The following is a 110,934-nucleotide window of genomic DNA, read 5'->3' as shown; positions in this document are numbered from 1 at the left end:
CCAATGATAATAAATGTAAAATTATAATAATTGTCGGATTATACGACAAATAGTTAACCCTCTAACACAGTTCAAAAACTTATAAGTTCAAAGTACCGGTGATTTATCTACTGCTTTCTGTTAGTTTTAAGGCTAGAGGATGGATTATATACTGGGATCATGCATTTGTACCCATAGGGGATGCGCTGGTGCACACAGGGAAGTACCTGTCAGAAGCTCACCTCAAACACCTGTTGCTCCTTGTAACACTTTGTGTAACACCTGCAAGGCAACTTTAGTTTGCCAAAGTGCCATTGCTAATCCCAGTCTTTTAGCCCTACGTGTTTTGCTTCTTTCTGTATGTATTTTTAATTTATTATTTTAGGAATCTATGTTTTGTCCTAATATTCTTTTGTTCCAGTTTGGATGTGAGGCGGTTGCCTTTGCGAGAAGTGGGCCAAAATATTTGCACGAGTCAACGCGTTCCTGCCGTAACTCGTAATCGAACACGCGTCCACGTCCAGACCACAGCCTATCGCCCTGCAGTTGATAGACAGAAAAGGGGAATATTAATAAAACCTTGTCTTTGGGCAAGCTGTCAAGCGAATCATAAATGAAATAAAACGCAGATAGTAAATTCGATTGTGGTTAGTGAGTGGGCGGATGTCTCTCTTCTGGTTAGCCATTGTGTTGGTAGCGCTTTTAACTTCACATATGGTTTCATTCAAACTCTATTTTGTTATGCATGATGAAGTTAGCATTGTCTGACCCGAAAGTGTTCCGATAAACTGCGTAATACCGGAATTTACACCATAATCTTTGAAAAGATATAAAAAAGTCGGCAGTAAATCTCAATAGCTGAATTACGCTTTAAAATGATTTCAACATTACAAGTTCATATTAATAAGTGCATTAATAAGTGAACGCAGTGCGTACTTTGTATTTCGCAACAGAATCAACTTCATATCCGTAATGGACTTTATACGAGGCATATCTTCCTTCTTCCATATGAGAGAGAGAGAGAGAGAGAGAGAGAGGAGAGAGAGAGAGAGAGAGAGAGAGAGAGAGAGAGAGAGAGAGAGAGAGATGGTTTTACAGACATTTGACAGTTTGATGGCTTCCGAATAGAGGTGACGGTTTCGTTACTGTATATATTGTTTTTCAACGTGCTACGGGCTTACCGTCACAATCACGTGTGATGCGCACGTTGCATACCTGTAGCATCCATGCATCCATTATCAACGAGTTAACATGTTATGTCTCGAGGCTTGCCCTCAAAGTTTTTCACTTTCCACGGTGTGATATGAGATGCCGAAATCTGGGTAATTCAATCGTTATCTTGCACAAAATCATCGTGTGAAAGTACATGGCTGCGACTTATTTGTTTGTATTTATTTGCTGATTTTGTGGCAGTGGAAGTGAATAATTAAGTAGTGACGATGATCGTCTGGGACCGATATAGATCAGGTATAATATTTAAACCAAGCTACGTTATTTGATTACTTTTCCTTAGTTACAATGATATTTGAATTCCAGCCTGGTTGGAGAGATACTCGACACGTGCGCTATTCTATAATCGAAATATAAATGCGGCCCATTAAGACACTCCATAACCATTATTATTTTAACACAGTGATCTCGCAGTAGTTGTCTTTCTCTTCATAGCCTATAAATGATACCTCCGTACGTGTGCCGGCGATTTATTACTTCTCATGGACTTCACAATATAATATACGGGTGCGTTTGTCGACATTTGTGCGGGTATGATCCGGGCTACGTTTATGCTCCTAAAAATATCACACCGTCCGACGTGTCGTGAGTCGTGGATCTTTCGCTTTGAGCTTTTTGTTTTTCGAGACATGTAAACACTATGGCTACATAGGAACGACGATATCCCACAAGTGTTTACTGTCCCTCCGCTCTGTTTACTGTTTGTTACTGTTCCTTGATGTAAACAAGACGGCCGTCAAACGATACTTCAGTTTAGGATGAATACATCAAAATACGGCAGTTAAGTCCTGCCTCTAAATATCATAACATTGCCTTCTATCTTGAATTTCTGGCGAATCATAGCGTACTTGACAAGCGTCAACTGAAACCGCGATGAGTATACACTATGCGGTTTCTTAGGTGATTGTATTCCACGTGGAAATTATAATAACAAAGCAGTCACGCGCCTTTTATGGTGGTGACTATTTCCGAGAACTGCCGAACAGTAACTTGTTTACATTTTCGTGAATCTTCGGAAACCAATCACAGCGGCTGACGTCGATTCCGAACAATACGAGTGGGAGACTTCCTAATTAGGAAAGTATCGTAATAACTCGTGCTTGTTTATTCACGCAGTATAACCAATCACACCAGCCAGTGTGATTTAAGAGGCGGGGCCTTGGAATTACATGAACTCGCGTTTGGCATGAATGGACACACTGACGGCACTGCGATGTCACTCTAGTAGTTCCCACACAGCGCTCACCTAGTAGTTTTTTTATACGTATTGTGGAGTACACCAGCCATGCCAAGGGTAGTTCCGAACCAGAAGGAGAAATTCGAAAGCGACGAGCTGTTCAGGAAACTCAGTCGCGAATGTGAGGTAAGTGTGCACTGGAATACCCAGTCGACGATCGACTTCGGTTCTGCTGGTAAACCCGGAAGTGGGGTGCTATGAGGTCCGTGGAGTTGCACTTGAGCATACGTTACTCACAGAGCCAGAGGACGACCCGCATTGCCTCGAATGTGCTGACTACTCAAATCTCTGCTCTCGCTCGCAGGTCAAATATACAGCTTTCAGGGACAGGTCACTTGAAGAAAGGCAAGTTCGATTTCAGACGGCGTGCAGAGAAGGACATTCGGAAATAGTAAGTACTCCTTCGAATTTCCTTCCCATAGCCTCACCCTATAGAAGTGACACACAACTCGTGTGAATCACCATTAACACCATCCAAATTGATTATTCGCGCCATCTCATCGAAATACCGTTATGTCAACAAACTCCCCTCTAGGATTTTTTAATTCACGATTCTGTTTTGTTTTTTTATTTTTCCTTTCCTCGTAGGCCTTCACTGCAACGGGTACAAATTTACATTTACAGTTTGCGTCCAACGCATGGAGTGAAAACAAAGCTGACAGAATCCCGACCAAAGAATTTGTAGATTTTGATAAAGAAGTGGGGAAGGTAAGGGAGATAATCGCAAATTAGGACAAGGACTGGCCTTGAGTGACTTTATTTCCACTAAATTCCAAGTATCCTGTTTCACCGGGGTGGAAACTTTGTCGTGTCGTGAAAGAGCGTCAGTAGCAGGACCTACGTTCTGTTTTACTTTGAAGAATCACTGGCGAGTGAGCGTGTGAGATGTGTTTGTGAATTTCAGTTTTAATGAGTACTTCCAGAGGTACGATTGCTGGTGAATTGAGGGTTGATACGAGGGATATGTGGGCTGTTGCAATCCTACATGTATGTTTCAAAAACATACCACAGTGATTGTTTGCCTACAGGTGTTGCTTGGTGTAAGGCGGACTGAGAAAAGATTGTAAACACGCTAAAAACGTGCCCGGTTGTGACTGATCTTCCTGTCCGATAATGGGTCAGCGACCTCCACCAGGCCATAGGAATTGTTGTGTCATTATTCACCGGGGAGTTTGGCACGGACCGCTGTACCATTTAACCGACCCAACCCAACCCTTATGCGTGTGCACATCACTTACGCGCCTTTCCCACTGCTACGCCGCTGAGTTTCAAGTCGTCACAAGTGATAGTGATAGCCCTACTTCCCTCCCTAACCTGGATCGATATTAACGATTTCAAGATTTCCCCGTATCGATAAAATTGACCATACTAGTCAATATCTTTCTGCATTGGTCGCATACTGTACATCATTTAGCTCTCCGGTTAACTGCATGGCATTTCACGTTCTTTGGCAAATCGATGTGTTCAATAATGTACACGGGGCTTACAGGTGAATGGAGACTATCGGAGACGGACGTCCGGTCCCGTATGGTTAACAGACCACTCTCTGACCCAACCTTAGGTCGTCATGTAGTTTTATTGTACCGATCGAAGTAACTATTGTTTCCTAAGTACTTGTGTCTTCAAAGATTCACGTTATTGATTCATATTTCAACGCTTGGTTCATCACTTTTTACCAACTACGCGTATCGCGAAGTTCGGTATCGGGTGAGTGCGAGAACAATCATGGCGTACTGAAATGGATTCCATGGTGGCATGGAGCCAACATTTACACCACTCTGTTTTCTCTACAATTTTACTGTCTGTTGCTGCCAAGCCCCGAATTTGTCGACAATTCTGGATGTCCAAGATATCTTAGACATTTCTGGTTAGCGATAACACCACTGGAAGCACTCGAACCAGGGCTTCTTCCAGCAGAAAACTCAATCAGCACGTTTCGTGGCGACAAATTTCCCCGCGAAACGAGTACGCGACACTGACGCAAAAATGCGGCATCGCTTTTCCGAGAAATTTAGATTGTCATCTCAATTTTTGTCAGAAATGCCATGTTATAGTCGACTTTATAAACTGCCTTCTTTCTGTAATTATTGCACGTGTTCGGTGTAGGGGAGCTTCCAAGCCTTGGATAGCAAAGGACTTCTGAAGGTTAGATACCCAAGTGTCCCAGATATCCGAACATCGATACATTCTCCATTTTGTTAAAGTCAAACATCGTCACTGTTCTGGAAAACGTCCAACAGTAGCATGTTGCCTCTTATAGAGCTCTATAGATTGGCTACTGAAGTTACCAGGTTTGCGATAACGGGGATTTAAATCGCGAAAATCCCACAGAGATGGCAACAGATGGGGTAAAGGGGACAAATACTAACGCGCCATTGGATCGTGGAGAAATATAGAGTCGGCTACGATCTATTACGAGGACTAAACAAATACGAGAAAGTCAATTTTTGGCTCTGAAACCAAGATCTGGCGAACACTGTTGCCCTTATTTCAGCATAGCTATAAACAAAAACTTGCAAAATGAGCGATGTAGATAGGGCAACCAGGCAACTTGAAATACACATTACTCAGTGTAAGTTGAGCCTTGTGAATAATGCAGAAACGTTTGGCGAAGTTTTAATCAAATCGCTACTGGACATTCGCTAAACACTCGTTTTCCTTTGAGCGACATTAAATTTTAAGGTTTAGATAAGAAACAAGCAAGCCATGCCTTAGATTAATTTCATCTCTCATAATTAAAACGATAGGCTAATAGGCGATAAAATAGTAACAGGTAAAGAACCTAAGTGACTGAACATAAGACATGTCGGGTAATCACAGTTTTCTGTAAGTTTCTTGCAATCCACGCGCATTTTCCCATCAGATTCAGTACGGAAGGTGGGAATGGCTACTTAGAAACCTGTAGGTTTTATAATTATAAAATTACTTTTATTGGGTAAATTGAAAGGAATAGAATATGATTCTTTTGACAGCACGTTACTGTACCAGAGGTTAAAATGCGCAGAATGGTTATGGCAAATTTAACAATAATGTTGCAAGTCTAGTTATCCATCATCGCTTTAAACTATGGGTAATACTTTAGAAAGGTGATAGTTTTTACTTAGAATGAAGTTTACAGGTTCTGCAACTTGCTATTATCTATTATCGACTTAAATGGATCGCTCTTTTAACATGTTAACTTATGTATACCATCGTAAGCAGGTAATAAAGTATGTGAAAATCTGTTGGATTGATGTCGGCTATGCAGGAAGAAGTGCGCCGATCGAAATCATTTCCTTATTTTACAGAAAAAAAGGCAAAGTAAATGATGAGAATCAGTCGGAATTCTGTTCTCATGTGAGAGTCTTACTTCTCAAATCTTTTCTCTTGTGATCGGTTGGCAGCTATAGCTCCGTTGGTAACTTTCTGGAAGTACGACTGACGCGCAGAGCGCTCTTTCGGGATGCGCGTTGTTGCTATGCGCTGTCGGAAGGCGCATTTGGGCTATGGTGCCTGTGAAAGTCAGTGCACATCATGGTCGATAGAGCGAAAGATGTTTCCACGGGTGTAACGTGCTGGTGTCGAATTGTGAATAAGTGACATTGTAGAATTTCTGCCTTTCTGTAGTAAATCGTAAATCTAAGTTTACGACTTACTAACACGCGTGTATTTGATTGCCTATAGTCGCTTAGCCTTTTATACATTGTACAATTACGCGGATAGTTGATAACAGTGAATGATGCGTTCAAAGGCAGCAAGACTGAAAACTGTGCACAGATTTTTATCGCGATCACACAAGATACAGAGTTCTCTCGAAATTATCTGTAATTATAGACGTGAAAAAGTGAATACGGCTAATTATGCGTCAACGTTGAAAATATCTGATCGTCGATCGACTCTGGCTTAATACAAACCAAGGCTATATATACTGTGATTGTGTTGCGTCAATTCAACTATGAACAACTTCGTAAAATGTTCGAAGTTTATCATCAAATGTAAATGAAATTTTAGCGAATGTTTTTATGAAAACGACAGTAACAGTGAAAATGATGATATAGATCGTGTGTGTTCGATGTGTAAGTATTCGTAAACATGCCCACGTTTTATATTGTTGAGAAGAAGCAGCGGTTTTCGGGCTGTCGTCCGACGAAAGCGATCGCATGTGCCAGTTTGTTACACTGAAGGTGTCGCGTGGGACAGAAAATCCAAACGACAGTTAGTAAAAGGAAACTTAAGGTATATGGAAGTTTGTAAATATCATAAAATAATTCAGTTAATAAAAGAAGGCAACGGTATCAGCTGCATTTTATTTTGATGAAATCTTTCTGGCCCTCGAACCCTCTTGGCCCCGCGGGTACTACCTGCATGTGTAGGCGACGGAGTACACGAGTCGTGCTTGTAAAAGCGCTGCATACGTGTTGTGCACGACAGATCAAATGCTTAGATATTAAACTTGCTCTGTTCAAATGGCAGACGACAAGTAAAACACAATATATCAGAAATAATATGCCACACTAACAGATAATAGTACAAATAAAAATAATAGCCGTCTACTTTGATCTGATGATAGTTCATGAGAGATGGTCACGAAATGCCCAATATTTTCGTTCCCAGAGAGCCGTGGGAGTACATCGTTTCCACGTGAAAAACAAGTTTTACGACTGTTGCTAGACAAACCGAAATACATACTATATCTACGCAGTGTAATAAAGAATCGCCCGTTCTTGGTCAGTCATCAAATGCCACCGTTTTGTAGCTCACGCTTTTTTCCGGGAGCGGTACTGGAAAACCGACCTCAACATCGTGGGGGAATTCTTAACGTTTGATGCATGTTTAATGCAGTCACCGCGTGGTAAAATTGCTGTAGCACTGCATCGATCGAACAGCATGCCAACATAAAGCTTACAAATCAACTTGAAATTAGACATCTACTGTTTCAATTATTGAGTATTTTCCGATGTAATTTCTAGCTTCATTGGAATTATTCACCAAAGCTGAAAGGGGATAGTCGCGGCAAGGGAACCCCGACATGTCGTGTTTGTCCACTTAAATTTTACATCGTCATCTTCAGAAGTAAAAATTGTTACGGAACCAAAGACGGCCGTAAATAAGCATAGTGGAAATCCAGCAACGTTTCTCAAACTTTCAAAATCGTCAGTAACTGTTTGTCTCGGCCTAAAATTTAGATACTGTGGTTGAATCAGCGTAAAATGGAGCTAGTTTATTAGCAGCACAGGTTTGTGATGACCAATACGACAGGATAGCAGCAGAAAAACTTCAGTTATTCAGCGATAGAGTAGCAGGGAAACGTTCAACGAAAATTGCGAGTCGGCTTATAGTTTGAACTGATGGTCGGCTGAAACGATACCATATACTTTCTTAACTTTGGAACTTTAAAGAAGAATTAAATATATTGCAACTCATTTTATCCCAAGCAAAAAGTCAAACGATTTGCGTCCTGTATTAGGATTAAAACAAAAGCCTACACAGCGACCGAGAGATACCCACTCCTTAAACCTCGTCAGCAATATCATCCAGGCCTGTCATGAAGCCTGTCAAAACACTAACATTGCTGTTTGTCACATTTTCAGGAGTTGAATATTAAATCCTTAAAGAAAATTTCAATAGTTTGGAGATTGAAATAAATTATTGGCCATGATACTGTTTGAATTGAGATATGTATAAAAATATTCCTATTCTCTCAATTTTAAAGGTCCCATTTTTTGTCCTAAGTGTGCTAAGATGCCATTTCAAGAAAAAGGACATATCGTTTGTCATAAGTTATGTGATTATTCACAGTGCGAGAAAATACATAACGGAAATCTTCAATCTCTTTTCCTTTTGTGTTTATGACACAATCAGGTCAAGAGGAATATTTTGCAATTTTTTCATGCATGTTGTGTTTTTTATTATACTGTATATCATCTTCATTCCTTACAAGTGAAAATCCCACTTTTAGTCGTCATTGCTATCACTCTTGTGAAATAATGGATTCAATTTTATGATTTCCTGAAAAAAGAATAAATTGTTTGGGAAAAACAGCTATCAAGGAATTAGTGTGTGGAGATATGTAGATAAGTGTGTGGGTATTGTTTTTGTGTGGTAGGCTTGAAGGCCATAACATGTAGTGAGTGTAAAATGGCAGGATTGTAGAAATGCATCTTTGAAGGCTTGGCAGACTGTGGATAAAGCTGAAAAATCATCAGAACATTGGCATGATGTAAATCTGATGAGAATGCAGAATTTTATGTTTGAGATTATATTGCATTTCTAAGTATTTCTTACCGTAAAGTTGTGTCATACTTTTACTCATTTTGTCACACTTTTAGTCATTTTTTTATAAAATGAATCATTCTTTAATGAGGGGAGTAAAAATTCTGACATTCTTTCAAAATGAGTGACTTAGCTCAATGGGTCACAAATACAGATGAATGCCATATGGCAGCAATATTTTATTTTTGAAATCTGGAATAATTTGTTAATTTCTATTTTAGGCACTGCTGATTACACACCTTAACAACAGATAAATTGTGTTATTTTGACAGTAGAAAATGAACACTAGCAATTTATTATCTATAGAACAGCAAGGTGAATGGTATTTTTGTCCTGCATGTAAATTCAGAGATGCACCTGACTTACAGTAACCTGGTTTACAGTATTTACAATGTACAATGTGAAGATGGCCCCAGTAATTTGTCAAATATCCAAGTTGCTCATAAGTATGCTTAGGGATTGAATGTTTTCTTTGTATCAATGAATTAAAGATATCCTTTGTTTGAATATTTTTATCAGGGAAAATGGGGTGGGTTGGATTTTAAAAATTTTCACAAAAATTCTAAAAATAAACGTTACATATAATTGGAAAAAAAGATAGGAAGGGTGAATGTATCCCAAGTTTGTATAGGTGAGAGCTTTTGTGTTACAGCTTTTATTTCTATCAGGAGTGTAATTAATATGATTTGATTTCTTTGTTACAATAGGTTCATTTAAGGTCACAGTTTATTCTAAATGGAGTTTGTGTTGTATACAGAGGATGGATAGACCTTGACAGACTTGATGGGGTAGCTTGTCTTGAGTTTGACTCAGAAAGAGCACAGGTAAGCAATTTGTCTATCTTATTCATAATTGATTGAAAGTGAGTGTCTTGAACTTTTGTTGTCCAAGAAATTTCACTTTTGTATTATTTCAACCATGCAGTCAAAGGCACCGTAGTCATTTCATTGCAAACTGTCAATTAAAAGTCTCTGATCATTCAATGCTGGTTTGCCAATGTGATCAATTGCAAAGCCCTAGACATACGAGAAATTCATCCCGCTGTACTGAAGTGAGATCCTGTGTTTTGTTATCAGTGGCTGAACATGGTGACAGGCACAGACACAGACAAATAGCAATGTGTGAAGGAATTCTGAAAGTCCAAGGCCATTCCGTTCTTTGTCCTGGTTACCATGCTTGAAAATAGAAACACGTACTCTCTGTCCATGCCAGATTTTTTACACTTTCAGTTAGTAACTTAGTGTGTTTAGGAATTGAGCTAAGTCAGTTATTTAGCATTAGTGAGTTAGATATAACAGGTTAGGTCTGTGACGAATCCTTTGATGCTTCAAAAGATACAATAAATGTAATGAATTAGCAAAATATACTTATGTAATTTTGTTTGAATTTTATGTCAGACTCTGAGTCAAATTCCATTCTTCATTGATCTACAAACTGTGTTTAATACCTTTCAGAGTCCATATTTGTAATATAAGTGGCCATTATGTCAGGTTTAAAGAGATCACTATTTGTAAAGAGAAACAAATTGTCAGGTTCTAATTGTTCTAAATTGTTCACTGAAGAATGGACATGGATATAGATTTTCAGAAATTGCATTAAAATTTGAATCAAGGAAAATACCATGCAATACATAATAGCTTTTGAATCGGTGATGGCTTGTGCTCTCTGGAAACATGACAAAAACAATGAAACAAATATAAATACATGCTACATGCCAAGATGCTTTGTTCATGATTTGATAACTAGTTAAACCTGTGTGAAAGTTATTGCAATTCACAAAATGGATTAAGTTGGCTGATTTTCACTGATATGAAATAGTGATTTGAAATAATATGAATTCATGACGGTTGATATGCATAGTTCTATACTGCCTACCATGTTGAATTTCTTTGTCAAAGGTTGACCTCAGTTCTCAGCCATTCCTGCCTTGCTTTTGACTAACTTGTGTGTCAAATTTGGAAATTTCTGTCACCAATTAGATTATCACATGATAGCTGTGTAAATTTTTTGTTATGCTGTTCTGTAATGTTGGTCTCTTTGGATTAAACATGAGCACTGTTGATTTTCACATGTCCTGTGATATGACACTTCACAAGTCCATAAATAACTACTGCCAAAGAAACCACAAGCCTCAAGGCCTCCATGAAAAAATCTATCTCATTGCATTAACAAATAGAAAAAAAGGAATGTTTATGTTTACCTATGAATTTTAATGTATATATAGTACTAGTATTTTCAATTTAAATCAGACAGATTTGGTTTATAAGAGAAATCTGTGATCTGCATTTTATGATATTTAGTCTCCTTCGACAGATCAACAAATAAAAATATATTTTAGTTTACATATTTCTACACATCTTACAACAGTATTGTGTTTGCTAAAGAGATAAGTGAATCATTGTGACGAAGATAAAGCGGAGAAAGTGTTAGTTTATGTGAGGAAACAAAACTGTTTATCAGCTTGCAAACATTGGATTGAATTTGACATAAGAAATGTAGATGATAGCTGCTCCAAACAAGTCACTATGTCAGCCATATTGGAAGGCTGCCCTGTTGCTGTAATTTCACATAAACACTCCATGGTTGTTTCAAGAAGTGTTACACTGTGCACAAATGACAAGTCGGTTTGCTGTTAATTAAATGATTCATTGTCTTTTTTTTGTGTGTATTCAGGTAGAAGATGCAGTCATGAGAGAGTCCTTAGAGCAGACACAGAGAAGACTTCGAGAATTTGAAGAAAGGCAAAGATTACATCGAGAAGAATTGGAAAGGAGAGCTGAAGCAGAGGCAGAAGTAAGTTACTCATTTCCGGAGAGAAAAGGATAAACTGTTCTCTTTGAAAAAAACAAAAAATGTTGTGAGTCAAATTTTACTAGGTTTTGTAACTCTTGATGCCAGTAGATGGGGATCATTATACCTATACAGAGGAGTAGTCAAAATTTGAGTTGATGGAGGCTATACTCGCAAACAAATCCGGCTATGCAGACTTAGACATACTGTTCAGTAGCATAAGGAATATGTTTATTCTGAATTATTAATCAAGTCTTTGTTGGGGCCTTGGCATTAGTAATAATCTCATCTGTTTTCATTTTATTTTGATGTTTTCCCAAGTACCTTTTTTGTTCATGTAATGCAGGCTTTTTACAGTGACTTTTACTTTCTACACCAGCTGTACATTTTTTGTTTGTTTTTAATTTGAAAGCAAAACAAAGGAAATAAAAGCATGGTGTGTTTGGCATTTAGGTTGAATGAAATTTCTGTGATTTGAGATTCAGTATTCTGATAGTAAATGGCTTTAAAATAAAACCTGAAGCAGGCCAAGTGGTGGAATGTAATCAACTGAGAGACCTAGTTAATCATTAGTAGGGATGTCAGTGGCCTTCACAACTTCCTGTGTAACTTTAAAGTCCTGAACAGTGTTAGAGAAAGACCGGACAAGACAATACATGTCATTGCTTTGTTTGTGCCACCTTACTCACTGATAATCTCACCACGTTGAAGTCAATACAGCACCAAGAAATTGATAATTTCATATTTTCATGAGAATAGAGGTAAACCATAGGAACTTGCCAATTTGACAGATACCTAGCAATGTTGACTGTTTAATATTTAAGTGTAGATTTCATCTTTTTTGAAAAACTTTGTTTAGAAATGTTTTCACCTCATTGTACTCCAGTTTTGTAAGCAATCTTTTGTAAATACAAGCAGATGAACAGATAACGTGACCAGTTGTCATTTCTTTCTAGTCTCCTCAGTATGTTTGGCCTAGATTCATCTAGAGTTCAATTAAATACGTATGAATGAAGAATAGGTGTCTGTTGCTTCTGATTTGTGCTTGAACCTTGCCACTTGATGATTAGTCTGATATATGACAGTCAAGCATTCCATGACCTAATTCAGTCTCACATTCAGAGATGCATATACACGTAATATTTCATCTAAAGTATACGATTTTTTCAAATTTATGGTTTTAGATGTATTTTAGGAATATCTTTGCATGCTTTATTTAATCTGAGATAAACATCTACTTTCACTTTTGCTAGAGTAGCATTGTTTCTGATGATTTTTAATAACTGCCTCCATGACACTTCATAGATGTCTTTTAGTGCATGCAACTTATCCAGCCACCACACTGTCAAAATTTCTGTCAGAGTGAATATATTATTGCAATCCTGAATTTAGAAATAATCTAGCAAGGAAAAAAGATACATTTTTCCAATATGGGAGCTGTTCTCCCAACACATTAAGCACTCAGATTGTCATGGTAACATCAAATTTTGGGCAAGATTAGCATTAAGTTATTCAAAAAGAGTTACAAAAAAATCCAAAACATCTTTCAAACCTGTCGATAATGTTCTCTACCATAAACTGAAAAATTTGCAGCACCAGATAATATACCTTCTCAACATTTTCACTCGAATATGTCAAAGAATTTCACAAAACAAGGGCAATACGATGATACCACAAACTAAACAAAATGAAAAAAGCTGTGATCTGAAGTACGCATTACCTTTCTTAACACCATTTTAACAAATACTATCATCTATTGTTGTTTTCAGGGACAGTTTAATCTATGCATTTTTAGTTGAATATCTGTAAAGCTTTTGCTACCTGTACCAGTTTCCATAGGTGTAATTGTCCGACGACACATTGTCCTGAGGTCAATGAACTTAATCAAAGTCATATAAAAGATAGAAGTATTTTCTTTTTAAAATAGTACTATTTCATGTTTATAATATTTATATTATTTGAATCCACATGCATAATCAAATTTGATTTTACTGTTGACTGGTTGCTTTGGTGTTTAAAGTACTGTGTCAGTCAGGATTAGAGAAACCAAAAACAAAAACATTGGTAAGCCAGCTGCAAGAAAATAACCACGATATGCATGATCTCAAAGTCATTTGACCATTCTTTGAACCTTGTAAGTGTATTCAGTGATAAAAACCTGGCCAATTGTAAAGCTTTCAGTTGACCAACATAACAGCAAAGTCCATTTCATTGAGGAAAGGGGTAACAAACAAACCAGCGATTAACATATACGTATTGTTTATTCATTTGACTGTTGCTCAGGGTGTCATGTGACCTCTGGTAACATGTGACCAGCAGTTTTTTCAAGGAACAATCACCCATAGATGCACCTCTTGGGACTTGACTATGTTTACCTCCAGGGAACAAAATGGTAGGCACCTGCTTACAGTGTTTATGCAATTTTACCTGTTGTCAGGTCCACCTGCCCACCCACACAACCCCCACATACTTTCACTCCATAAAGAGGACTCACTGAAAACAGCCGGGCATAAGAAAGAAAGGCTGTTGGACATGAAGGCTACTCTTTAATTGCCTGGTTATAGCCGACTGTTTTTTTTTTAATTTGTTTTGTAGCAGTAGCGTTCTATCTGGCCATTTACAACAGTGACAAAGCTAACAAAAGATGCTGACAAAAGAAACTCCGTAACTCTCTCGTAAATACACTATGAATTTGCCACTACTGACTCATGGAAAAGATAAATGTGTGATCAGTCAGGAAATTTTCTTCAGAATAATCTGTAGCCAGGCTGAAATGATATCTTAAATCAGAATACTTGTAATGTGTGCTACAAACATATCTATTTGTTTGTCCAATTTAAGTATCCTCTGACGAGTTAAAGAGCAGCCAGTGACAGCGATAGTTTGAATCACATGTCATTTTCTGAATGAAACTATAAACAACAAACACTAGTGCAATTCCTTGTAAAAAATGAAACAAGACAAGGAATTAGATCAGCAAATTTTGATAAAACTATGAAAGATATTGTTTACATTTTATGAAAATACTGCGTGCACAAGTTATTTATTTTATGAAAACTTTTCTATGATTGAGCTTATTATTTTGTACAATAGCAAATACAAGCTTTTTCTCACTTGTGTTGTCACTTCTGTTTACTTTCACATGAAATTTATCTTTCTTTGTCTGAACCGACATCAGTCCAGCCATACTTACAGCATAAATAATTTATCAAACTCTACAAAGTGTGTAAACTGGATTCAATAGTCTGACTAGGACGGTGTCAATTCTCCAACTTTTATGTCAAGACAGTTTTCATAATCTCTGGGCAATTAATGCAGTTGTAACTTCTCTCTAGCATCTCCTGTTTTAGTCTTGTAAAAAAGTTGTTCTGATAACAGACTATCCCGGGACAGTCCAATACATTAATGAAAAATGTGATTAGTCAGACATTTAGTATGATTGTCCTTGCATTTCTTTTGAAAAAGGACACCCTTAACTTCTCATTAGTTAACTTGTCTTTCAATTATCTCTTTGGATTTAGAGAACAATCAAAAACACTCCACACTTCAACCTCTTATAGGGTTCTTCCATTTAAGGTCCCACTTCTACTTTTACAAAATTTCTTGAAGTTTGGCGGGAATTCCTCTTTGATCGAATTACTTCTCAGTGGATTGTATTACAAGAAACATGCGTGGGTGTTCTTTGATTCACATGTCTTTGTTTCTCTATTACATGATGAATATCTGAGTTCATTGAACTTAGTGTCTTTGTCCTCCAGCAAAACTTAGCAAGCAGTACACTAGATTTGCCAAACAACCATTGTTGATGAAGATACCAATTGTTTGCAAAGTTTTGAGAATCCTATACTTTCTGTATTAGATAGTTGGTTTGGGGAAGTGATCTAGGCTTGCATGCATAGTTTTGATTCTCTTCAAATAGTCATTATTGATAATCCAAATTAGCCAAATATTTTTCATCAAGGTCAAATTTATAAATCCTAACAAGTAAACAAAGTTGTTTCAGGGAACAGTTAATGCCACTGTGTATTTTAAGTGTCAGTTACAGAATCACAAAAATGCTCTCCCCCACCTAGGAATAGATCTCCCTTGCCACCCACAGATTGCAGTATATTTTTAGATGCTCAATAATAGTTTTTGATGGAATCTGCATAAATGCCGGCCATAAGGGATAGGGATGTAGAATAATTTTATGGAAAATGCTTCAAGGTCACAAATGATGAATTTTATGGAAAATGCTTCAAGGTCACAAATGACAAGTCAGTGATGAATTGATAAAGTGCATGACAAGTGTGTATCAGATGTATCTAATAATGTTGCTGCAGCCAATCATTGAGGTCCTATACTGGTTTGATATATTGACATTTGTTGCAGACACAGAATCTACTGTGATCAGGTCTTCAACTCAGACTGTTACCCAGTCTGAATGAAGTGGGTTGCTTTAAATGATCTAAGCACAGACAGCCGGCCTTACTCAATTACCACCCAAGTGTTTTTCATCTAGTTATTACTGACAAATAAAAAGCAACAACAAAAACAATTCTAATAATGCCTGACTCCAAGAATTAGCAAACAATGCATATTTTGTGTGGGGTGAGCCAATACCAAAATAGACATTGTCTCCCTATGGAACTGTAGGATGTTAGGAATGCTTGGAACTCTGAGGCGAATGATAAGACTTACCATCTGTCTTTTCAATACAAGTTTTTGTAATCTCTATGATAGGTTTGTTGGGAATTCACACACATGTCCTTATTGTACATGTAGGCTGTGCTGGGAATGAACAATTACTCCACCCAATCCCAGTTAATTTAAAATTAACTATTTCAGTCTTTTTATTAAATGTCTATGGTGTAGCAAATATTAGTTTGCCTGTATCAGAGTATTACCAGGAAAGTTTTCAGGTATAATTTTATTCCATGCACAACATAACAAATATCATTGCAAATATTAACAAAACTATTTTTTTCGTTTCTTTAGTTTTGTTTATATGTGTAAATGGAATTAGAATTTTTGCATGGTCTTGATGTTTCTTTACAAAAGGTCAAATCCACCTTTTTGATACCAATAACATACTTAGGACATGCATATTTCATCTTATGTCGCAAGTTTTATTAAACTATCATTTCATGAAGTTTTAAATTTGCCAAATAAAACCGTAAACATTGTTATTCTTAAATGCATTTGCCAACCCTGAATCAACAGTAGGCAAGAATTTTCAGAGTGGTAATTAGTTACAGACACTTACAGAATTGGTAAGGTTTAGCTGTGTTAGAATTAGGGTGTGTTTAAATATGAATGCTTTTTCAATGACTATCAGGGTGTAGGAAGTCATAAATGTTTTAATATTGAGTGCTACACATAGTTTTTGACAACAACAATTCTGTCGAAGTTAAAATATAACACAGTATATAGGTATTTCCAGGAATGCATGACTACCAGTTGAGCTTGCAACAGTTTCAGTTTCACTGGTATTACACATACCAAAGCCTGCCTGTCACATTCAAATATGTAAATGCATAGTAAAGCACATACAGTAAATGTAACATTGTCCTACGATATGCTATGGCATGTAGTTTGTTCATTACTGATGCATTCCCAATATCTATCATGAAGGTACTGTCAAATCATAGACAGCAATGAATCAGGAACCAAGTTCTGGTGGTGATGGGGGGTTGGGGGGGGGGGTTGATCATCAATATTTCACGTCACTGAAGAAAACATGTTTGTGTACAGTCTTTTAGTAAAGGGTGACTATGCTGTAACAATTAATTTTACCTACAGCAGTTTCACCTCTATATGTTGTGTACGTCCCCCAAATTACTGAGACTGAAATGGTGGATAGGGTCAAGGTAATGCGGGTTTCCCCTTGCAACATAAATGCAGCCAAGCAAAGACAACTCTCCAATTTTAACCAGGGTTCTAGAATCATTCACCTTAATTTTTTTTCAACCATGGCAAAAGTGCTGGTATTAAGGTAGAACACACCCTGGGGACAGATATTCAGACTCTCAAACTTTCAAAATTCTTTCCTGATATACCGCTTGTGGGGGTCATTTTAAAGCTCTTGGTGTAAGAAAACTTTTCCCTGGCTTGGTTTTTCAAAATTCGAAAAATTTTATTTTTCTCCACAGAGTTAAGATAGGGATGGCGGCCATTTTGAATTTTAATTATCGGTAAATCTTGAGTTATTTGTTTCTCTAGTACAAAAATTAGCACAGTGACCCCCGATTTTTATTGATTGTGAAAGTGAATGGTCGAAAGATTCCTTAAGGAAAGTTTGAGCAAAAGTGTAAGTCTTTCACTGTCGAAGCCATACTACTTTAACCAGCACAACAACATTAACAATCATGTGACCTTTCTAGAATCTGAGATCTCTGTCAGGAATCTTTCCTTTAAAATAACAGAGTTCATATAAATGCCACACATTTTACATGAATTTAAATCAGTTTTACCATAATCACATTACCATTATATAAATGTACAGATTTTAGTAACTTTAGAACATCACTACAGCTAAACTTACAATTTATTACTGGGCCATTTGATGTTATTGCCATGGTTCTGCATTGTCAGGGATTATCATCATGCAATATCATCTTGAGGATTATTTAGATAATTTTTCTGGTCAAGCTAGGTCTATTTACTCCCATTGCTGCTGTCAGCAGTGTTGTGTTGTATGTTGACTTATTCGCGCATTCAAACAAGCCTGTATTTGATACATTATTTTACATTTTTTGACTGTTCTGAAAAGAGACCCAAACATTGTCCTGGTATTGTACTATTTCCAAGTAGTAGAACAGACAGCTGGCTTATCATCTAAAATAGTTTTATGGTATACCAACAACAAAAACAAGTAAAATATATAAAAATACCTGCAGTTCCATATGTGGTGTTCATGCCAATCAAGTGAGTTTGTACTATTTTTGTTACGTAGGTAGGCCAGTCTTTGCATTTTCTGGATTCAAAGGAGTACATTTGTAAAGGCCAGCAGTTTCTGATGATGTACCACCTAAAACGGTGCATCACAAACCTGCTAGGACAATGAAAATCTGAAATAGTAAGACTCTAGGTTCTTGTCAGACTTAATTCTGATACCTGGTTGTGTTTAACATAACCAGACTACTTTACTTCTCATGAATTTCTTTCAGTGTTTTCCATGTACAACATATGTTAGCTTGTCCACAGATTAAATAATTGAAAAAAAATAAAACAATCATTCTTTTACTTATGTTATTTTATAAATTTATTCTCTGGTAGACATAAATGGAAATGAAATGTTTTTTGGTAGTTTTGGAGTTTTTTCTAAGTACATGGATTTCCATGTCAAAAGGGTAGAATAGGAAAAGTTGTATTGAAAGAAGTAAAACAAACTTTCAAGTTTAACAAAAATGATGAAAACAAATTTGTACTCTCATGAACCTGAAAGTTCTATACAATTCTGTAGCACAGAAATCCTGATGTGTCATTGTGAAACAATCAGAAAATAAACTATTTCCTCAGCAATTACCAATGACAAAAAAAGCACACCTGAATTCTATAAAGTCTAAGGTTGGAGACAAATAGTTGGGAAACCATGTTAGTACTCCTATATGGTGAATTCTTTGATATCACAACTGTCTTCAGTTGCGATTATCAAAACTTTTTTTTTTCTGAAGCACTATTTTTGTCCAAAATAAATTACTGAAGTGGCCTTGACATTGACTTTGATTTACACCTTGAGACAAAATTAAATCCTTCTAGTGTGAAAGAAGAATAAAAAGAATGTACTTCCTGTCCCATGACTATACAAGCCCACTCAGTCAACTTAACAGTTAGATAATGGCATAGGTCCTGCATGTGGGCATACTCAATTGTAATGCATTTCCGGTTGCACTGGACGACTTTACATATTTAACAATTGAATGCCTGCGATTTCTATCTGTAAGGGGTCATCTCAAAACATTCCTATCTGTAAGGGGCCATCTCAAAACATTCCCTTGTTAAAACTAGTTGCAAAGTAATGCTCTATTATATTAGCAGTCTAAATTTTGATGAGAAGATATATTTATATACTAAAAACTTCAGTTGACCAAGTATCTTTGAAACTTGATCCAAACTCTTGTACATAATTATAGGTGGTAAAATTACAGCTACTCTGTAAATGGAAATGATTTCATATGCCCAGGAATAGATATCCTTGTCAAATTTATATAGCTTTTTTTTTAGACAAAGCAAGGTGAATGTCTTCAGAGAGACAGAATTTACTGCTTCTGGGGTTTTGATTGTGAAAATGACCAGTATCTATATTCCAGATATAAATGAAATTCAGTGCAGCCTAAAGAACAGTAAAATGAGAGGAAATGTTTGACTGTGATTATCAGCATCAAAGTATAATATAAATAATGTGGAGCTGAATATATACTTATCAAGTTATAAAAAACTTCAATAATGAAATCAGAATTTTAAGCAGTCTAATATACAGTACATTAAAAAATACTGTAAAGTATATAATCAGGAAATAAATACCATGATATTTATGTAGTATTTATTACATCTTATTAGGAGCTAGACTAGAAACATCCAAATTATGTAAAACTTTCCAACAGTGAAATGTCAAGCACACAGAGTTAACAATTGATGCCTATCTTCATATTTTAAGAAGACACCTAGAATGTCTGCACTGTCATTCCAATAGTTGTTACCTCAGTGTGGCTAGCAGGTGTGTGAATAGGACATTACTAGATAGCTGTGGAAAATGGTATCTTTCTAATGTTGATATTGATTACAATTTTCAAATCTTGTGATATTGAAATTCTGACCATTAGGAGTATTTATGATACTGAGATGGAACCTTTTAATGTACAAAAGTTCATACCCACAATAGCCATATTGTTACATATCTGCTGTACATGCCCACCTCCACTGTGTAGCAAATTTGATAATTGCAGTAAGTTACGTGTGTCAGAATGTAATGCTCAGTTAGAAGTGTGAGGTAGTTCCTGAATATTTCACCAGTGTCTCTTGTTTAATGAATTCTTTTACATTATATGTTGAAGGACTGTTACAGCAGTACTGTTCTCATTGTGAGTGGCATAGCTGGAATTACAATCTTTGTCTGCCTTTTGTTCTCTGATGTAAGGCTATAGATTTACAAGATTCAGCAGAGTGACTTTGCGGTTTAGAAACATCTATCTTTATCTCAGTCCCACTTTCCATTCATTTAAACTCAGCTGTTGAAGTCAATTTTTTGAATAACAAAACAGAAATCTGTTCTTTTAACGACATTCGTAAATTCATCAACTTGAAGGTATTTTATGTCTGATGGATTTGTAAATGTTAAAAACTTGACAAAACATCGAGAAGATGATATCCTATCTAACTTCTGCTGTTGCATTCAGCCTACCTTTACAATGGGTCTCAACCTTTACCCTTCATGAAATATAAACACTACAGCAGGATGAAAAAACTTTGATAAAGGACATTTCTATCTCATAGAATAAAAACAAACTATCAGGGAAAGAGATCACATTTTTTCAGTTACAAAAATGTTGGGGTTGTCAATTTATCAAATAGCAATGGACAGTTTGCGCATTGAAGCTATCAAGTAAAGCGGATTCAGGGGCAATTGTATTGCTTGGTATGTGACATACTTGTGAAGTCACCGAGTAAATTGTATTGTAGAAGTAGCAGAGTAATGTAGAACACCATACGGTTTGGCAGCATTCGTCCAAGTGTGGGGGCTACACAGAGTCAAGTTTAATGTTCATTTTAAGTTCACTGACCTACCTAAGTAGTTTAAACAATGGAATTCCAAAATGACTGATATCTATTGGAATGTTTTAAGAGACTCAAGTTCAATGGCCAATGAAGCTTTGGTTTCCTGCTATGTACCGGGTTGTATGGGGTCAATGAACTGAGGACAAAGCTTGACCAAACCCTTTTAGTCGATGAAATATTGACTTGTTCAGTAGCTACTTAATGGCAAAGACCAACTCTATCTCTTTCATTCATATCTTTTAGCCGATTGAAAGTCTGCAGACTTATACTGATATAACATTGCATGGCAAAGCAGCTTTGCTTAGTTACAACAACTTAGCAGTCTTTCATTGGCTATAAATTTATCTACATTGCAAAACCATTGGGTGTCTACAGGCTGTGACAATTACTTGTTAATTGTTTTATCAGAAAGTTGACTTAGGGGGTCTATCTAAGAATAAGAGAACCTTGCTGTGACACAGTGAAACTGTTTTATGAATGACATGGTTGTCTTTGAGCCCACACTGGTTTGTACCTGTATGGTGTTGTAAGAGACTGGTATAGGCTTCATGGCATGTCTATTTATTCAGTTTCATAGCAAGTCAAATATTTCTAGAGTTTACCGAAGAGATAACACCAACATTCCTGAATTTGTGAAATTTATTTTAAAGGACATTTAGGCTTCTGCTTCATGATTTTAAAGATATCAGGTTATGTGTCAGGTTTCTCTGTTTAAATTTAAAAAAACGTGTTATTTCAGTTCAAATTTAGTTGTATAATTGTACCGGTATCATCTAAATGATGTAGGAGTAGTTTTGTCAAGGAGGACCCAAAAGTGTTAATTTATATCATTATACAATGGCCAATGATTCATTTCTCTGTTTGTAGAAAATACAGACAATTTTCCATTGAAGTGGCATCTATAGAAAGAAAACAAAGTGAAATGAAAGTCTATAAAAACCCATTTGCATGTCAGTGAATATTGAATGGAGAATTCACATACATGTACATTGTAAATCAAATAAATCATGACCTACTATTACCGGTACCTATCATGGCACTTTTTCCCAGTTTATATGCCTAGATCTGTGTACACTGGTCAGATTTATAAATCGGTATCCAGATGTTGTAACACCTGTGTATGTTTACTGAGAGTTAATATTGATTTTGTGAGAAACATAAAATTTGAAGTGGTCTAATTTGTATGTTGTTGTCATAGGATGATAACCATAGACAGTAGACGGGGTCTATCTTCCCCTCTCTACTGTCATTAGTTTGTCCCATAGATGGTCATTGGTTTGTCCCATAGATGGTCATTGGTTTGTCCCATAGATGGTCATTGGTTTGTCCCATAGATGGTCATTGGTTTGTCCCATAGATGGTCATTGGTTTGTCCCATAGATGGTCATTGGTTTGTCCCATAGATGGTCGTTGGTTTGTCCCATAGATGGTCGTTGGTTTGTCCCATAGATGGTCGTTGGTTTGTCCCATAGATGGTCATTGGTTTGTCCCATAGATGGTCGTTGGTTTGTCCCATAGATGGTCGTTGGTTTGTCCCATAGATGGTCGTTGGTTTGTCCCATAGATGGTCGTTGGTTTGTCCCATAGATGGTCGTTGGTTTGTCCCATAGATGGTCATTGGTTTGTCCCATAGATGGTCATGGTTTGTCCCATAGATGGTCATTGGTTTGTCCCATAGATGGTCATTGGTTTGTCCCATAGATGGTCATTGGTTTGTCCCATAGATGGTCATTGGTTTGTCCCATAGATGGTCGTTGGTTTGTCCCATAGATGGTCATTGGTTTGTCCCATAGATGGTCATTGGTTTGTCCCATAGATGGTCATTGGTTTGTCCCATAGATGGTCATTGGTTTGTCCCATAGATGGTCATTGGTTTGTCCCATAGATGGTCATTGGTTTGTCCCATAGATGGTCATTGGTTTGTCCCATAGATGGTCATTGGTTTGTCCCATAGATGGTCATTTACAACTGACCAGATTATAAAAATAAGTGCCTTTTTACCCTTTCACAGCCATGGTTTGGTCAGAACGCACTGTAATCCATGGCCATTGTGAAACTGTTTGCATTGGGATGAACAGGTTACAGAATAATGAATCATCATGTCACCTAATAGAAAACTTTTTTGGTTTTATAGTATATTTATACAGTTCTTGTATAAATCCATTGCATTGATGATCTTAATGTAGTTTAGCATTAGACTCTAGTCCCTCAGTTTATGGCTCTAGGAGTCCAATATTGGCAGGATTCTCAATCATCTTGGTGGCAATAAGATCAAACTACAACACATGTGACAATGCGGAAAACAATGTTAGTGCATGACACCATCAGCAAGAATAGCTTGTCATTGTGCTGGAAAATCAAAAGGTGTTACAATTCCTATTATTACAGCAACGTGTTGTCCAAGATGTTTTCAATTGAGTGTATTGAATTACTACTGGTGTAATTCTGTCAGTAATAAGTTAAACTATTGAAGCCTGCACTGTTATAGATGTGTTCTTGTTGCTAGTAAATCTCATAATTAGAAAGATTCAAATGAAGGAAAAGATATCAGAGTCATCGTAGCAAAATGTCTCATATTTGTCAACATTTAAAATCCAATAGAAATGTTTTTCAGGATATATCTCTGGAAAATAGATTAAATTTTTGAATTCCTTATATTTTTCTGTGGTGTTTATGGAAACAAATTATTTAAAATTTGTATTTCTCTGGAGGAAAAAATACATTTGGGAATTCTTTAGTTACTTTGAAAATGTTGATTTCTGCAAATACAAAAAGATGTAGGAATTCTTAGGGCATTTTTTAGTGCTCTTAAAGTAGGATATGGACAGATGATGGGACAGCAATTTGGACTCAAAAATTGTAACGAAAGCTTCCTGCTTGGATGGAATTATTTTGAAGCCTTCGAAGCAAATGAATTTTCATCATCTTTGTGAAAATCAAAAATTGAATTTTCCACATACAGTTAACATAGGTATGGCGGCCATTTTTAATTTCAAATATTGGTAAATGTTAGGTATTTATTTTTCCAGAACCAATATCTGCACAGTGACCCTCCATTCGTATTCTTGATTTTGAAATTAAACAGTGAAAATTTCCTGACTAAAGTTTGAAAGAAAGTTAAAAATTTTCAGTCGCGAAGCAAATACTACCTTAATTAAATCATTTAATGTATTTAGACTAATAAGCAAACTAAAAGAAAACTGTAAGTTATCACATCGGTTGAAATTTGCCCATTTCTCTTCTGTGGCAAAATTTTGTACAGTTGATGCTGACTTGTATACCAAGTGAGTTTCAAAGTTTTACTCATTGATAATCCTTTGTTAGAAACTTTTACAAGCTGTGTATTCTAACTAATTAGTTTATCACCTTGGAAACAGAATCAATTAAAGAATCCAGACAGAATCTGGTCATATGATCACAAAGTTATCTTTTGATCTGTGCTCCCTATACAGTGGTCAAGGTCTCAGATGATGTGTTTCAGTGTTCCCTGGAAGTTTGGTTTAGTTGATAGGTCACTGACTTCAGGAAGTTCTTTTCTGACTCAAGAAATGTTACATTGATGCATGCATCAGCTGAGCGTGAAAAGACTGACTTACAGAATTCCAACATTGACCCAAAGAGTTCATAAATATTGTGAGTTATGGGACATAATGAATTGTGTATGTAGGATTTTGTCACATCATTATTCAGTTTTCTCCAGTGTTGGCTGGGAGACTGTTTTGTATTGCAAGAACTCTAACAACTTCAAGTATTCATAAAGAAATGATACCAAACTAGTGAGTAGTATTGTCATCCTTAATAATGTAGATACACTGCCAGTAGATGTGAAAAATCATACCCAATGACAAGTACATTTCAGTTGTAAAGTGTCTCAAATCTGAAAGCCTTTGAATTCTTATTTTGATTGCTACATATTTAGTATATTGTTATTACAAATGAACAGCTGAGTTATAATCTATAATAAATAGATATCTGAAAATTGTTGTATTGACCAAAATTTTCATAATATCCTTTTTGCACAGATTCTGTGTTATTTAAATACTATTGTGAAAAGCTGTTTCCAAGTCTACATATACCAATCATGTGTTCAGCTTTGTTCAAAGTTTGCAATGATTTTTGTTTTTCACATTTGTTCAATGAAGGCTCCAACCATCTTAACTTTTTGATAGATCTTCCAGTATATTACATGCCTCGTATATCGAACGTCGCGCGCTCCATAGGATTCAATGGTAACTCGCCGATGACGTCGCGGGCCGCATAGTCATCACTGGACTGAAAGTGAACCAGAACTATTTTCAACTTGAAAACTTTTCGACGTAAAAGTCTTGAAATTGCATGTTTTGCACAGAAAATCCGTTTTTTGGAAAATTTCGCATAAAAATATTGATAAACCGCATAACAGTAATTTAAATATATCAATGCGCCATTCGATGAAGAAAATCGCTCTTTTTTAACCGTTTTTCGTCTAAAATGAAAATAAAGCATTTGACTATAATTTGCCAATAAACGTAAATATTTTTGGTGCAAACTGAGTAAGAGAGGCATGTAATAAAAATATTATAGCCCAAACAAGGGACTATGTACCCTCGGGGCAGGAGACCATTTGCCCTCCTTACGTCGGGCAAATGGTCACCTACCCTCGGGCACATAGTCCCATGTTTGGGCTATAATATATAATATTTGTTCAGTTAGTAAAATTTATTTTCTTCTCCTACTCCCACAGTTTTAAAATGCCTAGAGTTCAATGATGTCCAGGGTTTATTGTTGATTGCTGAGTTTTTAATCAAGACTTGTTTATTTGCCGGTGAAAATATTGCTTTATTGTACACACAGCATTGTGTTTGCAAGGCTCATACAGTATTTGGAATTCATCAACAAGGGAAGAATAAAGAAGAAAGCGTAATAAATGAAAATAGGATCAAAAGTTACACAGAATGGTATCTTTAAGTCATTTCAATGTTCTTAATCTTTCAAAAGTTTAAGGTTGTCTTGATAAAATATAATATTGATAATTTTATCTTTAATTGATGAATATTAAGCAAAACAAGACTACTTTAAGATTCAGAATCTAAACTAAGAGACCATGAGATTAAGATGGTGTGAAAACTTTACTATATTATCAGAGGAGCTTATGAAAGCGTGACCAGCCCATTTGTCACACTGTTTCCAACAAGTGGGTTAGATTCATTTCAATAGAAAAATATGCACAAGTCAATGACATGTAGTTTCCAAAGTAAATCAAAACACGTGCCTGCAACAGATGGATTTGAAAAACCTATGCACCAAATGAAAGTGAAAAACACATACAACTGACACCTACCATTAGCCTTGGTAGTTCTGCTCATCCATGAATACAATGACTGTTGCTAAGCTACTAATTTTCATGGCAACATCAGTTTTGAAAGAGCGTCAGTACTTTCTGGATCGGTAAGAGCAATTCTCTGTGCATCAGCTGGTTTGCAAGTCCCTTTCCTAGAATAACAGGATTCTTCTAGCTATTATTAGAATAATTTTGATTTTTCAGTGATTTCATGTACCACTTGTATGAAAACTGGCACTGCCATCAGATGGACAAGTACATGCTTAATTACTTCGTCCTAAACAGTGATTGTTGACATGGTTACCAGACTGAGTCAGCAAATAAATCAGATTGTTCTCGTTTGCAAAGACATCTGCTACCTGTCAATATGATTTTCTCCGATGTCAAAATTCACAACAAACACTAACTCACATGAACAGATATGCCTTTGTTAAGATTTCTGTAAAATCACACTAAGGGGGCTGTTTGAAATGTATCCATACAGTCATTTAGTATCTCTTTTGCACTGATTTGTAATTTCATAAATGCGTCAACCAGTTTGCATTTGTGTTACAGATCTAGAATAATGGTAGACAGAACAACAATATGATGTACCTAACACAACTTGATATGTGTTAATACAACATTAACAACACCATCATGGTAGCAGCACAACAATAACAAATTGAAAGCAAGTCACTGAATTCGCTAAACTTTTTTATCTGTTTATTTGGATTAAATTCAGTGATATTTATAAGAAAAAAGGTCCACAAAGAATAATGACAAAGTTTTCTTGCTCCAATTTACACAGAATTTCATCATGCCTGAAGACATTTTACTCAGAGAGAGGCATGTATCCATATCATGTGTAGTAAAATTATCACAATTATCATCACAATAGCTTTCAATTGTGTAAGAAACAGATTGGCACCTAAGATGGTTTTTCATTTTAATATCAAGGCATGGACAAAATTATAGTGAATATCAGGGATCAAAGCTAAAAATCACTTCCTGTGAAGTGTATTATGGAGAAGTGCCACTCTGAATAACATAAGTTTTAGCAATTGAACTTTCTATGAGTTTTGTTTTTTAATATCAACTACAGTTTCTTGTTCTACTCTCAGAGTATGTTAAGATACAGTATGTAGCTTGTCAATTCACCCTGTACATGTGTTGATTGCATTGTTATTGTTGACAAGAGAATTTTGGTCTGGACTAGAATTCAAATGTAAACAATCACTGTACATTTAAAACATAAAGACACTGTGTTCACAAGCTAAATAGCTGATATTTCCACATGGCTTTGGGAGAAGAACAAGAACTTGCAATTAATTGACAGTCAAACAAAAATTGTGAAAAACCATTTACAACTACTGACCCTTACAAATGACTGCCAAAATATAAAGCTGTAAAATGTAAATTCACAAAGTGGTACTTGCGCTCTCATTTCTACCCCTCTTGTCAAATCTAGAGGTCTAAAATGTTGTAGAAAACAATGGGGTTATACCAGACATTGGCAGTGAAAGTGTGCTACTGTGTCATCTGTAAACAAAATGACTTGTACTTGTCAGATTTCTTTTCACATTCCCAATAAAACACGGAAATAATATGACAATTTAGTTTGAGAACAAAATATTACCTGTGTCATATTCCTATCTTTAATTTCACAAATTATGTCAGTGAAAATGTTTTTACATTAACTTTGTTATTATTTATATTCACCGATAGGACTCTTATTCTATCATCTGTAATATTTACATTTTAATATGTTGTTTGATCTTTCTGTCTTTTGTTTGTATCTATATTTGATTTACATGTTTTGTTTCTTTCTCTGTTTTTCTGCCTTTCTTTAATTTCCAGGAAAATGATATGCAGATTGTCCTTGAGGCTTGTGTGAACCAACTTGGTGAACTAAAGTCACATACAGGTCATTTGGTTAGTTTATTTTCTTTCATTTTAATTATTTTATTTATATCTTTGCTTTTTAAGTTTGATTATTTCATTCAGAAAAAAGAAACTATCCCTGTATCAAGAAATCTTTGTGATTGAACATCACACATTGGCTTATTTTCTGTCAGTTTATTTTGTTGTTATTATTATTATTTATTTCTTACTTTGTTTATTTGATTTATTTACTTTTCTATAGCAACAGCATAAGTGACTGCCTTTAGATAAGCAAACTATTACTGTATTTATAATATGCTGGAGCATATCAGTTTTTATTTCAAATGTATCTTTGATACAGTTGTATTATATCCTGCAAGTTCAATGATAATTCATCAGCAAACAAAGCTGCTTTCAGGTATTTTTACCATAATAATCATTGCAATCATTAACTTATTAAACAATATTCATCCATTATAATATTTTGCTAAACTGTATCTTTCTTACTAACACTCTGACAGCATATCACTGAGCTTGCCTCTCTTACCGGCAAATGTAGGATCAAATGTCAACAAACTTTCCACATGAAGTGAGAAAATTTGGCAGCGTAGTGTCAAAGTACTTCTCAAGGGTTATCATGCTGTATTTTAGTGTAGATATCATCAAATGATCATTAGGTGAGGCTTGTACACAGTTGTGTAAAATTGTGTCAGATCAAACAGTGTCACCTGTTATCAAGAAATGGACTAAAATTAAACAGTGCATCAAGAGTTCAAGGATTTGTAAAGAGAGGAGATCCTTGAAAGAAACCGACCAATGAGAACTTTTTTTATGGCTCACTTGGAAATTTATGAGCCCAGTGGACAAGAGGTCTTCATTGACTAGTTGTAAAGTATTTCCAGTACCAAAGCAATTCTGATTTGTCCTCTGAGAATTACTTGTAAACAAACACTCTGAGATTTTACCATTAATACTGTGACCTGACTGTATGACTTGACCTTGAATGCGTAGCTGAAGTCAGTGTCAATGTAGCTTGTTCTGACATTTATTTTGGAATGCCCCATTGACTTCAGGATATAGTGAATAATACAGATGGGAGGAGACGCAGTTTACAAAGTGTTGTGAAGGAATGTAGGGCAAGCTATCAAGTTATCTTCATTGATACATTATAATAATAGAATAGCAATTTTAACTTATTCAAGTGTTTTTTTCAAACAGTATCTCACTTGATGAAGAATCATTATTTTGTGAAATTGATTTTTTTTGAGTGTTGTGCATATGATCTATATTTGCATGACGCTTAGTCTTCAGATAATGCCGCCATCACACCTATGAGTTAAACTAATAGATTAGTGCTTCTGGTAATTGCTTTGTGGGTTCAGAAAGTTTGTTAAACTTTGAAAGATATGGAATTTGATGTTTACGACATGGGATTACTTGTCAGATGCAGACAGCGATGTTAATCTGATAGAGCACAAAGTCAGCAGCAAGATTCACGTTTTTCACCCTGTAAGACCAACACTTGCTGTACATTTAACATTTTACAAGGCCATGTGAAATAACTACTTTATAATCAGGGCGGCTATTGGTGCAATCAGAGTCATTTTTGCGGTCTGTCCTTCAGTGTCCATACGTACATAAATCAACCCAGTGGTGTGTGAGCTTCTGAAGGACAAACCAGGCCTGCGGATCTGCAACCAGCTGTATTTTGGTCATGTTGCTACATGCAACAGAACAGAGAACAGAAAGGTCATCTAAGGACAAGGCAACATTCTTCATTATGAAATCATATTCATATACAGGATGTGTGAATTCGCACTACACTGACACCACTCATATAGGTCAAAGCCCGCCTGTTCCTTCACATCTTTCATGTGGGCTTTTAATGAAGGTCTTTATGATTTGTATCCCTCATATGCAGGTGACTTTTTCAGAATATAATTGTCTTCTATCTGTCTGGCCATTTCTCTGTAGCATGTCAGGGTTTGGGGCTATCAGTATTGTAATCTAGACGGCAATGAACTAAATGAACAAAGATATAGATACTGCCAGTGTTGTTGTACAGAAGTGAATGACCATTGAGGACATTGACTGCATTGCAGTGTATTGCCAGGGATAGAGTCAATGTGATACTGAATACAGGCTGGTCACTTGCTCCCCTGCACAGTTTTGACTCTATTTATTTAGAAATTGGATAAGGTCACTGAAGGGTTGCTATCATCGCAAACTGTAAACATGATGCATAGAAACACAAGAATGTTAAACATCCTTTAGATAATTACATATTGCAAGCATTTGTGAGTTTGGCTTTGCTATCATGCTATGCTATCCAATTTTTGCAGTTCATGACCCAGTGTTTATACATGTACACGGTTCGTGTGTCAGTGTGTGTATTTACATGTGTATATCTTTCTGTCTATCCTTCTGTATGACTGTGTATGTTCATAGATTGATATACATGTAGATGTGTGTCTAGTTGTGTTTCTGTTTGTATGTGTTAAAATGTGTAGTAACTCTGCCTTGATTGGATCATTGTGTTTTAGTAAAGTGTTAGTGATGGAACATCAGCTTGTGCAGTGCTAAACCAGGCAAGTCGTGTTACAGCCTGACTTTTGATTCAGCCTATCAAAGAAAACTGTACCGAAAGCAGTAAAACAGGCTGAGTGGACCATCTACTACCTAGTTTCAGTCCAGGTTTAATCACTTATTTGAAGTATTTGCTACTATGTAATTGATGCTGTGTGTGGATGAAATAACAGATTACTTGGTGAAAATAGGAGCTAGCTCAGAGGTCAGGTAGCAGATATTGATTAGACCCCTATGATTTGATACTGTGTAAATGGCTCAGTGAATTACCCTACACTGCATAACACTACAATGGCATAGTGACAAAGCAAACAAATTTGTCAATACCTTGAAGTATTTTATTTGGTCTTTGTTCAGATATTTGACAGTGCTTACTCATTTGATCCTTTGAGCAGCTCCAGCAGTTTTATTGGACAGAATGGATGATATAGCCTTACAGATTTGAAAACACATCGTGTAGACAATAAAAATATGAATAATGGGACAAATAGACCTTCCTTTCAGGTTGTATGAATGGTTCCAATTATTGCTTGTAATGGAAAGTAGCTAAATTAAATGTACTACACCAAACATCATTTAGTATGTTCAGTTTAAACATATATTGACTTAGTTGTAGGTCAAGCTTTTATTTAACTCAGCTAATCTGAACTTTAACATATATAATAAAATATTTATACGAAATAGTATCACACTTAAGGCTGTACATTCAGACAAAAACCTGAGCTATTATATTTTGTGAAAATCTGTGTATGGGCCTTGACACAAATCAGAAGAAATTTTTGTAAGAATAAATGCAGTGTCAGTGCTATTGCTAATTAAGGTTTGGGAAGATAGGTAAATGATTTGGGAATCCCTGTATCATTTCTAACATCCCCTGATATGATTGCATTGATGTAACGGGGAAACCAAGGTAACAAGACTGTGGAACCCTGGTAAAATTCACCCTGGTACTGGCCTATAAACACTAAGTGTATAGACAATTTCATAATTTACAAATTAGATGAGATTGTAACAAGATGTATGATCACTTGTGAGATGAATCGATCAAATTTAGTGGAATATCAGTTAAATATTGAAACAAAGTTCATTTAATTCTTCAGCACAGTTTGAATCAGTATATGCCATTATCAGTCTCACCCAGTGATGAAGCAGATCCAAGCAATCTTAGTCATGTTTACTTTGTTCAAGCTACATTATCTGTATCTGTTGATGTTTACAATCATTTTTATTCTGTCAGCCAAATATCATGTCTTGTCCCATCAAACACTATTTCAAACCGTCAAGTTTTCAATTGTCAATATAACCTATATGTATATAATATCTGATATTTGTTGACAATGAAATTTGAGTCTTGACTAGAATTCATTTGCCATCTATGACAATGCATATTGTAGACAATGCATTATGTTAGTGATACTGTGTGTTGCACAGATATCTCATTAGAAGACTATGAAAATGTACTCTTTTTAAAATACAAAAATATAGAATATAATATATAATACTCATGAAATTTCCAATCCAAGAGGTTCCAGGAGACATTGTACAGTAATCCAGTAGCTGTCCCTGATTTGATAAAGATGGCACATAATATTATGTCATTTCATTCGACATACACTATTATCAACTGATTTATAGTCACGACTATTACAAGGACAGGTGCACCTGGCCTTTATATCATACTGGTTTACTTGGCACAATTAAGCTATAGTTTGTTTGTGTATACACTTGATAATATTCATAGAGAAAACATAAATACTATCATGGTCTCATAAACCTATTGACTTTCATTTCACTTTATACTCTGACATTGTTGCAATTACAATCAACTTACACTCAAACATTACGTATCAAGACATGGGTAAAGCTAACACCAGTTTACTTTCAATAAAATAGACTGCATGGTTATTAGGATATTCATAAAGTAATATCATAGAATATTGTCTACTGACTGAGTAAATATGCTGCTTTCTCAATATGTATGTATTTATCATTGCAAAACTTTAGACTCCTTTGTATCAGTTCATGCTATCTTTGTGTTGAGTTGTATTGAGGCATCTGTATGGAGGATATCCATTTGAATAATGCAAAACATGAAGTAATACATCATGAACAGTGGTACAACAATATCCGTACTTTTGACAAATGGCAAGGAATGTAGGATAATGTACAGTAAGAGAAGTGGATGAATTGGAAGTGACAAATCTGTCAAGTGTAGCTCAACAAAGACTACCTTACAGCAAGTAATGCAAATTTGTGTCTTGTATCCGACCAGGATGTCATCCATATTTTAAAATGAATTTTGATTTAATATGCAAGTTGAAAATCCATGATTGTGTTGCCAAATGGAAGAAACGATACATGCAAGGAATTGACAAAAAGCTCAATGATTTAAGGTTGAAGTTCCTGTCTTGTTTGTTTTGACTGACCTTCCAAGTCAATGTTTCAGTATGGTAAACAGGTGTTGACTCAGCGTCTGAAACTCTCAAATTTATCATCTCTCCCTTTCCGCTTTTCAGATTACATGAAAAGAAACCACAGACATGTAACCACCATATATTAGCTCTATTTGCAAGCTACAGTATTCACAAAGACCACAAACAGGAACTGACATTTGCTCTTCATACATGCCAAAATACACTTCCCTTCTCAGAGGAGAACACTATTTAGAGGTTACTGAGAGTCAAGTATTGGCTATGTCCATGTTAGGTGTCTTATCAATGTCATAGCTTCAGATTGCCTGAAATCTACTGATTTGCAGAACAAAGCTGTACTGTTTTACTGCACTTTACAGTTTGGTGGTTATGTAGCTGCATGCACTTTTACTTAGAAGTTTTATAAAAGAAGTAATGAAGAATGTCTTTCCTGTGTAAAACTTTGTCCACAGTTTATTGTTATACATAAAGAAACACATTGAGGACAATATCAGGTAGAATTATGAAACATCATAGTATAACTTAACTCATTCTGTAGTTGGTTGTCGGTTGTTTCTGAAACTGAAATTAATTAATAGACCATATACCATTGAATGTAACATGAAACTGCCACATCTTAATGATAGTATGAGGAGGACATTTTTCTTGAATCTTTTTACATATAGAAAAACTTTTAGGCAAACTTCATTTTCTGAAATAAAAGACAAAGCTGGGATTGTAGGTTTTGAAAGCTGCCACTAGAGGGCGTCTGACAATATGTCAATTTGCATAATGAATGCATGATATATCAAGTGTTAAAGATTGACATAGTCCCAAGGTAACGCAGTCTGAATAAACTAGTACTGGAGATCATCTTAAACAATTCAGACATATCAGAAAGATCAAGATCAACACTCAGTCTTACAATGAATTGACTGCAACCATTTTAGTCAAATGTCTGTTTCAAAAGTGTCTGTAAATTTGCTCAGCTGGGAATTCAGTGACTTGATAAGACAAATACGACAAGTCATTATTACTTTTTATTGACTCCTTGACATCTTTATTGACCCACTATTGACATTAGATCATTTTTCAAAATGAACACTCAAAGTTTTGCTCATAATTTTACTCGTTTTCACCATGATGTACACACTGTGCGTAAATCAATTCTAATTTACAAAAGCATGTGAGACAATTAAATCGTAAATGGACATGGACAATTTAATGCAGTGTAGTTTTCATATGTAGGCTTGATTTTTCCCCCCAAAGTGTCACATAAAATATCAAGAGTTGATGAAATGCCATTCATCTCTGGCAGAGTATTCTCACCCCATTCACAGTTTAATGTTATACACCATCACCGAGGGGATGAGAGTACAATAAATCTGAATATAAAGTCACATGTTTCTTGTTTAGAGAGTTACACTAGCCAGGCAACTGATAGTCTAGCTGTCATCACCATCCTTCAGTCAGGTGTTTTACTGTTGGATCATAATCAAATACATGTCTATATACAAAACGAGAAAGACCATTCCCTTCAATGGCAAATTTCAAGTTTTTTGTGGAAATTGACGTTAGATATAAAATATTGGCATGTTAACTTGGTTATCAAGACTCCATTTCCTGTTAATCAAGAAAAGATTTGTTACAGAGATCTAAGCATCTTGAACAAAAGGACAACATTAATGAAAACCAATCACAGGCTTTTTAATCAAGCTTACTTCATTTTCTACAATGTCTGTTTGGCATGATTTAGTTATATACGAAACAGATAGAAACAAAAAATGAAAAAGTTATAAAGCTTATCTATTCAAGATGTGAAAGGAAATGAAATATCCCCCATGTTACTGATTATCAGTGAGAGACTGGTATTAGCAGGTCAACTGGGTCATCTTGATCTCGGACACATGGACATAATACATTTATTCTACAACGCTATTGAACCATGAAGCCAGATTTGTCATAGTTGATTTACTAAACATGTTTATATCTGCAAATGTCAATCATTCATTATCTTCTTTTAACATACTTACTGCATGACATTAACAAGATGCTACTGGTTGTTATGTCTTCAAGTGAACTCTGATTGTGTATGGAAATTGTGCATTGACAGATTGTATTATAATTTCTTTATTTTTGTTTATCATCACAGGCACGGAGACAAAGCCATGAGCCAAGTCCAAGCGGTACAAGCAGCAGTAATGACTGAAGACAAAAGACAAATGTTCTCTCAAGGGGTCTAAATGTAACTGCCATATCTTTGTCACAGCCAAGAAACCCACCATTGACATTGAGTGTACATAAAGGGAACTGAACTTTGCACAGATTTTGCACCATCACCTTGCTGAGCTTGACAAGGGGCATTGATAGAAGCAGATGAAAGCACAGTACATGTCTTACCTCAGAGATCTGACTACTGAGTTGTTGCATGTGACATTTTGACATTAATCAGACCAGTGTGTCTATGATTCATCTTGATATGAGTAAACTTAGTGGCTACAGAGCTCTGTTGTGTCATCTCATGGAAATTCACTGCTGATAAATCTCCAACAAGTATGAAAACATATTGTTGTTAGTATCACACATTTTATCAATAACATCATGTCTTTTGGCAAATGCAACTTAAGTTTGTCAACATGCCCAATTGCCCAATTTATGTAGCTGACATTAAAAACAAATATGAGTTTCTCATTGAAGACATTTCAAGTGAAACAAACAGCTTACAAAGCAGAGTTGGTCTCTGGATGATGGACTGAAACATGGAAAGTTTAGCTGCCAGCACCCCTACTCATGTTATCAAGCACAGTGCCTTCTCAAGCATTAGGTTGCTTGCTCTGTACATAGCATTATGCCTGCTCCTACCTCTCCATATTGTACCTCTAGAGGGCGATTTATGCTGGAGATTTTGAACGATGGCCAATCGTGTCCAGCCAGACACACAAATATCAAAGTGGTGTTCAGAACTTCAATCACATTTGTAAAATGAGGCTTTATAACCATGCCATCATGCATTGCCATGTAAATTACTTTGTAAAACTTTTAATTTGAAGTATCATGTTTTAGTGGTGATGCAAGACTGTAGAAAAAGAAATTTTCTCCCAGAATAACATTGTTGCACAGACTTCTGTAAAAGGTGATACTGGTTGTTTATGATATACATTTCCACATAGTTGTGTTTTGAGAGTGAAAACTGACATATCAAATATTTGAAAACAACACACTGAGTCTGAGTCCAAGTTAACGAGAAGTTTATTTATCATTATTTCTTGATAAGAAAACAGAGGTGTCTCTGTCAGCTGAACAACTTACCATGGCTTCTGTCTGTCTGTTTTGCATTTCACTTCACAAGGCACCAGTAAAACACAAGACAATGTACAATATTACAGTGTCTTGGTTTACTTGTCTACAGACACTTCTCCCAGAGCAAACATCAATGTCAGCTTTTTGTAAGCATGGTGGGTCTTCTCATTTTCAGTTTTTAACATGGCAAATGTATTTTTTGTGAGTTTCAAAGTTTGTGTTGTTTGAGACACAGTACTAGACAGAGATATCTGTTGCACCAAATCAGCACAAAACCTGCCCTCAAATCAAACCCTGCCAATGATCATTCCAAGTATCTTCATTTTTAACCAAGGATGTTTTATATTTCATGCCTTGAGTACATAGAAATCAGAGAGAAAGATTTGTACATTTTTTTCCCGTGGTCAATAATTCCTAGAAAAAAGTTCCTCTTAATGTATTTAGTGAAGACTTACTGTTAGTGTCAAAAACCTTTACAGTTTTCAGGAGAAAATGTGAAACATTTGTTGCTGGAAGGATTTTGTATGTGATTATCAGTTGATGTAGCAAGCTAATCCTCAGTTATTACTGTAGTCTTTACAAGCATTTCATTTTTGATGTCACAAAGTTGTATTCTTTTGACAATATTTTGGTATTATTTGTTTCCTGTGATGTTGTACACTTTGCCAATAACAAGGCCAAACTGGTTGTATTTTTAGTCATGAGAATACTGCTGTCACCAAACTTGTAACTATAAGTACACTTTTATTGCATTTAAGATATCCGAAGAAACTGTCATAATTTATTGTTAGGAAACTTCAGCAGACATTGTTTAGCAGTGCTCAGACAAATATCAAGGCAAGGAAACTCAACCAGACACCAGGACATCAACCAGTGCTATTATGAATTAAATTCTATCTCAATGTTATCAAAATATTTGATGAACACATAGCTGCATTTATTGATATTCACTTACAGAATGGTTATTTATTGTTTATTTATTTCACTGTAAAAAAGGAAGAGTAGGTAACATGGATAAAAGCTGTTGTTTCACAGTTATTATTGGTATCTTGACAGTTTTTGTAAAGGCATACCTGTATAATAAGTGATGGTTCCTTATCAAATTTGATGTAGCATTTGTACCAATCTACCAATCCATATGTTCGCTTCAAACTAAAATTAAAAAATGTTGCATACATTGTTTTAATTTTTGTACTTAAAAAGAGTCTGGATAAGTATGATATTAGGAACCTCACAAAACTCTAACATGTTGCCAAATGTTGGCTAGCTTTCACAGAAATGTAAAAATTTAAAGATTTTGAAGGTATGTTTTTCAATAACCTGCTGACCACAACTGTTCATGAAAAATAAACTTTTAGATGGAACTTCAAGGCAAGTTTCCTTGGCTCCTGTACATTCCAAACTGTCAACGTAAAAGAAAAAAGATAATTTATTTCAAGAAGCCTTGCAACACTCCTGCAAATACCTGCTGCCAATTTAGCCATGTACCGTAAAACCATTGATTGATTATAATATCTAACCCCTGTACAAATCCAAGCAGAATAAGGGGTACTGTACCCTAGTCAAGCCTCTGGTTTAGTCTTACCTAAACTGAACTGTAGACACCAGACTGTAAGGCATCTAGTGATCTACCCAACATGACCTACAATAAAAAAAGCTAAATTGTAAACTAGCTTTGAAAATTATAAAACCCATGGAACCATGCACGGTGACCATGTACAGTGTGGTGTAGCCATTTACCGTAGTTTAATTTCCACACCAAATACTGCTCATGTCCAGACACAATCTGTCCTTACAAATTTATCAAGCCCACTATTACAAGTCCTTTAACTCCAGTGTCAAGCAAGATCTGATTTTGGTAAATCATGTAATTGCCTGTATGAATATGAAAAACAACTCTGATTTTGGTAAATTATATAATTGTCCATGTGAATATGTAAACTAGGTTTGCAAATCACAGAAACTAATCATCACCAGGCATACTGATTAAACATACAATGTACCATAATTCAATCTTTGATGCAATATCTTTTTCACAACTTGACACCGTGTGAAATGATTTCTTTCAAAGTTGATAAAAGAGAAGCAAACATAGTGAGAAACACATCTTTCAGTTTATAGTATGATACAATGCAATATGGTCACAAGGCTGCAATTTAAGAAACACATAAAGCACAATCTGCAAAGTTGGTATAAGCAGGGACAATCAGGAGAATGAAGTATGATACAATCAATTCATTCTTGTGTCATGCACTTAATGCCATCAATGGTAATGGGACAAAATTAGGGTACAGGTCAATCTTTGACTGAGAGCTTAGCTGAGCAATGTTAATTTCCTGCATAAACGTCCCCCACATCAGTTTCTCTATCTATCCCTGCATATTTAGAAATGACTGACAAGGTCCATACACTCACAGTCATTTTAAATTTAAGCATTTTCATGGACTTTTAAATCTCGAAAATATCAGTTTTCAGATATTATTTTAAATATTTGATATAATCCACACATGGTGCAGGTACAGTATAGTTATTGTTGAAAAAAGCTGAGATGACTGAGAGTGGCACATGGTAGTCGTTACACCGTTCTTTCCTTTCTAATTAACAGGAAGAAATCTGGTCAAAACTTATCAGAGTTAGTAATGATTAAAACAACATTTAGTTACAAACAGAGTAGGTCAGACAGAAAAATTACTGGAACTTGATGAGTCATAAGTAGCATTGCTAAAACTTGATCTATCAGTGTCTGTATTTGATACATCCTGTCAACAGACTGTTTAGCCCATATACAAAAACAAGAGATACAAACACAGGAAAGATCTACAACAGAGACATTGTCTTATCCTAAGGCAATGACATGGTCCACCAAGTGTATTTACAGGATTCACAATATACCACTTCCTATCTCTAAGTCAGCTTAAAGATAGCATGCACCTTGGGGACACATACTTGGACTCTCAAATTTTTAAAATACTTTTCTGATCTGTCACTTGTGTGGGTTCATTTTGAATTTCTTGGAGTATAAAGCAGTTTTCATGGTCTTATTTCATGTAAATTGAAATTTTCTTTTTTCCCATCAGTGGAATGAACACAGGAATGGCAATCATTTTGAATTTCAAAAATAGCGCCAATGGCACTTGATCACAACTGGCACATTGCGAAACTACTCTATCTCTGGGTACACCTGTACATGAAATACTGAATGGGTAGGTGCTGCGGGTTTGGAGTTTGTCAGTAAATGCACACACAAAACAAAGTCCCGAAGTAGCGAATTCCAGCCATTTTCAAACCACACTGTTTGTCAGTGGGGTAAGCAATATTCGCAAAAATCACATTTCCAGGCTAATAGACTATGTTTTACGAAATCACACGTCCTTATCACAAAATAAAACGATCTTTGTCTTTAAATCAATGCGCCAGTAAACAGGTCCAGCAGCTAGTTATGTCATCAAGTCTGTAATGTTAAGGGTCATAACAAATGTGAGAAATCTAAAACATTAAATATGTTGTTTTTTATCAATTTTATTACCAAAAGCGCATGAAATCTCTGATACTTTGAATCAGCCATCCTGCATATTTCTAACATTCATCAAAACCTCATTTCTGTTCCACAACTCATTAAATAGTCCATAATGCAGGATTGGTGTACATTCCAAAACTACATATATGAAAGACCCCTAAAATCAATTAGTTAAAGGGGGGTTAGAAATTTCCCAAAACTATCTAACCCCTGCTCCGTTTGGCTCCATTTTTCGGAATCGGAACCTTGGAACCAGTCTGAATATCTGTACCAAATATCAATGCAGTCTGTTCAGCGGTTTTTGACTTTTTGTCGTTTACGGAAAATGGACACTGAGTCTGTCTGACACCGGTTGAAGCTAACCCTATATCACAACTTCCAGATGTGATAATGACCTATGGTCATTATGTTAAAAAATACCGCCAATGGCGCTTGGACATAATGACCGCCTAGTATTATCGGCATTTATCAACAACCACACTCACTGTGAATTAGACAGACCATGAAGTCAATGAGCAACATATAGCTGAAAGACTATTTTTCACATTGCGATTTTAAGCTCATTTTTATGAGAAAAGAGACATGTATATGTATATGGAGAAAAAGCAGAAGACATATTTGTAAATTGTTTGTTAAGTGACAATCATATATGCATCTCTTGAAATTTTGTGGTTATAAGGTATAACACTAGTGTAAGAATAATGAGGTTAGAATAAGTTAGTAAAGCTAAGTTGACAGTAATTAAGATTACAAAATTATACACTAAGCTGGGGAAATCTGATTGAAATAAATGTTGAAAAGTAGCAAAGTCATGGTCATCTTTTGTCTAATACCTTGTGTAAGTTCATGAACTTTACATAAATCTTGCTGTAGATTTGTTGCTAATTGGCAATAACTGTGTTTCAGATCATTTGAGAGCAATCCATCCATGACAGCTTTAAATTGTAATATACTTCTATTTAAAGGAGAGAAACTTCTCAAATAATTTTTTTCCCTGTAATTTGCTGTGAGAACACATGGACAGATGCTCAGGACTATGATGCTGGTGCTACCTTGATAACTATATGTAACCTACAACTTGTAACGTCATGTCTAACCTGTTCACCCCAATTTCCTGTAGACAGGTCCACACTCTCCATTGATAACAATGGATTTGGGCCATACCATTGTAGTGAAAGACTGTAACATGTGAGGTTGTGGATACTTAATCTCTGGAATGTCAAAGTCTGTATATTGACTCAAGGATGTTTACTTAACAAATGCCTAGGGTCATCTCAAAAGTGAGAATCTAAACTATGAAATATGTTTTTTTTTTAATGCTTTTGATGCCCAAAAGAGCATAGAAATCTCTTATACTTCGAATCAGTCATCCTGCATATTTCTAACATTCATCAAACCTCATTTCTGTTCCACAACTCATAAAACAGTCCACAATGCAGGATTGGTGTACATTCCAAAACTACATATATGAAAGACCCCTAAAATCAATAGTTAAAAAGGGGGTTACAAATTTCCCAAAACTATCTAACCGCCGCTCCGTTTGGCTCCATTTTTCGGAATTGGAACCTTGGAACCAGTCTATGTATCGGTATCAAATATCAACGCAGTCTGTTCAGCAGTTTTTGACTTTTTGTCGTTACGGAAATGGACGACATCAAACATTGGTTGAAACCACCTCTATATCACAACTTCCAGTTGTGATAAAAATTGATAAACTTAAGGAAACTTGTCTCTATAGGATTAAAATTTACACAGTGACCCCTGAATTTTATTAGTTCTGGAAGAAATGGTTGAAAGCTTACTTGAGGAAAGTTTGAGCAAAAGTTTCAGCCTTTCAATTTCAAGGCTAATACCTTAAAACAATCTTCTTCCTTCAACTTAAAAACGTCTTTTCAGATAATATAGTCTTGATAACATCTCAACAGTTCCTTAGATGATGTTGACAACTCTTTCACTCACTTTGCCACACTTAAATTAAAATGGGGACTGTTCAGCCAAGAGGTCGCAGTCAGATGAGTGTGTCTAAAATTTAAGTGAGAAGCGAAGCATCAAGGCAAAGCAGTCCACAGCAAAAGGGTAATGACCAAAAGAAGTAAAACTTTAAACCTTACAATACTGGATTTAGTTTTACTTGATGTTGATAACAAACACTATTACACAAGTTCTGTCATGTTATCAAAGAGATCTGGTTATTTGATGAGCATATTACTCTCAGAGCTCTGAGAATCTAACTTTTGATTTAGAAATCTCCATGAATCTGCAAGTGTGATCTAGCATATGACTTTCCCACAAAACTTGACACCAATAGTGGAATAGTTGAAGCATTGCTTGTACGGAAATGTATACTGTGACCCCATCACAACTGTGGTGGCCCTGTCAAGGTGGCTGTCTCTCCTATCAACTATTTATCAAATCTCTGCTGACAAGCCAGGCCATCAGATATCCACAATGTCATGCAATGTCTGCAGTCGGTTGGTTAACTTGATCAATGTGGTTCTGTTATAACACAGAAGAAGCGCTGGTCACTCTGATCAGTGTTTACAAAACTGTTCACAGAAAACTATCAATGATATCAATGTTCTTTCTTATCAATAGAAATATAGTACCAACAGAACTCAATGCAACAAAATTGTTTACAGTACTGACTGACATTAAATTCCGCTATACTATCAATGTGTAAGACCCCCTCAAATAATCAGTTCAAGACAGTTGGACTGCTTTGGCTGTGAATATATATTCAAAATGGTTTAGTACAATCCTTGATTGTTCACTTCCTACTTGTTTTTGTATGTATATACCAGACATTATATAATATCAAGTCAAAAGAAACTATTTATGATTTATTTAAACACTATACCTATAATACAGAATAATTATGCCTCCATAGAAGTAATTGATTTATCCAATATGAATATCAACAATGGCAAGTTTTTAAAATGAAGCTTTCCTAAATAAATCTGTTTGTTAGCTATGAAATGTTGTCGCTATTGTTGACCATGTACAAACTGCCTAGAAAATTGAAAATTCAATATCAGCACATTCACCACAGCTAGTTCAGGTTTTGTCACAATAATTTTCCATTTACTGCAGTTTGGCGGGATTTTGTTCAAACCACTGTTTATTCTAATGAGCTTCATAAGGTGGCTGAATAGAAACTAGCATATTCACACATCAGTATCAACCATCGCATAGGCAATACTGGTGATTCATGTAGTCATGGTTGGGTTGTTGCCGTTTCCATCACCCCTGCACTTAGCTGAGGAAGTTTTCAGCCAAAGCCAGACATGTGACATTTCCATATGTCAAGAACACACGGGTATTTCTCTACAATGCAACTCCTAATAACTTTTTAGAATGAGGAACAGTTGGAGCAAGATGACAGATGACAGGCACTCCCGGACCAGCATGACTCATCCCTGGCATACCTGGAATAGTGCATGGCGCCCTCTCTAAATTCATCTGACTATTCTTTTCTTTTCACAGGTATAGTCAAGTGCCAGAGGGCAGTATCAATCCAAAAGATATGAGAAGCAGGAAACAAGTCTTCCGCACTAACACCCAATGACTTGCAATCGGATGAAGGGACAGCAGAAATGTTGCCATTGCACCTAAGATTGACGGGCACACTTTTCCATTCATTGTCTTATTTGGAAAACCCAATGGTGTAAAAACATGACATGTTCCCATTGCACTATGCATGCACATTTTTCAATATAAACAGGTTCAAACTTCAAACAGGACAATGGCAATCCTTGATGTCATAATGATCAGTTAAAAACATTCAATCTCATTAGGAATAAATTCTGCAAAACATAAAGGAAACATCACCATTTTAGCAAAAGCTTTAGCATTTTTTTAATTTTATTTTTTTTTGCATTTCCTTGCAAAAGTAAAAAGACAATGAGAATAACAAAGGAAGGGTTATAACTGATCATTCAATACTTACATCGTATGTAATAATTTACAAGAACCAATACATCCAAACTTCCATAATAAAGAGGGCAAATATTAGGACAATAAAAATGGGATGAAATGGACATATCACACTATGCAAAATCTATGCATTAGTGTGCTGAGGTGAGCATTTTATCTCACTCTAGATTTTCTAATTTCGGGTACTTGGATATAACATCATAGAAATGTGAAAGGCTGGATGTGTACATGGCCATACTACAGCACGCTTGTTTAGAAATAAATCTGCAAACCATGATTTCATCTTTTAAATTTCTGACTTGGCGATGTATATCTGCTTGGGCAGGCTGTTTTTCAATGAAAATTATTTTTATTGACAAGTCATTTAAATATTCAGCGTTCTGGAGACTTTGAAAAAAAAAAAACAACTTTACAAAATGTTCTAGGACTTTGAATATTTGGTTGAAAGACTGATTCCAATAACAGAATCATTTCAAGTGCAAGATCTAAGTGTAAAATATCACTCATTTCAGGAAATTAGTGCAGGTACTCACATCAACTCAAATTTTGTAGTACTAAATACAACAGGAGAAAGTTGGAAAATCTGGAAAGGTTGACAAGAAATTTCTCCCAAAAATAATAAATACTTGCTCAGAAAATAGACACCTCAACAGAAATGATTGATACACATTATTGTAAGTTTTACACACTGTAGGTTTCCGTAATGCCACATACACATGGCATTGAGTAATTCAACGTAACTTGGCATTAACCCTTACCCTGCACGGCAGTATCAATGACACTTCCCAATATGTCCAGTCAGTAAAAAGTGGCATGGAGTCAAAACCTCAATGTATCTTCACCTACTTGGCAAGGTATGTTACAGCTGGTTTAGTCAGTAAAACTCATGTTCACAGTATCTATGTTTTCAGGGGCCTTCAAATAGTCAAGTCTTTCTTGATATGCAATATACAAGACATGTTATACCTCACTGGTTTCGACACCAGCTTGACAAGTTGGAAACATAATTATGAACTTGGCAGGATAAGCGTTAAGCAAAATATGCTCAATTTCCATTCATGCTTTACAAAAACGAAAGAACTATGACAAGGGATTGACAAGGTTGAATTTCACTGTAATTTTTTTCTGAAATAGACAAGCTCTTTTGCAAAGAATGAAATCAAAATAAATCCACATAGTTCACAATATGCATAGCATAGCTGCTCTCTCCAATCAATATTTTGCTGAAATAGTCAAGTTGCTGAAGCAAAGGTACATACACCTGTACTGATATTTGACTGGATGTCTAATGGTAAAACATCTGGTAAAGATGTCTATCTTGAAGATGATAGCTTGACTTTTTCACAATTCAAGCCGTTACCAGTAAATACTTGGCTGTAACAGTAATCTTGAAAACATCAGTAAACTTGCTAGGTAGTAATTCATTACAACAAAAACTTTGTACTAGGCTATGATGATGTTTGATGTAATAGTTCTGTATCTATTTTTACAGCATTACCGACTGCTACAAAAAATCTCTGGTTTTAAAGAAGCAGGCACTATGTGAAGGAAAATATCTGGTATTTATATGACTGAACATTCAGCAAAATACATCATCCATGATCACATTCTTTAAAGATAACACAAATGGTCTTTCTGAGTCAAAACTGAGAAATATTCATTACACAAATAAAACTGTGTAAATACTGGTAGAAATAACGGAAATACTACTTCTCCTTGTATTGGATTTATACCTTAACATTTACGGCTAGTCTTGAGTCCATGTAGGGGGGTGAGGGAAGGGACAAGGTCTGTGGATAGGGGAGGGACATGGTCTGGGGTTAGGGAGGAGAGAAATTGGCAGTGAAATCATACACCGATAATTTAGTGATCTTTATTCACATTTTATAATTATGAAACTATTTGAATTCATGGAGCTAGACAAGAGTGATTTCAAATAGAGTGTCCACAAAACACAGCCATCACCTCATAGTCTTTGTAGAAGGGCTCAAAAACCAGCTAATAATATGGACTTTGAAATATGGGACTGCCATTTAGATTTAGCCAAACAGTTCACAAGATCATGGCAAGGGAAAGTAGCCCTAAGTTTCACTCGTAGAGAAGAATTTACAAAGCTAAGGAAACTCAGCTTAAGACTCTAGACCACCTAGAATTAACTTGATTTCTCGGAATGTGCTACCTAACTTTCCAGACATGTGCTGCTTTTGTTCAACTGTGTTCCTTATTCTCAGCAGGCTGTCATAGCAAGTCTTACACTTCCTGTACCTGTGTGTGAATAAAAAAAACAATAAAACTTGTGAACAAAAATTACTCCATGTATTAACAGAGAAATTGGATTCATTATCATGTAAAAGTACTGATTTAAAATCCCTGATACAGATCAACTCTACAGGTAATTTTGAAGACTGATACTCTGAAATAAAAGAAGTCAACATAGCTTACTCAAGATGAATAGCAATGTGTGTTCAGTACACAAACTTCCAATCATTTCATCGATAACTATGTGAAGACCACATACTTAGATGTGTAAAGAACACACCAGTATGACAACTGTTTCATAATAGGTTACATGACTATCTATTTTGTTAATTTGTCTAAAAGTATTTCCTTTGCGTTAGAGCCTTTAGTACATACTGGTTGTTTATGGTGGCATTCAATATTTTATCAATAACACAGTCCTATCTATTTTGTACAAACCCTTTTGATTAGTTTTAATGAAAAAAAGATAGTTTCTCCAAATCATAGTGTTAGCAGATTTGCTTTCTCTGTTGAAACACCTATCTATGATACCGTGGTAGAGGTTAAAGACAAAACATTGAAAAGTTGAACATACAGGAAGTGACATAAAGGTATTATAGACAACAAAACACTAGCAATGCTAAAAAACAAGTTTCACCAAAAAAAGCAATAAGATTTCAACTGTTTCATAAAAGTGGTAATTGCAATATACTAATGATTCTATGTAAAGACTTCCTTTCACTATTTTAAACAATTTTGTTGCCAACCTTTGAGCTTCAAGCTTACATTTAGCATATTTTATAAAAGATTAAAGAGATTAAATGATGGACATAAAGCTCTACTATGTTTTTCTTTGACACCCCTTCCCCTTAGCGGTAGGATTCACTGCAAGACACTATGGTATTAACTTACGAAATACTGTCTGGCAACACTGATCAAAATACACAGAAATAAACAATAAGAGAAACACTGAGTAATGTGAAGTGAGATAGATAATACTGACACATTTTGATAAAAGTAACACCATGAATTTACATAGTAGTAACACTGACAGCATTCAACATAGGAACAATGCAATCTATGTTTGAGATGAAAGCCAATATTTACATGAAACTTCCACATGTGTCTACTGTCAGAGTGGTGCTTGGAATGGATAAGACACAGTAATAGCTATTGACCGGTGTCTTTGAGAGGGAAGAAGTCGTAATGTTCCTCACAAAACAGTGTCTGAGTTAAATCTCACTTGGCAAGCAGGAAGACATGGTATTATCAACTGAACAATGTGCAAATTAGGGAAGTTGAATTCTAGGACAGCCAAAGTGTGTATACAGGTTTTGAGTTAACTTCACGTTGGATTTGCATAGACTACGTCAATAGCTAGCTGTATATCTTGATGAACTGACGGATTCTTACCTTTCTTGTCTTGATATATCTACTCCAGATATTGGAGGTGAATTAATATTTTATCAGCATATGATTATGTCAATAGCTAGCTGTATACCTTGATGAACTGATGGATTCTTACCTTTCTTCTCTTGATATATCTACACCAGATATTGGAGGTGAATTCACATTGGCTTTTATAAGACCAGAAAAACCTTTCATCACCAGTTTGATGGCTTGACAACCTGTGTGAATGTAACTGATACCAAAACAGATCAAATCAAGAGTTAGTCACAAATACTAACATCTAAAATTCATCGCCATGGCTTATCAAGTCTTTATATAAAACAGCAAAACATAATGCACATTTACAATATAAACACTATCATTCACAAAACATAGACAACCAAGATCTTAATGTGTGGAGTTTGCTTTCATGTAAAGCTTGACGAACAGCTTGACAAATCACGATACATCAGCTCAGTCAGAACTTAATATTAAAATTTTCAAAGACTGATAATGTCCGTAATATTCGTAATTTTCATGAAAATTATAAATAACTGAATGTACACTTACTTTTCATATTTGCTCTCAATAAGTTCTTCTATTTTTGGAAGAAGTTTAACACAGAGATCTAATGACCAGAGTGACCTATGTGAAAAGACGTTTCATGTTATAATGGGCAGTCTTGTACAGCTTACTAATTCAAGACATTGCACTCAATGTACCACAAGCTACTTAAGAATTGATCTTTTTTGAACTATTGCAAATTTCTTCAGTACACAGAGCACTATACTGGCTTTTCCATTAAACTAATGTAGAAATCCCTAAGCTTACATTATTTTCTTGAAAATAACTAATTTTCTCCCAAGAAAAAGGCAGTTTTGCTTATTTAAGCATAGTTTATTGACAGCAATGCTGCATGCTGTTAAGGCTAACATGGAACTAGTAGAACATAATGCAAGTAAATTGGGAGGTATTGATTAGTACAGGGACAGACAAAGGAGTTAAAGAGTCTTATATGTTTTTGAGTAAGCTATTCCAAGTCTTGTGATAAATCTATGAAGGAATTTCAAGTGAACACAAACATCCACATAAAATGTAAGTTTAACTTGACATTGTACCTCTGTTCTCAATTTGAAAACACACTTAATAATACAATTATTCAATTTAACTTGCATGCATTTACTTGCATCGGTGCAGAACATATTTGATTAGCTGATGTTAGTGTGTAGAAGTCATAGGGTTTTTGTGGGGGTTATCCTCTGACTGGGAGACTGCATACATTGGCAGAGGAAAACTGTTGATTCATTGAGAAGACTTTCAATTCTAAACTACAGTAGAATGAGTTTAAAGATTGTGAAATACAATTGGCATTAAGTACTGCTTATTTCAAGTCAGCAAGCTCCGTTGCAATATGAAGCTATTTCATGCTAGAGATATTTCCCTTGTTTTTCTTTCTTCATGTCACAACATCACAGTTTACAATAGTTTTCTTTAAATGCTAAATTTCAAGTTTGTGTGGGATGAGGACTTATACTTACATTTTAAGACACATAACATTAAGTAGATCTACCGTAACAGCAAGATCATTCATGTTGATTGCCGATTCAACAGCTGTCTGTAAACAAAAAGAGGCAACTTTTAATACAGATGTCAAATTATACATTGTCTTTCATTGGCTGTTTTCTTGGAAATTTACATGGAAGATATCATGACCTGATAACTGTGGCTACGCATCATTTGAATGGATTTACAACTTAAGGAAGTGTTCCTCATACATAACATTATCAGAAATATGATTCAGAATAAAGAACATAAAATTTTTGGCAAAATAGGTCAATATAACTCACTCCCATATATGTAAAATGATTTGACTTGCTCATTACAAGTTCATTAAATTTTGAATTCAGAAATTTTACAATTCATGTTGTTGCTTATAGAAGTGAACCATTGATTGTTGAGTCTATTTATTGTTGAAATAGATATATGTATCATACAAACAATTCATTGTTGAAATAGATATATGTATCATACAAACAATTCATTGTTGAAATAGATATATGTATCATACAAACAATTCATTGTTGAAATAGATATATGTATCATACAAACAATTCATTGTTGAAATAGATATATGTATCATACAAACAATTCATTGTTGAAATAGATATATGTATCATACAAACAATTCATTGTTGAAATAGATATATGTATCATACAAACAATTCATTGTTGAAATAGATATATGTATCATACAAAAAATTCAATGTTGAAATAGATATAAGTATCATACAAACAATTCATTGAGTATTTTCAATGTTGAAATAGATATAAGTATCATACAAACAATTCATTGTTGAAATAGATAATAACAATTCATTGTTGAAATAGATATATGTATCATACAAACAATTCATTGAGTATTTTCAATGTTGAAATAGATATAAGTATCATACAAACAATTCATTGTTGAAATAGATAATAACAATTCATTGTTGAAATAGATATATATATCATACAAACAATTCATTGAGTATTTCATTGTTGAAATAGATATATGTATCATACAAAAAATTCAATGTTGAAATAGATATAAGTATCATACAAACAATTCATTGAGTATTTTCAATGTTGAAATAGATATAAGTATCATACAAACAATTCATTGTTGAAATAGATAATAACAATTCATTGTTGAAATAGATATATATATCATACAAACAATTCATTGAGTATTTTCAATGTTGAAATAGATATAAGTATCATACAAACAATTCATTGTTGAAATAGATAATACAAACAATTCATTGTTGAAATAGATATATGTATCATACAAACAATTCATTGTTGAAATAGATATATGTATCATACAAACAATTCATTGTTGAAATAGAGATATGTATCATACAAACACATAGAGAAAGCTCACTAATCAGAAAGAACTTACTTTAGTTTCCCCTGTTGACCAAATTGACCTGACAACATCTAAATTTTTATATCTGCTGTTCATAACTGCACACATTGAATTGTGTCCTTTCTCTATTGCTCCTAGTACTTCATTTTCAGTAATTTCAGGTTGACTTGGTACATCATTCACCCCTGCACTGGGTCTGGCTGCTGCATGGTAGGGCTGTGGCTGCTTCTGTTAAAACATACCAAAGGTTTACACTTGTAATTCTATGCTCATCACACCCTTCATTACCCATATTACTATCTCAATGTTTACAAATCTTGCTTCAAATCAAATTTACAATTTCAGTATCAGTTTAGAGTAAACCTTTTTTTCCCTTTGACTTGATATACCTACACCTGTTTTTCATCCATATATCAAATAGAGATATCAGAGTCTGCAGAATAAATCAGAAGTAAGTCATGTTTCACCGACATACCAATATTACAGTAATTGCCAATGAAGCCACACTTGAATACTGTCACTGCTCATAAATTGTGATGTTCTATTCTTGTCAAATGTTGGCACATCTTATAACAGAATTAACATAGATAATGTTATGGGGTCCAGTCACAATTTACTCAATGATTTGACTTCTTTTAAAGACCCAAACATTGTCCCCATGACAAATTAGTGATCAACGTAAAATTTTCAATTTCCATGGAAACATCAAAATATTTTCTCAAATTGACTTTATCATATAAATTGTCTGTTCCTTTTGTCAGTCCAAGCACAGTAATGCTTTACTTACAGGAAGAAATGCATTCATATCTAAACCAACTGGTTTGTTTCTGTCTGACGGTACCACTGGAGTTTGATGGACTTGTACAGACTGGCGTGGAGGTGAGACTTGTCTAGGTTCTAAAACTGGTTGACTGACTGGTTGACTGGGTGGTGGCATACTGACTGGTACAACTGCTGGACTTGGTTCATCCAGAGGTGCTGGAAATGGGGCTTTCAAATTGGTAGTTGGGGAATGGGCTGAAATGTGAAAACCAAATATTAGTAATTCTGTGTATGAAATTCTTCACTACATTTGTAAAATAATAGACGGGGAGGCTATGGGAGGAAGGGGGATCAGAAGAAACTTGTTGAATGAAAGAGTTTGGGAAAGACTCTGAGAAAGCCAAACCCTTTGGGAGTGACAGCCATCAGATAGTTTTACAGTTTGCAAGAAAAGGGAGTCTTGGAAATAGAAAGCTTTAGTTTGAGAGTGTTACGACAGAGATAGAAACACACATACACAAAGACAGACACACTTGGCACCTATTTTTGCCACTTTTCAACTGAATGCAAATGGCTATGGGAGCTAAAAATGTAATTACCGAGATTCCTCCTAGGTTGAAATATTTCTCTATAATCATCTCCTATTTGTATCTGTGCAGCTCCACTACTAGTGTCATCTTCTCCTTGATCTTGTGCTGGGTCTTCATTTGGTTCTGTCTTGATCTCTTGGCTGTCAAACAAAAACACACCAAATTTCAATGACAAATTCTCACTATTTGTATGATTAAAAGCTAAGAATACTTACCCTCAGTAACATCTCAGTCTATTTATAAGAAACTCAACCTTATTTAAGGAGTATTCTCTTTAACAAAAAAAATACATCAAAATGAACTGGCATTTTTTTCTCACGTGTTTACATACGTGAACATATGTTGCAGCGATGTCTGTCTGTCTGTCTGTGTGTCTGTGTGTCTGTCTGTCTGTCTGTTGGTCCGATATCTAGAAAACGGCTTATCAGATCAGAATCAAATCTGGTACATATATTCAGTTAGCAAATGGCAAGAACTGATTAGTTTTTGGTGGGTGTGGCTTGCATACCTTTTGCTCATTTGCATAATTAATGATTTTAGAAAAACAGATATACATTAAAAACGACTCTACACAATTGATGAGATGGTTGCTACAAATGTTGACCACACCAAGATATATCAGCAGTGGGAAGCATTAAGGGTTGACATAAAAGATAGTTGCTAATTTGCATATTTAATGAACTTTCCTAATTAGGGATATATGTCTGATTTGACTCGATTAAACTTGACCAAACTTGGTATGTATATTAAAGATACTATGATTTAACATTATTGAACGTCATTAAGGGTTTTAACTTTAGCCAATTGCTAATTTGCATATTTAATGAACTTTCCTAATTAGGATATATGTCTGATTTGACTCGATCAATGACCAAACTTGGTACTTGTATATTAAAGATACTATTATTTAACATTTTTGAAAGTCATTAACCGTTTTAACTTTAGCCAATTCCTAATTTGCATATTATGAACTTTTTAATGAACTTTGTTAATTAGTGATATTAAATTTGAATTGACTGGAACGACGTTGATGAAACTTGCTACGATACAACATTTTTGGAAGTCTTTAAGCATTTTTACCTCAGCCAATTCCGAATTTGCATATTTAATGAACTTTCCCATTTAGGGATATCCTGGTATACCTGAATTAACTTGATTGTAGTCGTTGAAACTTGCTATACACATCAAAGATACTGTGATATAACATTATTAAAAGTCAAAAGACATTTTCACTTCAGCCAATTCCTAATTTGCATATTAAATGAATTTTCATAATTAGGGATATATATCTGAATTGACTTGATCAAAATTGATGAAACTTGCTATGTACATTAAAGGACTATAATACAATATTATTGAAAGTCATTAAGCATTTTCTCTTCAGTCAATTCCTAATTTACATATTTAATGAACTTTCCTAATTAGGGATATATATCTGAATTGACTTGACCAAAGTTGACAAAACTTGCTACATGTATTGGAGATACTATGATACAACATTATTGAAAATCATTAAGCATTTTTACTTCAGCCAATTCCTAATTTACATATTTAATGAACTTTGCTAATTAGGGATATATATCTGAATTGACTGGACCAAAGTTGATGAAACTTGCTATATACATTAAAGATACTATGATACAACATTATTGAAAGTCATTAAGCATTTTTCCTTCAGCCAATTCCTAATTTGCATTTTCAATGATCTTTTCTAATTGGGGATATATACTGGGATTTACTTGGCAAAACATGCTGTGAACATTGATGATTATACCAGATTAAAACAATATTGAAAGTCATGTCACATTTTCATTTCAGCTAATTTATAATTTGCACATCTAATGAGCTTTCACAGTTTGGCATATATGGCTTGTTTGAAGGACTTGGCTAAAGGTAATGACACTTGCTATATAAAGTGGTGGTACAATGACAGCAGTCAAAGAAGGTATTTTTATTCTAGCTAATACGCATTTGTATACTTCATGATCTTTTAGACTTAATCGGCGGTGAATATTGTTCATTATGTTGGTCATAATACTTTCAATGAAGTTGCAAACATGTGCCAAAGGTTCAAATTTACACATAACTGCAATAATAATGAAACACGTGAGCATTTTCAGTTCATATCTGGCATTTTTTATCAAGTTACAATGAAGAAATATTGACTAGCACCATGCAACAGTGCACTGTAACAACCATGAGACAAACATATTTGAAAATTGTGATCCCCTTCCAAAATATATGCTCACCACATGTAGATGAATGAAGCAAGAACATTGTGACATTTGACTTGAACTGGTGTTTACAATGAATTATTCCAGCTAACATGTGACATGATGATGTTAATGTATCCTTTGAGAAATTCATTGAATAGCATGACTTACTTTGCTTGGCCACATTGCGTTCGTGGTCTGTCTGTCACAAAATTCTTTCTGTGTCCACTAGCTGTGAGTGGAGGTGGTGTGGGAAGGCTTGGCTGTTGTACTGAATGATCTTCTGACAAATTTGTCCTCTGAAATTTACAAACATTTCACATTTCCTGTAAAAATGTTACATGTGTTACATTTGTAACAAATGACATAAATTTGCTGTTTACTGCACAAAGCAAATACAAATGACCTCGGAGTATTTTTGAACATTTCATAGTACATAATGAAGTTTTCTCTGCTGAGAATGATAGAACGAGCAGTATGTTCAGATGTTTATCTATTTCACCGACCTTTTTTAGCAAACTGTTCTCAAAGTTATCAAAGAAAATTCTCAATAGGTGACAAATTAAATGATTGCAAGTTCTTACAGGCATAGAACAGCAAGCAGGGCACATACTGAAATCATTAGCAACTTTAATACTTCTTTTAATGTTCTTAACATACAGATCACGATGTGACTGGCTACCTCAACTTGGCGGCTAAAGTAGAGAGTACCAAAGTACCATAGTCCAATTCAAAAGAGGCAGGTCAAGAATGAAATCAAAATATCAGAAATATGAAATATGAACTATGAATGTCACAAGAAATTTCGGTTCCTGGTAGTAATTTTGTGTGTCACTTCATTTCATTTTTAATGTTCAATGTTCAACTATTTCATCTACCTTTGTGAAATAACTCTGCAATTAATTCAACACTAAACAAACTTCACATTTTGAAGTTCAGAGTAATGCTAAATACTCAGAAAAGGTACCTGCTCTAATAATTTGGATATAGGAGTGAACGTACAAGGTTTCTCTTGAGAATCTAAGGCATGCCAGATTTTACAAACAAATATTTTACTTGGCAAGCATAAAATGTTTGTTTTATCTACATTTCATGGTTTGTTGCAAAACATGGTTCAATATGCTGTAGGATTGTATGTGAATAGAACACAACACAAACACAAAATCTCCGTAATTTGAAGTGTACTTTCCAAACACTTTTTCCAAGTCTTTTTATCATAAAAACACTCTATATTATAACAGAGCAATTTCAAAAGTTTGCCAAATCTGTAAAAAGGTTTTTGCCTCGTATTGAAAAGGAACACTTTTAATGCTGACATATGCTACTAATTTTTTGAGGCAACATATGCTATAGAAGAATGGTAAAATATGCTAATTGTTTTCATACTCACAGATAGATCTACAACATATATTGAGACATTTGTCAGGTTGTAACTGGCTCCAATTAGTTGATTAGATGCCACAGCAATATCTCCAATCTTGCCCCAACCCATGGAATATGAGTCATAACATCGGGCAGGCTCCCAGCCATAGACACGTAGTGAATCTTGCGCTCCACTGAACAAGAAGTTACCCTCAGGATGGAAATGTATACACCTGAAAATGATGAGAAGAATAGAGGTAACTCTACAGTTACAATGACAGAGTGCAATGCTTTGCTACCTGGAATGCTATGGATGTTTCTTTACTTTCAATGATTGACTTCCGTTTTGATGAACCTGTAAATAGGAATTCCCGTAGGAATTCTGAGTAAATAAATAAATAAATAAATCCATATTATACCGATGGTTTGTCACTTTAATAGTCTTTGTTTGAAATAGTCAATAGAATCCTCAAACATTTTGAAATGAAAGGATGAAAAGCTGTATACAATTTACTTGATTCTATGTCTATATTTTAAAATTACTTCCCCATCCTTCTAGCCAAATTACCTGAAGTTTTAAAACCAAAACCACCTTTGGATACACTATAGCTGACACATAAATGGTACCAGTGAAGTAGCCGGAAAAACACGGGCCCAGCTGGATTTATACTACATATTTTTGATTTAGGTACCCTTTTGCATATAGAAACACAACATCTTCACCTTACAGACGTCCCTCTTTCTATGAGTGCGCTGTGGATATTTCTAAATTCTCAGTCATCAACTGCAGGGTTGAGTTATTGTATGTAACTACTCTGTAATGGCATTCTACAGTACATTGTAACATTTACTTGCCTCTACTTCTATCCTGATCAATTTTCTAAATTCCTACTCTCCCCACAGTAAATTAACTTTTTCAAAAATATCACCTCTCTGATACTATCCAGATGTAAACTGATTGACTATTTGAATTCACAGACTGTTTATACAAATCCAACAGATCATGACAATAACTGACAATAGATTGTAATTCTAAGACTTATCCAAATTAACGTTCAAGTCATGACAGTGATTCACAGGGAGCTGTAATTAATACAATGAAATGGCTTATTCACATGTTACGAGGATATCAATGAAGCATCTCCATGGATTGTTTGTACAGTTGATCATCATAGTTGTGATCACTGTAATTTGGTCAGCCTTATTGGATTTCTGCCAAAGCTGATCAGTTATGACAACAAGAAGCAAAAGGTGGGTTTTCTATTTATCAGGTGAGTTTGGCATTCCTGGTATTTCCTAGATACTTCATTGCACAGCAAATTAACATTGGACTTTTTAATTCATCCTTTTAAGTCAAGTAATCATTTATTAAAGTCTTGTAATATAATACACACCTTTTACAACTAGCCTGCAGTTAAATCTCTTTCTGTTTAATATGTTGTAGTCAGCTTAAAAAGTTTAGTAATTTTTATGGCATGCATATTTTCAGTTTATTTCATAGAAAATACCAGTAACATTCTATGCTGCCTGTGTTCCTGTCACTTGGTAGTTTCCAAAGTACAGACTTAACATAAGATGGACACATTCATCATTTCTCATCACTGGCATTTCAAAGATGAATAAATTTTTCACTTTTGATCACCAATAAAACTGAACTGCATTTGTCTTCAGGATAATTATTTTCACTGAAAAGAGTAGGTATATTACAACAGATTACAGTGCCAATGTCACATATTTTACTTTGTCGAAATGTAATTTGTTGTGGGGACACAAATATTTGAGTCAGGATTGCATTTTCCTTTGTTCCCAGACAACAAAAGATAGCTTTGTTGAGCAAGCAGATGAAAGTGTCAGATGCAGTGAAGCAGAGTCAACTGAAATCAGTGTTGCAATGTTGAACACTGTTTAATATTAAATATACCCTGAGGTCAGTCAGTTTACATAAATCATGGAATACATGAGAAGTACTTCTGGTATGACTCAACACTGCTGATCATTCATTGTGAAGAATACATGTGCCACTATCAAGAGTCAAGATTCACTATGTAAGCAAGTGACAGGAAAAGGATAGACAGCTTACCTTATAGGATTTGCTTCTTTATCTGATGAGCTGACAAGCTGCATGGTTTCCAAATCCCAAAACTTCACAGTCCTAACAAAGTAACAACATTGAGTGTGATAGCAATAAAACAGTCATGATATCATGAAAGAATACAGACATACGAGCAAATACAAAATGAGAAATGAATGTAATGAAGCACATCAAAAGCTCATTGAAAGGTGGATTTGAAAAATTATCTATCAGTATCACACAGTTATTGTACAATGTAGTGATTTGGGTTAAAATATGAACATTCATATATTATTAAAATCGGGGCAACGTAACTTCAGAAAAAATTTGAACAAAGATTTATCACAAATTTCAACATGAGCTTTGATCTTAAACAGATACACTGTTTGCTTTGTATCAACCTGCATTAATTACGATACCTTGAACAATCCATCAATCAATGAATTTTATTTTACTGAGAAAACATTGAAGTGTAGTAATTTTCCTTGATACCATGTATTTTTTTTCAAATTTGGGAATCATTTGTGATAACACTATATCACAACTGTACTCTATTTTTCAAATAATCTTGGAACAGAAATAGTTCATTAGAAATGCAAGTATTTTCAAACTGTCATGAATATTCACGCAGAGAAAGTGCTGAGACAAATCTAATGTTGTGTCTGCTATGACAAAATTTGTCAGACTATGTATTACCTACCTATCACTACTTCCAGTTGCTAGTAAAAATTCATTGGGATGGAATTCTATGTTGTTGATGGGTCCTTGATGTAATGTAAATTCATGTATTATTTTACCAGCTGTCAGGTCCCATAACTGTGGATAGAAAACACATTGTCCTCTATCAGCTTGATAGCTACTTGATATCACATTATATTGAGTTGAGGCAAACTAATCCATCATGCTGTGATAAGGACCACTTAGGTAGTTTAGGTACACTCAATGAAACAAAGAGTAACATTCTTGACAGATCCAGGGTAACTTTATATTAATCTGATGGTCACTGAACAAAGCAGAGTACATGTAATGCTGATAAGGAAAATGAACATATTTAAAATGAAACCACCTATTTAGTTGTGTTGTACATTATTTTCATGGCAAATTTATGTTATATTTTAACAAGGCATCGCAAGTGCAGTCAAATATATGTTGAAAGGCTGGTATGGTTGACATATTTACACATATTCTATAATTTTAAATCTCAAATTTGATTACTAAAGGAGGATCTGGCATAAAATAATGCTACATTTCGGTACATACCAAAATGTTATATTGTACAGAAATATTTAGTACATAATCACTATAGGTATAGCTACTACCCTCTGTATAAATTGCATACTTGTCCAGGTTTTTAAGAATATAAGATATTCCAACAGCAATACTTTAATTGATGCTATTCTAACAGTTGTGGAAAACACATACAACAAAGTATCAATGCAATACTTGCATATCACTAAAATATTCATGGCTGTAGTATTACTAAAATTTCATTACTATTTCAGACTGCTAATTCAAATGTAAATTAATCATTTTGTACGAACACCATTATATACTACACACAATTTGATCTTCGAAATGAACTGCTTTTCATAGTTTGATAAAACAGACTAATCTCTTGCTACTAAATTTGAACAATCTCACATAATAACATCACTGCCTTGTTTGAAAAGGAAAACTAGTGGTCATTTTATCTGCCATCTTGGTGCAAGTTTGTTTACTTTTTCTTCAGAAGAGAGGTAAAATGATCACTGAAAGTCAGGACAAGATGATACATGTAGTTTGAGAGACATGTAGCTTATAAAATCTGCAGCCAAGTCTAATTCTGGGAATTACACTTTAACAAAGTTACGAAGGAAAAGGCAATAGTATCAGCATTTCCATAAAACGCAACAAATCAGTTTTAGTTCATGCCTGTACAATGACATCTGACATGCATAGCTGCAGAGGTCAATTCATACAAAGCATAAATCAAGTGAATATTTGATCAGTTATATTCAAATTAGATAATTTTGAGTCAAGACAGTAGTGTCAGGGTGATGAGTCAACCTTCAAGGTTATCCCTGAGGATTCAAAAATTACGACAGCTCTCTGGTTTCATAATCAACATTCCAAATTTTAAATTGCAGAAATGACATTAAACATGTTTTAATCATCAAGCTACAAAGAACAACCACGCTTGCTACGCTCCCCAACAATAAATTTTACAAAACACTGACCTGTACCATTCTGAGTATGCGACTATCTTTAATTTGATGGCATCATTGCAAAAGATTAATGCATATGTGATGATCCAGAGAAAAAGAATATAGAAATAACGGACGACGCGTTGACGCGCCAAGTCTGTTATTTCAAATATATTATCAACAAACCCCGAAAAACAGTCAAAATTTACGACAATTACCGTGCAAACGACAACGGGGCCCCAGAACCTGTCAGTGAGTAGTTCGAGCGCTGCAAAAATTTTGCAAATCTGGAGCGTTTTGTGAAAAAAGCATCTAAACTTGGCGGACAGATGCGCCATTTTATTTTGTGGTTAATTATGATCTTTGTACAAATTACAATTTTCGTTCTAGCCGTTAAGTTAATATGTTTACAATATTATTCATATTCACGGGCATAAAAACAAACCATTACTGTATATTTGTGGGCAGTCACATGGCTCAGCTTGACCAATCAAAATGCGATGGGCAGGGCATGGTAAAATAGTCTTATTTAAAGATTTCTTCTTTGGTTCCTAACCATGTCAGCACCTTTAATCCTACCCGAATAACGTTTAACATTAAATTGGTAACTTGCCGTATACATTTAATAAGCTGCACCATTTTTAAACTGTGATTTGTTTTTGCATACAGTTTTCAATACTGACAATTATTCTCCTGTTTGATAATCATTCAATCAACCTTTTAAAAATTTGAAAATCAAGTCTCATCAGAGACATTTACTATATCTTCAATGCAAAAAATTACATTTACGCCTTTTTTACCATACATACAACAGACTGAAGTAAATTTGCATGAAGAATATTTATAAGACCAAAACAAAAATTTGGAAACATTTTTCAACAGCAGATGACAACAATTACAATAAGAAACTTTGACAGTGAATAAATAAATGCCCACCTTTGCAACTCCGTCTTCTCCAGCTGATGCCACCCATCTGCCATCAGGACTGAACCTGACATAATTCACACAATTTGTGTGCCCTCTGTATGTAAATATACAACCCTTTCTTCTCACATCCCACAACTGAAATCAACAAGGAAAAATAAACGTACTGATGTACACAGAATGTTTTTGTACCACACTATTTTTCTACACTGATGGGAACACGTATTTTATTCAAACCCTATTTGAAATATATTTGAGATTTGTAGTATGTGCAGTTTATCTACCATTCATATCCTTGACCACTGTCAAGCGAAAATGTCAAAAGAGTTACGTAAAGCTTTTCAAAGTTACATCTGAAAGATTCATAATCTTGCAGAATCTCAGAAAACCAAGTTCTCTATTGTGAGAGTATAAACTTTGGCATGCAAGCAAAAAACTGACGGTGACAAATAAATCTGCCATTCTTTTGGTCTAGTTGTTGGTAACATGTCCACATAAACATATTACAAGTGCCAATAAATTGAATGAGCTAAAGAGGACTTACTTTGATATTTGTGTCTAGTGATCCTGAAACGACAAACTCCCCATATGGATGGAAATCTAATGACCTTATACTAGATTTGTGCCCTGTTAACGTTCTCACAACTGTAACAAAAATATTCCAATAATAACATAAATATCTTTGACCACTGAATCTCTCAGTCTTATTCTGATTATATATTCAAAATTAATTTCAAAGGAACAGTGTTCTTCACTTGTTTTTATTATCTGTTACAGCTTCACAATGATGACATAGTTGCTGCAATGTACAGTTACTTTATTTCATTTTGTACACTTCTTATTCACAAGAGAAAGTAACAAAACTTGAGAAGAACCTGTTCAAGTACAGGTATACATCAAATGCAAGTGCAGCTGATGGGATGAAATTATTTCTGACATATATTGCTTAAGGCAAATTAAAAGATGTCTAAGTCAAGAATGTCAATGAACCTAATATTTAACACAGCTGTTGTAAAGTGTGTGATGAAAATGTTCTTTCCTTAATAATAAAAGATCTGATTTCATGTCACCATATACGGTATGTTTCAGGATGTAATGAAATAGTGAGACAGCCATCAACTGATGATTATAAATAGAAGCTCTGTATATGATAAAACAGATAGCTAGAGTTCTACATCTATCATACAGAACACTTGAAAATGATGCCTCAAATTAAATGCTTTCCAAGATAATAAACCACAACATTTAGTAACTTACTTTTTGCAGCTTCTAAATCCCAAATTTTTACTGTTCCCGACTGTGAGCCTGCAGCAACTAGTTCCTCACTGTTACCAAACCTTACACTTTCCACTGGTGAGGTATGACCAGACAAACTCTGAAATTGAGCAACACACAAACATACATGGGTAATGTGTGACCGGTGAAGGGTCAACTGGGGTCACTGCCTTTCAATTCACCTTACACTGCCACAAACTACAGCCTATTGTGGCAGACCCACATGAGACACAATTTGCAAAAAAGGTGAGAGTTAATATCTCTATCCTATTTGGAATGGTTCTACTCTAATATATACGGCTCAGCAGACACTAGCGTCCTTTCATATTGTTGACAAAACATGTCAAAGCCTACACACAGAATATGCAAATTATGATGAGTCAACAATTTCAACAAAAATGCAGTTATATAAACATACGTTGATGTGAATTACACTTTAAGACTGCTCTTTGTGCTCATATATCACTGGGGTGCTCATATATCACTGACCAGGTCAACAAACTGTTTGCAAAACAAGTAACACACTGATTTTTGAGATTATTTTTTGGGTAAGATACCCAAAGAGAACTGAACAAACAAGTGGAGTTTATCCTTTTTTTTTGACAAAGTTGAATTTTATTGGCTTTCTCCTTTGTACCCAGGGTTCTCCACAAGAAGATTTTGAGGGGCCATCAACATTTTATGAATAATCTATTCATACATTTATTACCATATAACAGATAAAATCTTTTCATAAAACAAGAATTATGTATTGATATGTAACTTGGCCACCCCTCTGCTTTTCCAAGCTGTGGAGAATACTGCACTGGTACCCATGATATCTCCCAAAATATCAGAAAGACACATTCAAAACAATTCCAAAATTCAGAGAATTGGTAGAGAGAACTCATAAAGTCAACTGAAACAGACAAAAGATCTGCAGTTTGATCTGTATAGTAATCACAAATTGGATATTCCTTTAACAAATTCAATTAAGATGTCAATTTCTAATCATATGAAGAGAGTGATTTCAAATAATGTTGACAAACATATGGATTTGAACCTATCCTGTTTTCACGATTGTTTTTAGGTATGTTCTGCATTGAATTTGGTGAGAATCAAATTGGTTTCATATCTATGAAATATTTTTCATCTTGAGTCATTGGAAACAATATGTTCTTAGATAAAACTTGGTCACATACAAATAGATAAAAGTAATGTAACATGCAACTAAATTTTTATAGTGCAGTAAGGTAAATGTAAAAAGTACAGCTGTCCCAATTCAGTTGGCCAGAACCTCTTTTCCGTCATATCTAATGATCATTAAATTTCAAAGGATATTGAAAAAACTTACAAATTAAAAAGTAGAGTAATGCTCCTTTGTTAACATATTTGACTTGTAAATTTGAACATCTAAAGATACTGAACTTTTCAAAAGACTGTTTTATTGACTTTCTTTTAGGTCTTCCATTCATAATGTATTGAATTTAAAGGTACATGTACTGGTTGTTGGCAAAAACATTTAGCCAGTGCTGTTAAATGCAAAAATACATTAACTCTCTCTTGTAGTACATGGCGCAAAGGTATTATGGCACAGACAAGAAATGGAATGTACAATGGAACTTTTCAGGACATTTTTGTGCAGTACTCAACTGTTTTTACGTAAATCAGTTTAAGCATAGCACTGCATATCAATGGAACATGTTTTCCAGGGAAATCAGTGTGTCATTTTGCTGTAAATGTCACTACACTTGTTGCACAAAAGGCAGTGAATAATTCATTAATCCAATGACTAATGTATAAAAACAAAGTCTCATATATAGCAAGTTAAAGTGCTAAATTCAAAAGCAATGAATGATACTCATGATATAGTTGTGAATATTTGATGTAGTTGTGAATATATGCAGTGCAGGAAGGATGATTTTATAAAACAGACTATACCACTGACTAATGAAAATATGGTAGAGTATATAATAATAATGATAATAAGAGATAAACCGTCATACCATTATGCAATTTGGCTTTCCCACAGCCCACATATTGACTTTCTTGTCCTCTCCTCCAGTTACCATTACACGTCCGCTTTTGGATCCTAAAGCCAGACAATTGACATTGGCACCATGGGCTACAAATTCCTCTGTCATCAAAAAACAAAATTAGAAATAAAAACATCATTGTTTGTAATTTCTGTGTGTAGACATCAATACTGGTAGAAATGATATTTTGACAATTTTTTGTTGTATGTGTTTTTTCCCTCAAAGTTATACAAGCAAATAACCTAATTAGTTACGAAATTTTATGTCAGTGTACACGCAGTTCACTGACTTACATTTTATGCTATACTGCGGCTCAGAAAATGTTGAAAAGTGTTGTTTACAAGTCTTGATAACCACTAAACATCATTCCATTAACTGGATTACATTTTCTTTTACTGTACAAAACTCAACATATACTTAAATACTAAAACTATCCTAATTTTCATCTGCACTTTGTGGCAAAGTCCACTAAATATAAACATAAATTTATACATATGGAGATTCACAGTGTGTAAATGTTCTTTATATAGGACAGTTACCAATCACTGCTCTTTTGCTGTCAACCATCTGTTATTGCACATTAATCAAATTAGATATGTTCTAAACAAAACTGCTGCAGTTTCAAAGTCAGTGGTGAATTTTTAGAGAGTAATTGTCAATCTGATATAAAGGTATGGGAAAACTAGTCAGAAGTCTCAGGACAAATATTTGTAATTGAGATTTTGCCTTATCTTATAAATGAAGAAAATATGAATATTTAGAATAAGATTGACATTCTACATGCACTTCAGGATCTCCTGTTATTCATGGCCTGTGTATTTCACATTCCACTATCACTGGCTTTCACAGAAAATAATTCCTTACTGTCTACATAGTTGCCCTTTTCTCTGATTTTGTTATCTTACGGGAAAAAAATCCTTTTCCCTTAACTTCATCCTTGTTCTCTTTTAACTTGTGAAATTATTTGACTGTATTCATTATCCATCTTGCAACAGTAAAACTTAAAGATTTAAATTATATTCATGAACAGATATTGTGACATGTAAATCTCTTTTATCAAGTATTTTCTCTGCAGAGCCTATTCAAACATTTTCAGGTCTTCATGTAAGCAAAAAATATCATTCTAATGTGCATGTACTACATGAAAAGGCTTCAAGTGATTCATCTCTTTATGCAGAATAGGGGTTGCTGTGATAGGCACTTACCCATCATCAATTAGACAAAACTTTTATCTTTTAACCAATTAAAAGTATGGAAATACTTCGTAATTCTACCAAAACTTTTCTGAGCATGCACAAGATGGGTTAAAATTCCCCAAAAGATGATATTAACCAACATCATTAAATTCTGCAATACTAAGGAGACAAAACGATTTATGCACATTTCTCACTAGAAATATCTTTTCACTTCCTCTCACAAATTATGCAAATGCTGGGTGTTGTGAGGCACCCTAATGCCTTGCAGTATGTTTATAAATGTTAAATGAAGTAATCTTTTAAGACATGAACTTGTTTCTCTGATATCACTAATACAAAGACCTCTATCTAACCAGGTTACGTTGACTCAGAAGGGTACACCACATTATGATATAAATAACCTTCTGTATGAAACTAAACCTTACAATCCTCTCTATTTCAATCATGGTTTCTATTGATATTTAGTCGCTATGCATTTTATAATGTAGCATCAAGTCGTATGAAACTGTGTGAAGATGTCTTTCAAATATACAAACAATAGCTAAGACTTAGCCTAACAATTCAGTTTTTGTTGAATTTTATGATGAAACAGTCAACTATTTACAGAATTGGCCTTAAAAATACTACACTGCATATTTAACCATTATTTGATCACATCTCAACCCATCAGTATACAAAATTTCATAGCTGTGATAAGTAGTTTTGAAATATACGAATTTTGCAACATGTATTTACACCAAATATAACTTCCATCGTACTTGCATATGATACAAGTAAGATCTCCTGTAGCGATACATGTGACCATGGACGTCAAAATTTGACAAGGTCAGGGGTACCGTGAAAAGCCGTCCATGATTGACTCTCACAATAAAGAAACGAAAACAGAATCATATACGCTGCTTTGCGGACAACGTTCATTTGCTCACTTCAATAACTTCACAACGAATGAAACCTATTCTCTTCTCGTCCATTTTGGTTCAAGTCTGGAGAAAAGTTTATTTCAATTCATTGAATGTTTCATGATGTTCTATTTTTTTACTGTTTGAGATGAGTTGCGGAAGCCAATAATAACTTTAGGAAATACGCACTTTGCAAACGACTGATTTCATACAGCATTAATATGGCAAACTACAGTAATAAGTGTTTAATTGGTAATTTTTTAAATAATGATTCATGATTTCTAGTTGTGTACGTCTAAGGCGTCGAAACATGAAGATGATGAAGTCAATGGACTTTGGTTTCAATGGTCACCTGTCAAGTGCTTGTCTCCGACAGTTAATCGACATGACTGGAACTCTCCGACGACTGCGAAAGAAAGCCATGTTCGTGTTCTTAAGATTTAATGATAAAAAGGTCTAAACGACATTATAAAACCCAATAAATGGCTGTTAAACAACCAGTTGGTTAATACTCACGCAGTTTCCATGCTCTTTTCGTCGCCGCCATTTTGCTTCGTTCAGTGACAAGGCGGTTATAGATTTTTTTCTTATTTCGAATTTACCCGGGAAGTAGGTTTTACAATGGTATAATCCCACAATCTATGTTTCAGTGCTATCCATACATGAGAAAATCTTATGTTCTGTCCAGGTCCTCCACAAAATTTTGCTTTAAACAAGCCACTGCAACTATTCCTATACTTTTCCACACATTCAATGTCTGTGTACTGTATGCAAGGTGAGATGTGATTGGCTAAAGGAGTTGACGTCTATAACATCACAAGCAGCCTTGTTTCGTCACATTCATCATCATCTGTAGGGACTCCTTGCGTTTACTTTCGGTTACTAGATCAGCAGTACCGAATGTTCTTATTTTCATGGATAAAAGCGCCACTTTATCTCACCTGGAAAACGGGGATAGAAATTCAATCAACCAATCAGAAAACTTGTTTCACGAAACTCACATAATCTCCAGCTAAAGTGCGCATGACAAGCTATTTACCACTTCCTGAAGTCAGAGGTCGAGGAGTCAAAACAAACCCAGATGCTCAACATCCTCCGACGCTTCAAAAAGAAAGATGATGAAATGGAAATTGATATTTCAACAAACAAGGAGGCAATGGTCACGTGGTATACACTACGTTCAGGGCCAGTCGCCATCTCCTAGGCTGAGGGAGTACTTCTATTACATCGATCATCAGGGTCAGGTAAATCATGCACATTGAACGCCTGACAGTACCTCCGAGCTTTTCCAAAACCATAGATTATACACACAGGCGTGATGTTTACTGGGTAGTTTGTGTAAGTGTACTACGTTCCGACGTTACGATTAGGCTACGGAAGAGAACGTTGGAACCACGGTCCCTTTGTGGAGGGACCGTGTCGGAACGTAGCATAAACTACACTTATACAAACTACCCAGTAAACATCACGCCTGTGATTATACAACAGTGCAGTACCTACGTACTTCACTACATGTTTGTAATAAAGTGGAGACCCCCTCATCTTCAGACCCCGATGCTATTCGAAAAAAGCGTAAATGTTTCAGAATGCCATAACAACAACTTGCAAGTTTGCAAAGTATGCAGTCATTTAATATCAGATACATCATCATTCAGATTGATAATAGCTTTCCGTCTGCTGTCTATGCACATGGTTATGCCAATGAAGGTTGGAAAGGCTAGAGTTGAAGGTTTCTGTATTAATATATGCAAAGCATACTTTTCTGATGATAAAATGACTGGTAATTTGTGAAGTTGTGATGTTGCCATAAGTTGGAGTGTTTGTCAGTTTTTATGCTATTATTATACTCTTTGTATTTTTGTTTCTTTTCTCTAATTGCATTTAACATATTTACATCTCTTTCAGTTGTTTCTAGATGATACAAAAGTGAAGAACTTTATTACATGCTTCAAAGGTAAGATTTCGTTTCTGTAAGATTGAAGTTGTCAGTGAGTAAAACATGCATAGACTCAATTTTATTAGTTTACAACAAGCAGACTCACAGTTGTCTCATAATCACAACCAGAATTGAAGCAGTTGGTATATCCAGCTTAATTTTTTGAATAGCAGTTGTTCTGGAAAACTGTACCATATGATAACAAATCAGATGATGTGGTTATTATTCGATTTATGTGATAAACCACCTACAACAATAGGTATACCATTAAGTTTGACCGGTTCACAACATTACCTACGAGTGATAGGGAGTGCATATATGGAGTGAAGCAGTCAATGCCTAATAGTATACCCATCCCTGGGGTGGTTTATATTTATAATTTATTATAGACTGGTATATTGAAATTATGGCATGAAATGTTTGAAAAGTGATTTTTATCTAAATGAAAGCTCTCAATTCATATCCAAGTAGCCTTGAAATATGAACAGTTACTCATCTGACATTTAACACGGCTAACATTTGCTTTTGTGAATGCACACTGGTTACACCTGCCACTGTAGATGATATCAGAAATAACAAAAATGAGCTATCCAAGATGTCCACCTTCTTCATCAATACATGTGTCACAAAAAGTTATTCTCTACATAACACAGCAGTACTCTGTCAACGTTGGGTCGCTTGTTTTTTCAAAACCACTGGTCAGACAGCTTTAATATTTGGTTTACATTTCCCTAGGATGACCTTAGTGAGATGATTTCATACAGTCAGGAAATGCTTAATTTTGTATCCATGTCTGTAGTAGCTTCAGGGACTTTGGCCCTATGTTTATTAATTTAGCAGATAAATTCCCTTCTGAATAATCTAAAATTTACTGAACTACATTGTAGAAATTTTATTCATTATACTGGTATAATATAATTATCCATGTATGATTCATCAACTGTGGCTCATCTGTCATTCTCTTTCAGAGCAACAGTTCCTAGCTTTCTTCTTCAGACAGTTAAAAATAAACAAAACCAATCGTTATGCAGAAGACTTCCCTTACATATCACTGTGTGGACCTGAATGTAACTATATAAGATGTGATGACAGACCAATTGTATACTCTCATATTATACAAAGACCCAAGGAAGATGGTCCTGAAGGTGCTGAAGATATCCTGACATATGGTGGGGCTGGAGATAGGCTGACAGTAAAGTTTGAGCCTGAAAAACTCTGTATGTTACCACAGAGTGGGCGTGTCTATCACCCTGCCAAAGCTAAAGTTGGAGGTGTTGGATTGATCAAGTCCAGTCTGGGCATTGAAATCAGTAAATATTTTGAATTTGGAGAAGCAGGAGAGTATGCACCACCAACACACTTCAATTGGAAAGGTACAAGATACACTTTGACCAATGAACTGTTGGATTTGATGACAGAAGATGAACGAAGTGAATTAATATCATGATAGCTGCATTCAGTGAAGGAAAGTAAAGTATAACCTGTCTCAACTGAATAGTTCGGGGACTGAGAAAATTGTTTGGTATGGAGAAATGTTTGGTTTGTAGAGGTTCTACGAGTTCCATTGTAATGGGACTGGGAAAATGGGTTGAGCTGAGACAGGTTTCCAGTTTAGACAGGTTTCACTGTACCAAATTCTGTATTTACCATGGTGGAGATGTTTTTTTTTTTGAAAATTGTAATGACTGATCAGTTTACTAGCCCACTGATAATTAAATGTAAGGAGACCTGGTCTTATAGATTTTCATCTTTGATTGTTTTACCATCCTTGGATATTGATTGAATTTGCCTGGCCTAGTGTATCAAATGACTTTTACATGAAAAAGAGTTTCACACAAAATACACTAACAGATCACACACTTCTCTAATTATCTTGTGTTGGAAGTTATGAGGTAGAGGGATACATCAAAAATCATTTACAGCTTGTCATTTAGAGTCGTAAATTATGCTTGAAAGTGATACTCTATTTTTTTAACTGTTATTTCTATTATTTTCAATACATGCTTTTAATTTTACCAAACTCATGACAGTGACTTTTGCATCAATCTCTGGACTTCAAATGCAAGTAGACTTGTTGTGAGAATTAAACTTGAACAAAGACTCTGACAAATATCAGGCCCAGCTGTAATATCATACATGTAATTTTCATTTGCCGATTTTCTGTTCAGACTGTGAATAAAATGTTTAACAATGACAGCATTTGTGATAAAATAGTGCTTTATTTCAAATTGCACACAGATGTGATCACAAAACATAAAAGGAAAAGTACCAAATTATCAAACAAATTGACTCATCAAATTACATTCAGCACAGTTTTCATAAAGGAATTGATGATACTTTGATGGTGCAAGAAAGGCCATTCTTGATTACACCATTATACATCTAAAAAGCACTCGTATCCATGAAAAGTTGAACAATTCCAGTTTTAGCTTCATGCTGTATATGGTATAAGAAGACCTCAATAGGGGCTGGGTGTTTCTGTAGCTAGGAGAAGGTGTGTGGCACACTTTCACTGGCAAGTTTCTGTATGAAAAACTGCCTTTTTGACACACAAAACAAATGTACTTAGAGCACTCATGGAAAAAATGTATCAATATCCTGATCATAATTCTACAGGCTACTTCATCTTCATGAGAATATAGAGGTTGTGAAGGCAGACTGCCGGCCTCATTTGATGACCTTTTCCTGTGGCGCATCATTGTTTCTGCATACTACTATTTTACACTATTCTTTCAGACAATGTATCACATTTAGACTTACACAGGTTTCTACATTCACTGACAATCATCCAATTTTTGTAAAATAGAATTTCCAAACTGTGTCAAAGCAAAAGTAAGAAATAATGGAATGAATGTGGTGAACTCCTAGACGCAATGTACACTGATTCAATCAAAAATTTTGATTGGTAAAATTTTCTGTATGAGCATATCTGCATAAAATCAAACCACTGCATTCACCACAATTAGCAAAGTACATAGTGACTGTTGTTTTTTGTTTTTGTTAAAAGAAATCAGCTCAATTGCTTTTCTTTTGTCCCATATGAAAATAAGATAACAAAATATGATTACTTGCTGAAATACTGGCACACATGATGTACAGCAGGCTCTATCTTCTTTGGAAAAGTAAAAACGTTTTCATCAACCCCATCTTCATTAATAAATAGGAATGCACTTCAAAGGAGAAAGTTGAAATATAAAATTGCTGGGCATAGGCCATGTGTTCTCCAGGTTTCTGCGTGTACTGTACCTAAGTCTTAAATTCGATGCAAATACCATTAATCATCTAATAACCGAGGCAAATTAGCATATTGATGATGGATACATTGTTCAAGTCTTGTGAATTCATAATTACATGGTACTATTCAAAAATACTGTACAATATATACATATCAGTTGTTTACCTATACAGTGGCTCTTCCAATATCTTTGGTTAATTATGAGAGGAAACTGCAGCTCTCTGGCTGGGGTTTTCTACTTGTCAATAAAATAACATGCTAAATATCAAGTTTCTAAAAACTGCCCTCCCATGTTCATAAATAATAATAATATTGTAATATAGATATACTCTAGGACTCTCTTGAGAAAACAATCATTGAGCTTGATGTCAATACATGCCTCACTGCACTCCCACTGTTGATACACCACGTTCATAAATCACGCCCTCTATGGCCAGTTTGAAATTGACAATCTACATCTTGGGAACACAACCGCCAGAAGTACAATACAACAGCTTCACCTTGTTTCATGTAGAAGCTAACATGCACACACACTATTTCTACAAATCTGAACATATCTTTTGAACAGACTGAGAAAGAATTCCATGCTGAGATAATTTGACCCAAAAAAAGCCTATTCCTACACTGCCTCTGACATACCATATCAAAACCATTCATTTCCACCCTACAAAATCATGCAGCATACACTTCATCCTTTGTGGATTTAAAGCTAAAATTCTGAAGAATTCAAAATCTTATATCTGTTTTCTCTTTTAAAAAATACAGTTGTCAAGAATCAAGAGAGAAAGACATTTGGTTTGCAAATTATGCAACGCAATATTCAAAAAAAATACAACCCCCTTGGATTCCAAAAATATTTCAATTCCAATCTAAACATTTTACAGCAAAAGCCTTGGGTGCTCTTGATGCAATATTTTTAACAGCATTTCAATATTCTTAATCAGCATCTGTGAATTTCATGGTTAGGCTGTCATTTGCTATCTCTACATGCTGTAAAACAATCATTAAACTGCAAATTTGTAACTATTTGGTTGGACATTGCCTCTGAAATATAATGGCGACTTCTGTAACTGAACACAATCTTAAATCAGAGATAGACAAATTAGGCCATCTCTGTCAAAACTTATAGGAAATTAAAACACTAACATGTGTGAAAGTTGAATAAAACCATGCAACCTGAGGTCAAATGGATAGTGTGGAAAGCTACTAACATGACTACATTTGAAATTAATGACATTTTGTCTCAAAAATATATCACGTTATACCATGATGCACTGACAATATTGCTTCTTGATGGCAAATTCTGGGTCTATATACTCTGTTGGTGACTCAAGCCTGGTAAATATGACTTGTTGCTGACACCATCAAGATCAATGTTTCTAAAGGCTAACTGGTAAGAGTCACAGATCTCACCACTCACATCATAGTTTATTACACTCAAGTTGACAAAATTCAGTTTCTGATGAGATCAAATATGTCACTGATGACAAGACAGCAACATACTGTGATACCTGATCAGTGGGTTAGGGATCTCCTGTCAACATTGAGTGTTTTAGAAGAAGTCAACGTTCAATGTCTGTGACTGATGTAAGTTTGACAACAATCCTTGTCTGTGACAACAAACAAACTATTCCTGGCAGCAATGATGTACACCATCTTTGTAACAAAATCAATATTCACTTTCTCCTGATGAGCTGAAAGAAGTCCATGTTTCATTTCCATGATGTGGCAGCAGTGTATCCAGTCCTCTCAATGGACTAACAGTTGAATATTCAACACAATAGATACAAAACATTTCTTCATGACAAAACACAAATGATACATATTATCTCTTCATTAAAAACAACTTGCGATGAACAATTCTCTTCAAACTAACAGCTTTGAAGTTTCAAGGTGTATGAGCCTTACGTCCTGATAACTCCTTTGAGCGAACTCTGCAAACATGGTGTAGGGTCTATGAAGTTCCTAAACAGTGGTTTGATAACTCCTTTGAGCGAACTCAGCAAACATGGTGTAGGGTCTATGAAGTTCCTAAACAGTGGTTTGATAACTTCTTTGAGTGAACTCAGTAAACATGGTGTAGGGTCTTGAATGAAGTTCCTAAACAGTGGTTTGATATACTGTGGCAGTTTCATCTTCACTGAAAATATCCATTGTACCAGGTTTGACCCATGACAAGCCAGAAACCTGAGCACTTTTTCCAGAATCAAGGCTTTGTTCAGACTGTTTCCTCTGTAAATCAAAAGTTAAAATGATAACAATGATTTTCAATCACTGCAAACACTTAAAATTCTTGAGATGAGTGAAGTCATGATGCAAATATTGCCAATCAACTTTATTTTTATGAAATAAGTATAAAAAATATTCAATTTCAGTTATGACATAAAATTTAGAAATAAAGACACTCTAAAAAATTTTGAAAGGCATTGTTTGTGTCTTAGTTTTGCAAACGATATGTATAATGAGATTCTTTTTTTAAGTAGTATTCAGAGACAGCATCAGAACAGTCCTCAGCACTATTACAATCCACACAGCACATTATGCATAGAGGGGACACACATAAAGACATATTATAGGGCTATCAAAGTGATTTGGACATGCGGATATAACATTCATCAAAGTTTATCAGGAAATATCATAACTAGCTCCCTGTGTTCAAGTCAGTGTGCCTGCTGAACTAAATTAATGCACCACCGACTCACAACTGTGTTGTTTGACTCATGAGAATTTGACCTATATTGGTACAGGAATGACTCAAACAGATAACAGAGAAATTCCTGATTTAACTCAAAGAGTTCAGAAATTTAAAAGTCAGTGGGCAGAATTGGCAATAGCCACAGAAATGCTGATTTGTAGTTTAAACATTGCGAATTACATCAATGCATTAGACTATGGAGCAAGAGGGTAGGAGTCACAACTAACATGATTCCCAATAGACTATTTTGTTTAAACGTGATCTACTGTAGCCACTTGGTTATGCTAGCTGATATGTAGAGTAATATCATGTACCGTGATTCTTTATTTAATAAACAAGTCATATAAACATTGTACATATTGTAAATATAATTATTATCCCAAAAATGTGTCCACCATCCTGTCTTTGATGTCCTTCAAGTTGTGACTCCTTCTCACTGCTTACTCCATGAGTAGACATACCATTACCGGTATAGGGAGGGACACTACCAGATCCATGTAGACTGACAAATGCATGGAAATGCCATAGACAGCAAAAAACTTACTAATATATACAAACAGAACATGGTCAGATATGCTACAAGATGTGACCACACAGACAAGTAAGAAGATGAATAAATCAACAACAAGTCATCGTTGATGACCCAGTCCCCGCTTGCTAATGGGTACTTTGATTACAGGTTCTGTGATAAAAATATTTTGATACAGATGGCACTCAATGGCCAAGAATGAGTTCCATGGTGATGAAAAACATAAAACCAATGTAGGCCACTATCCTAAAGGTCATAAAATGAGTCAACTGGGAATTAGTTGACAGGATGTTGCAAAACATTTTTTCATTCTATCCTAACACTAATAGATAACCGGTACCATATTTCATAAAGTTTAATGTAGTATTTACAACACTATGAGATCAACATCTGCATCAAGTTTCATCAAATTTGACGTTGTATTTGTGGATATATCACTCTAATTAGGAAAGTTCATTACATATGCAATTACAAATTAATTAAAATGACACTGATAGATGTCTTTTTCACTGTTAAAGCAATGTGAGCTTAACATCTGTACAAAGTTTCATGAAATTTGATGCAGTATTTCTGACATATCAACCTAATTATGAAACTTCAATAATTGACATGATACTGCTACATGACGTGAAACAACTGACGAGCATGTATGAAATAGGTCAATGTCCTTGTACCAACTTTGAATGATACTGGTGGAAATACCGGTATGTCTGAGTTATGGCTCAGTACATGAGAAAATCGTAACAAATTTGCCGCCACGCAGCGATATTTGATCTTACTGTTTAAAAAATCAACACATATATGTATTACATAAGTCAATGTCCAGGTACAAACTTTGAATAAAATCAGTTGAGACTTGCTAGAGTTATGGCTCTCGACATGAAAAAAAATCATAACAAAATTGCTACCATGTGGCCATATCAGACCATATCGAGAAACAAATCAATGTACTTATGTATACTATAAGTCAATGTCCTTGTACCAACTTTGAATAAATTTGCTTGGTACATGTCTGAGTTATTATTCAGGACATGGAAAGTCATAAAAAAAATGGCCACAAGGCGGCCATATTGGATCATATTACAAAACAATTCAATGTGCATAAGTATAACATAGGTCAATGTCCTTGTACCAACTTTGAATAAAATCAGTTGAGATATGCCTTAATTATGGCTTTGTAGTTGTACACGAAAAAATCATAACAAAATGGCCGCCTGGCGGCCATATTGGATCATATCACAAAACAAATCCACATGCATATATATGACATTGGTCAATGTCCTTGTACCAACTTTGAATAAAATCTGTTGAAACATGTCTGAGTTATGGCGCTGTACATGAAAAAATCGTAATAAAATGGCCGCCTGGTGGCCATATTGGATCGTATCACAAACAAATCAATGTGCATATGTATGACATTGGTCATTGTCCTTGTACCAACTTTGAATAAAATCGGTTGAAACATGCCTGAGTTATGGCGCTGTACATGAAAAAAATCGTAATAAAATGGCCGCCTGGTGGCCATATTGGATCGTATCACAAAACAAATCGACATGCATATATATGACATAGGTCAATGTCCTTGTACCAAGTTTGAATAAAATCGGTTGAGATATGCCTGAGTTATGGCAGTGTACATGAAAAAATCGAAACAAAATGGCCGCCTGGCGGCCATATTGGATCGTATCACAAAACAAATCAATGTGCATATGTATGACATTGGTCATTGTCCTTGTACCAACTTTGAATAAAATCGGTTGAAACATGCCTGAGTTATGGCGCTGTACATGAAAAAAATCGTAATAAAATGGCCGCCTGGTGGCCATATTGGATCGTATCACAAAACAAATCGACATGCATATATATGACATAGGTCAATGTCCTTGTACCAAGTTTGAATAAAATCGGTTGAGATATGCCTGAGTTATGGCAGTGTACATGAAAAAATCGAAACAAAATGGCCGCCTGGCGGCCATATTGGATCGTATCACAAAACAAATCAATGTGCATATGTATGACATTGGTCATTGTCCTTGTACCAACTTTGAATAAAATCGGTTGAAACATGCCTGAGTTATGGCGCTGTACATGAAAAAAATCGTAATAAAATGGCCGCCTGGTGGCCATATTGGATCGTATCACAAAACAAATCGACATGCATATATATGACATAGGTCAATGTCCTTGTACCAAGTTTGAATAAAATCGGTTGAGATATGCCTGAGTTATGGCAGTGTACATGAAAAAATCGAAACAAAATGGCCGCCTGACGGCCATATTGGATCATATCACAAAACAAATTGACATGCATATCTATGACATTGGTCAATGTCCTTGTACCAACTTTGAATAAAATCGGCTGAAACATGTCTGAGTTATGGCTCCGTACATGAAAAAATTGTAATAAAATGGCCGCCTGGCGGCCATATTGGATCGTATCGCATAATAAATCGATGTGCATCTGTAGGTCATAGTGCTATGCCTTTGTGCCAAGTTTGAACAAAATTGGTTTAGCAGTGTCTGAGAAACTGTTGATGACGGACGGACGGACGGACGGACGGACGGACGGACGGACGGACGGACACACGGACGGGACCCAATCTATAAGTCCCCGCCGGACTTCGTCCGCGGGGACTAAAAACTGACTTTATTATCGAGCATGTTCACATTGTTCAAACCTAAACATGCTAACTATTCTGATATAAAAAGATTGACAACAACAGGCACAGAGAGTGCTAGATACAATTACTAAAGTTCTTGGAAGTAAACATTAAACAACAGCAAAAAAAGAGAATGAGAGATCTGACTTACCCTTTGAACTCCGAACATAGCATCTCTAGCTCTCTCATGAATTTCTGGATCCCACTGACTAAATGTTATCTCATGGGGATCATCTGTCTTTGGTGGATCATATGCTTTACTTTTACAAAATCTAATTGTCTCCGCAACCTTATCTCGGAATAAATCAAGGTCTTGTTCATATCTGAAATAGACAATGGAGAAATGAAATAATGATTATGCTGATATCAGTCATTTGTATTTATAAGACTAGAATCAGGAAAAATCAGGATATCATTCACATTAACATGAGCTTGACAATTGATCAGCAATGCTTTATGATAAAGTTTAAATGCCACACTAGCTTTACAGTATGCAGGTTTATAACATCGGCAGTTTTTCAAGTACTCTATATGAGCTACATTGTAAATTACTGCAACTGTAGTTCTTTTTGATGAATCTATGGCTTTCCAGACTAAACTTCAACCAAACAAAGCAAAGTCAGCTTGCTTTGTGAGCTTCTGCAGTTGAGGGCGCTCTACCAAATAACACCACTTGTTCAATTATGTACTTATATTTCTGAACTCTACACAGTTGTCATGCCTTGCAATATCAGCTTTTTCATTCAGCAAGATCACTACATTCAAAGGGGATCACACTGCATCTCTAAAATCAAGCAATTGCATGTTTCTGCAAAGAATCAGTTGATATGAATATTCATGGCTAAAACCACATGCCCTGCATGTGACATTCAGTAGTACCTGGATAAATATGGAAGTCAACTAAGAGTCTATACTAAACCAAACTGTTGTAAGACATTTGTATATAAAAACGGAGAGAAACTGTGAAGGGATACATGTGTAAAATAAAAGGGCAATGTGTGAAAAATAAAAGGAAAGACTTAAATAACTGAAAATGAAATACATGTACTTACAGGACAGCAGCTTCTGGATTGGATGGATTTTTGGTGTCAATTTTATAGAAAACCCTCCTTGCATAGAGTAACACTTGCCATATATGATTGACATTGCGTTTCCATTTGGTAAATGTTCTTTTGACATCTAACTCTCCTGACATAGGGTCAACAATTGGATGGAAAATGGGCGGGTCAAAGACCAACCTCTGTAGCAAGTGAAGATGAAGATATACATTATACAGGTTGGACAAACTAAAATGGAACTGTTCTATAAGACTAAAATGTTGACCACTATGCATACATATGTACTGCATATCCATTTTTTGCTGCTCTTGAGGATTATAATCACACTCAGTTTGATGAAAGCCATTTTCATCACACACCTCTGTTACATTCAATGCCAATATTTTTTTTGACATGTAGTTATTTTTAGGATTCTAAAAAAGTAGCATTTCATGCACAACTTATTGACAGTAAGATATAATACGCTATACCTACCGGACAATCCCCATCTGGATAATTTTCTGGTATTGATAATGTAAATTTAAATATTCCCTCCTGGTAAAGACCTTGCCTTATAAATAACACACCAAACCACACTGTCAAAAAATAAAAATATTGGTTGGACAAATGTATTTTTATCTTGTGTACATGCACACACAGACCTAGGTATCTTGTATATGCAATGTGGTGATTGGCCGCTAACAGTATTTCTTGCTCACATTGAAGTGACCTATTGTTTTACTTTGTGTGTTGAGTCAATGCTTTCGCAGATTATTGTCACTGACTGATGCCAGTCAGAATACCCAGTGCTACAGAAGTATACTACAGTCAACAATACTTTGAAAAACAAAAATATCTCCTAGCAAAAGAAATTGTACCCTTGGTAATTACAAATGTTTGCAGCATTCAAGAAAGTGAGGAGATTTCTAATTTGGTTCATTTTGCATTTGTATTCAAGGACTGATATTGTACAAAATAAATATACAGACATTTTTTGTAAGCAAAGATGTTACAGCTGTATATAATTGAAGTTTGGATCAGTAATGGGAGCATTGCTGAAAAATAGCAATGTAATACTAACTGTACACATGTATGATGTGTCTAGATCCTACATGTAAGTATAATTTTTGTGTGTGCAAGCTGTCACTATATCATTTCATATACATGGAATGAACAAATAGGTGGTTTTCACAGTACTGTCACATTGGTATTAGTGATAAAGGTGATGTGTTCTGTTCTTGCACTATCTTTCCATGAATTAGTGTTAACAACATGTAACCCCCTTATATGTTTTGACCATATGAATTTCATGGTTAACAACTTTTTCCGTGGAGGTAGATAAAACATCACAAAAATAAGTAGGTAGGTTGGAAAACAGAAGTGACTACTTGTAAATTGAAAGCATCACTGTAGTAGACATAGGTACTTACACAGGGCAGATCTTGCTGAAGGCAGTACATGCACGCCTGGTAAACGCTGTTTTAATAGTTGATTGCTGAAATTCAAGTTTGCAAAATTCAGTGTTAAAGACAGTAAGGAATGCCTTACTGACAATCAATGTTTTCATTTGAAAAACATATCAAAAGTGTAATGTATGTTACAATTTGCATTGCATATTAAAAAAGAACACAAAGATTTAAACATTTTACCATTGGTGAGAAGTTTCAGGGACCATTTACTCTGAAGAATCTTGGAAGTTTTTTTAGTGATATATCAAAACAGTCCAACAGGATAAATATAACAGAATTACCTGACACATTCATAAGGTATTGTTACCAGTGTCAATCTTCAAAATTAATGTTAAGCAAACGTCAATCATAGTGATAAATTTTAAGTAACATACTGTCCATAATAATCATGGCTCTTGTTTTCATTACATGTCAGCTGAGACAGTAGAAAGCTAAACTGAAGTGTGTACCGTATTAAGGTGTAGCTGCATGTTGCCAACAGTTTTTTTCAAAGCATTTCTCATCAAAGATGACAGGGAAACCCCCTCATACCATATATTTTCAAAAAGCAGAGACTCTAAAGTTTAGTATGGTTGCAGTAGTTTACTCAAAGGATGAAGTTGGTGTATATTTGGGGTAAAAAACCTCAATTTTGGTATTAATGATAAAAATTAATTTAAGTCAAAAACTTGAGAGTATTTTCTGAAATGTAATATTTCACTTCAAAGAAGATTATATGTAGAAAAAAAACGACTATTTTATTTGGCATTATCTATCCTCATTCTAAAATGGCAAGGGTTTAAGGACTGACACTCTAACAAATTGATTAACATTATGATAAGCAAAATTAAAATGCCTCTTACTCAAAATGTAAGAACTTTATTGCCAAACAAAATAGCCATTTTGTTATAAAGCATTTAAAGAACATTATGTAAAAAAATTTCAGAAAATTTGACCCAGCCAGAGTGGAGTTAAATTCTTTGGAAATTTTGAAATGGGAAGAAAAAGAAGCCAGGAAATCGGGTGATTTGCATACATTTGCATAAATTAACACTTTATCACGCAACTTTTGACTGCTTTACAAGCTACAAGGTGAACCCAACCAATATTTTAATCTTGGGTTAACAAATTAATTAAAATTGAATAAATGTTTGCAAAAAAGTGATTTTTGAGTAAAATATTCTGTGTTGGGTGCAGCGCCCTCTTACATGGATTTCAATTTGTGATTCTGTTGTCAGCTGTTCTCAGCGCCATCAACATTGACTGACCAAAAAAATTCTGACAGGAGAAATATGTCTGAATTTCCTAACACCTTGTAAGTTACTGCTACCAGTACTACTGTTCAATGAAACTGAATGCTACCTTTTGTCTCATTTAATGTTAACAGCTAATAAGTGTATAAGTAAATTGAAAGCAATGCTAAGATTTGCTTAAAATATTCCTGATCTAATACAACTTCCGTACAACGGATATTGTCTAAATTGCCAATTTTCAGGTTTCTTTGGATAAATGTTTCACTGCATAAATTTGCTGTTAGTACATATATACAGTAACTCAGTACAGATAGCAACTTAGCTGTTGACTTCAAGCAAGAGAAAATACATTGACAACGCTGAATGTAACTCTAACATGCTGTTCTCTGGCTGGTAACTGTCATGTGTGTGTCTGTGTGTCTGTTTGGGTGTGTGTCTGATGTATGAAACTAACACATCAAATACACACATTGTTAATTAAAGGAAATGTGTATGCATTTCAGCTGCAGAGAGATAAAGATTTCTCACTTATGACCATGGAATTACCTTTTAACAAATAAAAAAGCATAAAGTATAGAAATAGCTAAAGAGAAATGACGGGCGTACTATAGCGAATACATGTACACATGTATACCAGTAGAGCCTATATTAGAGGTAAGAATGTAAACTTACTACTCTGCAAGCAGTGAATATTCTAGGAAAAATGGTCCATAAGAGGTAGCTCCATTGAGCAGATCTGCTGCAATCTGTCTTTTTTCAATCATTTTCTGTGAGTTGTATTGGGCTTCTGCATCAGGTACTGCAGGCAGCTGTTTCTTTCCACTTGGCTGTCTTACCATTGGACGATTGCCAGGTGGTATCTGTGCACCATCAGCAATCTAAACACAAAATTATATATACAAATTGAACATCAAAATTGTAGATACTTTGAAATGCATACATGTAGATATTGTCCACATTTTTAGAAGGGTTTGTTTTAAGTATACATCAAATTTGATTTTCAATAACCTGGAAATATTTGATATCTAACCTTTTTTTCAAGTAGATACAAATGTCATTTTCATCCTGCTGAGTGTAAATATTATTAAACATCTAATTTGACAGTTGAAGTATCATCAATGTAGTTAAAGGGTGTGAATCTTGCTAAGAATCCTTTTTTTTTATTCAGTCCATCATCCAACAGGCGTTAGCCCAATTACAGAATGAGGTATGCATAACCCACTAGCCCCCAATGGAGCACTGAGGAGTAAAGTGCCTTGCTCAAGGGCGCAATCCTTTCAAAACTGTCAGCAAACACCAATGAGCACATTTAACAGGGTTCGTACACCTTGGGACAAATAAAATTCCAGGGCTTTCCAGGGTTTTTTTACCAGTTTTCCAGGGCTATTTCAACTAAAATCAAGTAATTTTCCAGGGCTCTTGACCATGGGAACAAATTTATACTCGACTTCTATCGACACAAAGTACCTATCTACTGCTTTAATTCCTGAGCTTTTTCTTCTAACTGTATAGCTACTGATTGTATTTCAGTTTGTTTTTCTCTTTTGCAGTCTCAGAATTTGCACTCCTTCTGAGACTATTTAACTTTGCGACAAAAGACATTTCCCTGTAGATTCAGCTTTCTCTGAATATTTATTATCAGATTTGTCAAGTTCAACTACATCAGTCTCAAGTATCTTCATTTTACAGGGTTTTCCAGGGCTAAATCACATTTTTCCAGGGTTTTTCAGGGTTTTCCAGGGCTAAAATAAAATTCCAGGGTTTTCCAGGACCGTACAAACCCTGTTTAAATAAACTCCTACTCTGATAGAAAATATGTGTAGGCACTGATAATAATTATGAACACACCACACTAGTATCAACATAAAGGTTGTAAAGCCAACATACATGTACGTGTATCTATTTCAAGTGTTTGGTCAGCACAGAGTATAAATCCACTTTGATTCTTATCAAAGATCTGTCTGGGACATTGGCTTTGCAAATGATAAATATTGCAATGTAGTCAACAGAACACATGGATGTTGTAAACTGATAGGCACATACAGTCTATAATACCCTATTATTATAGGTATTATTGATGATTATGTACATGTACTTTATATGGGCCAGTGACTTTTCTACTTGCTCTGTGACAAAAGTAAGTTCCATCTATGCTTGTAAAATGCAACCCACATTCATGAACTTCACACAGATCCTCAGTGTTCCATGGAAGTTATCTGTGTATATCTGTGTAGTACATGCAGAGACCTTAGGGGAACACCATTGATTTCTGGGGGGGGGGGGTATGGAGGATTTTGAGAAAAAAAAATTTGTCGCCAGGTGAGATAGAAGAAAAAAAAAAATTGATCCTGCCATGGCCTGAGAAAAAAAAAATTGTCATACAGACTGTATTCCTTGCCGGCGCGCCGCCATAGGCGGCGCAAATGTTTTTACCACAAGCAATTCTTATGTTTTTTCCCAGCACTTATGATATAAGCATGCACTACATAGGTCTACTTACACCTCAGTGCACTCAATATTTTCCTTCCCTTTCTGACCCAAGAAATCATATTTCAGGATTTCTGTTGCAATATCTCAATGGCATAGGCACTATCTAAAGGGGACTTTTTGACTTCTGTAAATTGTGAAAATTTTAAAACACAAGACAGGAGTCAATAAACTAGTGTTAAAATCAATATATTATTCTCTCAATATAAATATATTAGGAAGATGTACAAGTTGACAATGAAATATTGAGGAACAACAAATGTAATGAAATACAAGGGAGAGGGTCACTAAAAAAATTGAAAACTTCAGGGGGCGTTACTCAAAATGTGGACAGGAAGAAGGGGGACAGGGTTACTCAATTTTTTTGGCGAAATAAATTGAAACACATCTCAGATTGCACCATTGCACTCATCCATTTCTCAAATTTTCAATGCGAGAGGGGGGCACCCCCTCTCGTTCTGCTCCCCCCCCCCCCCCCTTGGCTCTTCTAACAGTGTTACTGGTAAAAGACAAATTTAAAATACCTATCTGATTGCACTACACTGCACTGTAGCACATCAATTTCTCAAAATTTTCACAGGATCTAGGACAAAACTGAACTGTTGTGAATTCATCCTTTATTATCACAGAAACATGTTTTCATTTACCTCAGTTCAATGACCATTTTGACAGTTAAACATACCATATTCATGCTTTTCACTAGAAGCTGGCAGCTGGAGAAATGACACAAGAAGGTCACAGATTTTCCGTTCCTGTATATTTATTTATCTTCAGTCTCTGGCAAACAGAACTGTTTTTCACAAATTGTATTGTCATTGTTTGGTTGTTGAATATTGTGACACAAACACTGATCATGCATAAAATGTAAAAAAATATTGCAGTGTTCAATGTCATTTTCAAACAGTTTTACCAAATGCAAAATAACCTGAAACTCCTCTCAGATTGCACCATTAAACACATCAATTTCCCAAAATTTCCAATACGAGAGGGGGAAACCCCCTCTCCTGCTCTCCCCCTTGGGGTGTTCTAACAGTTTCACTTAGTAAAAAAAAATTAAAAAACACCTCTCAGATCGCACCAGACTGCACCATTGCACACATCAATATCTTAAACTTTCCATGCAAGATAGGGGAAAGCCCCTGTGACACTTTCCCCCTAAGCCTCTCACGTACGTGTTCTCCCCTGTACTTTCAAATTCTGCCCGGTCAGATATCCTAGTAAAAATCCTGTCATAATACCCATCCAAATTAACAATATACTATATGGTTAGATACTGCGTGAGCTTTTATATCTTTATTTTATTGTGACTTGCAATTTCATTTTGATGGGTTCACCTTTTTTGAACCATCATGAGATAACTGATGATAGTCTACCAGAGTACATCAGGATTTCAAAGGTCTTTACTGTTGCTGTATTTGTAAATTTTACAAATACATGTATTTGTATTTAACTTTTCTAAGTGGGGGATCAGTCAAAATTTCAGAGTTAGAGAGGGGAGTTACTCAAATTCATCATGGTTGACGGGGGGGTGGGGGGGGTGGGGGGGGGTGTCACTTGAAATTTCTGAGTTTCAGGCCGTAAATAATGACGGCTCCCTTACATACAACGCATCACAAACTTGATGACAAAGAAAAAAAAATTTACATTGCTACTCCATTTGGAAAAAAAAAATTGATGCAGCTCTGACAGTAGAAAAAAAAAATTGCTGTCACTGTGACAGGAAAAAAAAATTTGCTCCCATACCCATTTCCTCCATACCCCCCCCCAAAAATCAAATGGTTCTCCCCTTTATATGCAGCTGAGCAGATGACATGTACATGTCAGTGAGAACAAAGTAATCTTCCTCACTGCCTCTCAGTGCGTGTTGATTTATTTTGCAGCTGCAATAATAACCAATCCAACTACCAATACTATAATTACCAGGACACTGACACAGCAGAGTGAAAACTATGCATTGATTCTTATTGAATATTACACTACATGTATTATCAAATCCATATACCAAGGTTACCATCGATGAAGAAATTTGCCTTCTATAAAGGACAATAATTTGGTAAATTATTTGGGCATTGTATCTAATATCAGCAAAAAGTGGAAAGCGGTATGGTTTAGAAATCAGTATACTGTTAGTATATACATGTACATTATCACATAACGATAGTGAGCTTTAGACCATCATAACTCTAAAGTAAAGACAAACTTCACAAAGACAGTTTTGGTCCTGATAATAGAAAAAAGAAGGGAATATTGTGTGTAAAATACACTCTTTGAATGCTACCATGCGTGGCCTCTCAAAACATAATATTTCAAATGCCATCTGTATATGTATGTAATGTAATCGGCAGACATCATTACATTTCATGGCTGTGGTACACCAAAAGACTGTCATCACAAAGATGGAGAAAATTCCAATCATGCACTCAGTAAAATCAATGATACATGTACCTTTACCTGGGTTGTACAACTAAGTCCCATCTCCAAAATATGATGTCAGTACAGAAATTTGAAAAGTAGAAACATCAGGAGGAGATACTGCCTCTTGTTGACATGTTTCACGTAATATTTGCCCTAGAGGTAATTCAAGCCGTTCAAATTCCACACATGAAACCAATACCGGTCATCTCAAATTAAACAGTCATTCATTGGCTGACAGATGTGCAACCCTACTATCAGTTTCAAAGTCCCGCTTCTTTTGAAGCATGCACAATAAGAAGCTTTGCTTCATGCAGTCCAATATTTCTGAAGCTAACCTGCAGCTTGTAAAGCCAGGAATTATAATACTGCTTGTGATACAAATGCTTTTGTTGTACAAAATTCATTTTCTTTGACCTTTTTAAATCTGAACACTTGGCCAAAATGTACTGGGGTTTTCAGAATGTGTTCCTTATGCATAAACATTGCTAATTTCACTTGACTATTTCAATATACATGTACAACTGACTCAATTTCCAGTGTGTTGGTACCAAATTCTGAGTCATCTTTGTATTGCTATCATTCTAGACTATACATGAAGGATACATTCATAATAAAGATTTCACTTATACCATTTACTGACCATGTATGCAAAACTGAATTTTAGCTAAATATCAAATTTCACTTCTCTACTGAATTTTAACAGTTTGTAATCATTGCATTTAGACATTTAAAAATATGCATTTCAGAATTTACATAGTACATTGATTGTATGATTTACAAAAACATGAACTATACAAATCTTAGATTGATTTTCATTAGGTATAATGCATTCAATCCTCCTTGGATGATTGGTTCATTCATTCTGTTTTTATGGTTTTGTTTAATTCTTAACAAAAGGTACAACATTGTATTGTGTTGATCAAAGACTAGGCCATTCAGTCCATTACGGTTTTCTGTCATAACCTGTGCCAATGCCTGTCTTTGATATAACATCCAATCTCTCAGTCTAAATGTAATTTTTAATTGAGACTATGGCTCTGAAGGCCAGTATTGTAAACAGCATATTGTACAACCCTCATACACTATCACATATCATAACAGAGAGGATGGAAATTTGATATCTCTATGGAATCAATACACAAGTGAAAACATCATGACAATACATTGTTACTATACTTTATGGAAGTTTGTCTACTTTAGTCTGTGTTACCAGATCTAAGAAACAGTAAACCTTTACTATGTACAACAGAGATGTTTACTCTGAAAAAGTTTTATTGATTTTAATACAGTCATAAAAGCTAAGCAAAGTGGCAGTTGAGATTTACTGACATTGTATTGCCTGTTATTTCAATTACAATAGTCATTCTGTGAATCTCATTTGCTTTTATTACATTACATATCAAGACAGACAAGAGGCTATGAACACTCAAACATCACCACAACAAAGAGCAAATTAATGTATTTTTATCATCACACTTATGGCCCCATTACCATGCAAACAAATAACATTTTCACTTTACCATAAAACTTGTCTTTTCATGCCTACCCATTGGATGGCCCTATAAAGATGAATTTAGTTGGGATTGCGCCACCTGTGGCCAACTTTTGCAAAATGCTGAAGTTTAGGAGACAAGATATGGGCCATATCGATTTCAAAAACCTGCTGAGCCGCGTGTGTCAGATTACCATGGTAATCCATGGAGACAGACAAATTAGTTGACAACAAACACCACACAAAGCAGTGCAGCTTTGAATCGTATACTATTTGAGAACAATACTCATGACAATCATCACTGGAACAATTGTATCTACAGATTCTATGATTATGATTGCAAGTGTGTCACAATTCCTGTTGCTGAACGGTCAATGTTTATATCGATAGCCATGAAATGGCTACAACTTCTCTATCTTCACTGTTTGTAATGATGGCTATGAATACATGTACATAGTATAGCTACACGTAGTTGTATCCATGTAAAATTTCTAAATAACTGTATGCACACATTTGTTTACTTTGCTTTGTGCCATCACTGGAGGGTAAAGCACAATTGACCATTTTTATGACTGTGTTACCTTACATCTTGATGTTTTCATTGTAATGAATCCATTGGTTTGAGTAAACACTCTGTATAACCCTACCACTATGCACTATTGCCATTCATATGCACTCTCAAGCAAAAATGATTCATTTTGTCTTGCCTAAATGCTGAATTTGAATACTAAATACTAGTTTTAGGATGTAAGGTCATTCAGGAGTCATAAAATATGGCCTATTGTATGCAACCCGTTTCAAGAAAAGGTATAGGCATAGCAATTCAATGCCTGGGCACATTGACAGACAGTATCCTTGGTGTATATAATGTTTACATGTACATGTACCTTGGATGTTTTCAACTGGTCATAAAAAGTTATCCTTCTTTCTGATACACAGCTTTTTATAGTGAGTATTGTTTTGCCATTGAGAGATTTAATATCTGAGACTGTAGTTATCTGTGTAAATTCTGTCTGTCTTTGCTTTTATCTTTTACCTGAAGCAATGAATCTTGAAAACTGTCTCTTCATATTTAAACTGGAAATTGTTATCCTGTAAGCTGTGTTCAATCAACAGAAATGCATATATGATGCACATAGTCAATGGGCAATTTTGATTTTTCCCTTTCTAAAATTCAGTATACAAATTTTAAAGTTACCAAATTGTTGAGAGATTTTTCTACACATGAAAAGGTCACTAGCATAATAATTTAAGCATGTGCACAATGTTAAGGAAAATTTGAAATGCTGGCCAAAGTTCAAAACGTTTAAAGTTGAACATAGTAGTTTTATCAAAGGAACAAGATGATATCATTTTGTGTTTAGGTATAGTGTAAAATACAAAAGTTTCAGAATGTTCACAAAACCATGCATGACCTCACACAAGATTTACAGCTTGTCACAGTGGCTGTCAGTTCATCACAGGTGATATGTACTTCTGATCAGTAACTATTATATTACTGCTTTCTTTGTCAGCTTTGTTTATGACTATAATTAGGGTAATCAACATGGTAGATACTCTAATGTATAAATAATAAATAAACAACGAAAATAGTGAAAATAAGAAATGTGGTATGGAGGCATGTACATCTCTCTCAATCATTCAATATTATTTACTATTGACTGATAATTACAATGTAAGAAGATGTACAAGGATGCTATATTTATCACAACTGTTTTGAATAATAATACCAGCTATTTTTGTTGTATTCAGAACACAGCCGGGGATGTATGCTATTTGTGATAGAACAAGTTACACTGTTATCAAGGGAGAGTTCATGATTTTTTTACAAGTATTTTTATGATTTCATTTTTAAAGAAATGCACTACAATGTTGAGTGCATAGCTGTCAAATGGTATCAAACCAATTTTTGTCTACATTATTTCAACAGTTTTAATCCGTGTATAACATTTTGAAAGCTGTAGTATTCTCTGAGTGAAATACAAACACATTACGCAGAGTTTGGTTTATATTCATTGAGAGTAGAGCAGTGTCTATTGTAGAAGACACACCTTCACTAGCATAGAGTACCAGCAGAAACAGAAAACATACAGTTTAGATAGCATGTCAGTGTCATCTTTCTAGAATAGAACAAAGGCACTAGCCTCAGTTTTCAGAAATGGCTCTAATTCTACGAAAAAGTCAGTAAATGAACCTCAGATGAAATCTACAGTCACACTGAATTCACTGAGCTGACAAGGACAAAAACAATCACACTGGCTGTGAAGTGATTGTAGATTTCAAAAGACATTGGCCAGCGCCATTATGCATGCACAAGGCTACGCTGTGAGTATGAGAACTAGCAACTGAGGGCAGTGACTTACTGTTCCATAAAATCCATAAAGCAGAAAGTCCTCACTATCAAATTTGACAGATGAACCATCAAAGAAAGCCATCAGTTGTACAGCTATCAAAACTCAATCCACCACAATTTCTCCAAACATTTCAGTCCTGTAACATGCTCTACACCATGACAGCACGGAGGTCACACAAGGTATGATGATGCAAATGAATGCCTAGTTGCCATGGTATTGTGGAAGATTCCATTATCCAGAGTGACAAAACAAAAAGTAATTATTGCTTCCTAGATCATGCAAATTCAATTGTCTGTACTTTCTATTAATGATTTTTATTGTTAGAACAGATGCTATTAATCAAAGTGTCGACTACACAATGTAAAAAGAATCTTTAAAATGTTAAGCCTTGACGACATCCATAAACTCATATTTGCATGCTGGGATACTTTCCATTACTTTTACTTTCCAATTCTTTTTATATTTCCATTCTTTTCATATCTAACGACAACAAAGGCCTACAACAAAAGCCTGGTTGACTGTCCAGGGAAGTTACAATTAAAGTCTACAGCATGTTTGTGCTACCATATCTGCATGACTATTTAAAAATAGATATTAAATAATTACGCCTGATGAAATTACAGGGTGGTTGGATTGATCAGATACAATTTATACAAAGAGGAATCCTTAATTTGATTTTTTCGTACTTGTGGTAAAAATATGTAACATTCATTTTTTAATTGCAAAGGATGGCCTGAAGTTTCTCCACAGTGTCTTTCAGTGATGGGTTTTATGGTTCAAAATTAACTTTTTCACATGGCAGAATGAATGGACAACCTCATTTCCTAAAATTAGTAGTCCTGGGAAATTATCTTGTAGACTGCTTTTACCCAGCCATATGGCGTGTTTTAAATTATATGTCACTGGGTCTGAAAATTTGACAAACAGATTAAATTCATACATGTATGTTCAGCTAGTAAGCCAAGCAATATAGTGACAGCTCATGACAGCACTTTCTAGCTGAAATGCTGTATAAAGTATACCACAAAATAATCAAAATTCTTTTAATATAGGCTAATCAAACAATGTAGGCAAATAAATACAAGACAAATATCTTAAATCTTTTTTATCATCCTGAATGGCCAAAGAAGTTTTAGCATGAATAAATTACAGTTGATGATCAATTTATCAATTTCTCATTATTGTTGGAATTTCACCAGGTTTAGCCATTATCACTGACCATTGATTTCAAAATGTACAAATTAGCTTGGAGCCAACACTCCCCATTCATCTAAACACTGCCTATTCATCTGGATATTGCATTTTCATTCTATGACACACACGAATAAGTGGTGTACCAGAAATAAGTAGTCTCAAGTCAAGGTTTGGTTGTCCTTGGGCAAGGGACTACTGTTTATTTCAAGCCATGATATGCAAGATTAATATTTATACAGAATCAGTGATAATACTGGTGAAATGTTTTCTGATTTTTCAAATGTGAGCCAGATCTTTCTGTAGAGAGAGACCTACTGTATTCAATAATCTAGGTACTGGGTATTCCGAAATTTAATCAATGTTTTTCACTTCAAATTTGTCAGTGGTATATTACAATAGTGTAAATTATGTCCTTAAATTTTCATATTGAAATCTTCCTTAGTTTAGCATGCTATAGATGTACATGGTAGGCATGTCATGTGAGACCAACACAATTTGCACAAAACCGTTTGCTTTGATGCCTATCCAACACAAAGAGAGATGTCACATCACAAAGTCAGAATTGCAGAGGGAATTCACAGCACAGTTCTTGTCATCACTAGTACCGGTATGGATGAATAGGACTCATGGGGACAATGTAAATACAGCTCTGTTGGAAGAACAAATATTGTGAATGTGAATGAATGACAATGCTAACAATCAGCAACAATGACTAGGCAGAACAGTGCACATTAATCTTCCACTGTAATTTTATGAAATTACATTCCATAGGCAGTAAAGGTACAGTATTGTCTCTTGGTACAGCAAGTCGCAATGACCTTTGAACTACACACAGAAACTGGTGACATCACTGGCTGTTCTGGCAATTGCAACAATAATCAATTTCCTCCACTGTATTTTCACTCCTGGATGACTTGTATCAGAATTAACCTAGCCGTGATGGACAGAGGGCCTGGGATTATAATCTAACATTGAATAACGGAGCAACAGTGAAGAGAATGACAGAAAATTGAAAGTACACAATTCCATTGCTATTGTTCCTCTTGGTGATTTCACAACAGCAACATTGTGTCAATAAATACCAAAAATTCATACTTTTTAGCTGGCTGCCATCAAATTGCAATCAATTAATTACTGTTTTGTTCCTATTACAAAACATAATTTTGTTTTTGGCATAAATATGTTTTAATAGGATTTGTCAATAAGTTTTTATGATTGATCCAAGGCTCCACTTTGGTAATATCTTACAGTTTTCATGAATGAAAGCCATGGTTTGGTACTAAATTCATTCATTAAATAACTATAGATAATACATGAATATTCATGCTCACCATTATTATTTAGAATCACTGTAATGATAAAGCAACATTTGTGGAAATAAATTATCAGGTGTTCCAAAATATCTGTCTGTACCAAACAGTCAATTTACTGGAATCTTGAAGTTTGGTTTAGATATATACATTGGCTATGCAGAGAGACAGTACAAGTGATTTGATTGAAATCTATTACATGATAACAATGGCTTTAATGCCAAAAAGCTGTGCATTACTTTTCTTTTCATGAAAAAATTCCCTATGCCATCACTTTTTTAGAGCCTGAGGGCACTAGCCTTCTGAACTCTAGTTTCTTATCATGTGACTTGTTCTCAACATGTGGCTTGCTACAGATAGAATATTGATTTACACGTTGCTATCAATGTCAAGTAAGACTTTACCATCAAATGAAATTATGCTGTCGTATCACAATGCTACAAGCTTTTCACTTCAAAACAAAATATATTTCATAAACATAATATAATAATCACTGATTGCCTGACATGAAAACATCAACCCGGGCAAACCATTCAACATTATTTTTTTCCATTTAAATGGATGCAATTGTGTATTTGCACACTTTGACAAATTACAATGGCCCATTGTCACAGCAATTTGAAATATTTCAATATGGTGAGCAGCAGACAATAGTTTTGACTATACACATTGACCTATCTTTAGAAGTCTTTGTACCTATAGCTGTGACCATTATGCAATTGGCATGTAGAGTTACAGGCAAAACAATTACTAAACAATAGTCATTCCACATTCTTGCTTCTTGTTCCCTGTTTCCTATGTACATTGATGAAGACTCTGTCATCAGCTAGGGTAAATTATTGCTCCAGAGATGACATATAAGTAACACTATGCTCTAAATAAAGACTTCTCTTCAAGATGTCAGCAATTACTAGCATAGACATTTCAATTTGCCATCATGGCTCTTTTTTTGGCTCTAAACTTCACCAAAAATGAAAACATTCAAGACACTCTGTTGGGAATGTGTATTGCTATTTGAACGTACTGATAAATTACTCTTGTCACTTTTAAGAAAAGTCCAAATCTACTGAGCACTTAGTGTGTCTAAGATTTTGCATTGCATCTTGAACCAGTCTGGGTTTTACTGTAGGTCATTTCATTTACTGTCAGTGTAACATGCAACATATATGATGTTCCTTTAAATTGCATGCAGTTGTTATGTCATTTTAACTTTTGAAAACTCAGCAGCACTTCTATGGACAAGTCATTGTCAATGACATAGTCCCCACTTGTAAAAGGAGTATTAGTCTTGATGGGGCAGGGAAATGTGGTCATTAAAAAGTATCGCTGGAGTGTTTAAGTTCACATCTATGGGCACATAGGTTTATGTCATTTTTCCCAATTTATAACAAGAGGCATGTCTAAGTTATGGTTCTAAATCGGGAAAAAAGATCAGACCTCTAGCTGTGTTGGCCAGCCAAGAAATACATATGTGCATAATAAATGAGGTACGAGATGTGAAATCTGAAGGTCTAATATCCTATCAAAATTGAAGCTTATAGAACTTGTGGTTACTGAGTTATGCATATATATGTATAATCAAGGTCTAAGGTCATCAAGGTCACGTGACATTTTGAAAAAAAATTGTATTGCTAAGTTATCCCTATACACCAAAAATCAGACCTCTAGCTCTATTGGCTCGCTCAAAATTAGATATGTGCATAATTAATGAGGTACAATATGTGGCGTCATAAAGTGTCCCATCATACCATACATGAAGGGTGTATCACTTGTGGTTACTGAGTTATGGACAAATATGTAAATTTGAGGTCAAAGGTCACCAAGGTCACATGACATTTTGTCAAAAAAAATTGTATATTAAAAGTTATCCCTATATACCACAGTGTTCTCCACAAATGAAAATTAAAGGCGGGCGGCTAATTAGCATATTTATTTGCATAATATTTGCATATAATTTACATATCACCAGGGCTATTCACAAGGCATTCCAGTGATATACTTCTGACATTTTTAATATTTTCAAAATTTTCTCCATTCAGCAGTGATAAATGGCAAGCTATACAATTTATTTTTAAATTTAAATCCTTTTTATTTACATTAAATAAATAATAAAACATCAAAAGTGAAAAAAAAACATTGAACTAATACAAACAATGCACAATTTAGTAAATATATTGTACAATACCAACATGAAAATTCAAAAGTAGGCCAACATGAGAAGTGATCAGTGTTTGAAATAATCGGTGGCAAATGGTGGCACGTTTTCATATGATCCTCTGTTACTATATGATTGTCTGTAGCCCGATTGGTAAAGCCATGAACGTCTTTTTTTACGTGCGGCGTCCATGACAAGTTGATACGGGACTGAATATTTGCACTGTGATTAAAGTTACAATGCGGAGTCAGCGGAGCATGCCTGCAGAGAAACATACGTTGACTTTAAAACTCTATTCATAATAAAGAGAGGCCCGAAAAAAAATGATACCAGGTATTTCCAAGAGAAAGATTTGAAATTTCATCGACTCATAGTTCGGCAAACGTACAAAACTTTGACAACTGCGCGGCGTAGGCTGCCATGCATGTTTGTGTGGAGCACGCTGGCGCTCTTAATCTCGATCACATGCGACCTTTGAACTATACAGTACAGAACCCTATGTAGAACCAGCGTAAAGTTGGCGTCATCCTCATCTCATCCTCAGCCTCAGGTGACCTTTCTAGCTGACGCTGAAAATGACGCTGCTCAGCGCCAGCTTCAGCGTCGTATCCGAAGATTGCCGAAGTTACGCTACACGATGACGGATAAATGATAAAATTCGCCCATAACTTAGGAAAATAACAACTCCATTCTTTCTCAACTTTCTTTTGAATAGTAAAACTGGTTCGCAGGTAATTTTTAATCATTATTATATCTCATACAGGCTAGTTTTTTGGAAATGTTCGTAATTTTCAGTCCATGGATCCGTGGATATGTTTGTTGGTATCCTCTCAACTCTTGCGTTAAGATTTCCAAAATTGGTACAAAACGGTATACATGGTCCGAAATTTGTAAAAATCGCCACTATGAGAGGCGATATAAAAGCCCTAATTATTCAGAGGATATGTAAAACAATTAAATTGTAGAACTATGACTTGAGGCCTGAAAAGTCAATGCCACCTTTGAATTTTAAATTGAAATTAAGGCTAAGAATGTTACGTTGTAACTACATCGTGAGAAGCAGAGAGTTTACTAAATATTATGAAATACGAACCCAACTGTGTTTTGATTAACATTTACAGCGACATGAAACTTGGAGCACATTTTTAAAGTCATTTTTACACTTACTATTCCATCAGATGCATTCGGGAATAATCGGATCTGACGCCGGTGAAGCTGACGCTGTAGCGTCATCCTCATCCTCATTTTCGCGTGACCTCTGAGGCTGAGGATGAGTATGAGTATGACGCCAACTTTACGCTGGTATGTACATAGCTGTTGTATTCGGATGATCAAACGAATGATGATTTTAGCTCGTGCAGTTTCTTTTTACTTCATTTCATTGTGCCTTTAATATTTTAAAACGGTCATGGATTTTGAAACTTGATCAAACGCAACTGCTTCTCAAAGTCAATCGAGTGAATCGCATGCAAGTTACGAATGCATGACAGGAAGTGACACACATTGCTTCAATGTCATGTGGACGTACACGGATCTCAAAATGGCTAACTCGGCTCGGATACGCAACGACCTGAACACGCGAAGTACCATACTTTTTTGCATCTGATATTTGTGTCAACCAATCGTACGATTTTAGCCACATCTGATTGAAATCACTTTTCCTGACCTTCGGATCCTTACAAGTACGAGACATTGGCGGCAATGGTAGTCGCCTATAGTATAGATGCTTTGACCATGAAAAAAGAAAGTTTCTCCATGCTTTGACTGAGTGCCCGCTGGCAAAAATGCAACACCGAGCCATGGTGTTGCATTTTCCTACCTCCATGACCAAGCCTTGTACCGTGTCCGTTGTATGAAATGGACGGTGTCTGTACGGTACGGTCGGCAGCTTAACACATTTCAAGCTTTTTAAATTGAAGTCTTAGCGAATGTTCATCGGCACTACGGCCGTTTCACACTAAAAGGTCGCTGAAATAAAAGCGTGACAAAATCGCCGCTGAGAAACAATAGGTCTTCAACCACATTTACTAAAGAGTATCGGCGGATATGAAAGAGGATCGGGCAAAAAAAATAAAGGATCGGGGCCGATCCTGTTAAACGGCCTGGGGAGAACATTGAGGATTGCATGCAGTCGCAAAACAAACCGACAGATGTGTGAACGGCCCCTCTTTATTACACGACGTTGTCAGTTGCTGTCATTTTTATTCAATATGCTTTCAGATATTGTTCGGACAACTGACAGTGAAAACAGTTTAGGCTACAGAAAACAAAGGTGGGCGGGCGAGATAAAAGGTGGGCGGGCGAGATTAAAGGTGGGCGGCGACAAAAAGAAGCCGGGCGCACCGCCCGTCAAAAACCCCTCGTGGAGAACACTGTAGATATGTGCATAATTAATGAGGTACAATATGTGGCGTCATAAGCTGTCCCATCATACCATACATGAAGGGTGTAGCACTTGTGGTTACTGAGCTATGGACAAATATGTATATTTGAGGTCAAAGGTCACCAAGGTCATGTGACATTTTGTCAAAAAATTTGTATTGCTAAGTTATCCCTATATACCAAAAATCAGACCTCTAGCTCTATTGGCTCGCTCAAAATTAGATATGCACATAATTATTGAGGTACAATATTTGGCGTCATAAAGTGTCCCATCATACCATACATGAAGGGTGTGGTTACTGAGTTATGGACAAATATGTATATTTGAGGTCAAAGGTCACCGAGGTCACGTGACATTTTGTCAAAAAAATTGTATTGGTAAGTTATCCCTATATACCAAAAATCAGACCTCTAGCTCGATTGGCTTGCTCAAAATTAGATATGTGCATAATTAATGAGGTACAATATGTGGCATCATAAGCTGTCCCATCATACCATATATGAAGGGTGTAGCACTTGTGGTTACTGAGTTATGGACAAATATATATATTTGAGGTCAAAGGTCACCAAGGTCACGTGACATTTTGTCAAAATATCTGAGATATCTGCGTGAACGGATGGACTCACGGACGGACATGACCCAATCTATAAGCCCCCTGGACTTCATCCATGGGGACTAAAAACTCTGTCACTGCATCCTTTTTGCAATATGAATACGATGAGAAACTAAATTTTCATTTTTCTTGGCCTTATACATGGGAGTCTATGGACTGCCTTATACATGGGAGTCTATGGACTGCCTTATACATGGGAGTCTATGGACTGCCTTATACATGGGAGTCTATGGAGACTGCCTTATACATAGGAGTCTATGGAGATGAAAACTAAAAAGTCCTCTAACACGGCCAAATTTGATCGCATTGTGAAACAAATCGACGTGCATCTGTATGGGGTAGGGTACTATCCTTGTGCAAAGTTTGAAAGAAATTGACCTGGGCATGTCTGAGATATCTGCGTGAACGGACGGACGGACGGACGGACGCACAGACGGACGCACGCAACGGACGGACATGACCAAACCTATAAGTCCCCCCCCCCTGGACAGTGTCCGTGGGGACAATAAATCATTAGCACTGTACTGAGTCACTATTAGTACAAGTGGCTACTACTGAATTAATTTAACTGTACAATCTGTCCAACTGTGAGCATAAAATTTGGCTTATGCTTCAATCCATATTACGAAAACTCTACATGTGTTTGTTGTATGTGATGTTTTCATTCCAAACACAACTTCCATGGACAAATAGCAAATTATCATCAGTCAAATGTCTGTTGTATCTGTCATAAAACCAAACAAGCAGTAAAACTTGTGTGCATCTCTCAAATTCAAAGCAGTGGAAATTTAACTGTTGGTTGGATCAATCATTTGAAATCTTGTAACTTTAAGTAACACTCATATTATAGGCACATGACCTGTAGAATGTTTAATATTGTTCAGTATTATAACAAAACCTGCAACTCCAGAATCTTTATTTAGTTTGAACCCATATCAAGCACTGACATGAATCTGACCTATTACATGTTGTTCATTCTAAACTTTGGTCAAATTATACAGTTCATGCATATGTGTAAGAAAAGAATGGTTTGGCTCTAAACTTTGGTCAAATTATACAGTTCATGCATATGTGTAAGAATGGTTTGGCTCTAAACTTTGGTCAAATTATACAGTTCATGCATATGTGTAAGAAAAGAATGGTTTGGCTCTAAACTTTGGTCAAATTATACAGTTCATGCATATGTGTAGGAAAGGAATGGTTTGGCTTAAACTTTGAGCTTGAATTTCCATAAGGAACTTTTTTCATACTTTGGCAAAATACTAGAGTTTTCTACCCTGGGAAGTGACACATTTTCAAAACCATTTGGAAGAATGTGTGTACCGGGTAGCATGACAGCTGATATCAGCAGTGTTTTTCCATGGCTTGATGAATACAGGAAACAGAAACTGGGGTTATTTTAATGTTAATCAGTTGTCCTTGAATTGCATAAACTGCAGGAACTGTTTTTCAATGCATCACTTGACAGCTTTGAGGAACTTGGACTCGGGTGGTAAACTGCAAGTACTTCTTGGTATGCATGTACACCATTTACATGTGTATGATTTGCAACTTGGTATGAAATAAGCACATTTTTTCATTAAATGTATGGACCTGACTTTGAAAATATTGATTTTGCTCACCTGATATTAATGTGTTATTAAAGCCCCAACTCCCGTATAAAAGCGCGAGAACCTACGAGAGTGGTCATAATGGTGGGATATTCAAACGTACTCGGTACGCTCTGGACGCCGTCCATAAAAACCGTTAATTAAGAAATCTAACGATTAATTTTTTTCTTGGAAATTGAGGGATATGTGTATAAGTATTTGGGGCACAATATACTTGGTTTCTGACGAAATTAAATTTGAAATGACGTCTGGAACCAGAAAAAGGATAAAATATTTGCCGGTAATATCGCCGGTATAACGTTCGATGTTCAGTTTGAATCTGCATGATTGACATGATATGCAAATTGCAAATGAGTCATTAGCGATACGTTGTTTACTTTTTCCGTACGTAGCGTTGATTGTTCAAGGCGGGGAAAAACACCAAATACTCGGAGCGTACCGAAGATACAAACGCACACACACTGTGTATAACAAATACATGCAAACACATTTGATTCGGTAGTTCTCTTTTTGGAAAATTTGTTGGTCCTGAAAGGACCGTTTTCATTTGTGTTGGCCTACCTGAGCCGTACATTTTACAGACAGGAAGGCCTATACTGTCATTCATGCCCGGCATAAAGTACGTCTGGTATGTTCGGGTTGAGACCACGGACAAGTACCAGCACAAATTCTGGCATGATCTTTCACTTTGTCTACACTGTCTGTATATCTTCTATCTTCTTTTCAAATGTCAAGTTTTACCCTCTAGTCAACGTACTGTTGAAAGCGCAATCATCGCAATGCGATATGCGTAACTATCGCTTCTTTATAGCTGTTTCCAAAGTGATATACATTTTTTTTCCCGATCTAAAGCCGTGCATGCCTATGCAACACAAAGCGAACAAAGTCAAAATTCAAAAGACAAGTAGCCTCCAATGTGCTGACAAAACCGGGATTTTTTTGACGCCTGCAATCGCCTTCGGCATATTCGGTCGTCACTGTGCTGGGTCACTTATACTGATCTCAGTGATCACACGTCGAGTTGACAAACGTCGCCGGCGGCAGCTGAGGTCACCGTACTAATCAGTCCCATAAGTTGCACTCAAATGTCCGCGCTCGATCCCCATCACAGTTAGCTCCAATTCATTCCTGGCAAAGAAAATTCCCGTGGCTACCTCTAGTGCTCATCAGTGACCGCTATCTTCATAAAGCCAGCTGACATAGTGTGATTAGCAGTCTGACTCTGACTACCACGCGTTTGTAATGAATAGTATCGCGACTGCGTGGAGAGTGTAGAAGTGCAGTGCACTCGATTTTGGCGGGATCGTTCAAAGTAGCGAAATACTAGAACTCACCATTTTATAAGGAGGGATGAACATTGAAACGAATGCTCGGAGAATTTATGAAATCACTTTATTCTGATTTTATTTTGGTGATTAAATATTAACAGGTTTGATTTCTAAAATAAGTATTTTTCAGAAGCTTTTTGAAATAATCATAAGACAACAAATCGACACCACATTTCATTTCGGTCACCATAAAACTTGTAATCGAAGCCGGGGAATAGTCGTCGGTACCCTCCCATCCGACAGCGCCGAGTTCATGAGACAACGAAAGTTTTGAAAAGGAAACTACAACTACCATCCAAGAACTGTGGAAAACTACGTTTTATAATGGAGACACAGCCCTGCCTCGCTGAACTAAGGTCGAACGAGGAAAGGATTGTTTGTAAGACAAAAGCTCTACAAAATTTGGTAGACGACTTGGCCGTTGAGCATTGTGGTAAATGTCCGTCGTCCATTGAAATAACCACACTCGATAAATTTGGACATCTAGTAGGCGAATTTGCTGTTCTTTCAGAACTGTTTTGATTTTTTCCGTTCTTTCCTGAAATGCGGCATTTCTAGGACGGCGTTTGGACAAAACGGTGCTTCATTATTATCTTCAATCAAGACTCCCTGCAAGAGTGATGTACACTTATATACTATGACTGAGCCGAGGAAAACCCCGATAATAGATCCCGTGGCAGAAAACTACATTTTCTACGATTTCTGCATCGTTTACCCGTATACAAAGATGCGGATAGCTATTGCCACTGTCATGATATGCATTATGTTGAATCATTCAAAAAGGCGCTGAATACAATGACAAACGCTTCGTTTTCGGACGAGAAACGTATACCATGACGCATGAGAACTAAGGAGTGTCGATCGATCGCCTGGCAACGTCATCACGATTTGTACAAATCCGAGGCGACGCCGCGCCGAACCTCTGCTCCAGTAAGACTTCGAAAAAGTCTATGTTCAAGAAAAACCTATTGGGGAAATGAGTGGATGTAACGTATGGAAAGTAAACCGTAAAATTGGGTGAAATAGTATACGTAAAGTCACCGTGCAGTCAATGTTTACAGTATGTGGCGTGCACGTTCTATTTTGGAGGTGTTCAACCAGCTGTTTTAATTTGCTACTTTTTGTTCACAAAGAAACCATATTAGTTATGTTTTGCTCCGCCCATTTTCATCGATTTTTCTCGGTAGGGCCCTACCGAGAGTTACCGGTTATTAACCCATTGCATGACAATATCAGTACAACCCCTGGTACTGGACATGAGACCTAATCCCAGTGTCTGGAACCAAAAACCATTTACTAACCCTGCATATTGCTTTGTGACATTTCACTAGTATCTTGTTGATGTGTACATAGATGACACATTATGGGCTAGTACCAGAATTTCTCAAGACACATAGACATAGACACAGTTTTCTCACACCAAAGCACTTGATTGCAAACATTGCTTTCCTTTCTTATACTTTTCAATTTACTATTGATTCCAGAATGTAAGAATATGTAACTGTCCTTTGCTGTACTACCATACATGTAGCTTGTAAGAATATGTAACTGTCCTTTGCTGTACTACCATACATGTAGCTTGTAAGAATATGTAACTGTCCTTTGCTGTACTACAATACATGTAGCTTGTATGAATATGTAACTGTCCTTTGCTGTACTACCATACATGTACATGTAGCTTGTATCAGCAGAATTACAAGGACAAATGATAACCATCTTACTAAGCATTCAATTACTCTTACTTACACTAATTAGTGAACCTTAACAATTCCCATTGTCTGGATTCATTGGAACACAAACCTCTAATTAACTATACAAGCCCATGGTGGGTTAAATTTAGCTTGTGCTCATTTATACTGTAATAAAATATTATGTCTTGAAAGTGTCTACATACACTTGTGTAACAGACATACTTTGTCGAATGCATGTAGGGATGCAAGAACTGATGATACAATCTGACTGCTCATGTAATCTGTTCAGCTCCGTCTCTCAAGTTCATATACATGAACAAAATCACAGTTTGTCATAAGGAGAATGAATTGCTATTTCATATGCATGTAATGGATTGGTATAAGATTCATATGTAATCCAGTGTGTGAACATTACACTGATTGTTCCTTTAAAAACTGGTTATCAAAAATGATGCGGTACAAAATTTATGATAGATAATATTGGTGTGCAAGGAAAAGAGAGGGGAGACTTACTTTTCTACCAGACGTTGAAGACATGGTGGACTTTCTGCCACTATTACCTCATTGATAAATCCACCTATGACAATCTGAAATTCAGAATTAAAAAAACAAACATATATATGGATGAAAATAAGCAATGCGACATTGGCTACTTTAATTGCATTCTGTATAATGTACAGTCATTATCACTTATACATGTACATGTACGTTAATTATGATTTTGAGTCATCTTACCAGCATTGCCGGTGTGGGAATTACTACCGACTATTTATAGCCATGGATACTACATGTATGTGCCACATATTGTGTCTGATTTGAAATGCAATATGACAGATTCTTTCTTGAGTATTAACTTTGTCAATATTGTAAGACCTCAGAAGTCATAAAGCAAATGACGTTTGACAAAGTTCTTTACCTACAGCTAGACTTCAGCTACTCAGCATTACACTCTACAGTACCGGTACAACATCACTGAGATGACAAAGCTACAACTTGCTGTAACTTACATAACATCTATACATAGTTGGGGAAAAATGTTGATATCACTATGAAATGACCTTTAAACAAATAGGTGTGTTTCATGTACCTTTGCACCGCTTTGGAAATTACAACTGAAATTCATGGCATACTAGGGTCACATGTGTTTCACATGCAGAACAAGTCAGCTGGTTTGTACACTTAAGAATCAACAGGTTAATATGTTCATATTTATTATGGGGTTCACATCTAGGCCCAGGGCCGGCCAGAACTAATCCGGCAGAATGTGAGAAGATAAGCTAATCTTTTGTTCCGCGTTCACATTACGTTCAACGCTGTCCTAGCCTAGATCATTTGGTAGTGTCTAACTAACCGTCTAGCCTAAACTGCAACTGTCCACAACCGAGCCTGCAGCGGGATTTACTGCAGGTCTGCTGCCCATAATCTGGCTAAGTTCTTCGTAAAACATACAGGTCTTTCTTCCCCGACCGCTTGTCCTATTATTATCAGAAACTTTTTTGAATTCTGACTTCAAATGTTTCATCTTACGTTTGCATTGATCTGGGCTACGATCAAACCCATATGCTCTGACAAATGCTGTGAGATGATATTGTACGCGATTCGATCCCTCGACGTGCCGTCCATCAGATTTTTCACCATATCTTCGTTCCAAATGCCTAAAAGACACTTGATTTCTTCCGTAGCCCAGTTGACTCCTCGACTCGCCCCCGACTCGCCATGTCTAAAATGATACTGAATTGCCGAATAGGTCAAAGACTATACTTAGTGTCAACTACACAGGGCGTCAACTGGGACCTGAGTCGGACAAAACGCGTTCACATACGCTGTTTACTGCTCGGGCCAGAGACCTGGGTCGGCCACAAAACCACCCCTCTCGACTAGGACAGAAATTGTCCGGACAGTGGCCGGCCAAAACCGTTCACACCTGTTTTTTGGTCGGCCACGAACCTGGCTAGGACAAGGGCCTAGTCTTTTATGGCTAATGTGAACGGCCCTTATATCACTAGGATCAAAACCAAGCCTCCAATGTCAATGTGTCATGAAGTGATAAAAGAGTTGTGTGTGTTTCCATTAACATGCTATCAGGAAACATGGTAGGTTGGTCAGTGGACAACTTGTCTAGTTTTCATGTGGGTGTGACCTGTCAAAAACAGTAAAATATCGCGAAATCAAGGGTGACTTTTGAAAATGCCAAAAACATAGGGTTCAAGGGTTTTAAATGGGGTAGGTCAGGTTATCTGAAACAATTCTTTTTATGTGGCCTACAGGTTGATTTGCAAGCCATGAAGAGAACACATTGCTAAGATATGTGTCAATGATCCTATGGCAGGCTACAACAAGTTAAATACTGACTATAAAAGAATTATTCTGCTGAAGTATTCAGTGCTGGCGTAACACACGACTCCTTTTTGAAATGGCAAAGGTGAAGTGGTGACAAGTTGGATAAAAAGCAAATATGCGATGGCATAACTATTAGCTATAATGCTCCTCACTGAAGCCAAAAGGGCTTGCTGGATTACAATTTATAAAGACATGTATTTGTGTTTGTATGGTTTGATACAAGGGATATTTTGAGAATCTTGACAGTTGAGCTACATGTATCACACAACTAAAAATGCAATGAACGAGATAGGCAATGCAACGCAACAAATTTGTCTCTGGTTGCACAATATACATTGTGTTGGTATGACAATATTTCTCATTTCTCAATCTCATGCATACTATTACAATTCTGTTTTGTTCTATTTATCATTGAAATCTATATGCAAAGCCTTATGATCAGAATGAAAACCATTTAATGACTTTGTGACCAGAAATGTTCATTTTACACAGTTATCCATGGGTCACTGCTTGTGTACAGTTAATGAATATTCCAAGAATTACATTTGGTATGAGTGGGTTAATATTATTTCAATGTCATGCATAAAAGATTATAGGTGAAACACTGTTGTTCTTTTATATACTTCATAATATAGGAGGAAAACCCTTGCTAAGTTCAGTTTTGCCTTTGAGCTGAGATCAAATGTTACTCATCAAAGCAGAATGTTCCTATTCTAAACTGTCAGTTAGGAATAGTTAAAAGCAAATATAATCTTGCAAAGACTGGTCTTCTATTCAGACTATCATCAATTTACTTCTCCATGAATATTGAAGTTTTTTATCTATATCTGCTGTCAGTCATCATGGAAATTGAGCTGACAGAAATATCTCTCAGCTTCAACTGAAGACACTTCAATGGTAAGGCACACCATACAACCACTAACATGTTGTCAGTCCTGGTTGCTGAGTTGTACAAAATTGTACAACATAACATCATATGTAAAGTTGTCAGTTGGGGTGTCCATTTGTTTGCAGTATCATGAAATTTAGTATCACTATGGTTCATCAAGGGGTTGATCTCATCGCCAAACTCCTATTTTCAATGAATTGCATTGCGATATGATGAGTAGGCAGCCAAGAAACTATTATGTCATGAAATTAAACGGACAAGAAACACTACTGAGCGCTCTTCGAGATGAGCCACTTCTCACAAATATCTTGGGAAAAGACTGCAAAGACAGTAGTCAGGCCATGTTTGAATCCTTAGTATTCTACCTGTCATTGTTGTCACACTACAAGTAATTCAATACAAGAACACATACATGTTTACTGACAATGATGCATCAATTCTCTGAGGATTTGAAAAACCAAAATTGTCAGCCTTTCATCAGAGAGTAGATTCTGACCTTGGTGCAGGTTGTCCTTGGAAGCAATCTACTAACAAAAGTGACCTCTTGCAATGAAAGGTTGATTCACTCAAAGTTCATCATCAGTTGTTGGAGATGAACAGCAATAAAATTGATCTTTGTAATGGCACAGTAGAACCTTCATACAAATGCACATCCTCTACTTTCTATGAGATCCTTGATAAGTTCAAACAATCAATACAATAAAACTTGACCATTGTACTGTGTCTTTACAAAGTAGGTCATGGTTTGTTGATGTTAATGTTATGTCTCTTTAAAGAATATTTTATCATGACAGACCTGGAAAAAACAATCAAAAAATGTCAACTTTGCAAGAGAATTCAGATTGTGACCTGATCAATGTACAATCAGATTCTCGTTGTTTTTTCACTACATCACATTATTGTCATCACATAATCTGAGGATTTTCAAGTACCAGGATTCACTGGACAAAATTTTCTTTCATAATACTACTGCTATGATCACGGATGGCTTCAGACTTTGGTAGGGGAACACATTGTTATTATCAATACCGTATCTGCAAGATGCATTTCATAAAGATACTGCACTCAATACGGTTCATGACTATAATACATTCTGCAAATATCACTTGCAGATGTTATTTTATTTATGTCAACATGACAACTGGTTGAGAAAATCTCACAATCAAAAAAAGTCACTGCAAACAAAAGTGAAAGCTGCTGTGTAGTTTTGTTTGCTGTAGATCACGTTGATCATACTTCATGCCATTCAAGAGACACTGACATGTTGCTGTGGTGAAAGGCTTAAGAATTTTTTAACTCATCTTTTTCAAATTTAATTTCATCTATCAATAAATGGTCATTGATGAATATTACTCATCAATGACCATTTATAAGTACAGTTTCCAAGAACTGTGCAAATGAGAGTTACTAATTTTCTGATATAACTATGGCTTCATTTGATGCTGTTCCATACAGTACTATGCAGTATACAGCCCATGATGATTACATTGCCTTGATTCTGACAACATTTATATCTGCATTGATGTTGGCACCATCAAACTCTCATATAATCCTCTCTATCAAAGAGAAAGGTTGACTATCGGTAGAGACTGACAGACATGGCTCAGATGAAATGAAATGAACTGAACTGACAGACATGGCTCAGTCATGATGAATGTTAGATATCCCATCATCAAGTTTTGTTAAAAGCAGTCGCAGCACAGAGATTGGCCTTTGAGACACAAACTAACCTGAAGGATTAATTTCTTAAAAGTCTTCATCATTTTTGTAAACATAAACACAAATGATGAATTCATAATCATCTGAACTTTGTTAACAGAGGTCAGTCGTTGCTCACCATCTCGTGACGAAACATATCTATGATGTGAAATAGGAGGCCAGACTAGTGAATGTTTGGGAGAGAGGTAGAACTGCCTCCATCATCAACTGGTAATGTGACAAATGTATTTAATGTAAATCTAACGGCAAAAGATCATAATGGGTGCACATTGGTAGACCCATGGAACACAAACACTCCACAGTATTTGTGGAGTGGCTGTGCATGGGAATACTAGTGAGCATTCAACTCTATGCCAATGATTGCATTCAACAACTACGTACACTGATGATGTATAGCCTAACTGTTTGTCCGAGAAAAGATACTAAATGTAACGCCTTCCTTCTTGACAATGCTATGGCGGTATACTACAGACACTGAAACCTAAAACATATAAGTAGACAACAGCCCCTGGGGGAATTACGCAACATAACCAACTGTATTAGTCTCTCTCCACCTCCAGTTAAAACCAAGTTGGCACATGCACGAAATTTGAGTTACATCCGTATCTGACATCATGAAAATCACCCTGGTAAAATATTAAACCTTGAGCGCTGTCAATTCAATTATTCTGTGACCAAATACTAGTATGTGATGGCGTAAAAACCGCACAGAACGGGAACTGACAAGATCTTTCCGGCCCGATACCATTCAATATAGCCAACTTCGCAGTGTTTACGTTTCTAGCCGGCAAAACTGAATACGTACGAGTTCGCAACTGCAACAGGTCGCCTGACCTGGGACAACATCCTGAATTTACAAAGATCACTTTGGCGAAATAGGGATAACGGCTGAGAACATGCACAAAGCCGTAATATTTCACTCACCTTCAAATTAAGAAACGAGTTTTCGTGTTATCACACAACTGGAATATCGAGGAAAATCTACGAGAGACGCGGCGTTGGTGTGTAATGGGCGTACGCCTTCAGCTGAGAGAAAACGCCATGTTGTGGTGAATGACGAACTGCATCGTGGGTGATATTTCTACTTCGGACATAGAGGGCAGAATTTTCAAGTCTTGCCAAGAAACCGAATCCTATGTTGTGCTATCCATCTTCATGGCTGAATTTTTATTATCATTGATAAGAAGTTTAATAAAGTTGGTGATTTTATGACCACGTTTTGAAGCCTTGTTAGACTTGAAGGTAAAGGATGCGTCTTGAAAGCATTCCTATAATGATGTATATTTTTTTGTCTCTTTTCAGGTTGAATTGCTATTTTTACAGACAATACTTTGCACTTTTCTTCGTTTACGTAGACATTTTCGCATTTTGTAGATTTGACTTTAACTGAATGCTGGTATACATTTATCTTTAAAAAAACGAAAGGCAGCCTACTAGCACTGAGACTGTTACCCATTCTTACAGTTCTGTCTCCAACTAAGATGTATCCTTATAGACTTGCTAAGAAGGTGTTTACTCCAACCTTGGTAGCCCTGCATACAGGTTTGTGTGTTCCCGGCGTTGTACGGCCTCCACTACAGGCCGTATAATGCCGGGAACACACAGACCTGTACGCAGGGCTACAACCTTGGCTGATGCTCACGTATTTGTAGATGATGTAGAGAATTGTGATGATGTAAGGACAGTGCAGTTATTATTCATGTTGGTATAAAAATTTGACCTTATAAATGACTCAGATGTCAAATCATGTAACACCAGTTTTGATACTCTATTGAACAAAGTGTTCAATAAATTCCCGAAAGCATTTGTTGCTGTATCAAGTGTTCTACCGAGATTGGATGAACGCATTTCTGGTATAAATGCCAAAATTGAAAGTTATAATGAAGCAGTTCATATGACCTGTTCTAAATCGAGGGGTTGCCTATTTACTTAAAGTTAGTCAAGTATAAAATGTCTTTTTCCCCTTTAATTCATTTATCCATTCATTGAACAATGGACATTATTCTCTTAGTTTATGGTGTAGAGTGTACTTGATCTTAATTTGCAAAAATCACTGTCTTTCAGACATTTTTTACCATTTTAATGTGTAAATTTGCTGGCAAGTATTTTCCAAAGCTTAAAATATGTCAAGATAAAACCTCAGTTTCTTGTCAAAGTAATATCACTATCTGTTCTTGGAATGTGCATGGTCTTACCAATAAAAATGTCTTTGTGGACGAGTTTTTAGATTTAATATATTAAAGAGTTTGATGTGACTTGTTTACAAGAAACCTGGTTGACTTGTAGTAAGGAGTTTTTTCATATCAAGGGTTATAGTGTTTTTCGTTGTGAAAGACAGTCAGAGTTGTATGTGTACTTCAATTCAATTTACTTGGATTTTAATATCCATTTGATGGTGTTCAGTTTTGGACATGTTGTTCTTTCATCTGAAATGTACCATACCACACTGTGTTAGTGTCAGTGTGTGTTGAGTATTTGCAAATGTTTGCATCAGATTGACTTTATTTTCACCATTGCCTATCTTCACAATATGTACAGACGGAAATGAAAATCTCAATCAAACTATGCATGACTACTTTTAATTTTTTTGACCTTAGAATTCAAATATACTATGCTAGTTCCTCTTGCAAATTATATTGCTTTTATTTAAATGTACACAAGTTAATTAGTTTGCCAGGCAAATTAATTAACTTGTTACTGAGAATGTCAGCTGCTCCTGGCTTTGCTGCTTTGGAATTTTTTAAATCCTGTAAAATGAATGTAATTACGAGTTCTGTATCACTACTCATACCATAGCACTCTTGGCATCCTTCTCCTGAGATTTTTTGCCAGGATTTTGAATGGGTCTTTTTTCATGACACTTCCTGGTTTGCAATTAGAGAATAAAAACTTGAATTGAGCCAGTAGTGTTTTGATATAACGATGTAACATGTTTCAGCGTTTACCTTGATAATGAATGATAATGATACATCATAACATCAAAACACTACAGTGTACTAGCTGTAAATGCTTGGAAGTTTATATCTACAGTAGATTTTTAGAGATCACATCTTCATTTCTCAAAGGTTAAACAGTACATCAACCAATTGGTACAAATTCTATGGCAGGTGTTTGATCAACTGACAGCAACTGACTAATTCCTCAGGCTGTCGAAAAAGACAGTCCTTCTGATATTTTGTTTAACACTCTCAGGGTTGTAGTGATGAACAGTCAGCATCAAACTGAAAAGGAACTGTATTGAAAACTTAACAATTTACTGTGATAATAAACGAATGTTACATTGATGTCAAACCTCATTAAGAAGTGTGTCTGCCTGCAGTGAATTCAAAATAAAGCTTGTTACTTTTGAAACATCTGAGTCAGCAATCACACGATAATTACCAGTCACTGCTGTAAAAGTCAGGGCTGTGAGTTCCATGAAAAATATGTATGTATGCTCCGACAGATTTGACATCATCATAGGTATTACATTTAAATAGGCATTTTGGAACACTGCACGTGTTGATGTAGACTCTCCACAGTCACTGTGCCTTGTTTTGTGTGCACCACGATGACACGTACATGTACTTGTTCCAACTGATTGACAGGGAAGAACGCAAATCGCAGGGTCTCTGCCAGACTAGTGTTGATGATACATGAAATTCCAAGTTCAACAGCTATTAATTGAAGCATGCTGTTCTTATTTTAGAGTCTTGACACTCTCTTCAACAATACTACAAGGGTTCATAAAATAACCAAGATCACATTGCCATGTTGTCAGACCATTGTGTAAAACGTGTCAGGAGATTGGTGAGGAGGCAAAAACATGGGAGTCAGAGTAAAGTTAAAAAGCACACATGCCCTAAGTACCCTAAGCAAATTTAAGGGACAACAGTTGCATACTTATACTTTTTCAGAACATTTGGTCTGTATGTTTTTTGCACATTTTACTCTTCTGCTCTGAAAAGCATCAAACACTT

The 110,934-nt window shown here is 35.5% G+C and overlaps 4 protein-coding genes across 7 annotated transcripts; 2 read left to right on the top strand and 2 right to left on the bottom strand.

Annotated features, from left to right (window-relative positions):
* The first annotated feature begins 1,783 nt into the window (after positions 1-1,783).
* On the top strand, positions 1,784-38,094 carry LOC139147119 (core-binding factor subunit beta-like). 3 transcript variants are annotated; one of them, XM_070718021.1, is made up of 7 exons: positions 1,784-2,572; positions 2,751-2,837; positions 3,035-3,154; positions 9,406-9,522; positions 11,372-11,491; positions 28,404-28,478; positions 35,577-38,094. In XM_070718021.1, exons 1-7 carry the CDS (start codon positions 2,495-2,497, stop codon positions 35,631-35,633), a joined length of 654 nt encoding a protein of 217 aa, XP_070574122.1. In that variant the 5' UTR covers positions 1,784-2,494; the 3' UTR covers positions 35,634-38,094. The 3 variants fall into 3 exon arrangements, 2 of the variants coding, with proteins under 2 accessions (XP_070574122.1, XP_070574123.1); XR_011555651.1 differs by having other exon boundaries at positions 2,346-2,572; positions 11,372-13,880; XM_070718022.1 differs by lacking the exon at positions 28,404-28,478 and having other exon boundaries at positions 2,327-2,572.
* A 5,990-nt stretch (positions 38,095-44,084) lies between these two features.
* On the bottom strand, positions 44,085-67,201 carry LOC139147115 (katanin p80 WD40 repeat-containing subunit B1-like). Its single transcript, XM_070718017.1, has 16 exons — positions 66,719-67,201; positions 64,078-64,208; positions 62,075-62,192; positions 61,362-61,462; positions 60,830-60,955; positions 58,411-58,526; positions 57,720-57,791; positions 55,668-55,872; positions 54,449-54,576; positions 52,074-52,204; positions 51,500-51,729; positions 50,746-50,940; positions 49,340-49,416; positions 48,372-48,446; positions 47,938-48,054; positions 44,085-46,439 (listed from the first exon to the last, which is right to left on the bottom strand). Exons 1-16 carry the CDS (start codon positions 66,747-66,749, stop codon positions 46,304-46,306), a joined length of 1,989 nt encoding a protein of 662 aa, XP_070574118.1. The 5' UTR covers positions 66,750-67,201; the 3' UTR covers positions 44,085-46,303.
* Positions 67,202-67,219: 18 nt separating this feature from the next.
* Positions 67,220-70,334, top strand: LOC139147118 (UPF0598 protein CG30010-like). The gene is made up of 3 exons (XM_070718020.1): positions 67,220-67,446; positions 68,108-68,156; positions 69,107-70,334. Exons 1-3 carry the CDS (start codon positions 67,318-67,320, stop codon positions 69,583-69,585), a joined length of 657 nt encoding a protein of 218 aa, XP_070574121.1. The 5' UTR covers positions 67,220-67,317; the 3' UTR covers positions 69,586-70,334.
* Positions 70,335-70,337: 3 nt separating this feature from the next.
* Positions 70,338-108,040, bottom strand: LOC139147116 (AKT-interacting protein-like). 2 transcript variants are annotated; one of them, XM_070718019.1, is made up of 8 exons: positions 107,900-108,040; positions 102,541-102,614; positions 81,668-81,873; positions 79,725-79,789; positions 78,790-78,890; positions 78,310-78,497; positions 77,409-77,580; positions 70,338-73,605 (listed from the first exon to the last, which is right to left on the bottom strand). In XM_070718019.1, exons 2-8 carry the CDS (start codon positions 102,562-102,564, stop codon positions 73,474-73,476), a joined length of 888 nt encoding a protein of 295 aa, XP_070574120.1. In that variant the 5' UTR covers positions 102,565-102,614; positions 107,900-108,040; the 3' UTR covers positions 70,338-73,473. The 2 variants fall into 2 exon arrangements, with proteins under 2 accessions (XP_070574120.1, XP_070574119.1); XM_070718018.1 differs by lacking the exons at positions 102,541-102,614; positions 107,900-108,040 and adding an exon at positions 89,753-89,929.
* Positions 108,041-110,934: the final 2,894 nt, after the last annotated feature.

Source organism: Ptychodera flava, chromosome 13, assembly GCF_041260155.1.
Source record: "Ptychodera flava strain L36383 chromosome 13, AS_Pfla_20210202, whole genome shotgun sequence".
NCBI lineage: Eukaryota > Metazoa > Hemichordata > Enteropneusta > Ptychoderidae > Ptychodera > Ptychodera flava.
This window is presented reverse-complemented; position numbering and strand designations above follow the sequence as displayed.

Bases quoted from the DNA above. Each gene is read 5' to 3' on its own strand.
- LOC139147119 (XM_070718021.1), top strand. From the start codon at position 2,495: ATGCCAAGGGTAGTTCCGAACCAGAAGGAGAAATTCGAAAGCGACGAG. The intron at 2,573-2,750 runs GTAAGTGTGCAC...TCTCGCTCGCAG, and splicing joins AACTCAGTCGCGAATGTGAG to GTCAAATATACAGCTTTCAG. The intron at 3,155-9,405 runs GTAAGGGAGATA...TTGTTACAATAG, and splicing joins TTGATAAAGAAGTGGGGAAG to GTTCATTTAAGGTCACAGTT.
- LOC139147115 (XM_070718017.1), bottom strand. From the start codon at position 66,749: ATGGCGGCGACGAAAAGAGCATGGAAACTGC. The intron at 52,205-54,448 runs GTAAGTCATGCT...TTTGTTTGACAG, and splicing joins ACGCAATGTGGCCAAGCAAA to CCAAGAGATCAAGACAGAAC. The intron at 48,447-49,339 runs GTAAGTATAAGT...CTTTTCACATAG, and splicing joins AATGTTATGTGTCTTAAAAT to GTCACTCTGGTCATTAGATC.
- LOC139147118 (XM_070718020.1), top strand. From the start codon at position 67,318: ATGATGAAATGGAAATTGATATTTCAACAAACAAGGAGGCAATGGTCA. The intron at 67,447-68,107 runs GTAAATCATGCA...CATCTCTTTCAG, and splicing joins ACATCGATCATCAGGGTCAG to TTGTTTCTAGATGATACAAA. The intron at 68,157-69,106 runs GTAAGATTTCGT...ATTCTCTTTCAG, and splicing joins CTTTATTACATGCTTCAAAG to AGCAACAGTTCCTAGCTTTC.
- LOC139147116 (XM_070718018.1), bottom strand. From the start codon at position 89,824: ATGGCTTTCTTTGATGGTTCATCTGTCAAATTTGATAGTGAGGACTTT. The intron at 78,891-79,724 runs GTAAGTACCTAT...ATTTTTTGACAG, and splicing joins TTCAGCAAGATCTGCCCTGT to TGTGGTTTGGTGTGTTATTT. The intron at 73,606-77,408 runs GTAAGTCAGATC...TTTGATTTACAG, and splicing joins CTATGTTCGGAGTTCAAAGG to AGGAAACAGTCTGAACAAAG.